This window comes from Apus apus, chromosome 1 (genome assembly GCF_020740795.1).
Source record: "Apus apus isolate bApuApu2 chromosome 1, bApuApu2.pri.cur, whole genome shotgun sequence".
NCBI classification, from domain to species: domain Eukaryota; kingdom Metazoa; phylum Chordata; class Aves; order Apodiformes; family Apodidae; genus Apus; species Apus apus.
In genome coordinates this window covers 70,141,643-70,266,329 of record NC_067282.1, presented here as the reverse complement: position 1 = coordinate 70,266,329, position 124,687 = coordinate 70,141,643, and the positions used below count along the sequence as shown (strand labels likewise).

Genomic DNA, 124,687 nt, shown 5'->3' with positions numbered 1-124,687 from the left:
CAGAGCTCTGGGGGGGAAGCAATTAATGTAGTGGTGCTTCAGCTCATACTGAGGCCAGTGGCTGGTGTCAGTGTTTTATGGAAAGTTTCCTTTGAGTTATAAGAAAAAGGGCTAATCCTATGGCTGCCACTGCTTCATGGTGCCAGAGCAGCCCTTGATGGGGCCACCCCTCCCCTCTTCCCCCCATTATTGTTTTCATGGTTCTCTTTGCCCACCAACAGGAACTTTTTATCTTGAGCTTATGGGATAAACACATAAAAAGAAAGTGTGGTGGCATAGGAGGGATTGCAGCAATGAAGAAAATGAGACAGCAGAGGCTCTCCCATTCACCCACAAAGCCTTGTCTTCCCAAAGTTATGGAGAGGCTCTGTGAACCAGAAGCTGCTCCGAGCTAATGTCAACCCTTTGGGAAACAGTTCTGGAAGGAGAGGCCAAGGGAGGCATGCTGGAAGTGACAGATTACTCCGTATTTTCAGGGTCAGCCATTTTTGTTATGCTTTTGAGGAGTGGTGAGAGTCTCCTGTGCTGCCCCTGGAAGAGGAATAGACCTGTAGTGACACCAGAGATCTCTGCTGCTTCCATCCCACAACAGAGCTGCTCAGCCAGGTGCCAACATGCACACACAGCCGAGGACACCGGCTGCTTCTGCATGTCTGTTCACACTTCATACCTCAGAAAGGACTGATTTAGTACTGAGGCCAAACAAAAAACCTTTGCCTTTTATTCCCAGAGAAACAATTAATTAGCCAGGAACATGTAACTTCCCAGCTGCTGACTTGCAGTGCTGTGAAAACAGGCCGGGATTGCACCTGGAATCCATTCTGCCCCAGCAAAGTTTTGGGGACAGACCCCAGACAGCCATTTGCACCCTGATGCTTGGACTTGGGGAGGCTGAAGAGCAAGAAGGGCTCCAGTGACAACAAGCACCAAGGCCCTCCAGGGCAAAGCAAACTGCCTCTGGGCTACTTTACATCCCAGGTATGCCTATGTTGTGCAGTACAATGCCACCTGCTAGAAACTGGAAGCAGCAGAGCACAGCAAGAGGATAATTAACCTGGATAACGAGCCTGTGCCAGCAGAACTGGGTCCTACCTTAGCCCCAAGACTGTGCAGCACTTCACTGCACTGCAGTATTCCCTGTCTTTGCCCTCTTCCCTTGTAGCACCAACATCTGGGCAAAGCAGCCCTCCAAGGGTCCGTACCCCTTAGGGCCAGCAGTGGGATGGCTCTTACACCTGCTGGGCAGAAGAAGATGTCTAATGACAATAGATGTGGTTCAAGGCAGACCCAGCACTCTTGGCTGTGCTCCCAGAACACTCCCTGCCAAGTTTAAAAGGTGCTAAACTATTTAAAGGGGAAGAAAAAAAAACACCAAAACAACACAAAAAACCCCAAAAGTACAGAGCTTCCTTGCAGCTTGAAGATCCATATCTGGAGTCAGATTACAAGCAGCTTTTGGGATGGAAGCAAAGATCCTTCCGGTGCCTTGCTCCCCCTTTCAGCTTCCCCCGTGCATCTTCTCTTGCTGAGCCCCTGTGATGAAGGATGGTGAAAGACATCAGCAAAGCACTTGAAGGACTTCTGGTATTGTCCCTCATGATTTGGACCAAGAAGAAAACACACCATTTTCACTTTCTTTTCAGCCCTCTTGACTCATTAATCTTCTGGTCTTTACTGTCTCCCCCAGTTTTCTTGCTTGCTCCATTTCTACCTAGCCTGCCTTCCTGTTCTCCTCAAACCACCCCCACAGTGTATGGTATCGAGGGTTGCTTAAGGACAAGGCTCTCCCCTGTCACTTCTTCCTGAGCATCTCCCCAGCTCAGGGAGTGGGCAGCCTCCCTCTTGCCACAGCCAGGAACCAACCGTGGTGGCCCCCATGACATGGGCCATGGCTGTGAACACAAGGAGGGACATTTCCTTCCTAAGGAAAAAGACAACCGGGGAAGGCTGACACTGGCTTTCATGTTGCAGGGGACAGGTGGGACACACCCAAGGTGAAGCCATTTCACCAGCCTGGGCCCTGTGGAAATACCAGGAAATTTTTTTGGGGGGTTGGGTACTTTTTCTGATTGCCCCAAAATCCAGATGAGAAACCATCACCCTTTAGCCAAGACCCAACTGCACAGGGAGTGGTTGGAACATCTTGGCTACCACCATGGCAAGAGGTCAGTCACCCCAGTGCCACTGGTAGTCACACCACACCACCACCCAAGTAGAAGACAAGTGGCCTGACTTCACATACAAGAAATAAGCAACAAGGGTAAAACAAAATGAGTTTGCTGCAGGAGTGATCCCATACTTCAACAGCAGCCAGAAAGTTAACTCACTGCCCAAGAAGACAGGCAGTTATCCTGACTCAATCCTCCTTCAGTTGTGGGTGGCAAATTACTTAAATAGCCACGGACAAGCTCATGCTCTGCTTTTGGATTTGGAAGAAGCCCAGCTTGAATCAGGTCCCTCCCTCAATAACGCAGGTAAAAATAAATTATGTTCGACCGGAGAACACCCTGGAAATTTGCCTGATGTTAATTGTTTTGCTTTAAAATCCGATCAAACGTGTCAAAGCCCTGCTCCAGCCAGCGACAAAGAAAGAGGCTATTGAAAGACAAAAGTAACTAAATGTTTGGAGAACATTTTAGTCCCCGCAAAATGAAATCGCTGGAGGAATTTGCACAGCTTCCCACAGTCTTGTTACTGAATTACTAAACCAGTTTCTCCCAGCCACCTACAAAGCAAATTTATAATCAACTGTAGGATCTGGTATTATGAGTACTCAAGAATGAGCTTTTACAAAATAGAAGCTAAAAGGTTGGCAGATCTGTTTCACATCTGTAGCCCAGATATAATCAGCTCCTTTTCCTCTTTTAAGGCATTACCACGGCATCTGACTTGTGCTGAAGAGAGGTCCAAAGAGCTAAAAAGTTCTGCCTTTTAAAACTTCCAGAGAGGCTGAATCAAATGTATTTTATTAAGAACTTCCTTCTCTCTGTGCATTTTTTCATTCATGTAACCTTTTCAAATAGTAAGAAGGAAAAAAACCAACAACAAACAAACAAAAAGACAACCAAGACTGTAGACATTTAAGCACTTGTAAGCCTGATTTTTGCATTTGGAAGAGACTTAAAATGTTTCAATTTACAGAGTAAATGCCTAGAGCAATCTGTAGTGTCTCTGTTCTTAAAATCTTTGTACCTTCATGTTTCTAAGGATGCTGGAGGGAAAAAACACACCCTGTCATATACGATCTCTTCCACTGACTTCACATTGCTGCCTCCTTTTCTTACTGTCTTAAGGTTTTCCTGCTGCCTATTTTGGTACATAAGCAAGCCAGTTGCACTGAGCTATCCCAAATGCACATCCACAGCGCGCGAGTTATCCCCCTCCTTCTTCTGAATTGTATTTAGTGCTGCCCCCGCTGAGCCCAAAGGCTGATTTGTTCCCTTTGTCTTGGCCATGGCCCCACAACCAAACCACCATTCTGCTCCTCCTGCAGGCAGAATGCAAGGGCTTTGGGAGGCCAGCAAGCAGCAAAGCTGCTGTGTGAGGGCTCTTGGTGTTCCCAGGCTATTTGCAGTAGCTGAGATGGAACCACAGCAAGCCCCAACCATGTACAGGAGGGATGGGCTTCATCCTATTCAGCTCTTTAGATTTTGGGGGAAGAATATCAACCCAACATGATCACAGCCCACCAAATAAGCCAGGGGGAGAAAAAAAACTTCACCACCTTTTCCAAGTACGTTATGGAGGGGGACAGAAAGAAGGGGAAAAATCAGGAAAATAAATAGCTGTCTTCCCACTTGAGGTACTCTCCATTTTTCTAGCAACATGTCAGCATAAACCAGCACACGTGCTCACAGCAGGGCTGTAAAACTTGTTCCAGCATTTCAAAGCAGCTCGGGTAAGCTTGTTCATAGATAGTGATTTATGCATGTGCAATCAGCCTGCTACACCATCCCCACCTATATCTGCAGACAGGTTATGCTCAGTGCTCTCTCTTCTCTCAACACATCCTGACCTGGCAGTGCATGGATGCACCCATGGAAAGGGAATGGACACCCCTGCCGGAAAGGACTGTAACCCAAACCCATCACCTTCCCAGTCCAACATAAACTCAGGAGTGGTGTTGAAAGATAAATCAAAGCTCTCAGCTTGGCCAATTCCCAACACGCCTTCCCTTCCTGCATGCTGTTGTGAGACACCACATCCTGCTGAGAGATCCCCTTCCCCTTGCACCGGCCCCCTGGAAACCTTCAGGTTCAATCCCTCCCTGTATGTCCCAGGAGTTCAGGTCTGGAGCTGGAACAGCAGAGCCAGAACATGGCAGCAGGAGATGCTGTTTTGGGGTTTGAAGCCCTGCCCACCTCCATAGACAGATGTTTTCTTGAACTATGTATTTAGTTAACAATATTATACATTGAGGTGTTGCTAGTGCTTCATGCAATGCTCTGAAGCCAGTTGCCTAAGTTGATAAATCCTTTTCTTAACTAATTTGTTATCCCCTGACTGCATGCAGCCCCTTTGGCCCATACCTTGTCACTGAATTCCCCAAAGCTGATGTCTTCTGACCATCCATAACTGTGAAGACTGGTCCCATCACCCACTGGAGCCATTGGTCTTATGTTTTAAGCCACACTTCAGCCACCAAATACTCTTCTGCCCCAGTGGTTGTTCATGTGCTTCAGGGTTGCCTAGGGAAGCTGTGGATGCCCTATCCTTGGAAGTGTTCAAGGGCAGGTTGAAGCAACCTGATCTAGTGGGAGGTGTCCCTGCCATGAATAGGGGTTGGAACTAGGTGATCTTTGAAAGTCACTTCCAGCCCAAAACTTTCTGTGATCCTATGATTTTATGCCCTCACGGCTGAGAAGGGCACTGCAGGAGAAGTATCTCTGGAATGATCCTGGTCTGATATTTCTCTCAGGCAGAAGGTGCTTACCTCTTGCTCAGCACAAAAGGTCCCTCCAAGTGAAGGGTCCCTCCAAGCATTGTTTCTCAGTGAAAGCCTCCATCCCTTCTCTATCAGAGGTTTGGGTGAGTAATACTTGACCCAACATTGCACCTGAGCCTCCATCAAACCTCAAAGACCCTTACAACTTCAGTGGAAGTCTTGGCCAAACCAGAACAGCACCCTCAGCTCTAATTTCTGCTGAGCTACACACCACAGCCCCTCGTGATTCAGATCCTTGAGCCCTGGGTGAAGTCCAAGGAAACTGGTCCCTCTAGCAAAGCCTGTTCCTTCCATCAGCTTCCAGAACCCATGGCAGGAGAGAAAGTACCACAAACACAGCAGGCTGTTGATTTGGTATCAGCACTAAGCCACAAATGAAGCAGAGCATGCTGAACTTGTATGTAAAGACACAACTCTCAAGGCTAAGAGCCTAGGATGAGGCTGTTGTGCACGTGCCAAATTCCTGCCTCTTACACCTTCCTGCAGCTGGCTCCCACAGTGCCTTTACCCACACAGCTCTAGCCAGGCAAGTCAGGTCTTCCTCTGAGGGGCAGGAGGGGACCAGCAATGGCTACACACCCATCACAAGCTCTGCAGGGTGGTGGCGGTGCTATTTCCTCTCCCTGCCCACCTCCAGGAGCTGCATTGCAAACTACCCTGGGCTGGGCACTGCCAAAGCACCAGCAGGATGAGGGGGACAGATCAAAACCAGACAGAACAAAGGGAGGGCAGGAGGCAGGACCCAGCACACCCTTCCTGCTTCCTCCTGGGCTTTAGCGCAGTGCTCTGTAGCCTAAATACATCCACCTCCCCTCCCCGGGCAGAGAATTACCCCTGTGGCTGTTTCTCTCCGCTGGCATTTGTATGTGTGTGCTACTTATCTCCACCACTGCTGTGCTCTGTGTGTCACTGCCCAGCAGCATCCTGTGGACTTTTCCAGTCGCTGAAGCCACTGAAACATGCAGGTCAGCACGCAGCTGTCAGGCCAGGTAGTCCCCATTACAGGGTTGTTTCCTGAAGAGTGGGTACCAGCGACCATCTAGGTAAGAAGGCTGCTCCCACATTTCCTCAGGCACGGCTGCTCAGTCTTTCCAAGCTCTTGGCACGCTGGCGCTGGAAACTGGAGGTGAGGAGAGACGCACCCACAGGTGCTGTTGAGGCGAGATCCCCAGATGTTGTTCTAGCAGAGCATGGGCTCTCATCCACACAAACAAGGAGCACTGGATTTTCCTCCCCACACCACTCCTCCTCCTTACCAGCTCCAAATAAGGAACTCATCTATGAATCCTGCCACTTCATAATTCATGTGCAAACTAGAAGACAGGAGGCAGAAAAACCTGTTCCCACTCCAGTCATTACCCCCCCCCCCCCCAGCTGCATTTGCTCCCCATCATTTGGTATTTCAGGTGTTTAAAGCAGTCAGCTACCAGTTTTTCTTCAGGAGTGAAAAATGAGTTTGCATTTTACTGTGGCAGGGCAGATGAGAAAGGTCTAGAACAAGGGTGACAAAAAAGACAGCCTCAAAAAAGGTTAAACCACATGTTTGCAGGGCCCCTCCCAGCCACAGCTAAGGAATGTTTGAAGGCCAGAAAAGCTTGCTGCTTTTTTTTTTTTTTTGTCTGAAAGGATAAGAGGAAGGAGTGGGACAATCAAATCTGGTTTCAGTTTATTTCCAGAATTTTACTGTACAAAATATGCAAAGTGTAAAACGGTTTTATGTTTCAGTTTAAAAACAACAAAACCCCATCCAGCTATAACTTAAGAGAACCCAGCTTGGAACAGAACAACTTACTAGGCTAGACCCACAGTGCATTAATGTCACAGACACCAGAAATTTGCTTACTTAAGTTCACAATTAGAAAAGAACAGAAAGACCATGTACCATTGCAGTTACAGTCACATGTGCAAAGAGGAGAGGAAAGAAGAACTGCTGGTTAGTGTCTATTAATTAGAAAACCTTGTCAAAACCCATCTTACTATACACAGTTCGTGTAGAAAAAGAGTATTACACAGTGATCAAAAAGAGGGCGAGGGAAGGGCGCTTGCTCCCACCCCCTTCCCCAAGACACGATAATGTTGAATCAAAGAAACAGGCACAGAAGTGTGTAAGATTTCTTCACAGTTACATCTGTGCAGGTAGCAAGCCACAGCACCCCCTCACGCACGCAGGAGGCACCCCCACAAGCTTCCTTGGCGCTGCAGAGAGGTGCCCGGGAAGCAGCCCGAGGGAAGGATTCCCTGTCTCAGCAGAGCACACAGACACAGGGCAGGGCCGGTTGCTGCCCCCAGGGCTTCCGTGTGTTCCTGGGATAAAAACAGTCTGGGAGGGATGCAGAGGGGCGGATAACACCGGCTGTAGCGCTGGTGCTGCAGGGACCAGGCTCAGGAGTATCCCAAAGCAATCGGCACCGGTCACAGAGCAGCTGTCAGAAACAGGAACTTTTGGTCATCATCTGTGGGACGCAGCAGCCTGAACACAGGAGGATGCTTATTCCTGTAGGAGGCTTCATGGCCCAAAGCCATCTCTTTTAGGAGAACAGATATTCGAGGGAGTTTTTTTTTTCAGGGTTTGAACGCGTGGTTTTTTTAAAAAAAACCCAACAGCTCAATCCAAAGAGTGCTTCCTTCTTAACTTCCTTTAAACACTGAACCACCAAGCCTGGCTTAAGGCTTTAGACATGTAGAATGCACACACCTATAAGGGGAAAAAGCAGACAGACACACAAACTGAATGAGGAAACAGACATCTCTGCACACATCTTGTGAACAGCTCTCACACGGCAGGGCAGAACTGAGCACAACTGAGGAACAGAGTCTAAAGATCAGACTCAGCATTTTTGCAAAAGACTGCAAGACTTTTAACTTTTAAAAAGGGCAGATTTACAAGTTTTGGCAAGCAAGATGAAATTGGCTTTAGTAGGTTTCCACATTTAGCACAGCACACCTTTCCAGCTTCTTCAGTAGCAAGTGTTGGAAACAAGCACATCTCAAACAAGGCTTTTAAAAGTTGTTTAGGCAGGACAGGTTTTAGAAAGTGCTTCCCCACAGCTTTTGGCATACTTGGCAACAGCCAATTCCCGAGGCTTTGTGTGGAGATCCCCAAGCCAAAGGAAAAAGTGGAGGCTCTGTGAGGGTTAGGATTTGTTCATATATCCCACAAACTTGAGCCTTAGCATGAGCAGCCCCAAGCTCCAGCTTCAGCACCTCCCACCTCAGCAGATAGTTCTTCTGCCTCACTAGGGATCTTGAGGAAAAAAACAGGGAGCGGAGGATGGGAGGTGGAATGACTGAAGTTGTTGGCAGGGAAATTTTTAGAGGCAGCAGTCAGAGGAAAAGCTGGCAGAGACAGAAATCAGATCTGCCCTCCCCCCCAGTATCCCCCTTTAGGGGGTTTTGCTCTTGAAGGCACCCAGGGCAAGCCCAGAACCAGGAGCTGACCTTGCTGCGTGGGCAAGCTGCATCACCCCACCTTTTCATGCACAGGGCATCCCCCTGCTGCCTACAGGGGTGAAAACTGGTAGTTCCAAGCAGCCCTGCCACCCCCCCTGGCTGACCACAGAGGCTTGGCCAGGGACTGGTGTGCTACAGAGGGGAGCGCTAAAATGCTTACGCTTCTAGGAGCGCTGCTTGCTCTGCTCCTTGAGAGGGAAAGGAGTCAGGAGACCTGGGGCAGCCCCACAGAGCCTCCCCCAGGATGGCTGCAGCCACATGGCAACGGGAGGCTAACATACATGCTGACAACCTCTGCCCAAGCCTAGTTACAGGAGTGGCAAGGTATTAAGGGTCTAGTATCTGTCCCTACTGCTCCTAGAAGCTGGAACAAACCCAAATCTTTTTCATTGCTAAAGAGTGAGAGAAAACCAGCCTTCGTGGAAACCCACAGCCATTTCCATCTGCTCCAGAACAGCTGAAAGTCTTCGCTGCATCTGGTTTTGGAAGATCTCAGCATGGCTTTGGATTTTGGCTGTAACAAATTTGAGAGCAACAAACCAAAGCCTTTAAAGTATCCAAGCAGCATACTTGACAGTCACAGAAAAAACAACAACATGGAAGAGAGGAGTGGGGCAGCTCCACTCCTGGCTCAGCAACACTGCCCGCTAGGGAATGGTTCAGCCTTTAGTGAAGGATGTCCAGTGCAAGGCTCTCTTCTGAGGGGGGCATTGTCCACTAGACCACAAACAGGGTTGTCTTATAAACCACCTGAATTCTAGAAAAAAAAACAAAACAAAATACAACTCCCAGCCAGGTACAAGCATCCAGGCCGAGAGGAGGGAGAGTATATGTGCAAGGAGACAGTGCAGGATAGGATAGGAGAGGCATTCAGAGGAAAACAGCCTGTGCTTGGCTGGCAAACCCTTCAAGCCTTATTGAAGTTCAGCTCTTGGCAAGCTCTGCAGGACTGTAGGATTTTGGATCAGAGCTTCATTCCCTGTGATTCGATTCTTACTCATTAGCTGGCTATAAACAGAGTTAAACAAATCAGTCTGCTCTCGCCACTCAGTATTTTTATGAAGAGTCTGAATTCCCACAGATGCCACAGATCTATCCATGGATCTCAAAGCATTTGACGACAAGTTGAGTTTAGCCTCACAACACCCCAGTGAGGTAGGTATGACATTGGTCCTCCGATTTTGCACACAGAAAGGAAACAAGAGACACCCTGGAAAATAAAATGTCATAAAACCCCCCAAAACAAACCCAAGGAATACTCAGGAGTCTCAGTTCCCCTTTTAGTCTGCCCTCACCCCTAAGCAGGTTGCATCTTTGCAGAGTCCCTTTGAGAGGCCAAGTCCTCTCCTTCAGATTTCGTCACGCAAAGCATTCATGCTGCCGGCACACGGAAGAGAACTTCAGGTAGGAGTTGGCCCCTGTTGACAGTGTCCTTTTTGACAGCAGGCAGAAAAGGCAGCGCTAAACCACAGCACCCAGATGAGGAAGCAGATCAAGAGCAAGCACATGCTGCTTCCTTCTGGTTCTCCATGTGTTCAAGGATTTAATGCAATTAAGACATGAGTTTCCTGAGCAGATACTGTCAGACAACCCCCCTTGAGGGGGAGGGAAAAGGAAAGGAGAAGGAAATCCTGGGAAAGTAAGAAAGTTTTGCAGAGGTGGCTGAGACAAGGTGCTCTCATGCACAAGGCACACCCTACCCCCTGGCAAGGTGGTTCTTGCTCTGGCTTCACAGAAATGAGCCAATTCAGCCACAGGCAGTAGCCTTCACACAGGCCTAAGTGCTCCACAGTCTCCCAAGCTACTCCCAAGTCTTTTCCACCTTGCTGGTTATGCACATCAAAAAAGCCAGATATATGCGTCTTCAGGACAGCCAAGTATGAGACACTATATGCTCCCTTTCCTTTTTTTAAGGAGGGAATAATATTTTTTTTTTCCAAATAAAATACTGCAAAGGCCACAGACAATAAATGAGTCCCTGTACAAACTACCAGGAAGCCTGACCTAGAAAGAAATCCAAACAGTAAGTTTAGAGAAGGGAAAACTTTACCTACTTCCTATCCTTTAAGAGATGTGGGTCTGAGCCCATCACATACATTTCCTCACAACCATGTCTGGCACATCACATGGAGAAGACAGGATCCAGGTGACCACTATGCACTAGTAAGAAAGGTGTGGGAGACTGCAGGTGTCACTTTGGATGGGGAATCACCACTTTGGACCCCTGCTCACCAGGTTGCTCCCTTGATCTCAAGACGACTATCTGCAGTTGGACATGCAGCTCCATTGCTGCTGAAGCTGGGAAAAGCTGGATCCCACTGTCCTGTCCCAGCACCTCTGTTTAAGGTGGCACTCCCTCACACCAGCTTGTGGTGGGCACCAGCCAGCCCACACCAGCCATGCCATGCCAAACTGGCAGAGCCCTGCTTCCTGCTCTTAGCTGGGCCACCTTCTGCTAGTCGGAGAATGGAGACAGATCCACAAGCTGCTGGAAGAGCCCAGGGAAAGCCTGGAAAAGGCCAAAGGGGACAGGAGGGGCTGTAACAGCCCCTCTCAGAAGACAATACACCCTGGTAATGAAAGGCACTGGCTTACATACCTCGCTGAACCGGGGCCCTCTGCAATAAGACATCTGTATGGAGGGCAGGTCAGATCCTGCCTGAGAGAGGTATTTGCATGGCGAAAGACTGGGCAGAATCAACAGAGTTGTGTGCATTCACACACACAAATCCACCACCACAGAGCCGGGGAAGGGGTCTTGTGGGGGCCTGATGGAAGGCAGCTCACTGCCAGCCTTGAAGCACACTCCAGAGTCACAGGATGCCCTGTGCCAGCAATCACACTTCAGAAACCACTTCAGGCCCATCAATAAAAGAAAACCCGTCAAAACTCCGCACATCTCAGATGGCAAAAGCCACACATGAAAGCTACACTGATGGGCAAAGCCAGCCTTACAAACCAAGCTGCTGGAGCTACATACCTCCCACAGGAGCAGATCCAGACACTGAGCAGAAACTCCCGCAGTACAAAAAGGCAGGCAGATTTTCAACATTCAGACACAGTTTGGTATTTCTTAGCTATAGCTGAAGGCGCATGGTGGGGAAGGACAAACTGGAGCGTTTCCAGAGCACAGCAGTTCTCCAAAGCAAGTGCATGTGGCAGGTCAGCCCTTCCCTGGCTCCTCTCCTCCAGGAGGGAAGTGCTTTTGCCCATCTTTCCTCAAGACACACTTGAAGCCAGTGGAGAGGGAGGGGCACATTCTTGCCTGCACCCTCACTTCCCCTCAAAGAGGCTGTCAGACGTAGGGAGAGGTTGTGATTTATCTGAGGAGGAGCCAGCGACTTACCCACCCTGTCCCAGTGCAAATACGCAGCCCTTGCAGGTGCAAAAGGAAGCGGCAGTAAGGCAGACCCCAGGGGGACTGCGGCTGGAGAAACACGTTTGGAAAGCCAGACAGAAGAGGACAAAAACAGGGAGCCTTGGGAGTGCCCAACAAAGATCCAGGCAAGCAGGAGAGAGGGAAGCAGGTGAGAGATAACAGGGAGCTGTGTCACACAGACCAGTTTCACTAACAAAGCACTGGTAAAAAAACAATAAAAATAAAAAATTGAAAGAGCTGCAAGATGGGCAGATCCAGTTCAAGATAAGCAACTTCACAGAGACACAGAGAGCAAAATCATCCCGTTATGCTTGTACAAGTCAAGTACTGACAGAAGAGGGCACGTGGAGAGGAGGAAAAGAATAAAAATCTTCAGTCTCCAGGTTAGGCAGCTCAGAGAGGCAGCCCATTGATAGCCTCTCCTCTCTGAGCAAACAGGGGCTGCCATGCTCCTGTGCAAGCAGGTTTCTGTAACAGGGAGGTGAGCAATGTGCTCTCAGAAACAGCTACAGGTAGCAAAAGCAGAGACACACGAGCACGGGCGCACACAGGGTGTAAGGCAGAGCTCCAACAAAAACACTGACGTTGCAATTGTGCAGAGAAAGCAGAGCGTGAGATTTACAGTATGCCTGGAAAGGGGAGGGAAAAGAAAAAAAATAAAACTGTTCTGTCTCCAAGGCTGAGCTAACTGAGCCAAGTCACCCTGTCGCCTCTTAAGGTATTTCTCTCTCGATAAGATATCCCAACTCCCCCCTCCCCTTTCCAAATAAAGTGCAGATGGTAAAAGATTACTGGTCCATCATCTGCCAGTTTCAGTCAGCATTGGGGAAATTAAACCCAAAAGCACAATACAGAGGAAAAAAAAAAATCCCCTAACAACCCACCCTCAAAATCCCTTAGACTGAAGTCTCAGACTGTAAGCGGAGGACAAATTTATGAGATTTAGGGTCTATGAACTCTTCTGAGAGTTTGATGAAGGGGATTTTCTTCACATTAACAACAAGGCTGAAGTCCAAGCACTTGAGGACAAAAACAACGCCGTCTTGTAACCCGCTTGTGACCGCTTCCTCGCTGACAAGCGTCCACTGCTTGGAGAACCAGCGATCCCTGTCGTACTGGAGGGTTGGGCCCGGGTTGAGGTAACGCTCCAGGAATGCCTGCCAAGAGAGGGACACGCGTCAGCGCCGGCCCCACCGCTCGCTCTGCATCAGTGCTTTCTTCCCGTCCCCAGGTACAGCTCGATGAGCATGGACTTGCCACGCTGAAGAAAATGGTCTCAGCTTCCACGCTTCAGGAGACACCTCCCCAGAGCCTCCCAGCTTTTCAGAGCACAGGAGCAGACACAACAACCTTTTTCAATGGGGCTCTGCAGGTTCAATGGGGCTCTGCAGGTTGCAGCTGGGAGAACTCCCTGTGACTCAAGGCTGCCATCATAGAATTATTTAGGTTGGAAAAGATCTTTAAGATCATCAAGTCCAACCGTTAACCTAACTCTACCGAGTCCACTGCTAAACCAGGTCGCTAAGTCCCTACACAACTTTTAAACACATCCAGGGATGGTGACACTACCACTTCCCTGGGCAGCCTGTTCCAGTGCTTGACAAACATTTCTGTGTAGAAATTTTTCCTGATATCCAGACTAAACTTCCCCTGGGACAACCTGAAGCCATTTCCTCTCGCCCTATTGCTTGTTACTTGTGAGAAGAGACTGGCAGTTGTCTCTCTACAACTACCTGGAAGGTGGTTCTCCTGGAATGAGAACAATTATCTCACAGGCACTTTCAGATAAAAAGAGACAGAAGATGCTGTAGAGGAAACCTTACTTCCCTTTAAGACTTGATGCAGCCTACAATGCACTGATCATATCAGAGACAGAGACTATGAAAACCTCCACTCACCTCCCCTGACAACTTTCTGTTCTGCGTGCACACAGCAATGTGCCATCCCCTTCTCCCTGCACTAACATTAGAGAAAGCATTACCTTTGGTGTCATGTTATTGGTGATACAGAAGGACAAGTGTTGCAAGATGCTCTCCATGCTGTGGTACTGTTGCTGGCGAGTGGTGCGAAGGTACTTCTGCAGAGCTCTTGCCATGGAGGGGAAGATTGCCTGGGCTGCTTCTCGGGGGTCCATCATCTCTCCTGGAGCTTTCTGCTGTTCTTCTGCCTGGAGGCGTTTGATGTGAGTGAAAGCCTCCTCTACTGCAACCACAAGCCTGCAGAAGAAAAATCAGGACAGTGAGAATCGCAACAAGGATGGGTTTGTGGTTAAGACAGAGCCTGGAAGTCAGGATTTACAAGCTCCTATTCCCTCTCTGCCACTGACTCACTGCCTGCCATCAGACAATTTGCATAAAATCTTCTCTACTGACAGTCTTAGCGGGTAGACCGCAGCTACTCTTTCCTTGCCCAGGCCGTCCAGCAACTGAGGGTCATAAACAAGGATTAAGACTTTAAAAGCCTGAGTGTCAGACTTGGTTCTGCCAACACAGCATAAACATCAGCTACATGACTCCAACAAGACACAGCTGCCCTTGTGTTTAATGCATGTCTTTGAAAACAACGGTTCCAGCAAACAGCACCACAGCGTGAAACATAAGGAGGAGCAGGGAGTCAGGATAAGACTGGCTATAAACTAGTATGACCCAGGACACAGACTGCTCCGTGACTTTGTGCTCACAAGCTGCACTCTGCTTTCACTCACACCAACTGGGTACAGACTTTGTGCTGCTGGGTGATTGCTCTGCAGCCCTCCACTGAACAATGACAGGGCTCCCATCTTTGCTACTAACACTGCAGTTAAAGCTGTCTTCTGCAAATCATTCCTGTGTTGGCACAGGTGAGCAAACACCAAGACCACACCATAAAAATGAAAACAGATGCCAAATGACACACAGAAGTTAGCCCAGTAATCAGTAACAATTTAGAGCTATACTAAATTTAGGGAGGAAAAAGCAACAATAATGGCAGAATCACTGCCAAAAACCTCATCTTTTGCCCCTCCAGACAGGACATGTTTCACACTAGATTTCCACTCAAGTCACCAGCTACTGTTCATATTGCTCTCAATACCCAAAGCACCTGAAAGCCAGGGGAAGCTGCCTCATGACAAGCACAGGTATAGCATACTGCATTCAGACTGTACATGAGGAACAGCACAGTAAGCCCTGACCCCTGCCCATTGCCTTTAATTTGGCTCATGGGAGGTGGGGGTGGAAATCAGTTTCTAGCCTCCTCATGTCTTTTTGTTGCAAGTCTGACCTTTCTCCTTTGAAACATCTGGCCTGGTCTTCTAGTGACTGATGGTTTTCCTCTGACTAAGCATCTGTTCTAACCAAACTCAACATGCAAGGGAGATATGGCTGAGTTAGGATGCTACACTGCAAGGAAAGGGAATTTTAAGTTCCCATTGCCCCGAGGCTGGAAGAGAGCCCAAAAGACAGCAGCTATGGAGCACAGGTCAGACCAAAGCATGCTCTGGGGGGACACTGTGCCACCACTTTATCTATTAAATATAAACTGCCAAAAGAAACACAAAACAAGCCAGCTCCTTCCAGTTATGGCACATTCCTTCCAAACCCAGCTCAGTTCAGGGGTGCTTGCCCATGAGCAACTTGCCTCAAACTGTTTGGTATGTTAACTACAAGCTGTAATTAGGCTCCAGAGCAAATAGAGGCACTATCTTGGGTCACCTCAACACGGGATTAATGCTGCAGCCTAGACGTGACTGGTAGCAAACGTACCTATGTTCCAAAATCAAATGCAATCACTTCTGGTCATGCTTTCCTCCCCAACTCCTTGAGAATGGGAAACTGCCTCCTGTAGTAGTCTGCAAACACAAATATTCTCCTTGCTCATGAAAAGGCACCACCAAGTGCTCCACCAATCCTGCCCCTGGATTACTTGAGCCGAGACAACAAGCCCGGACACGGGGGAAATAACGGGATTTCCTACAGCAAGCAGCTACAGATTTGTCAAGCACTGGACTGCTCCTCAATCCATGACACTGAATTAGCTTATCTGGCGTAACAAACACGAGCTCTGCTTTTTAGGCACGTTCTTCAGACAACTCCAGTTGCACGCTGTCACGCTCCCTCGTGCCCCTGGGTTTTATAGGCTGGGGCAGATTCACAGCCAACCCCTGGCCCTTCATCACGAGTGTCCCCCCAGCTCTGGCCAGGCCCCAGGGGGCCGAGCCTCTTGCCACGGAGGAGCAGCACCCGGGAAGGTGACAGCTTTACCTCGCACGGCGTTTCTTGACTCGGCGCTCGTGGTCGGCCTCCTCGTAGTAGAGCTCGTTGTGACTGGAGTCCCTGCGACGGGCGGCGGCGGCGATCATGGCGCGGGACTGCCCCGAAGCGTTGTTACCTGGGCCTTCAGGAGGCGAGGGGGGGGGAAAGGAGACAAGAAAAGTGGCGTCACTGCTTCAGGACTGGGGCTGGGAGGGATCAGAGCCTCACAGCATCTGTCGTAAGTGCTCTGTGGCTCCAAGTCTTCCCAGCCCAGGCTAGAAACCCTTCCCCAGTCCTCAGAAAAACCCTGCCAGGCAGCACAGGCTTGCAGAGGGGGCTCTGGCTTGCGGATGAGGGAGGTTAGTTGGGATGAACGAGCTCGCGCAATGTTCACAAAGGCAGAGGTGAGGTGCACATGCCAAGAACGCAACTTACCACCCATTATATATGTTTTCAGCTTGAAGGCAAGGGCAGCTGGAACACAGCACATTTCAGCAACAAGACAGTGTGAGGGCACAAGAAGTGAGGAGTTGGAAACGGGAGAAAGACAAGTACAAGAACATCATAAGACATGGAGATGAATGAACAAAAGCCAAATTCCAGACAGTTATACACAGTGAGGAAAAACACGATGCAGAAGCAGCAGGGTCACCTCTAGACAAAGCATAGGGTTTTCCAGAAATGGCAGATGCTCTCAGAGCAGTAGTTCTGCAATAGGGTAGGCTGGAGTCTATATGCATAGTAGCTCGTCAAGGCTCTCAAAGCAGCACCTGCCGTTAATGCTTCTGTTGCTGTTAACAGATCCTACACAGCTATAGAAACAGGGAAGCTGCAATCTGCTCTGTAACACCCAGTCAAGTGACAGAGCTCTCTACGACAGGACCTTAACTAGCAACCTTAAAATGCAGTAGTAGGTTCTGCAGATCCTCCACGAAGCTCTCAGCTCTGGCTGTTTGGGCAGAGAGCAGTGCAAAAGAATTGTTGCCCCAGAAGAGCGTACCGATCCTTCTATCTAGAGGATAGAGGTGGGTCTACCCAGAGGGAAAAAGGAGAAGTCTAGGACTGCCTCCAAACCACCAAGAGCTGCTTTTCTGACTAACTGCTCTGAAAGCCCACACTCTTAAATAGCAGTGGTTAAGGCCAATCGATTGCACAGACTTGCTTCAAATTGCTCTGCTCATGCAAGGGCAACTTTTTAGTTTTTTCCTAAAAAGCACAAACCAGATTCCAAGACAGAAGCCTGAAGCTCAGCAGTGGGAAAGATGAGCATTCACACAGTTCTTAAGAGTCTAAACACTTCAGACTTTGTTTGACAGCCCTGAAATGGAGGATATGACTCAAGGGAGACACTAGATCCCAGATTTGGGTTAGAGCTGTAATTTGCCTCGTTGACTATGCCTGGCAATGAAAATCCTGGTTTTGAAGGTGAGCCTCCTTACTCTGTATAAGGGAGATTACAGCAAGATGTTTTTTCCTTCCTGGCTGCTCCAGTACCAAACACACAAGCTGCCAGTAAATTAGGCTGCCTTAATAGCATTATAGTTTTTTCACATGGAGGGTGTAAGAGACTGTCAGGATGCCAAGGTAAGCTGCAGCCAGAACTTCATTCTGCTTTGTAAAATGGATGGGAATCTTCTAATCTTCTTAAGGACGTGCCTCTAAGCCGTAGACTTCCACGTCTGCAAAGGCAGCAACACTCCACAAGAAACAGCCCAGGGAACCAGTACTGCTCTGGAATGGAAGGTACAAGTTTTCAGGCCCTGGCAGGCTCATGACCTTGATGCTTGGAAAGGCCTGCCAGACAGATCTGAAGCTTACTTCTGGTTCCTTCTCTTCCAACAAAGTTTTGTGAGCTACCAGTTCCTAAGGTACTAACACTACTCCAGAACAGAAGCTTCTCCTCTGAGCTTGGAAGTCCCAGCATCCCAGCAGGTGCTGCAGGAACAGACCCTGCCATCTCCTGAAGAGATGCTGCAGCACAGGAGAGGACAAGCCAGCTAGTAAGCAGAATGGCATGTCCTGCAGCCAGCCTGGTGAGTGGTTGGGTTTGAATGGTGTGCAGACACCTGTGGGATCTGGAAGCCTTGACTTTCCACACACCAGGCCTCAATGAGAGTGAGCAAACAGCTGGAATGAAAGATTTCACCTCCAGAAAAGTGCAGAGCATGCCTGTTTGCTTCCCCTCTCCAACTCAACTTGTTCTTTCCCACCCGAGAGCTTCTTCACTTCAGACAGCTGGGAACACACAATAAGCAAGTCTGCCTCTCTCCCTCCCCCCTGCCTCCCTTCACCTTTTTTCTGTCAGGATGGGTAGATCTCACTGTAAGGATCAAAATCCCCAGTTAATTTTAGAGGGTCCGGAGTGTGGCATTAAGTTTGGGGAAACATTTAGAATAAGGTCTTTGAAATTTCTGAAGTCACCAAAAATGAAAAAAACAAACCACCAAACAACAAACCAAGCACCAAAAACTAAACCCATAAAGCACTGAAGCTTTGTTGAAGGTAAAACAATTACATCTCATGTTTTTCCATGTGACAGATATTCTTCATATTTCAGTCTCCACACCCTGCACACAGAATGACCCTGCCCAGCTAAGTCCCTTTACCCTTCCAGCTCTCAAAGCCTTTCCATACTATCCTATTCACCAGGATGTGTCTTACATCATCTTGTCACAGGACTTCAGCCATCCTTCACCATAAAAGCTTTCCTACACAACTTCAGCTCTTCCCTCAAAGGAATGTGCACTCCTATAAAGGCTGTGATGGCTGAGCACACCCTGCTTATCAAGTCTAGCTTTCACTGACAGGGTTTAAGAGTGTCAAATGATTGAGTCCAGTTTTCACTGCTTTGAGTGCCCAGAGGGATCCACCCAGCCATCCTCCCACAGCCCTCTTCAAAGCCCAAAAGTTTGAAACAAGTCTGTTGAACGGAAAAGCTCCAGAGGGAGAGCTTCTGCCTCTGAATTTCCATGAACTGCTTAGCATCACGATGACTTGGAAGCACGGCCACAAGTAAGCCAGGCACAGCTATTTACTGCTAAGGCTGCTGCTTCTTTCCACACCAGTATCTACCTCCTTCACTTTCCTGAAGGCTGCCTGTGGAAGTGGCTCAGTGAAGGACTGAGGAGCTCATTTAGGTTAGAAGTTGTGTTTATTGTACTAGCACAACCAAGGAGATGACCCAAAGGCGACAAAAAGCAGAAGCTGCCTAAAACAAGCAGCGGTTCTGAAAAGTGCTTGTCAAGCTGTGTTATAATTAAGCCAGACCTAAAAGTTGGCCGTTTCACCTGGCAAAGACAAAAGTCTTACTGTGGGTTAAACACATCTGTAAAGTCGTCTGGAACTGGCAAACTCAGCCCTGTTAGGAAGATTTCCAGCAAGAGACAAAGATTTGGCAAAGCAAAAAGGTGAGAATGTGTGCATAACAAAGCATAAAGCCAACCCAACCCTTCCCCATCCCACCCAGTCTCTGAGACTACGTTTCACCTCACCTACCATCAACGTTGTAGACTTTCAGGCCAGCCATATGCTTGGCTGCACGGGATTTGGAGGCTGTTAACAAGGCTGGGTTGTAGACTGTGAAATCTCTGTAGTAATTTTCCAGAACCACCAGTGCAGCTCGCTGGATGCTAAGGAGGAAAAAAAAAACAAAACAAAACACAACAAAACCCAAATTGCAAAGCATTATTTTGTTTCCTGAAAATAACTAAGGAAGAAATAGCCACATTATTTGGAAAAGAATTGACACCCACAGAATTGAGCAAGAGCATAACTCTAGGTACTCTCTCTAGGACCTGGAATTTCATATGAGAAGCAAGATAAATGTCTCTGCCGTCACCTCAACAGGAGAATGACAGGAAAACCCCGAACAAGGGCTACATAAACTAAAGCACCAGGCTGCTTACAGTATGGGAAAATAGAGAACCAAAGCTCAGCCTGCCTCAGCAGCAGAGCAGCTGCAATATAGAGACCTTGTCTGGGCTTAAGATCAGAGCACCATGCTGGTTTTGCTGTAGCTGGCCAGCCTAGATGGAGAGACCAGCTCAGGATGGATGCTTTTCCCTTTGAGTCATTTCCAGCCACACCTCCTCAGATCTCCTCCATCTGGGCATTGACAAGAGCCCAATCTCTTCAGTTTTCACAGCAAGATAAGATCAATGCCTGAGGACTGCATGAGGAGGAATTACCTCAGTATTGCTTGTTAAATCCCAGGCAAGGGACAGAATAAGGAGCACTGACACTCCCTTTGAAGGGGATCTCTCTACATAAATTGGTGACACACAGGAGCAAAACGGCACATGCGGCAGCAGCAAAGGCTCGACCCAGAGGTATCTTCCTCTGCAATCATTTTGACAACAGAGACAGACATCCATAGGCACTGCTGCTAACAAATAGGAGAGTATTTCAAAACAAGCCAGAGCTATGGGGTTTTCAAACAGCCAACACACATGCAGGATCTAGGGACATAGCTCTCGCCAGGTTGCTCTGGCTCCATGCTCCAAGCACGGTGTCTGGCTGGCAGCAGCATTCTCAGCAAATCACCAAGATCACCAACTCAGTCAGCAGGAGTTTGCCAGGAATCCACACTTAATTTCACTCTGAACCCACAAAAATTACAAGGGAACTGCCAACACATCTGCTGCCAGTTAATTGTAAAGTTCACACTTACCAACAATGCCTCTCCTAAGGAAAGCAACCAAGTATTCTCACACATGTTACAACACAGGAAGAAAACATTACAAGGATGGTAATGTGGGAAAGTAAGACATGAGCAAATTAAGACCTAAATTCTCAGCACTACCACTGATTCAACAAGCGCTCCCGGAGGACCAATCTATATTTTCCTGTGCCTTGTGCTAATATTAAACTTCTGCGTCACACCCCAGTAATTTAAACACACACACACACACCCTCTGCCATCCTCATTCTCCAGATGCAACCCCCCGCTCCCTCCAGATGAGCAAATTCAGCGTAGATGCCAGCCCATTCACAAGATTCTGAGAAAGAAGAACAAAACCAGACTTGTCCACTGTGTACCTTTATCTTCAGTACTATGGTACAGAGCCACATATTTCATTAGCTGTGTAACTTCAACAGGGTGAATTTAGCTTTTGAAGCAAATTCCATCTTAGGACTGTTTGGTGGGGTCTTTCATATCCAACTAGAGCATCTTAAATAAGCTTCACCTCTCAGGTACTAATCCTTCATATGTCCTCATATCAGTTTTGTTAAAAGCAACTGCATTTAAGCACTCAGCTACTGATATGGAATAAAAAGCCACTGTTTAATCAAGGAAATAATCATCCTTTAAATGAGGTAGTACACACTGACCCACTGCCACACACATGTAGGCCCTGACACAGAAAAAGTGAAAGCCAGGTGATTTCTCCCTGCCAAACTTGTGATTTTTACTGTGAACTTGCTGCAGCTTAAACACAAAATTTCATAAAAGAAGTCATGTGGCAGCAGCACATATTCCCCCTTCTGACTACATTCAAGCATGACTGAGTTTTTCCATGTCTGCTTCCCAGGAAGGTGAAACTCCATAGAGTTTCATCAAATGCAACATTTGGAAAACTAGGATCAACTGAAAACAAGAAGATAAAAATGAACAGAGTTATACACTGCTCTCATTTCAAGCAGCATTGGGACTTCCATCCCAGCAGTGTGAAATGTTTGGGAGGTGCTCCATTGACCAGCTAACTCTATTAGGATGAAGCACAACACATCACAGGAGAGAATTATTTATTTTAATACACACACATTTTCCCTGGATGCCATAGAGAACATTATCATCAGGATGTCAGCTTCACCCACCCACTACCCCTTCCACCCTCTCACTATATAAAGCTACCAATTCATTGGCACATGCACCCAAAATCCAAACATGATAATGGTTGCAATAAGCCCTTAAAATTAAAGCCCAGCTGTTTTTTGCTGATGTAAATCCAGTACAGGCTCAGTCCCACATATGAGACACCCCAATCACACAGAAGGTCCACTCTCTTGGGAAAGAACTGCAATTAATCAGTTTCCCAAATTTCTACTAGCTCGTTTCTGTCTCCTACATAGTCCATCCTAAGCATGGCAGGTTAGGAATACAGCTAGACTGCAACTCTTCAAATTCTCTTTTAAAGAAAAGAAAAAAAATAATAATTAAAGAGAAGATGCTGCGGACAAGAAAATTACAAGGGTCACAGTAATTAGCAACAGTGAGGAAAAGGCTGAATCAGAGCCTTCTGGGCTGTGTTGCTCAACCTCTTCATCCACATCAAGGGGAAGCCTCACCCTGCACAGCACAGGACAGCCAGCCCTGCCCCATGAGGGAGCTGCAAAGCAACAAGAAACACCCTCCACCCCCAATTCCCTGAACAGGCTCAGCCATCACAAGCCCGGCAGAAAGGCACCCAACACACTTGTGCAACACAACGTGCCAGGAGGAGGCCAAGCAAAGCAGCATCCAGAGCAGCCCCGAGGAACCAGGAGGAGCAAAGCAAGACGCTAAGGAAGCCTGCTGCCTCCCCAAGAGAAACACGGTTTTTCGGGACTTTCCAGTGCAGGGCAGCCCCTCTGCTGCCTCGCAAGGAGGGCAAAGTGGCAACACCAAGCCTCCTCTCCACCCACACGCCAGCTCCGATGGGAATGGAAGCTGGCAACCATCCCAGAGCCCGCTTCCTTGCAGCAGCGTCTCAGGAGGAGTTCAGCGCCATGTCGGCCGCTGCATTCGTTCCCCCTGCACTCCAGCAAACTGAGGCTTTCCCTGGGTTTAGGATTTGAAAAGAATGGGGAGAGGCAGGAAGAAAAACGAACAGAAAGTTTCAATACTTAATCGCCCGTTTGGAGAGGGTCAGACTGAGGATCCTCCTCGTGTCCTCTTGCTCAGGCCAGTGGCCTACTGAAAAACCAGTTTTCCTTATAGGCAGTATCAGTAGACTCTATGTTTTGCATAGTGTTTTGTGTGGTTGGAGGGTTGTTTTTTTTTAATTATTAGTAGTATTATTATTACTACCCTGAAGAAGGCCACATCACAGCATGCTGCCAAGAAGGAAAGCAAACAAGCAGATCCAACAGAAGAGCAGGGTGCCTCAGTGGCATCTGGCAGCAAAGAAATGCAGAGTCCTTTACAAACAGTAATGAATTAACTTTTCCAGGGCATCCAAGGAAGTGGAGGAGGGGAATATGTGACACAAAGGCAGCAACTACGGCCAATTTTTTTTCTTTTCAAAAGGTAAGTCAAACAGTTTTGCCTGAATGCTTGTTGCTGCATTTTTATATTTGTTGCTGGGATTTTGATATTTGACATATTGCCATACTCTGCAGGCTCAGAGGCCGTTTTTGGCTTTGTATCTGCCTACACAGCTAAACCAACACTTGAAACTGTCTGCTTTAGAGGATTTCCAGGAAAACGAGCCAGTGCTGTACTGAACCAAGGCACAAGGAAAGAAGCCTGTTTATATAATCAAAATACTGGCTTTGGGCCGTGACAATTTCTAGAAAAATGGTTTTGAGTCTTCTGAAGTGGTGGGAAAGGGTTAGTAAAAAAGAAAACAAGGAGGCGGGGGGGGGGGGGGCTGAAGAGATTGAAGCCACACCCCTATGCTCAAAGTTGCCATTGGACACACTAGGCTCAAACCCAGCAGGCTGCAGCAGCCCTCGTTCACATGGTTTTAGCTGTTTCAAGCTTTCCTGCTAAGCTAGAAATGTAGCCTGTCATGGTACTATACCAACCATCACCTAGACTATGTTAATCATCAAAGGCAGAGGAGTGCCTCATGCTTTTGCAACAGATACAAATATAAATACAGAACCAGTAAGAGCTGCTTGCTACCAGAGCACCCACTTTCCTACCTTGCTATGGATGCAAACCCTGTAGCACGAGACTTTAGAGTGAGCCACACACCTAAAATCCACAGGCATACTCAGAGAGACCCGATCACTGCTGTGCTAATTGAGGGATGAAGCCTAGGGGTTATTTAATCACATCATTTCCAACACACATTCCTCCCTCCTAACAACATTTTATGTTCTCTAAAGCAGCATCAAAACAAGCCAAGGTCTCTGGGCACACAAAATACATACCACAGCCAGTTGAGAAGCTTTGGCTCCTCAAAAGAGTTGAGCAAGGATTGCACAAAGCAACCTTCCACACAGAGCTGGCTTTGCCTTACTGGTTGTGTCCAGCCTACAACTGCATCAAGCTTAGCTGCTGCAAGAGATGCTGAGGTCTCCTGGAGTGCTGAGCTACTCAACAACAGCAGTTCTTACTCTCTAGCAGTGCTGTCAGCTCACATCCAACACACCTGTAAAACTTCTGCACTTTCCCAAAAGTGCCCTACAGCAAGATGTCCTTCCCAGAAAACCCCTTTTCCTTCACATACTCTTGATAGGAGCAGAGCTGCACTCAAATTCCTGATCCTTCATCATGCTTGACTGCTTTCCTAAAGCAGAATCACCAAGACTGAAGCTTTGGAAATAAAACTGGACATTGATAACTGAAATTAAAATGCTTCCCACACCCAACATCCCTGCTGAAAACAGTTACAGAAGGTATTCCCACCAGCCTCTACGCAGGTTTGCTACACTGCTCTGCCTACCATAGCTAAGGGTGAGGCAAACACAGGCTGCCCAGACTGATGCTCTCCAGACAGCACTGACATGCAGAGACCATCTCTTACTAGTTGGCAGAGCATGAGGAATTTGGTCCTTGCTGTTCTTCCCAAGCAGCACCTTGAAGCAAGGCTCCCAAGAAGGCTGAGACCACGCAGTAGCACCAATGCCTTAGCAACAGTTACGTCCTCTCCAGCAAACAGAGCCAGAGTTAGATGCCAGCAGAGATGCCAAGACAAGGCACTCTTGCAGCTGTGGCTAAACAAGCAGAGCAGAAAAATGCCTTTTGATCATGGCAACTACAACAGCATTTCAGTCCGGCAGAGTCAAGAGAACAAGACCGCAGGCCCTAGGAACAGGAAAACCACGTTTTCTTGTCAGACAACCACAACTGAAGTCTCTACTTGGCTAAGGCAGCCAAGTGCAGTCCTCACCCTGCCCAGAACTAGCACCCAGCAACTGAGACACAGTGGGTTTGTTTTAGATACCCAGCTTCTGGCATTTGGTCAGGCAGGTAGGAGAAATTGCAAGGTCAAGCCTTTATGGAGAGAGGGAAGGAAACCTCAGCATAGTAACAGGTTGTCACTGTGATGGCAGCACAGCTGCTGTCCCCAAGGAAGCAAACATCCATCCATTAATGGTGCAATCTATACAGAGCCCAAATCACACACACACGGTTTGTCCCACAGTTTTGAAGGAACCAGTCCTCATCTGTTCTCTCCCCTCACAGCCTTTTTAAAAACAAACAAAACAACAAAGAACAGAATTTTAAGTGTGTGCCTATGTCCCCCAACACTGGACATCTGAACAATTGTCGTGTGAATGTTTTAAGTTTTAGGACAACATCAGCCTAGTTTCTAGCTGCAGATCTCCCCATTTCTGCCCTGCATGGTCCAAGACACAGTGTTCTCCAACACACACACACTCTACTCCAAGTCTCATGTTTTGTGAGAAAAAGAACCAGAATCAATACACCAGCTGAGCAATAAAGTAGTTTGCTTCTGATGCAGAAGGGTTTTCATTGCACAGATTTTCTGAATGAGAAGGGGAGAGAATTATTTTTTGGGTTGTTTTTTTGTTTGTTTTGTTTATTTTCCTCAATAGCAGCCTAGCCAAAACCCTCCAGTACAGAAGAAAAAGGAAAGGACCCCTATAAGTCTACTACTAGTGTTGATGTTATGTTCTAATCTTTTTATTTGGAAGGGATGCTGTTAGTAGAGAAATGGGAGCTTTTAAACTAGGATTTTACAGGAGGGTATGACCAAACTTTGGGGAAAAAAAATAATCCACTCCTTTATGTCGTACAACCCAAACAAGCTAGTTATTAAGCCTCCCTGAAGAACCCTGTAAAAGTATTTCCAGACAAGTACTAAGAAGATACTGCTACAGATGTACAGTGTTACGTTTTAGCAAGCAGCTATAAAACCCCAGTAAACCCACAGGCATGCTCCCACTGCAATTCTCCATCTGAAAAAGTTTCCAGTGTGATACTTCAGGAACTTAACTGGTCTTCAGGGTACCAGCACATGGGCTGAACATTTTTCCCCAGTCACCTTTATCGGTAGGACTCCATCTTTCTATGAAAGTATTCCCAGCGGCTGCACTGCCCTCGCTTCCACTTCCAACAGCTGAAGGTGGCAGCTAGTATAGATAGTCAGGACAAAACCTCAAGACACTAGTGGCAATATATCATGAAGAGAAGGAGGACAGCACAATCCACTCACTAGAAGAATGGTCCAAAAGGTCCAATAATGCCATTTACCAGGAAGAGAGAGTCACTGAGTTGAGGTGAGATACTGAGGCAGCACCACAGTTCATTTCCTCAGTAACAGTGATCATTTCATTTCATGGTATAGTGCCAAGGGAGGCAAAGATAATAGGGACCCCTGCTATCCCTGATATCATATTCAACAGATAGAAGACTAAATAAGCTACAAAAGCCTAATGCAAGTTTTAGAAACAATGGAGGTCCCCAAGCACCAGAAGGGCTTCCTATAGGAGACAGGGGACTCTTTCCACAAAGGAGGAAATACTTCAGCCCTTCAGCCAGACTGAGCCTAAGCTTCTTCTCAGGTTCCCTGTATGCAGTTCTAGGACACCTTATTGCAAGGGGTCAGCCTAGGTAACCAGAAAGGCTGTCTTCCAGCCCCCTCACAGCACAGCAAAGGGCAGTCTGTTAGCATGCGGCAAAGGTACGTTGCCCTGATTACCTCAGCCCATCCACTGGGACGCGTACGTGAGCGTACAACAAGAGCAGTTTCAGGGGCTGCATTTGAAAGAGCAGCTTGTGAATGCCTGAGCACGCAGCACGACGAACCTCTCCCCCAGAAGGCTGAGGAAGCCAGCTGCCAGGAGAGCAGGCTCCAAAGCAAACCACTCGCATCCTCCTACGCCAAGACCGCCTCTCCAAGGTGAACAGTGTGTGTGGGGGTTGTTGTCAAGCACTTACCATGCAGGTACCTAGCAGAACCACAAAATCCAAATGGTATATAGCTCATGGATTTGCCAGTGGACAACAGCAGCTTTCAGGCACTAACAGCTCGGGCTGGATCTCAACCAGTTCCTCAGACACCAATAACCACACACAGATACCCCAACAGCTCTCAAACCAGAGAAAAACACTTCCCTTTGATCATATATAACGCACCACCTTCTCATCAAGCAAAGAGTGAGCCCTTGCTTCCAGCACCTCCATTGCCCCAGGATCTGCTGCAACACCGAGAAAGAAAGATGAGAGCAAAGGAGCTGCCCATGCCCAGCCATGTATAGACCACGTCCCAGACACCTACAGTAACCAAACCAACACCTGGCTAGACATCCACACCACAAACTCAGCCCAGCGCCCTCAGGAGCCAGCAGGAATGGAACTGATCTGGACAGCAGCAGCTACTGGATCCATGTGCTAGAGCCCAGAAATGGGTTTTCCAAGCGCTCTGCCAGGATGCCACACAGTCTGCCTCCCTGCCATGGTTTTGCAAAGTGGTGGCTTATTCTCAAAGGAGCCAGTCAGAATACTAACTTACTTATTTAGGAGAAAAAATAAAACTAACTACTGTCTGCTCACACTGAAGCAAAACCAAAGCTGTGAAAGGCTTCTTTTATCTGTTGAGCAAATTGGCAGGTTGGGAAGGAGGGCAGTGAGAGAAGAGCACAAAGGGGACAACTTCAGTGAAAAGATGATGGAAGGAAGCTGCTGCTGAGCTGTCCCCTAAACTTGAAAGGCACAGCAGGTACAGGCACACCACACAGATGCAGGTGCTGACAGAGAAGGGTCAAGCCAGCTTTTCCAGGCACCTGTGGGTGTTGCATCCAGCTGGCAGCAGCCCACACGGGCTCAACTTGTCCGCACCCAACTCAATACAGATCCACAAGCAATTTGAGAGTCAGGGACACTGCTGAAGTCAGTCTTATGGGTAACATCTCCATAGCTGAGCAGATTATTGAGGCCAATGAGCCCTGTGGGAGGAGACCCACACGACTCAAGATAAAAATTTAAAAAGTCTCATCTCCCAGCCAGCAACCTGCCTCACACCAAGCCCCAAACAATAAGCTGCCATGGGGTACACTGTATCCAGCTCTGCACACCTTAAGGGATGTGGCCTGACACATGAGACCTGTCCCTCATGTTTGGGCCACAGCTGGTCCCCTGTAGGCCTGCTAGGCAGGGGAGGAGAAGCAAGGACTTGATCCTCTCCTTTATCCAAGCTCAGTGGAGGAGCACACCTTTGCAGACTGAGCCATGCAGCACCCAAGACGGCTCCTGCTCTGTAGGCAGACTGCAGCCACACAGTGCACAACCTGTCTCCTCACACAGGCAGCAGCAGGACCACTTTCAATGAAACCATCACCTTCAATGAAACCAACACTACCATGACCGGATGCTGTCCCGCCTCTTTCCCTCTGCCCATCACATCTTTCTGCTGCTAACACAAGACTTTGCAACCCTTAAGGACTAGAAGGGCAGCTAAGAAGACTGGCAGAAATTGAGCTGAGCTAAATAATCCAGGAAGAAAGATACACATGCAAGCTATAAAGCTACATAAATAATAGAGATATAAATTACTAGTTCCACCATTCAGATACCTGTGCAACCAGAAAAGATTTCTCTGGGAGGAGTGAGGGAGGATCAGACACTTGACAAGGTATTTTTTTTTTTAAGCAGCATTAATTTAAAAAGTGATGTGAAACTGTGATGAAACATTTGTGTAATTGAGGGGTGCACTGAGTATTTATGAGGGAGGCTTAACCTCTTTCAAAATTTTCTACGCACTTGATGTTATGTTTAGGATTTAAGGAGTTTCAGACAAGTCAGGGAGGACAGGACAACACCAAGGTGCACTTTATCTCTGAACACGGGAGCTGGGAGCAAGACCAAGAGCTTACCCTGCATGCAAGAGTGAAACAGGCACTTAGTGCAGACATCTAAGGGATGAAATACCAGACTCCCCTGAGCTCCAAGACACCATCAGCCTCCAAATCGAGATTGTGCCCTACTCAAGCACCTAGGAACCTTGCAGCAGCCAGTAATACATGGTATCCCACACTACCCCTTCCAGTCCCTGAGAGCAGCATAACCTGCAACAGTGATGCATTCACAACATACATGTATGTTCTGCCTCTGACGAGTCTGAGTCACAAAAAAAAAAAACAATTTAAAAATATGCAGGATCTGGCAGGTATGGCAAGAAGTCTGTAACAATCTCAACATTTTCAAAAGGTAATTTAAAGCCTGACCATGCATCAAATAACGCTAGAGTCTTTAGACAAGGAATTCTTCAAGTTACATTAATAGTTATGAAGTAACTAAGGGTGGGGTGGGGGTTTTAAGTGAAGGCTAAGAAATGCAACTTTAATTCCAAGGAGAGAACAGGAAGAAAGTATTCAAATCTTCTACTGGCAGCAAAATTTCATTGCTGTAATAGAGCTTTACAATTAAGACGCTGCTGCCATCAAACAGCAGTATTCAGCTCTTGTTCCAACAGCAGCCTAGTAGGGTGCTCCCTCAGGAAAGAGGACCACCTCTTACTTGGTCCCCAGCCGGGGACAGATTAATGCAGCAAGGTTTTGAATGAAGTTTGACATTTGGGGCAATACAACAGCTTCAGCTTCTTCTAGGATTTCTCTCACAATACCTTGGAACATTATTTACCTGCAAGCCTACACAGAGGCCTGAAAAGGCAGCATCAATAGTAACAGCTAGCAGACCCTGGCACACAGAGGACTGTCAGCTCTCAAACTACAGCCCAGCTCTCCCTGCACAGCATCCCTCAACCACAGGGCATCCCCCACCCAGCTGCACCCCAGCAGGCCTCGCACAAGCAAGAGCCTCCTTATTTTGAAACCAGCACCCAGCATCCCTGGGGTGGCAGGGATACGGCCTGTGGTTCCAAGCTGAGCACCAAAAAGCCACCCCCAAACATGCAGATGACCCTCTGCCAGGACTTTGGGAATGCAAGCCAGTTGTCTGCCCCCAAACCACAGCTAAGGTCCTTAACTGCTGTGCCAAGAGCCTGCACTGCTGTCAGCTGGGGACTAGCTCTCCCCAGACCATCAGCTGAGGTCCCCACTTGACATAAACTGCACAAGGGGAGTTTCAGCACAGGGGTTAATTTAAGGGGAGCGAGTGCTGGAAGGAGAATCAAGTTATAAGTAAAAATACTGCCCTCAGTTTTGTGAGGAAAAAAAAAAAAAGTCCTTTCACTACTAGCCAGCTCCCTATTAACTCTCCCTTACTCCTTCAAGGTAGGGTCAGGAATTAGATTCCAGTTTTCTTGGACATATTACTTGATTGTTCTGTATAAAAACTATAAAACTCACAATTTCTTAACACTTTTAATGAAAAGTGAGCCTCTTCCACTACCCTAAAGGACACACAGCTCACTCCTTTGCAGAGTATTTGTTTTTCATCATTCACCACAAGAAACAGATGTCAAAGGTTGAAGTGGTGGATTTTTTTTATATATATTTTATTTTTTTTTTTTTTTTTTTCAGCATTTGAAGATAAAAGTAACTTCATAACCACAAAATTTGCTCAGCAGCTTAGGGAGACCATCTGTCTCTGTGGGTGGTACACACAGGAGATTTGGAGGGCATCAACAGCAGGAGAAAAGAAATTGCATGACAAGCCCCTCAAGTACAGGGCAAGCTGATGAGAGTGCTGTTCTTGTACTTCTGGGCAGTGCTGATTTTGAAAGACAAACTAACAAGAGAAATCCCTGCAGATGAAGCCAATGGCATTTCCTCCACACCATCTCTTTCAGAAGGATGAAGCTTAGCAGGTCCCCATCAGGAAGCAAGTAATACCATACTTAGCCAGGGGGGTTAATAATTGACAGTGGGCCCTTCACTTACAAGTAGGCTTGTAAGCTTTTAAAATATCAAGTATTCAAAAAATGTGAGACTGCTCCAGGGTATAACAATCACCCTGCACCGCTTGCCATTGCTGCCTGGTGCATTTGCAGGAGCACAATACCAGTGGTACCTGGGCTGTGGTCTAGCACACTCAACTCCATGCTCCTTCTCGTGAAAAGAATAGGTGCTTTGTACACAGGAGGCAGTGGGGATGATAAAAAAAATCAAGAAAAGCATATGCAGAAAGGCAAGAGACTAGGAAAACATACTCCTTTTCAGAAAAGTAGAGCCCTCCCAGGTTTTGGAGACAGGCTTTACAACATCAGAAACTCCCAGATGAGTTGTACATGTAGTCAGATACTGACAGTCCATCCTAGACTTTCCCCTTCCCTCTAATGAGAAGCACCTGGCACTCCTGGAGTCTGCTGTTCACTACTGTCACAAATAAACACCCTCTTAATGAGGTGTAGCTTTGACCTAAGTAAGATGTCCTATCTGGTCTTTGCTGACAACACACCCCATGCACCATCAGACAGACCCTCATAAAACAGAACAAGGCACTGTTCCCATAACTCATCTGGAGCATCAAAGGAGACTGCTCCCTGCTCAGCAGGCAGTAGCACAGAGTGGTGGTTTTTTTTCAGAGGCTACTGGAAAACTTCCTTCTGCAATTCCACAGGTACCCTCACAGCAAGAACCACGTTCTGCAGCACCATCCTCCTGGAGGCGAGGCAGCAGACAAAGGCAGGAGGTATGGCCTGTGACTAAGAATGACTAAGAATGCGGTTGGAAGTCTTTCCCCATTAAGTCACTATCAGTTCAGCCCCAAGTCAGAGCTTCCTTCCCAACTCCATGGCACGGGGTTTTTGAAGGCTGTTAATGCTCAACTGCCTATGCCACTAAAGATGTGTACAGAGAGCTCTGCAAGCTCAGGAATGGGAGGAGCATAGAGAAACAAGCCAGCTGCAGAGATGATGAGTTGCAAAAAGGTGGCTGTAAACACCCTATCATGTGAAGTGCTGCTGGAAAGACATTGCCTTGGAGGTCACAAGTCTGACACCTTTCAGAGCTAAAGAAGCTGCGCTGGAGCAGACAGCTCAGCTTCTTCAGGAGCTTCACACTTGCAGATGCAATTAGCACACATTTAGCTGGCTATCCCAGAACTTCTTGGGAGGAGAGACTATTTAATGCTGGTAGTCCTCAGGTTTGGTGATGGGGAGGGGGAAGGGACAGTCATACAAATGCACATCAGGGTGCCTTATACAGATTTCAGGACAGAAAATATGCATTCAGGAATGAAGTGAATTCCACACAGGCTCGAGGCTTTGGCAACAGAGCTTCTCTGCAAAGTCACCGGTGTGTGGCACATACTGTCCTAGGAAGCTCCAGGAATCAAGGCAGCAGGACAGTTAATAAGATGTTTTACTACAGAGCAAGATAAAAACTCATCAACTCAGTCTCTTTCATCACAGTGTTTATCACTATGGAAGATGGTGACAGTTGAAGAAACCTGAAGAAGAAAGGAGGGTCAGTGCAATTCCTTTAGTCCCTGGGAAGGCAGGCCAAGCAAACTGCACACAGGGTAGAAGGAAGAGCGTACAAGCCCAGAGTGCCGGCAGCAGGATTTAGCTGCACAGGTACAGCACTGCACCAGTGTGCACCAATTCTTCTTCTGCAGTTCCACTTCTGACCATCAGACTAAAAATGGAAGGAGCCCACAGGTGCATGGGATCAGTCACACTAGGAACAACCAATGCAATTAGACACACATTATGAAGTTCCTTCACCATAAACCAACAATATTTCAGCAGCTCCCACCTAAAAAGCAGGAGATTCAGCTCTCTAAACCCAGGGTTAAGCTAGAAACAGGAAAAAAAAAAAAAAAAGGTGTCTATATGCCATGGAAGCTTTATTTTTGGGCAGGAGGGAGATTTTAGAATAGCACAACCTATACAGAAGTGTTGACAACTCCAGGCAAGAGGCTCTGAACAGTTCAAACGTTGACCAGGTGTTTATTAGAAAAATTTCACCCTTGATAAGGGAAGAATATTTGAGCAACAACTCATTGTTGCAAGATCAGATGTGCAAGGCTTACAAATGCAGGCTGGAGCACGAAGAAGCTTATTCCCACTCCTTAGCCCTCAACACACACCCTCACTGGGGAACACCACCTCAGTGGCATCAAGAGAGACAGACAAGAGAGGCGTGCTCATTAGATTAGATCAGCAAACTGACAGACTGAGATCAGTTTTACAAGCAATCAGTTCAGCAGATACTAAACTGCCAGCCAAAAACAGCTGGGTCAAAAGTGGCATCAGCTTCCACCCTGCAATCTGTTTCAGCTCTGGTTTGTATTAAAGGTAAGGTCTCAAGCACAACTAAGAAACAGCTACTCTGCTGCCTCCAGTTCAGCTGGGAGACAGGCTGAACGTTTTCCCCTTCCACAAAACATGTATGCATCTACTTTGTTTTGTGAGCACACACAAGCCATGAAATTTCTCAGTAGGATACCAATAGGGAAGGTAAAGAGCCTTCAGAGAGAGGTACCTATTTTCAGGAAACAGCTGCTCCCTTCCTGGATTTTTAAACCACAGTTCAGCAAACATCCATCCAAAAGCAGATCGGTAACAAGGGTACAGGCAATGCTCTAACAGACTTTTTCCATACAGAAATGTTATTTCTGATTACTAAGCTTTTGTTGACAGACAGAGAACAACAACCAGTTTACAGCCATCTGTAAAAACTGTACCCTGATTTCAAAGAGCTCCCCACTGGCTTCCCAGACAGCTGGTTCACAAAGGCAAGCCCATGCCAGGGAAGACAGAAAAGCAGACTGAAGCTCTCAGTACTTCATACAGGGAAACACATGATGAACTATAATGACTCTGCTCCTCATATCCTTACTGCAAGGATGTGCAAAATGGGGCAGAAAGGTCCACTCTCAGACATTCCTAACCTTAGAAAACCAAGACTACACTGGAGCCCAACATTCAGTCTATGTGTAAGATCAGTAATTACCACATACGTTTGAAGCCATTCGTTTTCTTGAGCTGTCTAGACTAGCAAAGCTCTAGGGTGGGGAAAAAGTAGTCACCAGAAAAGGAGTATGTTTAGCATCCTAAATACAGAAAAGGAGGGTTTTCTCCAGCAAAAGCATTCCTACACAGTTTGAGCCATCTAGAAGGTATTGAACTCTGACAGGTGCCATCAGTACCTCTATCCATAGGGACAAACCAAAGCCTCAGCTGCAGATCCAAGACAGAACTATCAGCCTTTCAACTGACAAGCTACCTACTGTCACTCTCCCCCACCTCTGTTTCCCTTTGTTGTTGCTTTCTCGCCAGCCTCCCCACCCAATCTCTGGCATTTTCCCAGGCTTGACCTTTCTTGACCTACTTTATTCCCTGCTCTTTACCCATACATACCCCCATAAAGCATTCCCCTGGCCTGACAACCCTTCCTACCAGAAGCAGCAGAGCAGTCAGTGAGCTGAGACTTGGCACCATATTCACTAGGACTTCAATTTAATTTTTACCTCCCCTCCAAGCTCCTGAATCAATGCCAAAGGGAATGCACATTTTGGCAGACAAGTCTCTCAGAAGAAAAGATACAGCCAAAGTGCTGGGGGTGGGACCAAGCCAGCCTATTAATAGGTTGATTGTAATAGGAGTTTGGGGAACTACTCCCAAATATGCTCACCCTCCTGGACTGAGGGCCCTCAGGGGTGGAGTGGAATACCTAACTCAGCACTTTTAACTTCTTTGCTGTGTTTGGAGCCAGGGAGGGTGGAAAATCCTGTCTGTACCCTGCCTGGCAAAAACATGGTTTTCCAGAAGGGTGGCTGAGCTATTGTTTTCTTCTCTTCTCCCCTAGAAAGCCCATTTTCCTCATAATTAAACAGCAAATCCCGCTGCCTCATCAGAAAAGACCTAGAATTTTAAAGCTTACACCTCAGATTATAAAGGCTGATAGCAACAATTTTCCTGTGGAAAATGCAGTTTGTCCAAGAACAAGATAAGATGTCTCAATAGCCTTCTCTCCAGAAGCTTCTCTGGAGCACACTGGGGTGTTGGGGAAGAGACACTCATGGATAGCCAGGGAGCAAAACTTTTAAGATCTTTGGAAAGCACAAAGAGGGCAAAACACGGATTGAGGGAGCAAGTTTTTTACTTCAGGAGGCAGTCAGACTGTGATAACATTCAAAGCATAGGACCACAATCCACAGCCTAGGACCCCTTTAGAAGTGCCAGGATGAGGCAAGCATGCATGGTGGCAAATGAAGAGCTGAGAGGCCTCAACAAGTTAGTATATGCTTACTCCATCATAGCTAAAACCACATCTCCAGCTCACCCACAAGGCTGCTTCTCCAGTCTTCCTGAATAATCCAAACTGTCCTTGCACGTCTCCACATTTTCCCAACAACAGACCTCCCTTTCCAGCCCCATGCCTCAGGCAGAGAGCCAGCCATAGGCAGAAGGCAGCCTCTTGTGACCCTGACTGACATTTCACTGACAAGCATGCCAAGACCTTTATGGAAAGCTTGCAAAATCATGCTGCAAAGATATTCAAAAGTTCCTAAACTTTTTAATAGTTTACATAAACGTCTCTCAATTCTAAGCCTTTAGAAGCTGAAGGAGACACCAACTACATTTGCTTCTTACAGTGTTTGTCACATTGGGGCCACACACTGTATCAAGATGAGCAGCTCTTACCATTTACACACAATTAACTCTCCCAGTTGCTAGTAGCAAGAGTGGAGAATTAACTCTCCCTTAGATGGGAGATGCTTGGCCATTGATCAAATCTAGACAGTTTTAACCTTTGCATCACTAAAGACAGAAAGACACTCAGGCTTCAAAACACACATCAATAGTCATCTGTCAGAAACTAAGGAAAAAGAAACACTAGTTTACCATTATTAGACATGCTTGACAGGACTCCTCTGTATCACAAGAACCCAAAGCTTCTACATGTTGTATGGTTTGGATTCAATATGCCAAAGAAAACTGCAATTAGCTTCCCAACAAACGAAAAGTTATTAATTCTTTGTACATCTCAGATGTCACCCTATGATTTAGAAATCGCTGTCCTCTCATCACCCAAGGCATTTCAAAACCTCGCTGCAAAGAGAGAATTGGAGGGAACACTGTTTTTAACACATGTGCTATTAAATATTTAGACCTTGATTCTCCAGCAAATTCTTTGCCTCTGATAGCAAGATTACTTACATGGTTAAAGCCAGGCATGCAGACTTGGGCAGGGGTAGGATCTTAATTCCACTGAACACCAGCCCACAATCGAACACCAAGCAACCAGCAAACTCTCTCAAACCAAACCTGCACACTGTGTGTGTATATACAGATATACATACATGTACGGAACATTCTTGTGCAGAATTCACTTGGAAGAGATCTGTACCGGCACACCTCAAGGCACAAAGTTGTGGCACAGGAGAAGGTGAACAAGGTAGTCACTTGTCCACCTCCCTAGCCTTAAAGGCTATGCTGGACATGTCACGTGCCACAGAGGAATTTTTAAGTTAAAAAAATACATTTAAAATTGTTCTCACAAGAAAACCAACAGAGATTAGTTCATTTTTTAAAACTCTGATGGCAGTCTTCCATCAAGTCAACAGGAGCACTTCCATTACAGAAAAGGGGCTTTCCTTTGCATGTCATAGAATAGGAAATTACATAGTAGAGTTCGGACCTAGTTCACCCAAAAAGGCCTTGAGTTCTCCCACTAAGCCAGAAACCATACCCAGGAATCAACTTCCAGACTTGAGCTTCAACCACTAAATCTGCTTCAAAGCAACTCCACTGCTAGGCTAATGGTTGCAGGAGACTGTTCCTACATCCACTTAAACCATCAGACACTTATCTCTCCATCTGCAATAGATACAAATGCCATAGGGGTCTGGAAAGATAAGCAGAACAGATGTTAAAGTACAGATACAGTCTGAGCAGATACAGAGCTGAGCTGCTAGCCTCACAGGGTACAGGAACAAAGAGATTTCTGGAGAGCTACACAAGACATGGGAACTAAGGAGATTTAGGCACCTGTCCTTTCTTGTACCTTTGCTGAAGGAAGCATTAATCCCAGCAGGAAGGTGGAAGCAGGCATGCATGTCATACCTATAGATATTGCACAACTCCCAAACACTTCCCACGTGTATCTGACCCATCAAACTGATCCATACCCATGACAAAAAGAGCATCATGCTACAGAACCAAACCAGAAGCAGCATAGCACTGCCAAAAGAAGCACCTACACATGCCTCAGTACTCATTAAATATATTATTCCTAAACTGAACTGCTGGGAGATTTTGGCTGCATCAAAGCAACTGCTTCAGCAGGACTAAATGCAATTTCCCTCAAGCCAACACAAGACTGCAAAAAACTGATGATCTTAGAAACAAGGAAAGAGTCTCCAGTCATTGGAAGGAGCCCATGATGTAGCTATATTACCAAGTCCTTCAAGGAAGCCCCAGCCTGTCACAGTAACAGGCTTCAGACCAGAGATACCAAACACAAGCATTTCAACTGGCTGCAAAAGGCACACATAGGATGCAAATTACAGTGCTTGATCTGACCCGAGGGATGTTTATTCAGCTTCTTTGAAGGACTCTTGGCTGCATAGGGCAGTGAGGATAAATGGACATTTTAACAGTACATTAGGTTGCTGAATGCTTTCTCACACAAGGACACTTGTTTCTTCCTGAAGCCCCTGCCACAAGGAGTGGTCTACTGTCAGGAGGCTCAGAGGAGTGATGCTCTGCATGGCCTGAAGGGCTTGCTCTCAAAGTGGCACACCTGACCTTGCTGGTACAGCCAAAGAACACAAGCCAGCCCCTTCCTCCAAGTGACAAGTGATGGAATAAAATGAAATGGCCTCAAGTTGCACCAGGGGATGTTTAGATTGGATATCAGGAAAAATGTATTCACTGAAAGTGTTGTCAGGCACTGGAACAGGCTGCCCAGGGGAGTGGTGGAGTGACCATCCCTGGAGGTATTTAAAAGAAATGTGGATGGAGTGCTTAGGGACACAGTTCAGTGATGGCCTCAGCAGTGTGCCAGTATAATGGTTGGACTTGATGGTCTTAAAGGTCTTTTCCAAGCAAAGCAATTCTGTGATTCTATGATCTTAAACAAAGATCTGTCTTCACCCAATGACCAGCCTAAAGTTGTGTCATCAGCTCTTTTCATTTACAGAAATGCACAGGACAACTCTGAAGCAGGGACAACCTCTCCCACACTTGCAGAGGGGAAGTTTGGTAACTTTGGAGAGACTCCAGGACTCCCCTGGGTGAAGATTCAGAAACCAGTGATCCCGCAAGTACAAAAGCAGCTGACGCTTTGTGCTAGAGCACAGCCACTTTTATCTAGAAGACCTTTTGAGGCCCCTTCCAACCCCTAAGATTCTGTGACCTACACAGTTGGATTTAAGAGCTTGCACCTACCTCAAGTGCCCCAAGCTGTAGTATCGTGACTCTCCATCCGTTGACCGAACCACCTTGACAGTGAACATGGGCTGCAGCTGCCGCAGCTCCAGCAGCACAATGGCCAGGTAGTGAATGAAGAGCAGAGCATCCACCAGGGACACGGCGTACTGCACTATTCCTTGGTAGTTGGTGTCCTTCGAGTCCAAGATGCGAACGCCGTAGAAGAGCCAGTAGGAAAACACAAACAGGAAGATGAGGACCAACAGAAGGGCCCGGAACACAAACACCCGTGGTATATCTGCCTTGGGTGGGCGGAAAAACAGAGCCCAGGTCCCGATCAGAAGAATGAGGAGTTTAAATGCCACAGAGATGAACAGTCCCTCACAGACAGTACCACATGGCTCCAGATCATCCCGCCACAGGATTTGGGGTAACAGAATGAAGGCGATGGGGGTAAGGAAGACAAGGAGTCCGAGAACAGCTGCCACTGTTAAGCCCAGGTAACGTTTGCAGTCCAACCCAACACTGTCCTCCAGATCCTTACTGATCCGGGCAATGTCCTCCTGGGAAATGCTGTGCTCTGAGGTGCCTGTGATTGCTGTTGTGGTCTCACCCCAGTTGTCATCCTGAGGGAGGAAGACATAAAAATAATATTGAAACAACTGGGTTATTCCTTCCAGGTCTTCTGTTCTTCTTGCCTGGAAAAAGACAGCTGCAACAGACTTAAGTTCCCCCCCCCCCCCCCAAAAAAAAAAAAAAACAACAAAAAACCAAAAAAACAGCAAAAGCAACATTTTCAATACATTGAATAATCAACCTTGAAAATTAACAAATGTTTGGAAACAACAGCAACTTGTCTAAGCCAGTGACTACAAACATTAGGTGTTAAAAACCTGTTACTGTAGAGCGGGTAGCTAAACTTGCTGTGCAACTCACTGTACCCAAGAGGTTCCACTTAAAGAGTAATACCACCTAACTCTTGGAAACTGCAATGATCATCAGTTCCCATGTGCACAGCAAGGACTAGCATTCTTCCAGCCCACAAATTCTGTGGTGCAAGTGCACCACAGAAGCACCTGGAAGGGAAACTTTCATTTCAGTGTTTCAAGCCAGTTGTTGTTGTTACACAACCAAAAAACATGTTCACACATTATTTTTCCAACCATTACAGAAGCAACCGCACTTCCAGCAAGTTCCTCCACTTTGTTTTCTTTTGTTCTCCTCTACAGTAGCACTGCCCTCAATAGCTGACATATTCTAATAAGAGTTTAGTTAAACCAACAAATCACAGGTAGTCAAAGAGGATATTTTTAGCTATGTGGCTTTAAATTTAGAGAATCCTAGACTACCAAGTAGCTCTGGTATTAAGAGTTCAGAATATTGTCAGAAGCCATGCAGTCACCAAGAAGCTTACCTGAAATACAGCAGCCATATAGTCAAGCTTCAGATTACACTGTTTTCTAAAAGTCTCATTTCTTCCCTAGCTAATACCAGAGGACTTCTGCAATCTAGTTCTTCCACCCCATGACATCTCCAGTTGCTCCTTCCTGGTGCTGGCATGGCCTGAGCTACATGGACATGTATGGATTTGACTCGCAGCTGCTGCTGGAGTGACTCACGCATATGAAGACACCTGATGCTTCCCACAAATACACACCAAGCAGTAGCAATGCATGTGCTTTGTTGCTTGGCACCTGACACCTTTGTAGCTGCAGCGTTCATTCAGATGCACGTTCTGCTCTTCCTCCTACACTCCCGAGTGCATCTTTCTGCAGCCTATGTCACTAATAGGATTTACACCTTCCCTCAGACTTCTGTGGCTACACATGCTGATCAAAGCATTTTGTTTTAAAGAAACAGAGGAAAGAGGCTTCAAGAATCTTCAGGAAAGGAGTAGACAGAGGCAGCACAATTACTTTGAACAACTCTAGGGATTTAACTTCTGATGCACTCGAAGACATGAGTACCTCCCATGCCTAAAGCAGTAGGGTTTTGAGACAGACCAACCACAAACAGTCAGCATCTTGATTTAATGAGGGTTTTCTGAGTCAATTCTCACCAAAACAGAAGCCCCAGAAAAAGATACAGGCATTGTACTATGTCCTGAAAGGCAGCATAATCCTATCACATTTCCCTCTTTGCCAGTGTTTCCAGTAAAGCAATCTAAGCATTTCAACTATTTTATGTTCATGCATTAAATAGTTGAGTTAGTTTTCTCCTTTTGATGAACTGAGAAACTGTGCAGAAGAGAGAAGGGACAGAAACACCACAACAGCCTAAGACTACAGCCCAGAAGAAAACAGGCAACCCTAGTCTCAGTCTACTCCCTATAGCAGCTCTTCCCACTTAGTGGTATAAACAAAAAAAAAGTAGTTACATGGAAATATGAGTCTAAATCTCTAGTGGTACAAAGCTGTTGGACCCAACCTAGGAGAAAACCTAGGACAAAAGTCTTGCTTATGCATCAACTTATTTTGCTTTGGCTTTAAATTACATTGAGGAGGTCTGCATGAAAACAAGGGCTTAAAAAATTCACCAGCACGTTTAGATCTATTTGAAGTAATTGCTGGGACTCATGAAAACAAGCATCTGATTACAAGATACCAAATGGCAGTACATTAAATGAGCCCAACTGTAGCTACATGAAACTGTTACAAGTGCTACCATACACAATTTGGGTGGAAAATGGGCATCTTTTTTTTTTTTAAAGGGCAGAGGTTGAGCCCCACAATGAAGGACAAACACATCCCAAATCCAGCCCAGCAGCCACTGAAACATTTTGCAATTTACGTCTTGCAGCAGCAGCCATTCTTGGAAAATGAATATGCAGCTCCACATCAACTGCTAGAGCAGAGAGGGTACTGGATCCATCCTAGGTGCAATCTAAATCCAGTATTATTAAATTCCTTATTTAACCCAGTGTTAATATACTAGCCTTCACAGAATGTTCACGGAGTTTGCCCACCTATTTCACTTTAGTTTTATATTTCTTGTCTCCTTTGCCTACTGGGATCCTGGTCCTAATGTGCTCTACACGATTACCTACAGCAAATCCTGCTTAAAAACAACAGTGCATGTGCAGGTGAAAGGGCTGACCGGAATAATGAACAGTGAGATGATGGAAACAGATGTTTCTGTAGAGCTTGGCAGATGACACTCCAGAGACAGAGGCAAATTAGTGCCCCAGGAAAAGTCCCATCAGCACTGGTGCTGTCAAAAATACTGCTCTCAGAAAAAGACCAAACTGATTGAGACCTTGGCTTTATGCATAAACAAAGGGTACCCATAATTCATGATTCTTTACTAACAGTACGCAAACAATGCTTTTTTTTTTTCCCCTGCTCATTTCAGTCATATGCTCTGTTCCAGAAACCACACCCCACACTGGCTTCCACTCCCTCCTTACCTGGCCCTCCTCTGCCCGAGAGGCGTCGTTCCCAAGCAGCGGCTCTGCGGGAGGTGTCTGGATAGTGACGGACTTCTCCGACCGGCTGCCATCTTTGCTTCGCGGCGATTTGTGCCTGTCCCGACTCCTTTTCCAAACGGAGCAAGAGGAGAACAATGTTACCAGAGCTTCTGGAGCAGGGCCTGGAACCTGCCTGCTGCAGGCACTCTAAGCAATAGGGTCATAGTCATGCTTGCCCGTCTCTCCATCAATATTGGCAGCACCTGTGACAAAACGAGCTTTGGAAGAGGTTGAAAGGGACCTTGCCCAGAGCTGCCTGGTGGCTGTCTGTGGTGGTGTGCCTACTCAGTGACTGGAAAAGGGAGCAAATGGGGCAGGGGTACAGCCCCACCACCTCATCTTCTCTTAAAACAGCTTCTGCCAGTGCTGCACTTGACAGGGAGGCTCACACAATCCCCAAAACTAGTAACTTCATTTGGGATGAACTGGTCTACACAGATCTCCAACTGGAATGAAGTGTCTTACATGCAAGTGTACAGTTAAAATTGATCAAGACTGGTTTGGTTTCTGCAAAGTAGAATCTTTTCATACAACATTAAAGTCATAGTTGACAATTGCGAAGTTTATTTCCACTGGTTAACAATTCCCTGTTAACCTCTTAGAAAGGCAGCAGCAAAAGCACCAATGGTACCATGGTAGCTCTTACTTCCAGAGTACCCTTGTAGACCTCATGGTCTCTCATCTGAGAATGTCTCAAGATCACGTAAGCCCCACCAGTTTACACACCAGTATTCTCCTCCCCCTTCCTACCTGGACAGGAAGCAGCATTTGCACCAGAGACCCTCACTGTGCTCAGGGACCAGCTTAAAGCTCAGGAACAGCCAGTATCCCAGTTCTCCTCTCCCCACTGCATTTCTCAGAATTACCAAAGCGCAAAGGATTCATGGAATGAGACTTTTTCCTGTTCACAATAAGAGGCTCTAGGATTTTGTATGCTGTTTTGGGAACTCTGAAGGCATCTTTCCACATGGTATTCTAAGCTTCAAAGGGCAATCCATATTGAGGGGTGGGGCATTAAAGGAGGAAAGGCAAACGAGATTATTTACTCAGTAACTCAACTGTGAGCAAAAAGATTTCATTTCATGGAAGAATTCCTTTTCCAACTACACAGGATAATTTCTTCTGAAACACTAAGTTATTTCGGACCAGGTCAGTTTTAAGTTGCAAAGACTGTAAGTGGCACACATTTGGCATGTAAAACTAATGACAATGGAGAAAAAAAAAGATAGGATTTCCAAGTAATCAGAAGTTTTTACATGTTTTTTTGAGGCTGCTGAACTACCACAGAGAGGACTCGCTATTCAAGTTCAGAAAAGCCTGACTTCTAATCCAATTGGAGCCAAGTACCACTCAAATTCTATTTAAAAAAGCCAACACACCAGCAACAGAGTACCAAGGAGGACTGTGCAGAGAGATAGGTAATTATATTGTTACACAATAACATTTCTTTCTGGTATCAGAAAACAATTGGCAATTATCAGTTTAGGAAGTCTGACATCATCTCTCCACAGACTCTACAATCCCTCACATTTTAAGAGCAGAGTTAAGTGATCTTCTCTTTCTGCAGGCATTTTTTTTAATCTTTCTGGCCTCAGCGTGCAACCAATAGGTTGAATACCATTAAATTAGCAGCATTACTGCTGCCATTCTCCTCATGAAGACTCCCCACATTTATCTCCTCCAGAGCTGTGGCTTCACTGATTTCATCCTGCCTTACATTTTTTTTCATGGGACATGTTCTCGCTTAGAGCAGCAAGTGATGAAAAATAAACACTTCCTTACCCTTGTCTGTGGGCTTTTTTGGAGTGACCTGAGTAGTGGGAGTATCCCGAATATGTTGATTCTGTATCCATTGCAGTAGACATCGGGTCTGCACAGAAGGGGCACAGCTTTTACTTAGAAGACAAGTTCCTGGTGCTCCTGAGGTGGAGTCCGTGGTAAAAGTGCTTTTCTGGGTACTCTTTGCTTCCTAGTCATCAGTGAGGTCTGGTCCTCAGGAAGTGAGTGAGCTTCATTTACAAGGAATCCAATCTGAGGGGAGGGACGGTGCTCAGCTCCTCACAATCGACCTAAGGAAAAGACACATTGGGCACGGAAGTGCACTCTAAGCAAAGCAAACCAGCATTCCTACTGCAGCAATTCCCTCACCCTGGCCACATGTCACTACTCATCATACTGTGCCCAATTTGCAAGCTCATCCTGGCTGACATCTCTCTTCCTAATCTAGAGAAATACGTGCATTTGTAGAGCTTGAAGTAAGCCAATAACACTGTTTTGCCAATTCTAGCCCATTCATCTAAAAATCCAGAAGAAACAGCATAAGTCACCTGTAGAAGAGAGAGACTTGGAGAAGGCTCAGCAACCTAGATACAGGAATTCATCCTGCCCCCCCCCCAAAATGACTGGGCTTGACTTCCACACCCCATCTCTTCACCTGTATAATGTACACCTCAAATACCCCCAGATTCACAACAGCAGTATTACAGCCTGTAGATATAGAGGTAAGGGGTGGGGGGGTGAGGGTGACTTTCCTAGGAGAAACGCAGGAGAGGATCAGACCACTGTGTCTGAACCTGCTTTGTTGTCACAGCTGCAAGGTGTGCACATTTTACAGGCATTAGTTACTATACAATCAATGGCACTAAGAACACCTCTCTTTCCTTGTAACCTCTGCCTCCAGAAGCTAATTTGGGCCTTGAAGAATTGAATTTTATTAAAAATTATATCTATATATACACATACTTAATAACACCAGGGAGAGTGGATTAGAGATCACACCTAGTTTATATGGGCCAACACTTGTTACAACGTACTTCCATTTGGAACAGCAGCTTAAGTCCCACCTGTAAAGGGCAGAAGGGAGTCATGTTTTTTGGAACGGAAGCAGGGCAACATGAGAACAATCCCAAACAGTCACGTCAAGAAACCTGAACTTGGTGGGGAAGAAGGGTGAACACCAACCTGCTTTCCAAACCTACATCTGGTGATAGGTGAGAACAGAAATGGAAAGGAGGGGAGTCAGCCACCCATCTGGGGAAACGCATGCAAATGCCTAAAAGGTACAGGCAGAAAGGTTGTAGTTATGGATGGAGGTAGCTTGGCACAGCCCAACATTTGGCACAAAGTAGATTCTCACATGCCTCCTGCCCAGATGACTGCTGCCTCCAGCCAACATCAGTGGAACAGGAGCTACAGCCATACTGTACTTTCAGAGCAGACAAAAGACTGCTTTAAAATTAAATTAGGTCCCTCCATGATTTTCTGCTCACAGCAGTATTCAAAGCTGTTAGCAATAAACCACTGCTTTCCACCTTCTCCATCCCCAAACGCAGAGGGACAACAACAGAAATTGGGCTTTATACTTGGCCAGCTTTTCTTTCCAGCCATAAGATTCCTCCAGAAAAGCTCGTAAGCTAGCAGAGAGCTCTACCACACACAAGCCATGCCAAAAAATTAGGCCTCTTCCCCATGGGGTTCCTTGGTTGGCACTGCAATCTTCAATGACGTTCAGGAAACATTCCCACTGCACTGGGAGCTGCAGGTATTTGCACAACACTTGGGCTTGCCAGGGCTCTTGGAAAGGAGTAGGCAAAAGGGTACCTTTTGTGTAGAGGGATTCTCAAGTTCTAACTGTATATTATGCCTCAAGAAGGCTTCTAAAAGCCAGCCCACAATCTAGAGGGGACAAATAAGGATGGGAACAAAAGGCATAGTTTTGGGAGGTGAGGAAGGAGGATGAATTTATTGTATCTTCCTGTATTTAAAGCCAAAGTACAGCACAGTTTGGGAAATGGTATCATTACTGTAGGAGGAATAAAAACCCCTGACCTAGGACACATGATTTTAACACTTGTTAACTTCCTAGGCTTGCACACAGCCTGTAGCTCCTGGCCCCAGCACTTGGCTGGGACCCATTAAACTCGATTTTTACCACTGTCCTGCTAAGCAACATTGGAAAAATCCTTCCTCTGTGTCTGTTCTCCTCCAATAAATAGGGATGAGGCCTCCACTGCCCTACCTTCAAAAAGTGCTATGATACCAATAGATGAGATGGCCTCCCAGAACCTTACAAACCAGGAACACCCTCAGCTGTACAGAAGGTGGTTGCAAGCATTACAGACTTAAACCACTCGCTGTTTGTGGTGTTACTGGTGTTCCTTTAAGAACAACCACTGTCTTCACAAATACATAAAACCATGTTACAGGAATTGGAAAAGCAAGAAGAGCTGCTAGAATACAGCAGTAAAAGTTACGCATTTTTCCTAGGCTTCTAGAAAAGCATCAACTCAGCCTTCTCCTCTAACCATATAACAAAATTTCCCCCCAACTCCCAGAAAGAAGAATCAGAGCTGGGGCAGGGGCTGGGAACAGTGCTCCACTTCTGACCCCTCTCAATCCCAGCAGCACAGAATCACACTTCTCTGGAGACATCAGAGAACATATTGACGGGTAGAGGCTGCTGTAGAAACGCACAGGCTGCCTAGAGAGCTGTGCCTGTGTGACAATGTGTGAAGCAAGGCAGTGCTGGGCACCAGGCAAAGAAAGCAGACTCATGGAAAGACTAACACAAGAATGTCAGGGCAGGCTGGATCATGCCAACTTTCCTTTGTGGTTTGGTTTTGACACAGCTCTGTGAAAAGTCAACACGAAGGCCCCCAAAACCGTTAAGCCTCCTAGATTGTTGTCAAAAGCAATACAATGAACCTGGGGACTCTGTACCCAATCCTGGCCCTAGTTGCAGGATACACTGGTAGCTACAGAGATCTTTGTGCCATGGCAGCTACAGGGCTGCTGGGACTAAAATATGTATCTGTCCAACTTCAGCTGAAAAATGCAAAAAGACCACCAGCTTTGCCTGGTGCCCAACTATGGCTGATCTTCACCAAGGCTTCCTAGATTTGGCCAGCACCTAGACACCACTCCCAGTATGAGAAGGATGATATGAAGAAACTAAGGAGGGAGGAGCACAGTCCAAACAAACACTCCTCATAGCCAGGACAAGTAAGTTACCTACCTCCTGTTCTATTTCACAGCAGGAAGGGAATCAGCATTACCCCAGAAAAGCATCTGAAACTGTTGTGGAAGAGGTAGGGAGAGGAAAAAAAGACAAATAACATGCTAAACTATGTCTTGAGATTAGAAGTTTTTCAGTGGGATAGACACATCTCAACACTGGATGAGCCACCACCCCAATAGTGCCCACCACTAGAGCCTGAACAAAGCTAGAGAAGACAAGTAGCATTCCATATATTTGGAAGTGCCATCTGGAGCACACATACATAAGTAGGACATAGCATAACCATACCCAAACTAAGCACAGTCTTTAAACACTTCCATTCCTACATCCCCATTAATAATGATTCTTACCCTACCCCTCCAGGACAGGACAACTGTGCTGTTCAAAGAAGCAGCCCCGTCATCTTGGGGCCTCATCCCTCCACAAACAAGTGTGAATTGAGAGCCCAATTTAGCCAATTGAAATGGCTTCACAAAAGATCATTACATCTTGCAGGATGTTACTGAAGGCCTGGTCTGTTTGCAGAGCTTCTGGCCCTGCATGAAAGAAAGCTCCTTCAGCCCGAGGGTACAGTTGCACTGTATTTCAACACTGACAAGAAAGCCGGTGTAAGAAGCTTCCACCTCCACACCATGGTTCACCACTCTCAGTTGTGTCAACACCGCTCTCAGCGAGCAAACAGCACTGCTGGAAAACAAAACAACAACAACGAAAAATCCCTTCTCCCCCTCACCAGGCTTTTGTGTTGGATCCTTTCTGTGACCTAGTTCACAGCAAGCCCCAAACAGCAAGCCCAAAACCAGGGTGAAGAGCAGGGCGAGCTCGAGGGGGAATGCCTCCTCCACTCCAACCAGGACCATTGTGTAACTGCACACCCAGCACGTGGCTCCCAGTAAGGCCGGCACTCTCACTTCACCTTTCCGTACTCACCAATGACAGAAGGATGCCAAGAACTAGACAGAAAACAATGCTAAGGATGCCTGCGAGGAAATTTTGGGACCCTATTTTAACAAGAATAATGTCTGCATTCTGCACAACAGAGTGGAAGTGTAGTTACCCCTGAATACTACAGAGATCACTGTAATTGCAGTTTCTACGCAGCTACATAACTCATTGTAACTCCCTCTTTTCATACACTCATAAATCTCCAAAAAGAGTTCTTTTGAATTGTTATTTTCCATGCTGGGAGCCCAATCCCATTTCCAATGAAGTTCGCTTTGTGATCATCTTCAAGGGAGCACAACTTGGCTCCCAGCCCAAAGGAAATTTAAAAGAGCAAGTTACATCTTTAAATCAAAGAGGGCAAACGCAAACAAGGGCGCTCTTTTACATCCCGTGCCTTCCCCGATGGACTTCCCCCTGTGAAGCAGAGGCAAATAATTCCAGAGCTGCTCATCTTTGAAACCCCTGTCTGTAGAGTTTCAATTGCAGCCAGTTTAAAGCTTGCAATCGATTAGAGTCAATTTACCAGTCGGGTTCATGAAGTCACATATATATATATATACACAGAAGTGCCATCTGGAGCAGCAGCAGCCACAAGTGTCCGTGAGGATGTGCACACACTCAGCTCCACACACTGCTGGCCTCACTTGTCAAGCAGCCCCAGCTCTACAGGGTAACAGATGCCCACGAGCCAGCACACCCAGAGACCTTTTTTACCCTTTGCTTAGCCAAACGAAGAGCTTTACAAATTAAGACACGTAGAACACTCCAAGAGCTCAGCAATGGGACAGCACTAGGCTTCAAGAGTAAAATAATTAAAGGGTGGCTCAGCAGCGAGGGAGCCTTCCCACTCTGGCAGTAACTCGGCTGCAGCATATTCCCATTATTCACTTCAGAAAAACAAGGAGTTACGTAATTTGCCGTGTTCAACTGCTTATACAGTAAGACCGATGAGCAATGCCACAGGAACCTTTTGCTTTAGAATTTCCTGAGGGGGCCCTGATCCAGCAATTTGATCTGTAAGCACAGGAGTTCACCCATGCTGATCGACTCGCAGAGCCAAGGCTTCCAGTTTTAATGGCCAATGAGCTTTGGGAAACAAGGTTCTTCCAAAAGCTTTCTATTTAGTTTTTGCGTACCATTAAATAAGGTTAATTTTGTCCTTGAAAATACATATAGATATATAAACCAGGGCTTTTGCTCTACAGCAATGGCTCTTGATTTGCAATCCTAAAAAAATGTTTAGCAGTCAGCTAATTCAAGCCCTCTAGCAAAAGGTTCTCTCTTCTTCTCGTTCTCGAAGGCTTCTTAGGAAGATTTCATAGACTTTTGGGAATTTCCAGCCCCTAGGCTGAAAAACATTAGTCCATGACATGGGTATTTCAAAAAGAAAAGTCAACTGGGTTTACTGAAGCAATCCACCTGCATGTTTAATCAGAACATGCAACAACACAGGTCTGAAAACACAGTGAGGCTGTTTCAAGTGACAACAGAAATGCCTGGCTAAAACCACGACCCAAGCAAGTGGTGTGTCCAAGTGGTAAGCCCCAGCCTCTTGCCTCCCCGCTAAACACCTGGGAGTTAGGAAATTCTCTGTGTGAGACCCATCAGTGAAGAATCTCCCCGGAGGATGTCCTTTGCCCACTCCAAGAACCATGCTGTGTTGTCCAAGCTTGTGAAGCACAACCTGCACTCAAGTCTATCATGCAAATAACACCACAGCTGCCAACCTGGCAGAAGCCTGCTCTTCCTCACTCATGTCTCCTTGTGCTGTTAGACCTTCAAGTGCTCCCCTTAACCCCAGAGCCATGCAACATGACAGAAGGTATTGTGGCCTCACCCTCATGATACTAGAGCACCTGGGACTGTGCCTAGAAATGCAGGTTTCCATACTGACATTTAAAGCTCTACAGCCTTACTGAAACAAACTGGGGAAAGACTCTTCAGACTGTGCCAAGATTCTTCAGACTCTGCCTATCCAAGCAAACACTACCTGTACCTTATTTTCAAAGTTTACTTTTAGCCACAGCACATAGATACTGACATAGCATTAGAGGCTATAAATGACAAAAGGCTTGTCCACTGAAAGTGCACCCCCTCCTTCAGGATACTGCATGCTTTCCTGCATTTTCTACTTGAATTTAAAAAGAAAAAGAAGTCTACAGACTGATCAAATCCCATCACAACATAGTAGGAAGTCTCCCTTTCTCTCCCTCCTCCTGCTCAACCCTGTACAAAGCCAATGCCATTCTGACCTTGCAAGAAGAAAGGGCAAAGGTGTCGACTCCTGAGGACATAGCCACTGTTTTTGTTTTTTATTAATTTGACCCAAATCAGAGAATTCTGAAGTAAAGGTTAATGACAAATTAAAAGAAGTCCTAAGATAGTTTTAACAAGTGTTCATTTTCTCCTGCTGCCAAATTCCCCAGTGACAGTACCAAACACGGAGGAGCATAACACTGCTTGTGCCTTTTACAATTACTGTTTCCCACCAGCAGAACTGGACATCAGAGCTCTCCACTCAGGCCTGCCTCTCAGGTCCCTACACAGCACAGCACAGCACACCCTATAGCAGCAAGGCCACATTTCTGATACCATTCTTCACTTTGTTTGTCAGAAGTGGGGGTGGAAGGAAGGCAGGCCACCACAACAATACAACATACTGCTTTGCTAGGACAATTGCAGAGGTAGCATTTTCCTACTACAGCATCCTGGTGTCCCAGTGACAGTAAGCTCCTCCTGGGTGCACATATCTGTAAAATAAGGGCCACCAACACTACTGCTACTAACCAAAACCAAAGGCCAGCAGCAGCCACAGGGAGCTGCTGGTCAATGATCATGGGTGGTCACCTGCTTGCCTCAGTGGTTCTGACACAGGCTGGAATCCCTCCAAAACTTCAGCTCATGGGAAGCATTCTTCAGGGAGGCTTTCTGTAAGGCTCTATTCAGTGTTTATTTTTCAAAGCTAACAAGTGAAATGATCACATAGCCAACACTGGTCCCAGAGTTGTGGCCAGCTATGTAGACAAACCCCAGTGGAGAGGAAAGAGCCAAGCATGGTCAAAATAAAGCCCTTCAAAGATAGCAAAGCATTGCTGAAGCTCTGTTCTCCACAAGTCTTCTCACCAAAGTCAGGATGCCCCAGTGATGGGCTCACAGTCAATGATATCACAGAAGACACTTGGCAACATCCTAATTTTCTCTTCTCTTTTAACTCTTTATAGCTGCAAAAATCTTGCGAGCGAGTCGTTATCAACAAACCCAGGGCCAAAAACCCCCCACTGCTTCAGCCACAGAATTGCCAAGTCTGCCTCCCCAGACCAAAAGCCCTGCCATCAAGAGACTTACGCTTCCGTAAACGTTCCGCAAAGACCTCAGCCCTTGCCATAAGAGCGTTAGGTTCACCACCCTGACAGTCTTCTAAGTAAGAAAAGAGCACGGTTTCAGAGCGGCTCTCCAAAGCCTGCCATGCCTGGGACCGAACAGCCCATGCCATCGCTTTGCCCTCTGTTGGGCGCGCCCAGAAAGCATCCAGGTACGCATCCCAGGCCGGCACTGCCAAGAGGCAGGAGGCTGCTCTCCCCTCGGTGCGCCCAGCAGCAGATTGATCCCCAGCCATGGGTGGGAGCTTCCCGACGCCCTGACTCGCTCCGCGGAAACAACCCCTCGGCCCTGCGAGCCCGTGACCTCGGGGCATCCCCCTATCAGCGCCCAAACCGGCTCCCGAGCGGAGCAGCAGAGCGGTGCCCTCCCTCCGGCGGGCAGCCAGCGCCGGGCCAGCCCGCGGGGCGAGCCCGGGCAGAAAGCAGCTCGCCCCGCACAACCTGCGCGCACCGGGCATCGATCGGCACAGCCCTCACCCCGCCGGCAGCCTCTGCGCTTCTCCTTCACAGGCGAGGCTTGACAGAGAGACTGTGCCCACCCCGAGGAGCTACCCCGACGGCCCTCACCGGCACTTAAGGGTTTGACCCCCGGAAAACCAGGATCTCTCGCTGCCCGCGGCATCCAAGCCGGGACCCGCCGCCCCGGCAGCGCTGAGGCTTCCCAGCAAAGCCCCGGCCGGCCGGCCGGGCGGGCAGAGCGAGGCCCGGCGGCCACCCCTGCCCGCCTTCCCGCTCTGCCCGGCCCCGGGGACCGCTCCCCAGCCGCCCCAGAAACCGCCGGGCAGGGGCCGCGGGGACACGGCGGGGACACCGCGGGGTCCCTCCGCAGCCGGCACCGCTGGAGCCCCCCCAGACTCCCAGCCCTGCCCTCCGGCTGGGGACGGAGCCCTGCCGCCACGCAGGGGAACCGAGAGCCTGCCATCCCCCCCCACCCCCCTCGACCCGGGCACCCCCAGGGCAGAGCCGGCAGCGGGGTCCCGGCGGCGGCAGGGCGTGGTGGAGGGCAGCGCCACCGCCCCCCGCACCGCAGGCATGCACACACAGACAGACAGACACACGGACCAGCCCACCGGGGGACAGACGGACTCACCTCCCTGCCGCGGCCGCCCCATGCCGCTCCCGCCCGCTCGCCGCCGCGCTCTGCCCTGCCCTGCCCCGCCGCCTTCCCCCGGCGGCGGCCGCCGTCGCTGCTGCGGCCGCTTTCCGCTTCCTGTGCCCTGCCCCGCCCCGCACCCCGTCCCGCCCCGCAGCCCCGCCCCGCAGCCCCGCAGAGCCACCGCCCCCCCCGGGCCGGCCCGCCTGCCCCCGGGAGCGGCCGCCCCCGCGGGCAGCCCGGAGCCCTGCAGGCTGCCGGAGCCGGGTGCTGGCAGCCCCTGCAGCACCTTTCCGGGCCTTGCTGCAGCCTTGCGTGCCCTGCCTGCTACGAATCTCTGCTCTTATGCACGCTCGTCTCTCCTCTGCTGACGCCGTTTCCGAGACATTCCCATCGCCCCCCTTCCTGCTCCCGGGTGCCCAGCTCCTGAGCCCCACAGCCCCACCAAGGCTGAGCTCTTCCAGCTCTGGAGCTCTCCTCCACCCAACCTTGCCCTTCACCTGTCACCGTCTCACCTTACACCATCACGCTCACCTCCAGCAAGAAGACCAGGCCCTTCAAGCTCTCCCATCCAGGACAAACGCATTCCTGGGTTTTCTCCAAGGCCAAACATACCGCTAGGCACCGTTAATGCTTAGCCTTCAGGACTGCTTGCTCTATTCCTCCACCCACAGCCTGCAGGTGCAGCACGCTTTGCCCCTGGTCACAAGATGCCTGCCCTGAAGAAGGACCTGCTGCCCCCCAGGAGGAAGGGCTTGGTTTGCCTGAAGCCTTCCTTGGGCAACAGACTCCTTCTGCCACTCGCTCTGGGCAGCTGGGAAGGAAATGGGCAGAGTTCTGCGTGCCACGCACGTCACTTCTTCCTGTACTCAATTTCACCTTCAGGTTGTCTTATCCTTCAGAAATAGTTAATTTGTATGAACCAGCAGCTGGGAATGCATGAAGGAAATCTAGATCTCCTGAATTCCAGTCCTGTGCTTTGAATTACTCGAGAACGATCCAGTCTACAGCGGGAACAAATGCAGAAGATACTGACGTGATTCCTATCAGGTAGTTTCTGTGTTGCATTATTGTGGCCTCTGTAGATTGCACCTTTTCTTTTTCCCCTCCAATTTCCCGATTCCCTTTTTCCAAACCAATGCCACGGTTTTATTTGCAGTGCTTGCCTCCTACTCAACATCCCTCCAATGTGGAATTATTTCACAATGGAACAGTTAATCAGGAATTAAAATCAGTGTTTCCATATCACTCTGATAGGCCTGTTTTGCATGGGGTACATACTTACCCAAGCCTGTGACAGGCTGGAAGAGGCCAATATCAAGTGATAGGCTCCATCTTGTATTATGCATCAACGTGTGTCTAAACTTGTACTGAGCTGCATTCCAGGCCTGGAAAGCATCTGACACTCTGCTGAAAGCCTGCACATGGCTCCCCATGGCTTGGCTATCCCACAGGGCTTGCTCCCTTCCTGTGCAGAGGTGGGGGGAATGTGACAAAAGGCAACAGGCTGGAACTTATGCAGGCCACCCACCTGGCGCAGGGGAGACACCTGGTGCAAGGAACAAGGTTTCACCTGTGCTGAAAGAGGGTAAGGGGAGGTGCTGCCCGGCCTGAAAGGCTGAGGAGACTCAGGAAAAGTTAGACAAGGGAAAGGGGACTTTTTCAAAGGTCTTTAACTGGACTTCTTTGAAAGCAACCAAGAAACTCCTCTGCCAAATCTGCATTTCTTCTCTGTGCTGCCCCAGCAGCTATTCAGGAAGATTTAGAGGTTTTCTAAATACTAGTTTCAGGGTCTAGTGCAGCAGGACTTACCTAGCTGGATATCTGTTAGACCCAGAGGCCCCCTTGCACCCAACTAGGACAAGCTGTTACACAGAAAATGCAAAGGAGGAATGGAGGGAAGAGGGGCTAAGGGACAGATGCTGAGATGCAGTTACATGCTTCTCATCTATTTAAACCACTGAGACGTGAGGAAATGTTTTGCACGAGTCAAGCTGCTTATGTGGTAGGGTCATAGTTCAGAAATTTGTAAATGCTATGCTCATGGACACTACCGAATAGTTAAGATTAGAGCTTTTTCTAGATTACCCAGAACAGATTTCAGATTCAGGGGAGAACAGTTTTAGTTGGAATGGACTTCTGGTGATCTTCTAGTCCAGTCTCCCCACTCAGAACAGGGTCAACTAGAACAGGTTGCTCAGATCTGTGCCATGTTGGGTTGTTTCTAGCACCTCCAAGGACAGAAAGTCCACAATGTCCCTCTACACCTGTTCCACTGTTTGAACACCCTCACAAAAATGTTTTTTCTCACATTTCATGTATTTCAGTTTGTGCCTGTTCCCCTTTTCCTTTCAATGGATACCACTGAGACAAGTCGGCCTCCATTTTTTTACTCCTTTTCATTGGGTATCTTTACATATCAATACACATTTAAACACACGGACTCCTCTCTGAAAATTCTCAAGGCTAAAAAGTAAAAACCTCAGCTCTCCCAGCTTCTCCTGGCATGTCAGATTCAGTCCCTGAATCATTTGAGTAGTCCTATGCTGGACTCACCCCAGTACATCTACGTCAAACAAAGATGGTCTCTGGTCCAGAGGGTGCTCTGTCTGCCTGCAATACAAGACACCTTCACTGTTCAGCTCTATTCTGTTTTGATCTTTTCCAGTTCCTGCTGGCATGGTGGTCAGGTGAAGGATCCTGAAGTGGTCAAGTATATGGACTGACACTGCTTTATAGCAGGGTCGAACACACACACACGGATTAACAGATGCTACTGCATTTCTCAGAGTTGTATTTTTCACTCTGAAAAACATAACTTTGATGAAAACCAGGGAGAGATGGATTTTTTACACTTTTAAGTGATCTCTTTGCTCTAAAGTTTGCTTTCTTTTTTCTTCCAGGGCCACTAGATTCAGCTATTTTTAAATAAATCTATTTAATAAATAGATATTTAAATCAATCTATTTATCCTTGTATTTTCCTACTGATTATTTTTATAGGTGACACTGCCTCATTTGGAGATACATACATACATTTTTTTGTTAAGATACTGAGGCTGAATTGGCTGTGGGTTTTCTCCATTGCCTTGGAAACCAGTCTTCCTCTTCCCCCAAAATCCAGACTCCACCTCCCCCAACACACAGTAGCATATCAAAATATTTTTTCTCTTTGACAAAACTCAGCAGCAAAAGCACAAATCTACGCATGCCCATAAAATCTGATTGTTTCTCCCTTTTTTTTACTGTTTCCTGAGTAAGATAAAAAGATCATTAAGTTATAAGTAATAGAGATTCCTCACCAAATACAGAAATTTGTCTGCAGAACGCTTCAAGAACCAGAGGCAGTGCCATGTCAAGTAAGAAACATAAGCATGAGCTGAGCCAGCACAAGTATAAACATCATTCTGAATTACTTCCCACTCTTCCATGGCATCAGCTGGAGCCTCCAGCACGGGTGGAGAGGAAAGTTTTTCACTGGATGCCATTTCACAGGCCCTATGTCATAAAACTGCTTGTAAAGCCAATTTGAACTGTGCATGATCTTGCTCTGTGCCACTGCAGCATACATCTAAAGTTTAAGTAAATGTGCAATGGCAGATATGCACAAGGAGCCACATTTCATCTCTTATGCTGCAGAAAATCTTGCTCAGAGGAAGAGAGAGGCCAGAAGGACATGACTACAAAATAACACCTTCCTTCCCTTTTGGGGTGGTTGATGTTTAGAAAGGGAAAATGCGTAGTACTGCACAGCTGAAGAAACAGCATGACATTTATTTTGCACAGCAACTTGCATAAAAGCTACTGAGCCTTTTATGGAATTAATTATCCAAAATATGCTATTTCTGCCCAAATAAAGAGAAATAGTGGTGGGTAGCAAACACTAGAAAAACTTCACTTGGCTGAGATTCTGCAGAACCCAGTTCAGGATTCAGTTGAAATCCCACTTCCATTTCAAAGCAGGCAGAGGTAGAACTTTTCTATGGGTTCATCAGATGTAAAGAATATTAAAGAACATTGTTTACAAAAGAAAAGAAAAAGAAAAAAGAACACAACAAAATTCCCACACTCAAGAAGCATTTCCTAAGCAAATTTAAAGGGAAAAAAAGCAGATTTCATCTGTACAGGCCAAGAGGACTAGAGAGGAAATGAAGAACACCTTTTCCCAGACTTGCCCCTAAGTTAGAGGGGCTAGAATCTACTGTGTACCCATGACTTTTCCCCTCTTTATTTGCCAGGAACCTTACAGCCGCCTGTGGACCTTATCTTAGAGGGAAAGGGACACTAAGAAACAGGCAGCCATGCCCTCCTCTCCTTTATAACTCTACTCAGGATGGGGGGGGGCACAGGGCAGAGGCAAAGCCCCACCTTCTTGTAGAAACAAAGGAAAGGATGAGACCTCAAACAGGAATACCTGGCAATGGAAATAGTGGTGGTAGCTGCAGTACTACAATCTCTTCTGTGGGACTCAGCCATGAGACACATCCTGTACACATGTAACTGTGTGGTGGCCAAAGAACTCGTAGGTGGGCTGGGATCTGGCCAGAGGTGTATGTGAATCTGAGGAACAAGTCTGCACACACTGGAACACCTGGGAATGAAACCTTTTAAAGAAGGGCAATAAATATACAGGAAAAGAATAGGTGGAGGATCAGAGCCTTGAGTCTCCAGACTGAAATTACACGTTCAGTCAAGCTGGCAAAGAGAAAGGCATGACTGATGTTTTAATTCTGGCAAAGAGGGAGCTTTTTTCCAGGCCGAAGATCCCTGCCCTCTTCTTTGAAAGGAGGCAAAAGAGCAGCATCTGCTGCTGCAGCTGATTAACAGTGCCACCAGCCGGCCCGCTGGACGAGTGCCAGTTCGCATGGCTGGGGGAAAACAAGGTAATGTACATCTACTCACCATCTTTCACCCCAGAAAGTCTTCACAGCCAGATTCTGATCCTGCAAGCCCGGTGCCAAATATATAAAGGGCTGTTCCGTGAGCAGCTGCAAGAAAGGTCTTACCCACAGAGGTGCTATGCAGCTCTAGCTACATATGCTTCAGAAGGGTCAAAGGAGATAATGAATCATTTTAGGGTTTCTGGTAGATCTAAGAGTGAATGGCAGAGTATCCAACCCAGGAAGGCTTCTTCAAGTTGGAGCACACCAGTCAGGTGTGATGAGCCGTGTCAGAATGAGGCCTGAAATCATGAAATAACCCAGTGTTTCTACAGGGGTAGTGTAAATGCAGCCAAATGAGATGTGTGTTGGCAATTAGATATTTAAAGACATACTTTTCACCACTTCTTGGGTGACTTCCTAGTAGGAACTGAACTTTAAATTGAATTAAGTTTGGCCTCTCACAGTCTGCCTGGTCAAAACACTTAATAGGAGAGCTACTATTGCCTGGTTGTATTAAAAAAAACACAACAAAACAACCCAAAAATATGCTCAAGCCAACAGTGCCAACAATGCAAAAAACCCAGGAAAGTTCTGTTGCAATAGAGTAAAGCCAACATAAAAAACTCTGCAGTAAGATTTCCTTAAAGTGAATCAAAGGGTCATGGAACCTTTCAAACAGCTTTTTGGACAGCAGTAAGGAACTGTTTTTTCCCAGCAGCTCCAACAAAGAACTGCATAATGAAAAGCAGTTGTGGGAAAAGGAAAGGTGTAATTTATAAAGCCAGTCTCAAATTCTGGCAGCCTTGCACACCTTTGCCCAGGATACTGGTCAGGATTTTTCTTGATTTTAAGCATGTGATTATGTGACTAAATATTTGAACGAATGCAGGTCAGACTTCTGGGGAACTGGAACAGCATAAAGTTTATACTGTGTGGTTGTCATCTGTGCTGTTAATGCAGACAGCTTTCTTTCCACTGACACGTCTATGTGGGCATGTAGAGAGTCCCAGGTAACCACTAAAAACCTCATTGAAAAGAAGTATAGTGAGAAAAAGGATGAAATTTGAAGAGGGGGAAAATACGGCCAAACAATAAATATTCCAAGCCCAGCAATAATTAATGTAAGGGATAACAATTGACCCTCAGTGAAAGTTTAATTTTCCATCTCCAAAAGAGATCTGGGATTCAGCCAACATCTTTATCCAAAGACTCTTTGAAGTAAAAATGGAAGCAGTCTCGTTCCTCTACAGAGCCACTGGCAATATGTAAACATTCTGGCCAATAAAGGCAGAGATGCAGTGGTGATTAATGACTGTGTAAGCCTTGTTTCTGAAATGGATGCATACAGACTGTGTGATGCTGAAAAGATCCTTTTTGCACATGTTTCTCAGTGAAATTACTGCATCCTCATGGCTTTGAGACTGTCATTGAAGATGAATATGCTGGTGAAGCAGAGGAAGTGCCTTTATTCCTAGGGAAGTAGTATCTTATAGGAAATGTCAAGGAAATGCTGTCAAGTGTCAAGGAGTGCCAGATAACACAACCAGTAAGAAAGTCACCAAGGAAGGAGGCAGAATGCTCTAAATACTATCATCTGTGTTTCAGGTTTTCAGTTTCACAGAAGTGCTGACAGTGGCAGTATAGCAAATGTATGTCTTCCTAGAGAGGTGACAAAACACAGCCTCCTTGTAAACCTCCCTTTCCTTTCCTGGAAGGCAATAGCAATGAGCTTTTTTGTTCTAAGAGCCTGCCCTAACACACACCAACTGCATCATGCTCCAGGGAAACAGGATATCACTTGCTTGCAACCTTGTAATGTGTTTTTTTTCACATTCTCACTTTTGCTGGTTTATGAGTCATTTCCTTAGTCTGAAATTCCAATCTTCTCCCCCACAGATGTGGTGCACACAGGTAAGTTGATGGCTGTCAAATGAAGATGAGCACCTAGTTCTAGCAATTCTGACAGGCATCTTGAATCACACTAATCTGTTATTACCACCTAAAATGGTAAGTCCTCACTGGAGAATGAGTACCTGGATGACAGCAAGTCAGAGAAACTAAGTTTTTTTCTCGACTGTGGCATCTGTGCCTTGCCTTCCTTCCTTGCTTTGCATCCACCAAGCTACTTAGGTGCTCCTTTCAATATTAGACTGTGAACAAAATCAGACATGCTCCAAAAGGATACATAAGAGTGGGGATACCCCGTGCTGCCAAATATTTTCGGATGAGCCGCTCGGTACCATACCAGTTGAAACCTTTTGTTGCATACCCAATACGTGGCAGATGTACTGTTGCTGAGAAAGAAGGAACAGAGAGTGCACACTCTTTAGGACAACATACACATATGGAAAGCAATCTAGACAAAGACTTCTTGTTGGGATACAACATATCTGCCATGGATATCTCACTCTTCACTTCAGAAAAAACAGTACAGGAAAGGTGGAAATTGATTATTATCTTTAGGTGCAATCATACATGTAAAGAAAGATTCACTCTTCCACTGCACAAACACATACCATTCCTTTTCTTGGCTGCTAAATAAATCTTCTTCAGGCCCTTTTCCAAAGCAGACAGCTTAACACCAGACAAGTTGTTGGACCGATCCCGGTGCTGAGCCACAACCAAGGCCAACTAAAGAGAAAACATACAAAAACTTGAAATGGAGTCTAGATCCAGCGCTAAGAGAGACAGTGATAGTTGCTTGAAAACTGCATTACTACTTATTAGCTTTAATGAATGAGAGAAAGATCTCCTTTTCTCTAATGTTTAACTGCACCTTAGCCATGTTCAATATTCAGTGCCATTACTGTTGAGAAAAAGACATAAGGCTCATTTCACACAGCTTCAAAAACATGCAGACAGAGCTACACAAAAAGGAGCTTCTCATTCTCACCAAGTCTTGTCCTTTTTTCCTGGACTTTTTATCATCAATGGGGAATAACAGGGTTCCTCCTAACTCCAGGTCTGTCCAGAAACAAGGAAAGAAGAATAATTTTATAAAATCAGTCCTGAAGAGTCAATAGCAAGTCAATGTAGAAGTGACTTCACTGTCACGTTCTGCATTATTCTTTATCTCCTCATGATGGTCTCAGTGGAGTCAGTCCCTTCGTCCAGGGAAGCAAGATGTTACACTCCCCAAGACAGACACACACATCCCAGTTAAAGATTACAAATGGAAAGAGAGACACTGGATGCCGGAACAAGATGAAAGCATCTCCCAAGAAATTAGAAAAAAAACAACTAGATCCACGTTATGCAAAGATGTGCATTCCTCACCAGTAGCTCAAAACTACTACTACATGCTCAGGAGAAGATTAGTTCTTAGAGGAAACCAAAGGCTCAAATGAGTACTGCCTGAGGTGGCTTTCACCCTTCTTAAAATCACTTTGACAGAAGATGCAGGACCCTGTCTTATATAGCAAAAAACATCCTGTGAATAATGCCCAAGCTAGTTTTTTTTCTTTTTCTATGACTTGCAGCATAGATTAGAATGACCAACCCCTATGCAGAGCACTCACACTCCTAACAAGTCAAGTCAGAGCACTCGCTGTATTACTACCTTCAGAGCTAGGGATGCATGTATCTAGAAAAAGAGGAAAGAACGTGAATATCAAGGTATCCAGGCACCTCACTCCTGCAACATCCCTGTGACTGAAACTCTTTCAAGTGTCTTGGCCTAAGGTAACGTTTTAATCTCTTACCTTTCATCTTTCCTGCCATCTCATATATTTTCCTTGGCTGATCAGAACGAGCCTCCAGAGCTGTAAATAAACCACCCCTTCCCCAGTTGCCGGAGTCATCTAGAATGAAATGACAAATCAGATTCCTTTTAAAAAGTGAGGTTGAAGACCACCCCTGCAGGACAGGGACCTACTCTGTATAAATGCAACAAATTATTATCAAAACCAGATACAGGAATTGCACGTGAGCTGAAGTCAACCAGTACTAAAGGGCCATCCCAGAGGATAACCTCAGCCCGTGAACAAAACAAACTTGTCACAGTTCCCTGAAAAACTCTCTAGGAAGAATTCCTTCTTAGTCCTCACTAAGCATGCTAAAAAAACCACTAACCGTGGCAATGAGCATCCTCAACCTGTCAGCATCCTCACACATATGCATATAGGTGCATACAGCATGCCCCTAGTATGTCTCCAGATTGGTGTTTTGGATTTCCCACAACTAGATGTATATTTGCAGGCTCTTACTTGGCATTTCCACTTCAAACATGACTTTCCGTGTTGAGTTTAACATAAACCAAAGCAGATTATAATGTTCTGCTATAGCCCTCATAAGAGAGCAGCTCCAACACTAATTCAGAAAGAACTCTGTAACCTGAATTTCTCTTCTTCAGCTTTAGCGTCTTAACAGAGGTCCTTAAATTAGGAGACTAGCCTAGAGCCTCTGTATTGTTAAGTGTTGAGACACAAGGACAGAGAAAGCAGCTCTGACCTGAGCCTCTGGAAATGTCTCTCTCCTGCTGACTGTGTAAGGGAGAAGATTTTCAGTATCTCAGTTCAGTCCCTACAGCTTATGTGGGATGAACAAAAGGCCCTCATCTCAGGAGGTCCTGCCACCACTTTGCCACAGATATACAGTTTCAAGTCATACAGGTACCATTCAAGAGGCTCATCCATAAATCCAGAAAGAGTATGAAAAGGCTCATGTACACCTTGCTAGTTAGTACACATGTTGGTCACACATAGTGGAGTAGAGTCTGTATTGCCTCTGCACCACTCAAGATTAAGTCGAGACTCAAATGCAAAGTATTTAAGTCTGGATGGGAATGAGAAACTACTGAGCTAGTAGGGACAATTCAAGCCCCTTCCCCACCTCGCCCACCCACATTCCTGGTGCCATAAATTCTACCTAGACAGTGGACAATGATGGCATCCTCCTCTTCTGCTTTTGGGTAGGTGACATCTCCCATGACATATTTGATACAGTTCAGGTCTGCATCTTCGTAATCTAAATCCACATTCAGCCGAGCCTCATCCTTCTCAAACTCTTCCTCAGAGTCACTTTCCTCAGAAGGAAGGCAGGCAGATGTATAATGATTTGCCTCCCACCAAGCCATCCTGAAACAAAACAAGAGAAGATGATGTTTGATGAAAACGAGAGGGAGGGGAAGCACCTTGGTTTAAATCATTGCACTGAAACATGAGACTCAGATCTGCATCGCCTCTGCTCCCCTTCCCCTGTTTTGGACCAGAACCAAGTTTATCACAGTTGTTATCTGTGCTATTAGGAGCCACATGCCAGTGTGATAAGCCAATTGCAGGCATGGAAAAAGTGAGCAAAGGGCAAAAGGTAAAAAGGAAGAACATCTAGAAAACAAGGAGGAAAAAGTTAAGACACATGCTAGAGAGTCACAGATGCCAGACCAATACCTAGAAGCCAACTGTGACATTTCAGAAAGCTTCTCCCAAAAGCTCACTGTACATTCAGATATGGGGTTCTTGCTCAGGCCAATCTCTAGCAATTAAATTAGACGTGAAATCAGGCAGGGGAATTCAGAGGAAAAGTACCCTCACTAGGGGCTCGAGCCATTTTTCCACATTCACATCCCTGAGTGACGTAGTTTGCGCACACACAGAAACAACCGGATGTATGAAGTGAAGTCTCTCATGAGGGTGACCTGAAGCCATTTTGTCGTCATCTCCTCCCCTCACCCCCAGACCCATCTGCTAGACTGGATACAGAGTATGACTTCTTTTGGTCAATCAAACACACATTTAAGAGTACAGTCTAACAGACATCAGCTTACAAGCAGTAGATGCAGTACAAACCATACTTTTTCTTGTGTTCTGTCTCTGCTTTTGCCTTCTTCTTTTCCTCCATGAGCTTTGCTCTCTTTGCTGCTGCTTCTTGGCGCTTCTTCCTCCTAGCCTCCAGCTCTTCTGTGCTCAGCAAGTGCTTCCTCCTGCTTGGCTGCTCACGAAGGCCTGTGAGGAGTGCCTAGAGAAAAAAGGAAGTATCACAAAAACAAATTGCTTATCTTAAAGCCATGTCTAGTGCCCAACTTATCATGGACTCCTTTCCCATTTGTTGACTTGTCCACAGGACTTAATCATTAGATCCCAATTGTCACATAATATGCTGTTTTGTGGCCTAAGTTTGTATTAGTGCCCCACACATCATATCTCTGCTCTGTTACCAGAATTGCTGAATTGTCAAGCCCTCAGATTCAAGAGCCAACTTCACTACATTGACACCTAAATCTTTTAACGTGCCATCTGCAAGCTGTAGCCAAAGAGAGAAAACTGTCAGCCTCATTTTCCACAAATAAATGAGGGGCTCGTGTGCCTTGGCAGGTCTTTTGTCTTACGTTTGCTTTGTTCCGGAGAGCTCTCCCTTCCTTACTGGCCTCTTCAGTCAAGGCTTTTTGAAGATCCAAAAGCTGGTCAAATGCTTTTTTGTCTTCTCTGCTGGGTTCTTTTGAATAATCTTTGCCTTCATATACATACATGTGATCTTTAAAAAATAATTAAAAAGTGTAAAAAGAAAGTGAAAGCCACTAACACCTATAGTGTACAATGACATCAAAAGAAATTTGGCTTCACTGTAACACTGTTCTGTACTCAGCAGAAAAAGATGTTCATTCTCATCACTTTTTTCTATGACCAGTGTCAGCATCATGTAGAAACTACGGAATCAAGATTTGCTTCCTCAGGCAAAAGCTCTTAATTTATGTCATTTATACTAGCAAAAAAAATAGTTAATTGGAGTTAATAGGGGAAAAAAGACTTAAGTTGTGGTTTCATTACTGTTCTCTTTGTGACTCCATCTCTGCCAGTAGCAAATTCATTTAGCTCTGCTATCTAGTTAAAGGCAACTCTTTAAATGGATAGCTAACTTTTTCTTTTGAGCTCCCAAATGAAATAAAAGCACAGAACGCTGGCAACCCAGAGTTACTGCTCATTTTCCCCAATAACTATTATACAGTGTGCTACCACTGCATCTCCTTCAGTTACCAACTGAAAATACCACTCTTTGCTAAGTCTCAGCAAATAATTACTTGTTGCCAGCAAATGCTGTGGGGCAGATAATACCTAACCTGCAGGGCCATATTTCTGCTTCAGTCACAGATCCCTATTTAACTGCTAATGTGTACTCAAAACAGAAATTCAGTCTTTCTCACCACACCACTAGAAGAGGGAATGTACCCTTAGAATTTATTCTCATATAGTATGGGGCTATGAAAAACTAACCACAAAGGTGTGACATTTGGAGAAGAACGCAGAGTACTGAAGATGGTAGGTTTGTTCTAGTTGTTTACACAGCATGACTCTGCAGTTCCTATTTCACATTATGGAATTTTTAAGGTCATTCCAACTAGTGATTTTCATGGTAAAGTTTTGTTTGGAGATAAATACAAACCACAAGCTACATAGCCTTTCCTTAAATTACTGTCATATCTTGGTTACTGTTCCATCTCTAAAACTGTACATCTGTCTTAATGGTTCTCTGTGGGGAAAACAGTTTGAATAATTCCCCTTTTCCCCTGAATTTCATCTGAGGTCTCAATATGTTTGTAGCACATGAAGGAATTCAGCCCCCAGCCACCAAAACTGGGCAAGTATTGTTACCATTACCTTACAAATAGGCAAATAAGGACACACCAAAAAAGCAAAAGACCAATAAAGGCTCATAAATAATAGGTTGTAAACAGAATCCAAGTCACTTAATTACAAGTCTACTGACCCCTCAGCCTGGGAAGCCTTCTCTACCAGCACCCAAGTGTCATAAATTTCACAAGTATTTAGATTCTTAACTTACTCTCTGTGTCCTCCTCTTCAGTCTCTTCTTCACATGGTAGCACAACGTCCATTACCCACTTCCCTCCTTTTGTCTCTCCAAGGATGTTTTCTAGCTCCACATCTTGTATAGTACTCCCCTCAGAGGACAGCAATTTATCCAAGCCAAATTTCAAGATTTCACTCAGCTTTAATAAAGAGAAAAGGCAGTTCAGCATCTCCTATATGTCCTAATTCCATGTCAACCCCAGCATCTTGAGCTTCTCAGGCTTAAATGCAAAGGATGTACAAGTGGAGAAATCTAAGCCTTGATGTTACCTGTCAAATTACTTCTATTTTAACACACCTATTTCTCCCAACATCTGGTGAGACAGCCCCCTATAATGTATGTTCCTTAAACATAACTCATTCAGACTTGAACTACTGTATTTATTCAAGGCTGAATGACAAAACAGTCTTGTACTGACTGCACTCAAGCAGCCTTCTTCATAGCCAGAAAGACTGGGCTTGTTTTTTGCCTTCATCTCCTTTAAAACAAGAGCTTAAATATCACAAAAATCCATGGGGAGAAAAATACCAGCATGGAATTTCCTATGGGCTCAGTTCCACTTCTCCCATGGAAACTGTAATTGCTGAGATACACGCCAGTAGGGTGGGAAGGGGAGGTGGCAGGGGAAAGGATACACTAATTCTAAACCTCTTCCAGGTTTAGCTGCACACACGGGATATATCCCCCTAAATCACAGAATCTTAGGGGTTGGAAGGGACCTCAAAAGATCATCTAGTCCAACCCCCCTGCCAGAGCAGGGTCACCTAGAGCACATCACACAGGAACGTGTCCAGGTGGGTTTGAATGTCTCCAGCGAAGGAGACTCCACAACCTCTCTGGGCAGCCTGTCCCAGTGCTCTGTCACTCTCACAGCAAATAAGTTTTTTCTGATGCTTACGTGGAAAATGTCACTTTTCTTGAAGTTTTCAACCCAAGTTCTCAGCAAAAACCTCAGCTTTCAGATCAGAATTATAATTCATGCCCTGACACCTAACACACTACATTTTGCCAAGAGGTCAGCAGAAGGTTGACTGAGTTTCCAACTAGCTACCAAAAGCTGACTAAATACTTATAAGCTCTGCTTGTGAGAGACAAGTAAGCTGTAGAAACAGTGAGTCAGCTTTCACTTTAGACCTGTTATAATTAAAGAAAAACAAGTAAGACAAGGAGAGGTTCTGCCTTCCCCTCTTCTACAAGAAAACACACCCTTTTCCAACAATGGATGCACCTAAAAATTGTAAAAGCTGTCTTCAAATGTCAGGTCTTCTCCAGACCTGGAAAGTAATTTTGGTTCCCAAGATATTCAAAAGCTGTCATGTCTATGCACATCTCCCCCAGAATATAACTGCTGGCTAGGTTCTTTCCAGGCATAAACGCAGAAACAGTCTGGGACATTTCCAAAGATGTTACTGGAGTCAAATTGAGGACATAACTCTTTTACCTGTAACTCTGCTGCTCCCTGAGGCTTGGGTGCTCCCAGAGCAAACTGACCCCCTTCTACAATGGCATTTGTCAGTCGGAGCTTAGAAGCAGCTCTTCGGTAGATTATTTCTTCAATTGTATCTCGCCCAATCAAGCGGATAATTTTTACAGGCCTTGAAAAGTTCAAGAAAATTCCTATTAGTTGGTTGTTGGGTTTTTTTGTGTTTTTTTTTTTGAGGTGCACTAAAGCACTATCCTCTCACCCACTCGTTTGGTAGGGAAAAAAAGGCAAGAACAAAATCAGCAAAAATATTCAGCAGAAACGTAATGCTGATACTACTGATTCTTGACATGCTCACAACAGAATTCCGGCAAACTTCCACATTTCCTCTCCTACTCCAAATCTACAGAACTCCCACCCTAGACACATGACAAGACTTCATAAGGCTGCAACAGAAAACCAAAGACAAATTCCTCTCTGCTCTCCTTCTCTGATCTTCCATCTATTTTACTTTAATCTTCCATTGCCTGTGGATAGGGAAAGCAATATTGAGAGACCAAGAGTGTGAGTAACCAAACCAGAAGTAGCAACATTTCTCACTTGTGCTGTCCAATCCGGTGAGCTCTTGCTATTGCTTGTAGGTCATTTTGTGGGTTAAAATCACTATCAGTAAAAATAACTGTATCTGCTGCTGTCAGGTTCATGCCAACTCCACCTACAAATAAAGCAGAAGGTCACAAAATACATCACCAGCAGAAAATAAAGAAGAAGCTGGAGAACTTTTGCTGTGCATGGTTCTGTCAGATCTGATCAACTATATCTAAGTCAATCCATTGCCAAACCCCAAATCTAAGAGTCTCATAAGGATCTAAAAATATGGATAAGCCTTCCATTTCCAGCTTTCTGCAACAGCCCCAAGTCAAGCTGTACTGTGCAATGTAGTAAAAAAAAAAAGCGAGGGTGCAAATGAACCAAAGCAAAGGGGACTGGTTGTCAAGACCGCAGAACACAAACATATTCTTCCTCTGGCAGGCAGATCGTCCCAGCAAGGACTGGCTTCACTGAGGCTACAAGGGACTGCCCAATTTTTCACTTTGTTGCAGCACAGAGACAACTGGTAAATACAGTTTGAATTTGAATACAGTTATATAAAGTTGAATTGAATACAGCTGAAATAGTGGAAAAACACCAGGCCCAACTATACAGCAACTAGAGCCCAGGTATTTATATGACTTAAAAGTTTTTAAGATCAGAGTCTGGGCTCTCATGGAATTAAAATAAAAGAAATACAGGTAATAAGTTAAAAAGCAGGAGCTTGCTGTCTTATACTTCTTGCAGCTCAGGCCAACCACCTCTTCACCATAATCAGAACATCTCCACAAGTGAACACAGTAATGCACCTGGAAAATCTCTGTCCATAATATAAGTGATGGAAATGCTGCTAGCACACACATTCCCAGGTGAATACAAGATGCTTTGGCCAGCCTCAGCAATGTGCAGTAAAAACCACTCTTAAGTCTGGCTGATGTGGGCAGGGAGAGTTCAGACACTGATGAGAGACATGATTATTCCTGCCATCTAGCATTAGACACTTCTCCAGTTTTAATACCTGCTCCCCTCAATGTGCTGCAGTATCACTGGAGCCAGGCTCATCCAGGAAAGCCTGACCAGGAGCCCAAAGGGAAACTTAGTTCCAGTTTGATGCCTGAGATCAAGCAGTGCAGATCCCTCCTCTGGAGACAAGCAGAAGCCTGCCTCTGTGCTTGCTTGAATAGACAGGGAGGTTTGACACTGTGTAGAGGATACAGATCTGCCTGAGGAGCTAAGTGGAAGAAGCACAGATGGCAGACTCATGGTATTCCCTCCAGTCTCAGAATGGTAAAAGGCTCTCATTTGAGTCTCTCTGCCAGCTAGAGAGAATGCCTATGTTCAGTGAACCTGAGAAGCAATTCTACCAGCTTATTTAAAGGAAGGCTGCTCCTGCCTAAAGTCTGGTGCTTGTAGAAATAAAACACTAGTGAGATTCCTTAAGCTCAGTCTAGCACAGGGACAGGCATTATGGGACTTGGAACAAAAAAAAGTAACTCAAGTGGCTGCAATATTAAAAGTATGTTGGCATATGCTGCCAAAAGGAAAGCACAGAAACTAAACGTCCTAGCTCAGAGATCCCAGTTCAGGATGTCTTGTCTCCCTCAAAAATCCTCCATGTGAAGAGGCTCTGCAGGATTCAGAACTCTGAAATCTAGCCAGAGAGAACAAAAGGAGAGTGCAGAAGCAAGATGGATTGTTTGTCTCTCCTTTCCTTACTTACCTGCTCTGGTGCTCAGCAGGAAGATAAAGATGGGCTGTTGACCAAAGTTCTTAATGGCAAGGTGTCTCTCTTCACCCCTAACAGAACCATCCAGCCGCTCGTAGCTGTAGCCTTTTTTAAACAAACAACATGTATGTTTCTGAAATTCTGTCTGTGCTCTTACCTTCTTACCTCACTCTCTATTGTCTTCCTGCTGTCCTAAATCTTATTGCAAACCCTGCTGCCTTGATTCGCATTCTACTGCCTTCAGACTTCTTCATTCTTTCCCAGTTAAACCTCATATAAACTGAAGTTGTTACCCTGACTTCCAGATTGACTGTCGGCAAAGGGTAATTTAGCTGAGGTTCTTAGCATTTAATTTAATGCTTGGAAACACAACAGGAAAATTCAGAGCCAAAGTAAAAGAATGTCAGCAGAGAGTCCCATTTCAGACTATTCTGTGCTGGCTGTTGGCCCCACAAAACAGGCCAACAACCATTGGATCCTCCTTACACAAACTCCCATGGCCTTCAATGTGTGCTTTCCTGTGAGCAAGCAGTATGGGATATGGCTCTACATTTGGCTTTATCCTGCATTATTAGTTGTCCAAAACCATAAACACCAAACAAAAGCCTCTTTCATGGGAAATCCTAAATAGGCATGGAGCCATGTGGACTGAAACAAAAGAAAATGTCCCAAGCACACTTTGCTAACCTTGCCAAAAATGGTCTAATCCAGCCTGCCCTCACAGAGATGCTGGGGCCCCACTGCCAACAACTGTTTTAATCAAAAATTAATTTCCTGGTATGAATGTGGCCCAAGTTGTGCTTTGTGCTGGACAAACTGAATCTAGAGCTAGCCTACTGCCTTCAGTGCAATTACATCAGGACTCAGGTACATAACTGAAAACAAGTATATAATGAAACATTGCTACTCTGCCATCTGTTAGCTCCATTTTATTGAGGAAAAATATTTAAGTGCCAGCTCACTTCAGGCAGCTGGTAGCACAACAAAGAGCTGAACTTAATATCCTCCAACTCATAGAATCACTTCAAGAACATAGTTTTTATCAAATAAGAAGTAATAAATACTCTTCACAGTCCCTTCTTCATCCCAGGCAGATGAGCCAAATCAGAGGAATTATATATGGCAGAGAACTTTAGGATAAGCCCTCTACTGCCAAAGTGTGCGGAACATACCTCTATAGTCCATGTAATCTTGCAGGATATCAAGCAGTTGAGTCATCTGAGAAAAGAGCAAGACACGGTGGCCACTGAAAGAAGAACATGAAACACATGAGCCTCAACATACTGTGACAGCATTTCAGTGTGGTAGAAGGGTTACAATAGCTGAATCAGACACTGTTACATAGCAAGGCCTCACTACCTCTGTACACTAAGCCTCACAGAGTCATGGCCCATTATTCCCTCACCATTTTCAGCTTTGAATGGTTCCATCCCAATGGAACCAGTTAGCTTCATCTGCCATTGTCATTTGCAATGTCCAGAGTGTGGAGTCACAGAGAGGTAACAAGGCTCCGGCACAGCTCTGCTGCTGGCTGGATGCAGCCTGGTGAGGATCCAAAGGAGCCTGTCTAAAAGGATCCTCAGCCTCAACCTAGCTAACATCATGAGGTCATCCTCACCACAGCCAAACCAGGCTGCTCTCAAGTCACACACTACAAATGATGGAAAAATGTAATAGCAGCATCTCTGACAGTAGAGTGTTCCCTCATCCAGCAAATCACACTCAAAGATCAAACTCTGCCTACAATCCTGAATTAAGTGAGAAATCAACTCCACTCCCTTCCAGCTGTAGGCCTCAGACAGTGCTATGTTTAAATCAGACTTCTCTGTAAAGCAGAACACAGGGGTCTTCAAGTCCAGAATTTGCATAGGGCAAAGGCATTCAAGGGAGAGGCCCCCACGCAAAAGGTGCTATATAGCAGAAGAACAAAGACCTCCACAACCACACCAGAACTTTACAAGGTCTGCTGAAGTTCTGTCCTTTTGAAGCAGCCAAAGGGAAACTGCAGCTTAATTAACAGAGAAGGTAGAAATTGCATCATGTAGGAGGCACTGCTTCACAGACTGTTCAATAATGCAAACTGCCATTCAATTTGCCTCTCATCTGAGAGCTGGAAGTAAATATCCAAAGTGCTTGGGTTCCATGTTCTGAAGTTACAAGAGCTCAACACAAGGAGTTCTGAATGCCAATCCTAAAGCTGAAGTTTCAGCTTATTCTTGGTTTTCAGTCCTGTGAAATTTCTTCTTCACGTTTGCTGTGCATTCTGTCTCCCAGACTAACACAGACATGGTAGCACAAAGGAATTCAACTGGTGCATTGGAAACCCCACAGTCAAACCAAGTGTGCTGAACACCATGACAGATGGTGATTCTCCCAGGTTCCCAAATATGAGAACACGTGAGAGAGTTAGTGAAGGGTTTTGAGAAATGTTTGCAGAGAAGCTACAAAATCTTTGAGGTTCCTCTACCATCTCTAATGCAACTCTTGATACTGAAATTACATCTTCCAGGTAGTCGGTAACTTGCAGTAAATAGGGCAATGTTTGCATTGTGATGAATATCTGCTCGATCTATGGCTAAATAAGGTGGTTTGCCTTCCCAGTTTACCTCTTCTCCCTATGTCAACCCCACCCTAATCTTCCTCACCCCCACAACATACCCAGCATACAAAAATGAAAGGAGCTTATCCAACAAGCACATCTTGCCACTGGCTTCAACAATATGGTCTCCAATCTCAAAGGGTTCTGGCTCAACACCTGGAACAGAAAGGAGTTTCAGAAGCAGACCTAACACTACTATGCAAATAATAGCCCTGTGGCAAACCTCAGTGGGTTTGTACTGCTAACTATTGCCAAGTAGAGCCCTATGATGCTTGCTTGAGAAGCAATTGCCCTTCTCTGTCTCTAAAGAACACCCTTGGTAGCTCACAAAGCATTGTGATTTCATTGTTTAGGTGAGAGCTGCAGTAAGAAACTCAGACTTCACACAGTCCCCTACTTCATTCCTCATTACTCATGAACTGTGGTATGTTCGAACTGGTCACAAACTAACAGCTGCTACTGATACAAGTACAACACTGTTTACTACTTGCTGCTTCTAAGCATTACACTGCCAAGCAATAATAGAAAACCACTGTGTAAATCAGGAATGTTTTTCTATTTCAAGACAGAGAAAAGAGCTTTCTTACCATTGAAAAGGTACGGGTGGGCAACACACTTCCGAAGCTGAATTAAGACATTCTGAAGTGTAACCTTCCTTCCTGTTTCACTTTCAAATGCATCTGGAACAAAAAGCACAGAGAAGGAACTGAGCAGGAAAGCCCATGATCCATCAATGAATGTGACTGGGAATGTCTGGGTACTGATCACTGCTTCAGCACTGGAGTATCTCTCTCTGCATATCAATCTGCATTTGAATTTTCCATCTCAAGACTAATATGTCTGTTTTAATGGACCAAATTTTCCTCACGTTTTTTGGACAAGCCTTTAGAAATAAGACCCCCAATGAACACCACTCTGTCTTGTCAAACTCAACGGAACTTTCTGGACTCCCTGGAAAGGGACATTATCATTTTTCTGAGAGTGAATTATAGATGTAGAAATCATCAAAAATAGTGAAAGAAACACAGTGTAGTTAATTTTCCAACAAAAAAAGTAATACAGCACAGTCAAGATCACCTTGGCAACCAGGAAGAAGGGTTTTAAGAAGCATTTTTGTGAGAAGATAAAGGGTATGTGCACATACACTGACTGAAGAAGAATGTTCAGATTGCCTGGTGATGTTAATGCAAAGTGTTAGTCCTAGAAGAACAAAGGGACTCCATTCCCCCAGTTTTACTTTCCCTACAACACAGAGCACTGGCAAGACACGTGATGTGGTATGCATAGATTTAAGAGGAGGAATTCAGACAGAAGCAAATATTTTCTCTCTCATACTTCACGATGCTTTGTTACAGTCAGTTCACATGCAAAGTGACAAGGAGCAAACTATTATGGTAAGGGTCTGTGGCTGCATTGTCTATATGGTCCTGTGGTTTCCCAAGAAACCCATGTCTACATCCAGTAGATTTAAATTTGCATTATAGCACCTGTGCTATTATTGGAAAATTTGTAGTGATCCACAGATCCAAAATTTCTTGTACCACCCTTTTGTTTGACCACAAAAACATGCAATAGGAGCAGGATTACCTTGTGATAAGTATTTCCAATTACAGGCTGACCCAAAGCAGAATCCCAAAGCTGACCTTCACTAGCTCTGCAACAGCTCAGCTCTAGATTCATGTGTCTCTTATGACAAGCTAAAACCACAAATCAAGCAGCCCAAAACACGGAATTTGGCATGTTTGTTACATGCATATTGTGCTTCACTACAACAGTGCACAGATTTACAATACTAGTCCATTTTGTTTTTTAAATTAACCAACAGGATTCAAAACACTCAGTTACCTAGATCTTTAGTCAAAATGGCCTTGTAGTACTTCCTCTGCAGAGCTGACATTCCATGGTACAGAACCACTTCCACCTTCTTTGGCAGCTCGGCAGCCACCTCAGATTTGACTCTTCGAAGCAAAAATGGCTGCAGAAGACTGTGCAATTCTTTGGCTGTGCAGAGGCAGGGAAAAAGAAAAGAGATTACTGCATTAAATGTAAGAAATGTATACAGTACCTTCACAACTATATTTTTTAAATAAATGTGTAAGGAACCTTACACCTATCAGTGAAAAGGTTCAAGCCCAATTTTACAAACAGAAAAATCAAACATAGCTGCACACCTGAAATACTTAAGAGCTACATTAAGGTAAGTAATCCTTACTTTCAGTGGCTTTGTTTTAAAGCTTGCCAGCATTGAGAGAAAGCAAATGAAGAGGACACAACCTGCCTGCTTCCTAGTCAAGATAACAGCTGGTTCTAACTGAAGTTCAACGTTGCATATTACTGACCTGGCTCACTCTCCTTTTCAATCCCTTGGTAATACTCAACAAACTCCTTCACTTGTTCCCTAGGAAAGATATCAGGCTCAATAAGGCTGAGTAACGAGTACAGTTCCTGGAGGCTGTTCTGGATTGGAGTGCCTGTGAGTAGCAGGGTGAAGCCTACTGAGAACTGAAAGAACCAGCAACAAAACAAAATCATTAGAAGAAAATATCAGAAATTAGAAGTTACTTAACATACAACTCCACCCACACCACTCTTAAGCTTCACCTAAAGATGACAGGTGGCACAGAACTGCCCACGGAATGCTGCAAGTGTCTGCTAGAACAATCCAAGAAAAGGTACAGTGTGACAGTCAAACAACTCCACACAACTGACTAGGATGGCACCAATACAAACAAGACTGTGTAAGCAAAGTAAGAACAAAGTGCAAAACTGACACCATTAAAATTCTCAGACCTGTGCTCTCTACAGTCCAGTACTGCCTACTCAGTGTTAGATAATGATGACTGGAAAATGCTGTTGGAATAAGACAGTGAAACAAAATTACAGAAGACTATGATCCATTTCTATTTGCTGGCTAACTCTGACAAACACAGCAACATTATCTGGTCCATGTTGCTCACACTAACACTTGTAAGGAGACTTGGGAAATATGGCTACTTTTGAAGAAATACAAGTCTTCTCTCGTGTTTGGTAATAGAAAATACATTAGGAGAGCTAAGGAGAACCATGCCTATTTCTTTGTGACTATAACCAAAGTTCCTGAAATACAGACATCATGGACACTATGTTGAGAAGATAGAAGACTTTCAGGAATTTAATTAAAAAAATATTTTAAAGGTACTGTAGTTCATTGCTGATGATGCCCAGATCTAATGCCCATGTGTCATTGCCATGATGTCTGCAGCCTTCACTCAGGCACTTGCTGTACCCTGGCAGAGTGATTTGGAAGCTTGATCAATTCTACTAATTTCAATAAACAAGAGCGGCTCCATTAAACAGGACTATGGAAGTCAACAGGTCATTACTTGAGGTCCCATGAACTAGACAAAGATTCCTTCACCCTCCCAGAGCTGGAGATGGCCTGTTGTTGCTTCATATTGTCTTAAGTCAGCCAGATTTCTATCACTTCAGTAGCATAGCTATGGTTCAGCACTATGTCTGTCTGCTTTACACTTTTAAGTCTCTCAAATCTCTCCAACATGTCAAGCCCAAACATGAGAGAGAATGAGAGAGAAGCTCCAAATACTGCCCACCTCCATGCAAAGCCAACAAGATAAGCCTCTGTCTGCCACTAAATATGGGAATCTGTTCACCAACTCTGACAGAAACTGGTTTTGGCTCAACCGAAGCAATAAATAGACAATCTGTATGTTATACCAAAGCAGAAAAAAAGTCTTTAGACACTAAAAGACAGATGAATTATTTTACCTCAGAGAGCGTCCTGTAAAGCAGAGAACTTTGATTTTTCAGTCTGTGAGCTTCATCCACAACCAAGGCAGCCCAGTTAAATCTGAAGAAACATAAAACAGCATCTTCAGTTAGGGGCTGACAATTCACTCTTGTAAGTACAAAAAGACGGAAATAAGTGGTGGCTCTGAAGGGCTCAACTTGAGATGGTCCCACCCTATGAATGACAAGCAAACGTTACAAGTGGGATTGAAGGAATTTAGAAGTACTAGCTTTCAAGAGCCAACACAACTTCATAACTGTAGGCGGCATACTTTTTCTGAAATCAAACCTAAGTAAAATGCACTTGAACTTCTGGCTTCTCTTGCCATCCCTGTTTCTATGGGGAAATTACATAAAGACTAGTCAGTCAAACACTTAAGGAGGTCTATGATTTGCAAAAAAAGAGACACAAAAAGTAGGTCCCAGCACTTACACAAAAACCCAACAACTATGATGAGGTTGTAATGGCAGAGCCATTACAAGCCTTTTGCAAATCACCTAAGACAGGAGCTTCAACTTGTTCTGAGCTTGATATAGATACATGCAGTGTCTCATCAAGTAATCTTCAGAATCACTGGTGACCTAGTAGATCCACACTAGGCTCAATACAAGCTCCAGATCTTTTCAGTCCTCAGTGGTTTTGCCTGCTTGTCACTTGGGTTTCAACTCCCACATCACAGAACGATTTCCAGTCAAGTTTAGCTGATAGGTAGGCAGGGGAGGGAAAGCATGACCCTCCAGTTTTTATTACCCACATGCTTCTCCTCCTGGTGGAACAGAAGGGCAGGAATCACAGTGACCTGCATTCTCCTCACAGCTCTTCTGTTTCCCTTTATTCCCCTCTTTGCTATTTAAAAGTGGCTCTCCATTGCCAGGACAGTCAAATGTCATTAATCTTATTCTACACGCACAGCAACTGACTGGCACAGGGGAGACTTCAGTGTGAAGCACTGCAGAAGCTCATGTGCAGGGCAGAGTCTGATCTCTCAGGCATTAAATTGGAGCAGGGCTCTGGCTCAAGTCATTTGTGCTGTTACACTGCTGGTAAGGAGTGGTGGTGGTGGGACATTTGATAACTCTTGACCCACCTTTACAAACGGTTCCAAATGCTCCTACACAGGACAAAGTACAAACGATTAGCAACCACCTTTTTCAGAAGGAATACTAGAGGACAAATAAGCCCCAAACTTGAGTGACATGGCTTTGAGGTTAGGTGCTAGCCTCTAAAGTAAGAAACAGCACTGGAGCTGATGTTTCTGTGATACGAGGGCTAGTTACTTGCTTTCCCTGGGTACTACAAATCAGGGCTAAGCTGCAAAATAAGAGAAATCATACACAGCAGTGCAGGACATTATATGAAACTATAGGGACAGTACGGCCACAGCTAACTTTCATATGGCCTGGCTTCTATCTTGATGTGCTCATCCAGCACAACCTCCTGTTTCCAGCAGTGGCCAAAGGCAATTGCTTTGCAGAATGACAACAGGGCACCCACAGCAGGCCTGATTAGTTCAGTGAGATGCAAAACAGTGTCAGTGGGGGTCCCTGGGTTTCTGCCCCTACAAAGATCCTGAGCCATTCTTACTATCTGGCTGCTCCCACCATTTGTTACACCACTTGGCACTATTGCAAGGTATTGGTGCTATTACTAAACAGGAAATTCCTCCCAATTTTGTAAAAACCTGCATAACCATGAGGATGCTTCCTGTGGGCTGAACTTCTACTGTGTAATCAGTTTTGCTAGAAAGCATAATGCTCCATAAACCCTCCACAGTTCTGATTAGTGGTAAGAGGCAACAAACTTCAAGATGTGGTACTAGCACATGATCACTACAGTATAATGGTCAATCTCATCAGATTTTGCATCTAATACCTTTATAATCTGAAGCTCTTGAAGAGCTCTGGTCTAAACATCAGCCTTCTAGACTGGTACTTAGTGTACTGCTATAAGCCCCTGTGTATCATGTTATTTTGAGATAATTGGCTTGAAAACTGCACTTGGGGGAAGTTCATGTATATCTCAGCTGACATTAGAGATTCTTCACTGAAAGCTGGTAAAGACAAAGCTCTAGTTACACACAGAGAACACCCCTGGCCCTCGTGAAACAAGCATGGGATCTCACAACATGCAGAACTGAATTAGAAAAAATTAAAACCAGACTCACAATTTTAGAAATGCTGCATCTTTCAGACAAATCTGCAATGAAAGGAAATGAACCATGGTTTATGACTTAAGTTAATATATCAGTTAAGAAATGGAGCATCTTTTTGTCTGCTTGCAACTAGGGTGGAATGGAGGAGAGTGGAATGAAACCACTTATTACCCGAGGAAAGTAACAGGACAGCTATTGTAATCACAAGATCCTGTGATCTCCTACATTTTAACTCTTGCCTGGCAAAACGTCAGCAGCAGAGAATTAATGGAAATTTACACATACCAAAAATGCTCTTCACTTCTGTAAAGTTTTACATCTCTTTCTCACTTAGTAAGAAACACCATACACTTTCAGCATCACATTCTTTTTCACTTTAATCAAACATACGCTTCAGTGAATTAATCTAAACTATAACAATGACCTGATAGTATCTTAAAAGTGTACACATTGCTTGCCTAGCTTCAAATTCAGAGGAAGATAAATAAAGTCACTCAAGAGAAATCCTTAAAAAGCACAGAATTTTGCCATCAAAAGCAAAAGAGACAAGAACAATTCTAGCTAAGTGAGTATCTTGATACAGTGGATCATTGTATCAAGTGGATTTGCTTCAGCATCACATTGCTCCATTTATCACATTCAGGACAAAGGTTGTCACTGCTTCCCACTCCTGCTTGTGCAACACAGAAAAAGTTTCAGGTTCAGAGTGGTCAGCACAGGTCACACAGTTCCCAGTGGGAAGAGACAGTAAAAAACTTGGAGAGGGAAAGCAAAAAGGCAAAGGGAAAGGAAGATCAGAAGAGGAAGCAGGAAAGGAGCCGTAAGAGATGCTTTTCATCTAACATCAAGTTGATGTGTTTGTTAAGAGATTGTTAAAACAAAAGTGTTGATATGAAGTTAGACCTGAGTGTGACTGACTCCTAAGAGAAAAATAAGGGCTTTTTCCCATGCCAGATAACTAAGGACCAAATGATGCAAAATACAAAGCAGTGATCAAGGAAGCAACTCTATTCTGGCTGGTTCCATTCACAGCAGGACAGGAAGTTCTCAGGCGTGCTCTGATCAGATTCAGCCCAAAGTCCTATCAAGTGTAACAGGAACCTCACGATTTTGCAGTCCAGAAATAACAGTTTTGTCTGAGAAGGCTGTGCTGAAGAGGGCACAAAAAGGTAAACTCTTACTTTTAAGTGTCCTTACATTGCCTGATCAACAGAATCTTAATAAACATCACACATGTGTACACTTCTATGAAACGTTAAAGGTCTGTAAGGCGCCAAGCAAAGACAATGCATTTAGCATTAGTTAAGGATGGACATGTGTCTTTCTGCTTACTCGAGGCATGATACAACTATGCAGTAAAACTAGGGTTAGAATAGATGATCTTAGGGACACAAAAACTACAGCGACTTGGATCAGTTTGTGAAGCAGGTTACAGAGTAGAAAATCACTGAGGAAGGTCAGAGATGAGTACGGAGGACAAGGCATAAGCTGAGTGGTACAGAGAATGGAAAAGGAGAGGGAAAACTTAAGCCTTCCTTTCAAGTGACAAAGACATCACATGCCTCATAGGTTGTCAAAAGCACAGGGAAGTGAGATTGCTCTTTCAGGTTCTGCTGCAGTTTGGTTCGTTCCTCCTTGCTGCCTATGTATGTCACAAAGGAAAGACCTGGAGCAAACCTGTTGTCAAGAGGAAGACAGAGAGAAAACAATCAGCCACGCTAAGTCTTTCATGTGTTTATAACCCTGGACCCCATTATCAAGGATAGCTATTGCACAGATAATGAGAACCTCCCGTTCAAACACCCTGCTCTCCTGGGAGATGTAGCTGAATCTCAGCTTGTGAATCTCACCCCTTCCTGATTAATTTGCATCTCAGGTTGGCACCTCAGCTCAGTTCTGGTTTGGACAAATCCTGAATAAACTGCATTCTCCAAGGTCTCAAAAGTCCAAGGCAGATGACTGAAAACCAGGTTCTTGGCTGACCTGTTACTGAAAAAGCTCATGAGAAGCAGGTGAATGAATACAGTTTGCCAGTTGGGACCAAAGAATTGGCCTAAATCATGCTAAAATACAGGCAAACAATGTCTGCAGCAAAGAGGTCCAAGTCAGGACCTCAATAATCTACCCTATTAGTAAAAAAGCAGATATAACCAGTTCCACGGACGAAGAGTTGGGACCATAAAATTTTTCCCTCATTTAATCCCACCACTGATATTTGCCTAATGTTCCTTCTGGATAGCTGTTCACTGCTGATCTACGAAGGGATGCACTTTCCCCCAACTATTCCAACCAGGAGTCTATCCAAGTCAGGCCAGCTCACTTCAGAATGGAACCTGGATGACTTCAGATGCTGAGAGATAGCATTGCCCAACAGCCACACAGACAGACTTCTGTTCCAATGTTTAACTTTCTGCCCTTCCTCTTGAAAGGAATCTTTGGGCTCCAGCTTAAAACCATATAAATTCTGGGTGTAGCAAATGAGCCCTCAGAACAGTCATGGCACCCCAGAGAGGATGGGTTGCATGCACGGATGTAATGTATTTTGCATGCATGTGTGAGCATGCCAAGAAACATACTATTCAGCCTGGGTCTTACCTTTCAAAATACAGAATTCTGGCTGTCTTCAGCAGATTCTGCCTTAGAGAGGCCGAGCATGGAGAGTTACAAATCTATAGAAAGCAAGGAGCTAGTGGTGGCATTTGGACAGAAAGCCAGGCAGCACTGCAAGCTGGAGGAGTTTGCACATACCACAGCATTGTAAGGCTCATGAATTAACTGCACAGTTTGTATTGATTTGTCGGTTTAGTAGTTTCCCTTTTTGCTATTTTTTTTCCTTTTGAAAGGAAGAAAATTGTTGGACTGAGCAAATTTTAAAAGAAGCTTTGTAACTTGCTCTGCAAAAAGATGATGAGCCAGGCAGCTGTTGAAACTTACCTCTCCAGTTCCTCCTTCCAGTTGCTCAGAACAGACAGAGGACAAAGTATCAGAAATCTCTCCTTGTCAGTTTTTTTTTTTGTCAAATAAAGAAGTAAAGAAATAGTCTAGAAGGCAAGGAAAATATTTTATTTTATAACAAGGAAAGGGTTCAATCCAATAGCCTGAACCTACTTTAACTGTTTCCTCGTTGAGCTTTGTAGCTAGTTCCCACAGGCTCATCACATACCTAATGAGACCCACCATCAGTGACAAAAAAGCTTAGATTCCAAAATGTGAACTTGGTATCTGCAGCCCCTTTCCAAAGCCCTTTCTCCCAGTCACAAAAAAGGTCTACCATGCACCACTTTCTGAAAGTACCAGTTTGTTACTTAAGACACACCAAATACCACCAGTCAAAGCAAAGCTCAAAGTCACTTTCCAGCGAGACTGAAACCCACTGAAACATTTATCAAAAAACCCCACCACAAACCTGTGAAAAATTTACACTTGCAAGTTTTAATCCATGTGGGGACAAGCTCAAAATATCATCTTGCTGCAGATGCATCAACATAACATCATCCTCTCTGTACCTGATGTGTCTTGCACCTTCAACCCTGCACGCCATGAATTATGCATTAAGGTGTCTGTCTAAAATGACCACTCATCTTTTTATAAAACCCTGAAAACTTTTTAGAGTGTTACTTAAAACAACTGTTAAGTGATTAAGAAATGAAAGAAACAATAAGCTCTCTCTTTTGAGCACAGACTCCAGGACGAGGCTGTTTAACTGATCAACCATTAGGGCGCTTTATCTTCTTCATTCTGCAGAAACACTAGGCTGAAAAAAGTTAGGCCAAGATAAATTTCTAGAAGAAAACAAACCTGACAAGTCTTCCCAAGACCCATCTCATCTCCCAGGATACAGCCATGCTGGACTTTGTAGCATTGCACCAGCCACTTTACACCTTCTATTTGGTAAGGACGGAGCTGAATGCCTGGGAAGAAAAGCAATTTGTTACGTTTACACAGTCATCCAGTACACACTATACACACCTTGAAGCCATCAGAAACAGGTCCTGCCCATAACAGGCCATCCCAAAGATCTGCCTTACAGGAAAAGCACACCAGTTTTCAGCAGAAGCTGGTTTACTCTGCTGGAGAGCAACAACTCCAGAGTTACGAGTGGTAACACTAAATTAATCATATTCAGGAACTTGCACACACAAAAAATGCCCCAAGTCATTACAAAGGCCTGTAAAAGGAACCTAATCCGATAATTAAGCTGCTACTTTGCATTCTTGAAAGACAGCTCGATTTTCAGCTCCGGCCACTTTTTAAAACGTGTAAGTACTAGATCCGGGGACGTGCTTTAGGCTACCAGAATCGTCTGTAACAATCCACTATTGTATAATAATCGTTTCTCAACAAGGCGTTTTCCAGCTTTCCTGCACTTGGGCTGGGGCAGACCTCAACCACAGGTCACGGTCGCTAGCAGCACCATTGCCATCCTTATTACGGACCACAGGAGGTAAAGAAAAACCCGACAAAAACAAACAACCAAACAACAAGCCAAGCAGGAGTTCCCAAGACCTTTTCCGATGCCCGGACCCGAAGGCTGTGTACGGCCAGTACCACCGTGCCACTGCCACCTTCTCCTCCCCGGGCAAACACACAGGCTGAGCACACGACATAACCCACCGCCCCGCAAGGAAACACAGACCCCGGGCGGCACAGGGAGGAAAGCCGGGTCCTGCCGCTCGGCGGAGGGAAAGGCGGAGGCAGGAGGGGCGGCCCCGGCGCTGGGAAAAAGCCCTTGAACACACCCGCGCTCAACAGCGGGGCCGGCGGGCGCTGCCCCCCGCCGCTCGGCTCCCGGGGCCCCGCGTCCTCCAAGGCTGCGCTCAGCCTCCCAGGAGGGCACGGCCGCGCCCGGGGAGCCAAGCCCCAGGCCTCACCACCCAGCCGCAAAGACCGCAAAGCCGCGGCGTCCCGGGTCAGCAACGCGTCTCTCCGCAGGAGCCGCTTTTGCAGGCCCTGGCAGCCACCTTTCCTTCTTTCGGGCCGGGGGGGGGGGGTCACCGGGACGGGCCCGGCCGCAGCGCCCAGCGCCGCCGCCCCCCGCCCGCAGCAGCAGCAGCAGCAGGCGGGGAAGCCGGGCCCCGACTCCCGCCCCGCCCGCGATCCCCGCACGGATCCCGCTCCCGCCCAGGCCCTCCCGCGCCAAGGGGTCGTCCCCCCCCCCCCGGGGGGGGCCTGTCCGGCGGCTCCCCGCTCACCTGCCAAACCCCACCGGGACGCGTCCGCCTCCTCCACGCCCGGAACGCCCGCCCGGGCGCTGCCGGCGCGGCCAAGCGCTCGGAAGAAGCGAGACATGGCAGCGGGCGGCGCGGGGCGGGCAGGCGGGCTCCCTCCGTGTGCGCGGGCAGGGCCGGCCCGCAGGCGGGGCGAGCCCCGAGCCCCGCCCCGGCCGCGGGGAGGCCGGGCGGCCGGCTGGGCTGGTCGGGAAGGAGGGAGGGAGAAGGGCAGAGCGATGGCGCCGGTGCTGCTGCTGGTGGTGCTGCTGGCGTCGGCGCTGCCGGCCGCCGCCGCCTACCTGTGCTGCGTGCGGCGGCACACGGGCCGGGCGGGGGCACGGAGCCGCAGCCCCCCGCGGGACCCCGTGAGCGCCCAGGGGACGGGGACGGGGAGGTGGGGGGGACACACGGACGGGGTAGACGGGGTGGGCGGTGTTGGGGAGCGGGGCCCGCTGCTCACCTCTCGCCTCCCTCTCCCCCGCAGTGGGCCCCGCGGCTGTGCGGCTCCGGGCTGCGCCTCTTCGTCCATGTGGCCAACACGGTGAGTGGGGGGTGCGGGGGGGTAAAAACCCCGAAGGTTGCCGAGGGAAACCGGCCGAGGCTGACTTCAGAGGGAGGGGGTCTCGGCGGGAAGATGCAAAGCCGCGCTTTGAAGTCGCGGGTCTCTTCTCTGCCGCGGGGGCGGCTCCGCCGCGCCCTGCAGGGCACAGGGAGAGCTGGCCCCGGCGTCCGAGGCCGACCTCGGACTCGGGGTGGAGCTGCCCCCGGCTTTCCCCGGCCCCTCCGCCCTCCCCGCGGGGCTTTCGGGAAGGTGTGGAAGGCGGCTGTGTCCCCCGAGCTCTCCTGGGGTGGGCTCTGGGGGGCCTGCGGGCTGATTCCCCCTCTGGTCGGTGTGTCGGAGGCGTGACCGGCCCGCCCGGGGCTGCGGGGAGAGCAGCCCGCGTCCCCGTGGCAGCAAGCGCCCTGCGGCATCGGCCGCTCAGAAGCCGGTGGGTTTTGTTGCTGCTGCTGCTGCTGCTGGGTCTTCCCTGCTGAGCCGCTGTCAGGGCTGGGCATGGAAGTCTCATTTCGGCAGTGAGACTGGTTGCAGAGCTTGGTGGCTGGTTGGGCCCGGAGTGAAAGGCAGTGATGGGCTGTGCCTTCGTTTGTGAGAACACCTGGCCAGTGGCTTTCTTCCAGGACGTAATAACCGGGATGCCTTTTTATCTTTTGCTTTGTGGCTGCTTCTGGTGGATGGCACTGGCCTTGTTTCCTTTCCTGACATCCCCCTCGGAGGGGGGGGGCCTCCCCCGCAAGATTCTCAACCTCCTACAGGATTGTGCTGCCTTAGTTTAGTTGCAGGTTAGGTTAAATGCGTTTTGAAAAAGAGACTGTAATTCTTGTGTAATGTGTGAGGCAACGTATCACTTCATGGATCTAGGAGTCTCAGCATTGCTTCAGACTCCTACTGTACTTATATAACATGTTTTGGACGTCCATTGTTGAGCTGTTAAGACAAGCTGGATTTTGGGACACTGGGAACCAGGGTATTCAAAGAGTGTTTTCAGCTGTCTGCTGCCATGAGGTCTCCAAATTTCTCATGCTTTTCCAAGTTGGTTCACTTTACTGCAGGAGGTGGGTGAGCAACAGGAAAGATCCTAACAGTGAGATAAAATAATAAGCTTCTACTTTATCCAGTGCCTGCATAACCTGCAGACCATGTAGAAGCTAATGCATGGGAGCTGTGTAGATATCTCTCAGTAGTGTCTGCAGGCTTTCTGGGCTGCATCAGGGAAGGACAAAGGCAGGAGAGCCAGAAGAATACACTCTTTATATAAATATGAGAGCTGGAGGACGAGCGTTTTGGGCCAGTTTTGTGGCCTGAAATACAAGTGTTTACGCTATTTTTTTACTGTGTAACGTTGCATGCTCCCTAGGGTGCTCTGGGACTGCAGCAACAGTGAGCACATTCAGCATTCCTGTCTAGTGAGGAAGATGTTTAGGTGAAAGTTACTGCAAACCAATGTTTCTTCTTTCTTCTAGGCTTTTGGACAGATCTTTTTACTGCCGCTCTTAATAAGGTAAGAATGGGGAGTTTTCTTCCCCTACAAGTTTCTTTTGTTCTTTTTTTTTTTTTAAGGTGCTTGCCTTGCACACCACTTGCAGGCTGTCAGAAATAGCCTTTTCTAGGAGGAAAGCTGCATAACTTGATTGGAGAATGAGTAAGAATGTTATAGATGTTGCTTACTTTATTATTTTTTTTCAACTATTCTGGTTTGAGTGGGTCTCTATCAGAAAAAAATAACCATTTTTCACACTCAGGCAGGTGCACAGAAACTGAATTTGCCAGCATTCCTCTTTGCCTTTCTGTTCTTTTGCTGAAGAGCAGTGTTTCCTTCAAAGCTTGTGGACGTGTGAATTTGCCGTGTTTATCAGTAGTAGTGGGGAAATGTGGCAATACATGAAGTTCAGAGGTTTTAGTATCTCTTTTTTTTAATGTATTAACTATATTATGTTATTCTCCTCTCTCACTGATACTTTTGTTTGGGAACTGTTCTTTCAAATGTGCATTGCACTAGGAGCCAAGATAAGATGTGTCAGGAACCTCAGGCTCATGCCTGGCTCACATAGTTTGCCCATCATTTGAGGGAGCAACTGTGCAGATCCCAGGACATCGAGAAATGTATTAAATACAGTGGGTACCCCTTAATTTTCTCATAGGGTGTGGGCTTCTTCAGTGCATCAAACAAGCATCGCTTGTCATACAGCAGATCATTCCTTATCATCTATGACAGGGTCTTGATTTCCTTGCCTCATTACATCTTGTAAGCCCTGGGCTTTTGCTGCAATCCCTGTTTTATTTGATTGCAAACGAACTATGTTGAGACCAGTCGTGGAAAATTCTGATGAAGTGCTTGTTTTAATAGGATTAGTTCTTGAGTGTGTGATTTCTAGTACTTTCTCCTTTCCTTTTCCTCTCTGTTCCTGTCTTTATCGGTCCATGGGTGATATATCTAATTCAAGTGAATGAAAAGCTTTCACCATTTTTTCCCCAGCTTGGGTTTATGGAGGCTGGCTGGCCTCATGTCAAGAGGTGGGAGGCTTTGTTAAGCAAGCAGAATGCATTTGCTGCTGCCTTTAGAGAAGGTGTTAGAGATAATCATGTAACTGTTGCAACTTCCTGCTGGGAGAGCAGACCGCTGAGACGAAATGTTCTTGGGTAAGTTTCCCTCTGAACAGTGTGAGAAATTAGTCATGGTAGAGCTTGCAAACTCTAGCAGTGGCTCTTTCTTTCAGGCTGAACAACTTCTCACTCATGCGTTTGCTTGACATTCACGAAGATCCCACATTTATCCCGGAGGTTGCTGCAGAGGTTATGGAAGACAAGTCTGAGGCAAAAAGCACTTCGGAGATTATTGAGCAGTTGATAGATGCAAGGTCAGTATGTGATGTGTAAGAGTGGAGGGGAAGAACACACGTGTTGAACTATTATATTAGCGGGAAGTTGTCATCAGTAATCTGGATTAAAACCTTTTTCCATGCCTGGCTACTTAATCAAACAAATTATTCTGTCTGCCATCTTTCCTTTTGTAACTTATAAATTGCCTGTATTTACAAGCAATGTGAATTTTCTTCAAGCATCAGAGAATCTGCTTAATGGTTAGAGACCAAATTCTGCTGTTGTCAGGGCTCTGCTTGCACTGTTAGAGTAGATACACTTAGTGGTTGGCTACTTGGTGCATACATCCCTTAAGTGAGTTTGCAGGTGTGCTGTTTCTTGCCTGCAAGGAATCTTAAACAGAACACAAGGGTTGCTTGGAGGAGAGAAGGAGCACAAGTTATAAAGAAAACAATCCACAATTAGTCTTTGTTAATTAGGTTGTTTGAATAAAAGCCTTTTTGACTTCTTTATTGCAGCCTGTACTTGATTAAATCCCACTAGATACCAGCCAAAAGGTTACTTGGGCTCATGTGTCTTGCTGAGCTCTGATGCTGAGGTGGGAGCAGCTGGGCTGCTGTGAATGCTCTCCCCATCTGGTTTTGTTCTTAGTGTGGGCCTATCCAGTAGTTACTGATGTCTATGAGCTGAACTTTATTGGTGTCTCGGGAAGCGTGTTCTCTGTGTGTATCAGTGCCTCCAACAAGACTAAGCCTGCTCCCTGCTTGAGTTATTGAGCTAAAGCAAGGAAAAAAATGTCAGCTCCTTCACTTTAGAGGGTGGGATTTATTTCCTGTGGGCATTGGTCAGGGTGAGTGCAGCTTTCAGGTTCTTGTGTCCCCAGCTCTACCTGTGATAGATGACAATGACTGTTACAGGGCAGGTTACTCTGAGCCTTGTCTCTGCCTTGCATAGCGCATAACAGTGCCATATGCTGTGCTGTTCCAGGGCATGGCTTCTGGATTGGGTGACAAAATGGAGACATCACAGTGGTAGTAATTGTAGCTAGCGCTTCAGATAATTTTATGTTCATCCTGTTGTGATGAGAAATTGTTTATTTCTTATGTACTGGAGCCATCAAGTTAGTTTTTAAGCAATTTGCTGATGTGCATCCTTATGTGTGCTGCATAGTGCCTTTTCACCACAACACTGTATATGCTGCTGGCTATCTCTGGATCAAACTTGTGACAGAGATCCTGGAAGTAGGTTTACCAGTATATTCCAGCTATTCTGTAGTGCTGCAGTAGTGAGTAGCAAATGTAAACCTGGAATAAATTTTGAACAGTTTTGTGACTACTGTATTGCACTAGAAATATGAAGCAGCTAGACCACGCCAGCAAGACTGACCTGTTATTAACGTGGCACCCTTAGTGTACCTGGTGTCTTCCATGTGTTCAAGGAGCCTGACAGACTGTGAGGTGAAACAAATAGTTTACTGTGGGTGCGTGATGCCCAGCCCGCGTTGGACTGTGGTACTGAAATCTGCAGGTCTAAACAGGCTTTGAAGGTTCACAGTTGCCCCTTCGATTCTTTCTTTGTAGGTCTGTTTCTACTAGCAATGGGTTTAGCTTCAAAGGGATCAAGGACTACCTGGACTGCTACCGGTAGGTGTAACTGTAGTCTGGGAACAACCTGTCTTGGATCTTCTGCTGCTCTGGGGTGCTGCTGTTCTACAAGCTCTCAGACATCTCTTTGTTAGGATTGTTCTTGAGGTAGCACTGTTAAGCATGACCCTCTGCAGTCCTTTCCCTCTAATAGAATGACAAAAGAAAGTCAAGTGGGAGAGCTGGCACAACTTTTACCAACCCTGCAAGGATTTTTAAATGCTGTTTTCTTTGGCTTATTGTCAGTCTTCTCTGGGAGAGATTTCTACATACCTTGTTTGCCCAGACGTGTGAGTGAGAAGGAGAGGAATGTTCAGCTGATGTGAGTTGCATGTGCTGTGGGTCTCTAAAATCCCTTGGTTCCCCAGCTGCTTGTGCTCCTGTGAACAGTTTGACTGCTTTTACGAAGTAACTGTGTCCAGCTTGGGAAGAGCTGGAAACGCATTCCTGACTCTTAGGTTCTGCAAATGGTTGGCTGCTTGGTAGCTGCTGGTTGCCTTTAAGATGAGTGGCAGATGTGGAATGCTCAGATAAATCCTCTTGCACTCCTGGCACTTGTTCCTCAAGGGCCAACACTACCAGTGGGCTGCTGCCTCAGAGCAAAAGGCTGACACTGCAGTCAGGTTAACAGGTGCATCCTCTGGCAGTGAGGCTTTTGTGTCAGCCGGAGGTAGGTGTTTGTGGTGTAGTACTGCCTTTTGCCAGGAGGGAGGGGAGGCTTGTTTGTTAAAGGTAAGGTATGACTACTGGTGGGAGCCCCTTCTCTGGAACAGGAGGCCTGTATAAAGGGGGCTGGCTTCTTGGTCTTAGCTCATGATACTTGGGAGTTTCACAGCCTCAGGCTTTCAGGAGTTTGAGGACTCTCTGCAAAGCTGTCAGCTCTCCTCCCCTGTTTGTCCGGTGGTTTAGGATTATCTGGGTAACTCTCCTAGATCCTGTCCTGACTCCGAGGGTTGGGGGTGTATTGTATAGGCAAATTGTCCCCTTAAAGAAAGGAGTCTTCTGTCTTGATGGTGTCAATTGTGTCATATCATCACCACAAACAGATTCTTAGCTAGTTCTTGCTTATAGCTGTGACAGCTGCCATCTTGCTACATGGGAGACAAACCCTGTGTGTGTGGGTGTGATGTGCAGATCTTGTAACAAGGTCCCAACTTCTGTCCTGTAGGAGTGGGAAGCTGACACCATCTCAGGTGGCAAAGAACATCATTGCTATGCTGGAGGACTGTGACAAATCCACGCCCCCACTCAGAGCGATAGTGCAGTGGGACCAGGAGCAAATCATGCTGGTAATGTCTGCCTCTGGTGGGAAAGGGGCTTCAGCCACCCCAAGAGCAGTAGCACCCATTAGAAGGGGCAGAGGCTCTTTTGCTGATATATTGCACAGAAAAAGATACACATTTTTCCTCTCTGCTTGTGTAGAGGATTACAAACCATGTTGCCTTCCTTCTTGCAAAAAGAGGTAGCATTAAAGCAATGTTTCCTGCTGGATGACTGTTTAAAATGGGACTTCTGTACTTATGTGGCATTGTTAGCATAGATGGAAGCCTAGATGCTTCCAGGTAGTTTCTCGTGAGCATATGGTGGAAGAAGAAATAAACTTTTACCATTTGGCTTAGTAGGAGCTTGAGAAGGCCAATTTGGGTATCTGCTCTGATACTGGTAATGTACTTCAGCTCCACTAAATATAGATAACATATATTTTTTTTCCATTGTGCAGATGGCTGAGGCCTCTACTGCTCGTTACAGGAATAAATGTACCCTGTCTTATCTGGATGGCATCCCAGTGTGTCTGAAAGAAGAGTTCAAAGTGGTGAGTTTCTTTGTCTATCTGTCAGTTCATGTTGTAGGTGGTCAACCTGGACAGCTCACTGTAACAAGGTTTTGAGGCCAGCTCCTCGGCAGAAGCCTGAGAATGTTTTTGTAATAAGGGGTAGTGTGTGGGTTTGCAATGAGTAAGATGAACAAGATTTGCCAGGTGGAGTATCTTGAGTACAGCAGGCACATTCCATATCATGTACTGGTCTCTTTAATCTGTGGGGAGTAGGGAGTGGAAAACAGTCCCTCATGATGAAATGGGAATGTATAAAAGCATCTGTAGCAGTGGGTGTAACTGCCTGTGTTTCTCAGGCACTGACTGTTTCAGTGGCAAAGCATCCCTTTCTCCTTACATTAAAGGACAGAACTATGCAAGTTACTTTGAAAATCCCTGCTCACAAGGAGTTTTGCCTGTGGCCTAGCAAGAGTTACCACTAAATGCTCCTGGCAGCTCCATCAGGCTGTCATAGGCTCTGCAGAGACCTACCCATAGGGTGGGAGTCCTGTTTATGTACAGTTTCTTACATTGCTGCATCGAAGTGAAGAGTACTTAGCATACCCTGAAAATGAATCCATCTGGTATTTTGGCATCTAATCTTGGTACCTTGCTTCAAGGCAATGCAGATCTGAAATGCTGCAGATCTGTCCATAGAAAAATGGGAAATAAAACTTCTGCGTGCTGTGGGGCCAAGGTGACTGTTTTGCTGCAGTCTTTGTGCATAGTAATTGCATAGCTGCAGAGGCAGTTTTTTTACCAATCTACATGTTTCTGCTCTTCTGTGTCAAGTAGTGGACCAAATATTGAAGGGTTAAGTGCCCTTCCTAACAGTTGAAGAAGGAAGCTTCCTAGCCCTTCCTTACCTGTGTGGGACCTAAGGTCTGGGATGTGTTGTGAAGTTGAAGTGTGCATGTGAAGCATACACATGTGCCTGCCTACCTTGCTAGGGTTTTAGGATTAATAATAAGGTGTCTTCTTGCTAAGGTACCTTACCATCACCGAGTGGGAACAGTGTATCTTGGGACAGAACCCGAAACAGAAGATGCTACTGTGGCCAAGAAGCTGCGAGAAGCTGGGGCTATCATTATTGGGGTCTCAAACATGCATGAACTAGGGACTGGAACAACTGGATGCAACCCTAATAGGTAAAAATTCCTTTCCCCTCTCTTCCCCCCAATCTAGAAAGACCAGAAATCTGTCCAGAACTGACAAGGAAGGGTACAAAAACAGGGCAAGCATGTGGGAATTAAAGTGATGGAGGCATCTGTACAGGGAGAACCCTGAGGGTATGAAAAACCAGAATTGTAGATTTGATGGTCAGAGTAGCTGTGGAAGCCTGAAGGCTCCTGAAAACAAAGGAAGGAGAGGATCCAGCTGGTGTCTGCTGAGTAAGGAACTCGGTTTGCCAGGCCTCACAGGCCTGGAGGTGTGAATGTTTACAAGATGAGGGGTAGACAAAAGCAATGACAGGAAACAAGTAAATAGTAATCTAATGCTCAGTCGCAGGAATGACTAAAAAGCTTAGAACAGTGAAGAAAGGTACAGTCATCTCAGGAGAGTGTAGTGTTTTTGTTTCCTAGCTAAAACAGGTCAACTTGAATTTGCTTTAATGTTGTGAATCTCCAGCTATAGCTAAGCTGAGAATTGCTGTTCCAGAGCAGTGGTCCTCACAGCCTTGGTAAGCCATGTGCAGAGCTGTGCTTTGTGCTTGTGTGGCTGGATGGAACTGAGGTTCTCCCTCAGCTGCAACGATGTGCCACTGCATTTCTTCACTGTCTGAGGTCAGCTGGATATCCTGCCACATGAAAGGTCTCTGGTGTCTGGAGACTGTGGTCAGACTGGACGCTTTGAGATCCACTGCTCTGGGTTAGAGGGCAGAGCTGGGGATGCTGGCTTGCTTTAAAGAACTGTTGGCCACCAATTGCTCTGCCTGTTGAAGCTGGATAAGGCACTGTGGCCTCCAGTAATGGCACAGTGCTGTCACAGACAGAGGAGCTGGAGCAGCATCCAGAGCTCTTGCTTTGGGTCTGTCTCTTTTGGATAGGCTGCTTATGGTAACAAAAGGTTGGACTCTGAGGCAGAAGCCTTTTTTGCATCTTGTTTTCTAGGGATAAAGCACAATCCTGGTATCTCTTTTTTAAGAGACTGGGATCCCTGAGCTGTGTTTCTAGATCTTTTTCTGCCCTGTTATGCATGCGTTCCTTTCTAAAAAAAAAAGATTCAACACTACTTGTCTGCTTCAGGTTCCACAAGATTCCTAGGAACCCCTACAAGCCTAACCACTTCACAGGTGGGAGCTCCAGTGGGTCAGCAGCAGCTGTAGCAGCAGGTAGGTGGTCCTAAATGGAGTTCAGGGGTGGTGGGAGGGAGGTCCTGAGCCCAAGTTCCTTGGGCGTTTAGATTTTATGAGGGAGCTTAGAAGCTGGAGAGAACTCCTAACTGAACAGAGAGCTCTGCGCACTGTTGTGGCTGCAGCTGCTTGTAGAATGGACAGGGCAACACAAAGTCTCTCTGATCACATGCCAATGTGTGGTTTTTTTTTGTAGGTCTCTGCCCAGTGGCTATTGGCACAGATGGAGGTGGCTCTGTGAGGATTCCTGCTTCATTTTGTGGTGTGGTGGGGCTCAAAGGTAGACCCCTTAAATCATGGAGAGGGTGTGTGTCTTGTTTGCTGTATCAGATAGCATGCCACAAACAAGTTAGACACAGTCTGTTAATTCCTGTCAAGCAAAACCCAACCAGAGAAACTCTGGAGTGTAACGCCCTGAGACTCACGTGGGTTGAACTGGCAGAGTGGAAGTGTTCTCAGTACTGGCTTTTGAACAGATGTTAAAAACAACCCCCTAACTTATTTGAATCAAATGCTAAACAAAATGTGTGCTGCTTTTCTCCCTGCCAACTTGTCCCTCTTCAATCTTCCTTCTCTGAGAGGTGTTTCCAGCATAGTTGGGTATCTGTACTGAGCTGGTGAAGAGCATCTCCACCCACAATAGTTTTCCATCACCCCAATTACATGGGGAGGTGATGCTGCTCAGATTTGTATTTGGTAAGTTAAACCTGGTAATAGGCGTGTGTGAAACTAGGATTTAGTTTCACAGAGAATGACTAGGATATAGTAATTCCCTCTTAGTGTCACAAGAATTAGCAATGCAGTTTTTTCAGTAAAAAGTAATGTAATCAAGGGGTTTGTGCAGAGGACATAAGAAAAGCACAGGGCAAGTGTCATTTGGAAGAAATGCCAGCTTTTCAAAATTGTTTGTCATTCCAAAGGATCTCAGCTGCTTCATCTGAGACAAGATTGCTCTGCCTTTCTGTGTTATTACTCTGTTTTTCCATCCTTTCCATGTGATGATCTTGATTATCTTGATTCATTTGAGGAAGATGATGATGATGCAAAAATGTAACTGGTTGGAAAGGCAGTATGAATGCTCACAGAAGACAACTGGTGTTAGGCATGAAGTCTCACTGGTTAAGTGAGCATGATCTCGCAGGGGGTGGTACCTGCTGCTGTTACTAATCCTCATTCTGCCTCTCCATCCTCCATACTATAGATGTTGCTTCTGCATATTCAAATGCACGTATTTCAAAATGTCCCTGCACATATCTCCGCTCAACTAAATAATTTCTTATGGGGGAGAGCAGTTTCACTATTTGTTGAATGCACGTTTCACTGATAAGAGCGGTTGTGGTCAGCAGAACAGGGTGCCAAAGGATGAGCGGTTGGGCTCTGAAACAGCACATTAAAGTGAACTGGCAGGGGTGTGTTTGTACTGACTGGGTGTGCCAGAGCCACCTAGGTCAGATTCTACCCACGACTGCTGACAACCAGATAACTGCCCATTTCTTCTTCTCTAGGTACGTTTGGGCGCATCAGTTGTCACGGCTGCTTGCCACTCTCCTACTCCACAGTCAGTGTAGGTAAGAGAACTTGTGCTGCACTTCAGGGATCTTGCTGTGTGGTGTTCTGACAGGGGAGGCATCTGTGCTTGCAAAAGACTTTGGGAGGAAGGTTCCATTTACCTCTGGTCACATTTTTTTAACTGATCTCTCTTTTACAGGCCCAATCTGTACCTCAGTGGCAGATGCAGCCATTGTTTACAGTATCCTTGCTGAGCCAGATCCGCTCTATCCATATAGTAAGTGAACCCTCTTCCTCTCTCAGCCCAGGTGCTCTGCATTCCTAGAGGCATCCTAGATAAAATGAGGAACTCCTTGTTTATTCCCTGCAGGTCTAAAACAGCCCAAAGCAACCCTATCTGATATGTGTGCTCCTGACCTGAAAGGCTTAAAACTGGGAGTGGACTGGACATTTTTTAAGGTGCCTGTTCTATCTCTCTCTTTCTGCTGCTTTGCAAAATGAGGTTTTAAAGGAATTCAGTGCATTCACTGTTCTCTTGCCTGTCATTATTAGAGCTTCTCATAATTGGAAGAGAATACAGCCAGGGTGAAAACATCAACAGGGATAGATTTTTTCCCAAGGCAGCCTTTTGAGTAAAAATCTGTCGGAGGCATGAGGAAAGGTAACGACTGTACAGTTGATGGCAGTATGGTTCCTCATCCTGCTGTTTCTATTGGAAGCAATGCTTCTGTACTGATTACAAAAGGCAGTTAGTTTAAAATCAAGTTAGGATAATTAGTGTATCTGTTTGGTGACAGTGCTGTAGCTGCCGAGTGGTATTTCATCATTCCAATGTAGAAACTGGTCTTGCAAGCTACAACCCCTTGGCAGTTGTAATGCAACCCCACAAATGTGCTCAGGATTCCTGGAAGAAAACAAGGACTCTTTCTGGCTCTGCCCTAGTGCAGAGGAGAAATATCCTCTCCTCTGGTAATGATGACCTTTTCTTTTCCTTATGGGTACAACCTGCAAGCTCTTCTCTTGGAGCAGGTGGCCTAAGGCAGTCCTGGAGGACTGTTTCACTACCATTAGGGACAGGAACAAGGAAAGTTCCATGAAGACCGAAGTCCTAGTGCATGTGTTCCATCAAGGAGAGGAGGGCAGTTCCTAAAGTCTACTTAGTTCTTTCCTCTTATTCTCTAGGCATGTGATGCTGAAGTCCTGTCCATCTGTGAGAAAGGTAAAGAGGAAAAGTCTGTAAGTCTCTTATTCTGCCTAATGTCATGGTATCACTTGTTGCCCCTCCTATGTATGTATTAAAAAGGTATTGACTGAATTCCTCAAAGGCAGATGCTTAGCCAGAGGTCTGGCTGGACAAACAGCAGTAGCTTTGTATATTAGGGAAGCCCTCCTGACTGCTGAGGGTTAAAAAGCTTGGCAGTTGTAGGCTTGTCAGGTTACAATGAAAGAATGCAGTCGAGTGTGCTAAGCCTCCATCTGTATAAAGACAGATCTGTGCTCAGTAACACTTATTCTGCAAGCTTTAATGGTAAAATACTTTTCAGGGAGGGACTTGTTTCACAATACAATGTTCAGTAGGAAAGACAGGACTAGGTCTTTGTGATGTATCCAGTCCTCTGGCATTTCCTTGACATCAGCCAAGTGGTGCCTTGAGGGTGGCTTTGTCAGGTTTAGGTTCAGCAAAATTGACCTTGGGGGTGGGGAAGACAGACTCTACAAAGCCTGGTATAGTAGTTAGCCTCCTACACATTGGAGCTGAGATAATTCACAGTATTCAGGCTTTGTTTGCCTGGTTTTTCTTCAGTCTCCTTATTTCCATAGCCATAACACGTGCAGAGTTTTCTTAGGAGAGATACACCATAAGCCAGTGAAATAGGCAAGCTTGGGTATTTATGAAGAATTTAGGGTCAAAGAAATAAGAGGATTCTTTTTAGACTGCAGAAGACTCGCTTTTCCTGAAGTCTTGTTCAGCCTTGCAAAAGTACATCAGGGTTTAGTGAACCTGGACTGTTAACCTGGTCTCTTGAGTATCCCTCAGGTTCCTCTACCCTTATATTTCAGAAGAAGCTTTGAATAGGAATCTCATAATGCTAAATAGTCACTTCATGCTGATAGAATTCCAGCCATGTCAAGTGCTCAGGGAAGCACTGTCCACCTTTACTGTTTGGGTTAAATGAGGAGCTAGAGGGAGGAGATTAACTTGCCTTGTGGGTAAGTTAGGATCCTGGCTGCAAGCCCCTACCCCTGCCCTGTCAGAATATTGAGATCTAGATAGGCTGAAGGCTTTTACCTATGAGAAGCAGCTGCATCAGTCTGCATGCCACATGATGCACTGAAGATTCTTGCCTTGTAATGGCCTATGGGGTCTCCAGCTTCTCGAGTGGGTGGGGATTCATAGGCCTTCTGTGAAGTCTGGTTCACTCAGGGATGCTGTCCGTGCTTTGCCTGTTCTGCATGCAGCTGTGGAATACCTGCAGAGTCTGGGAGCCAGTGTGGTTGAAGTGTCTCTTCCAGAGATGGAGGAAGTTCGAGTAGCACATGTAATCTGCATTCTCAGTGAGATGAGGGACTTCCTACAACCTGACTTCAATAAACATTTCGAGGAAATGGTAAGTGACAGCACCAGTGGCAGCAGTTGTACCAGCTGATACAGAACAAGTGTCATGTCAGTGAGAAACCTGATGACTACTGATACCGGAGAGCAGACCTGCACTGTCACATTCAGGTTCTTGCAAGCAGAGCCATGATTAAATATTCTCTCTTTCAGAATTTGGACACTCGGGCTAACCTTGCCCTGGCTTCTCAGTTTACAGCTCTGGATTATATTACGGTAAGGAACATACTGTTATGAAGGCTGAAAGGAGGCACCTGGTGACATTGTAAAGACAAGGTAGAGGATTCTCTTAACCTCCCCATACACATGGAAAGATACTGCCCAACTGTACAGTCCTCTGCTGTGAAAGCATGCTGAATGGTGGGGCACCACAAAGGACGTGCCACCTTGACTGTTGTCCTACATCTTGATTCTAAACTTCAGGAACGGTGTCACCTTTTGCAAAGGCATGGCTCTGATGGGCAGAGTCTGTCTATATCAAACATGAGCCTCGTGAATCAAGAGGGCCCAGTCAGACAGAAGTCTCTCTGCTTGCAGGCAAATCGACAGAGAACTCGGAGTATGAGATTTTTGCGAGAGATCTTCACCACTGTCAACTGTATCCTTACACCAGGTATTGGCAGTCCTGGCTAAAGAGCTGATCCCCAACAGCTGTGTGGTACATTTTAAGAACAGTCACTCCATTAACTTTTCTTCCACCATTGTAAGAGCACTTTGCTGTGCCTCAAGCCTTTAGAAAACAATGCAGCCTGCTTAGAAAGACTGCTGTGTATTTCTAGACTCTCTGTCTATATCCATGGCAGTGTGAAACTCCTTGGTGCTTGCAATGGGAGCTGCAGAGCCAGCACGTTGACACAGGAGGGACTGGACATCTTACGTTCTTGCTCTAAATGTTCTTGTTCTAAATAGAAATTAACTGTTTAGTTCATAAATCCCAGTGACTTGATTTGTGTTCCAGGGGTGGGAGTTTGCATCACCAACGTATATCAAACATGTGGCTTTAATTAATTGAGCTGTTTCTTGAAGATTGCCCACTGCCTGTCTCTGCCTTTGCTCTTTAAGCACTGGATCGGGTTGCCCAGAGAAGCTGTGGAATCTCTCTCCCTAGGGATATTGAGAAGCCATTCAGACATGGTCCTAAGCAACCTGCTCTAGCTGATTGTCCTTGAGAGAGAAGGTTGGACAAGATGACCTCATGAGGTCCCTTTCAATTTCAGTCATTTTGTGATTCCTCCACAGGTGTTGCCTCGACTGCACCAAGAATCTATGAATCTGACCTCTCGGCAGGGAGCAGTGATATGTCCTCTACAGTCCGGTCCATGAGGTAAGAAGAGTGCTGCTTGGCCTGTGGAAGCAAGTTTTGGAGCAGCTGGAGACAAGCTGCACTAACAGAAAGACCACTGGCTGTAGAGCAGAAGATTGATCCTAGCTGCCTCTCCCAAAAAAGGATGATTTGCTGCTGTCCCAAGGCAGGAATGCTGATGACAGCTTTTTCCCCAGGTACATGCAGCTTGGTAACTTCACTGGGATTCCAGGCCTTGTGATCCCCATTGGATATTCTACTGCTGGGCTTCCCATCAGCTTCCAGGTGAGTATTAGGTCTTTTTGAATGTTGGGTCATAAAATGCCCAGTTGGCTTTGTCCTGAACCACTATAACCAGGTTCCTGCTGTTCCTTACAGCACACGTGGGTACTTGGTAGGTACTGGTAATAAAAGTTTTAACTTGTGGGGGAAGACATTTTCCCCAGAGTAACTCTCTCCTGAATGGCAGAGGGACTCTTCAGGTATATGAGAGAGATTTCTGTCCCCCTATCTACTTGCATCAGTACACAGTATTTGTTGCTACTCTTTCCTCTCTTATTTCTCATTTCGGTAACTTCTTTAAGTCCTTCCCTCTTGTATTGGTTCCCATGTAAATGAAAGGTCCATGTCTTGTAATTAAGTCACACAGCTGCCTTTATCCTCAGTGCAGTCATGTCAGACTTACTGAGGTACAAGGGAAAAGCCTGTGTCCTTTAGGTTCTGTTGGGGGAAAAATTGTTTTCTAGGGTATTCACAAGAGCACCTGTCTGTGATGATGCTACCTTTTTTTTTTTTTTCTTTTTAACTCCTTTCTGCCTCTGTCATCTTCTCCCAGGTCATGGCAAAGTGGTGGGATGAAGCTGTTCTTCTGAGGATTGGCCTGAAGCTAGAGCAGTTCCGCTCCCAGACCAAAAAACCATCCATTTATTACGACATCCTTGCATGATGGAGTGACCAAGATGGGGAATAAGCCTTTTTTTTTTTTCTAGTCTGACCTGACCAAGTATTAGAGTGGACTTGTTTTCAATGTTCATCTGAATAAGGCTTAGTAGGAGGCCTGTTTGAAGAATGGGAAGGAATGCTGATCCAAGCAGGCACTGATGCTGAGCAGACCATTTCTGTTCCCTGTTTGTTATTGGATGGTCCACTGTATACTGGGGATGACCAACTCTGCTAGCTAGCTCCTCACCATGTTTTTGGCAACAGGGGAAGCTGCAACTATCTTCTGGAACTTCTTTCCATGTAGGGGCCTTGTGTAAAGATGGAAGACAATTGCATCTACAGGAGTGCATGCAGGCAGCTGGTACTACTGTGCATGGAGAGGTACAATCTCTAGCCCTTATAAACCTTCTCACAGAACTCCTTCTGCTCCAGAATATAAAAAAGGTACTGTTTTGAGGGGGACAGGCAGCAAATAATACCTAGCTGTCTGGGAATGAGGATCTTAACACACATGCAATTAAGTAGTGTGTGTTTTCGTCCCTACGATGGTCTCTCAGAGCAAAGTAGAAAGCCCATAGCTATGTAAGTGTCACTGTGCTTCTGTCCCTTATACTGCAAACAGTGTAAGGTCAGTCTAACTGTTGCACAAAGTATGGGTCTGCTTATGGCATGAGCAGTCCTGCCTACCTTCAGCCTACAGGAAATGGGAGGAAAAAGCAGAGCATGAATCCTCAACAAGTCTGTGACCCAAAGCCTTGGTTCAGGGTTCTGGCTTTCTGTTGCACATGTTTCCCAAGCTAAGCCTTGGAGAATCTCTTTTCTCCCCCTCATTGTTTAAATATAAGCCTAGAATCATTTAGGTGTCCAAAGGAAGAAACTGCTGGGTAGTGCTGTGGAATACTGTTTAAGGGGGTGCTGAGCCAGCTATTAGAAACAGGTGAAATTTCCAGAAAATCCTGAATACTGCAAGAATTGAAGCTGGGTGCAAGTGAGGTGTTGCACAAAGCCATGTGCAGCAAGGAGCCTCCTCTAGATGAGAAGCCAACCCCTTCTTATCCCAAATCTACTTCCTGAAGTAATCAAGGTAGAATTAAGACATGGATTAAAGATGAGGCTATACTACACAGAGCATGACAGGTCTCTGAGCTACATTAACTGTGCTTCACTGAAAGGCCCCGGACTGTACACTCCCAAGTACCCGTGTCCTGCCAGCAGCACTAGGGCACAGTAAAAGATATGAAAAGAGCTAGGAGTAACCAAACACAAAACCATTGGTGTTTGTTTTGGATAACGCTGAGAGGTATTTCCTTTTGCCTACCACATTAGCTATCCTGGGCTTTTGATCAGGCCACTGGAGAAGCTGTCCTACAGCCAGGAGCAGAGATCACTGCAGTCTTAGCTTGGAAGGAAAGAGGAACAGAAGGTGATTGCAGTTTCTCCCAAACTCTGTAAAGTTTGGGTTTCTTTTCCCCAATATATATATATCCACTCTTTAACCAGAGCTAGCACATTACTAATGGCTAAAGTCAGATGGCATTTGAATGGAAGAACATTGCATTGCCTTCTTAATTACCTGAGTTAAAGCATCAACTCCTACCATCAGCTGTCACCAGCATCCACAGTTGAATTAATTATATGGTTGATACTGTCTTTTATCTTCAATTCCTCTATGTGATATTGCCACAACTATTATTTTCACTAGATTCTTGTCTAGTTCAGCTGTATGAAGAATAGTTTAAAAGCAAAGTATTTCTTCTATTAATGATAAGTTATTAAATGCTATCAACATACCCAAGAGTGAAACACTGCTGAAATGCACTGTATAGCAATAAGGCAATTGATAAGTGTTTGACAAGAATAAATTTCTGCCAGGAAACGTTACTGCTGGAAGGAAATCAGTGAATATTCCCTAATTTAATGCTATTACTCAAGGGATTAGAGATGGATGTTTAAAATATCCAATTACTATCTTGCTAGATTAAGCTGTTTATTTCAAATCCCTTCCTAAGTGGTATACTACCTTAGAAATATAAATTTCAATATTTAGTTCCTTCTCTGGGCAGAGTGAGGAAGCTCAAGTTGCTAGGAGGCCAGATAGGAGCTAAAGTAAAGAGTCTGATATTTTTTTAAAATAATCCTTGCATCCTGCTAACAGTGGGAAGAAGAAAGAACTGAGAGTTTTTACTGACTGACAGTAGTAACTGAAGTCTTTCTGCACATTGCTTCCTCCCTTTCCCTAAACTGGTGTCACATCAGTGCATATTTCCAGTGCAGGACTTTCCTGTTACTGATATTACTAAGATAAACTTTACACCCTGGTGAAAGGCCCCCAGGGTTTCCTTTTTTCCCCTGTACGTTAGCTTATCCAAGTTCTACAGCAGCCCAGTTCCTAATTAACAGCAGTTCTGTCCCCACATGACACAATAGTTGTGTGAGCAAAGCAGACACAGTGACCACACACACAATCCTGTTGCTTCACATAGATATATGTATGGGTATAGATAATACGGTATATACACATTTTTTTATATATATATATAAAATAACACCTTGTTTATAAAGCGACATTTAATTGCCACTGGTTCCCTTCCCGCCCCACAAAAAACAATAGTATACAAAATATAAAATATTTTAAATATTTATAAACGCTGCAAGAAAAAAATAGAACTGTACGAAAATATTATTTTTTTTTTTTTCTGAGGTTCCCTCCCCTGCCCTGTGGGGAGGGACAGAGAAGGGGTACACGTTTGGCTAGCCTAGTGTGCCTTTAGTCCATAGTTGTTAAGTGGGTAGGAGTATGCCCTGCCTAATACTATCCGGTCCCGGAGGAGCTTAAATAAGACGTAATAGTTGCAGAAAAGGATGAGGGCCATGGAGAGGGTGTGGTTCCACTTCTCTGAGCGCAGCAGCGAGTAGAGCTGGTAGCAGACCACGCTGCCTTCGATGAGAATCAGAAGGTTGAGCAGCCGTAATGGACGGTGAAAAAGGAACTACAGGGAAAGAGTTAAAAAGGACAGATAAGTTGCTGCAGTGTTAAAATGGGGAGGGGTAGGTACATGATGCTGTCAGGGACCACTGAGCTAGTGACCACTGCACTGGGCAGAAGTGTTCGTACTCCAGCCAGCACTAGCTACTACTTGGGGAAAACAGCATAAGCAACAAGGCACGTAGGGGTTTCATTCTGCTTGAGAAGGGGAGGACGGGTGAAATGACCTATTGGCCAGTTGACACACTTTCCCATTTCCCTGGAAGATGTTAACTAGAACTCTCTTAAGAATGTGCCACTGCCTGATCAAAGAGCTACATTACAATGATGAGAAAGCCCTGACAAGGCAGCTGTGGCTTCCATCTTGCTCTTGGAACGAGTCCAGAGTAGGGCCATAAGGACAATCAGAGGGCTGGAGCACCTCTCCTACAAAGACAGGCTGAGGGAGTTGGGGCTGTTCAGCCTGGAGGAGAGAAGGCTCCAGGGAGACCTTATAGTGGCCTTCTAGTATCTGAAGGGGCTACAGGAAAGCTGGGGAGGGACTTTTTACAAGGGCTTGTAGTGATAGGAGAAGGCGTAATGGTTTTAAGCTGGAAGAGGGGAGATTTAAGTTAGATGTTAGGAAAAAATTATTTATTGTAAGGGTGGTGAGACACTGGAACAGGTTGCCCAGAGAGGTTGTGGATATCCCCTCCCTGGGGGAGTGTTTGAGGCCAGATTGGATTGGGCTTTGAGCAACATGGTCTCGTGGTCATAGCAGGGGGCTTGGAACTAGATGATCTTGAAGGTCCCTTCCAACCAAAACCATTCTGTGATGCTCTGATCTTGCCCAGACATGACTGTAATACTGCAACAGGAAAGCCTTTCTTCAGTAAACAGGTATTTTCTTTAGCACTAAGAGGCTCTTGCACAGCACTGAATTAACTCTGTTCCCCACAATCTGCTCTGCTGCAGCTAGGTTTGAGCCTCTCTCCCCTCCCACAGTCATAACACATCAAGCAAGAGAAGAGATACTTGCATAAAAGCGGGCATGGGACACATCTGAAGGCACTGCTACGTTGTAAGGCCCAACTGCTTTATACAGGCATCGACTACGTCGCACCAGAACTCCTTGTGGCCATATTGTGTTTTCTGACCAGCTGTGGGGAAAGAATGCCAGAGCGTTAGCATCTGTGCTTCCAAATCCCTGAACACAGGTTCATAGGAATGGACTGCATCTTGGAAAATACTAAAACCTCTGCCACAAGGACATGTCCTAGCTCCCACTGGAAAAGCACAGAGAGGTGAACAAACGTTCACCTAGCCCACTGCATTGGAGGGGGCTATCCTACTCCTGTGCAAGCTCCCTCTCCAGTGGCCAAGAAGAGTCTCGGTATTTTTTCTCTGGGAAGGAACTAGCAGTGACTGGGGTAGTTCAGACAGCTCTCTAGAGCAGATGTTTCTGTTTCTAGGGAGCAGAAAGACCAACATAGTTGCATGGGGAATGGAGAAATGTCCTCAGGAGATAAGCACTGCTGGTATTTGCTCATCTACTAGAATGTCCCCTCAGGCCTTTGGTCGGCATGCCAACCCTCCCCATGCCCACACTCACATATGCTGTGGAGCATTGCTGTAGGAACCATGTTCTAGTTTCTGCCACTTGCCAAGGTGGGCAGCTGATCTGTGGAGCAGGTCACAGTACTTGGGAGGCAGCAACTGAGTGGTGAGCATGACAAAGGCATTGATCCACACCATGATGAGGTGCTCACAGGACCATCGCATGTCGTAGTACTGGGTGCTCTGCAAAGAGACCGGACAAGAATTGGCACCACTGTCACAAAACTGAGGAAGGTATGACAAGGGACATACTGCATGTGCATCCAGCAGACCCACACCACACATTACAGGCATGCGCTTTTGGACCAGTGATTTCAGAGGGTTATTACTTAGGAAGCACTTAAGACTCCCATCTCCTTGACCTGAAGGAGGGGAGGCAGGGGATGATGTTGCAGCTGGTGCATCTCTTCCTCCAACAGCAGGTCAGAAGGTCTCCTTGCCACAGAACTGCTCCAGGAGCACCAATTGCACCAAGATTGCTACATGGATTGTGGAGCTTTGCCCATTTCACTACACCAGCTGGAGCTCACTCCAGTTAGAAAGACAACAATTTAAAAAATACAACCCCCACGTTGACAAACTGGTTCTTGGATTTAGCTTGCCAAGCATCCTAGTTGGCTGTTTTCTAACTGGCTGACCACCAAAGCCTCTGATCTGAGCCCTCAAGAGCCAGGATGTTGGATTTGAGACAGGTAACAACAGGTTCCCTTTTCTAGGAAGAACACAGCTATCCATCTGTCTAGGACAGGGGTGGGAGAAGGGAAGTTAGTAAGTGGGGTGATGAGACTAGAGGTGCATCACATTTATGGCAATACCTATCCGCCAACCAGGAGCAGTACTAGAGCACTCCGGATGCAGCCATGCTCCGCTATCCGGGCTGCCAAAGGGGAGACAGAGAAAAGGGGAATTAACCAGGAATCCAGCCTGGCAGCAGTTCACACAACATTCAGAAGGAGACAGTGGGCAGGGGCACAAAGAGAGCCAGACAAGAGCTACCTTCACAAAGCACAGTGGCAGGAATGCCACGTAGTAGGCACTGAAGAGAGAGTTGAAGAGAACTTCCTTGATCCTGTGGTTGAAATCTGCTTTTAGGCACTCCACCTCATTGCGGATGAGATCTGGGGAGAGGGGGCAGGTGTGGGTGGGGATAGTCGTAGGATTATTGAACTGTTCTCTCAGGGAGTCCCACAGAAGCGAGAGGAAATCTTTGGGTTTAACCAGGCTGCTGACAGCAGAAGCCCCATCATCCACCATCTGGTCCTGTACCAAGTAACCACAGTCTGCAGGGAGGGGCTGTGCTCTGCTGTCCTGGTGGAAGCAGCACAGAGGAACGTAGACACCAAACCTGCAAAGAAAGAAAAAAAGGACTGGTACAATAGCCATCCCAACATGAGACGGGACATCTTCTCAACACATGCTGGCCCTTAGGAGAGGGACACCAGATAGGAATGCTCACTCCAGAAACTAGTGGCCAACCCTTCTCCCCTGTAAAAGGCTAGAAGCTGCAACTTCAACAGCTGTGCAGAGAAGCTTCTTTAAATCCCATCTGCGGCACCAATGATCCAAAGGGTTCAGTCTTCAGTTGCAGTAAAAGTCCCTCGTGCAAACAGCATACTGAGGCACTTTGCCTCATTAGCTCAGCACCACCTCCTCAGATCATCCCCTGGCCATTTCTACTTCCCCTTTAATTATAAATGAAGGAGATGGATTACAGCCAACAGCTCTGCTTCCCATGGTGGCTCCTGCCACCCCCAAGGAGCTATGCCCACCTCCCCTCAGGCTTGAAGGTACAAGGTGATGTCACTCACGGGTAGCCCAGGAAGAGAAGGTTAAGAACAGAATGGCTGCGGAAGAGGTTGACCAAAGTCCAGCAGAGCACCCACCCACAGAGGGTGAGCAGCACCAGTCGCACCATATAGTGAATCACTGATGTCGCACCCACCTGCGAGGCCTGCAAATGGAGAAGGAACAATCAGCAGCCTTGTAACACTAGAGCTAGAACATGAGCACAGCAGGTGCCTCTGGAGGAGGGGGCAAGGCAAGGGTCTCAGGAGGCACCGCAATAGGGATGGCTGCCCTCTTCCTCCCAGAGGTAGGAGTCTGACTCTCTTACAAAGGTGGACACTTTAGATATTATTCATGATTGGGAGAATCCAAAAGATTCAAATAAGCACCAATTGTAGGGTATGACTAAATAGGGCCTGAAAAAAAAAAAATTCAGAGCTGCCAAAGAGAAAAATGGTTTTGTTTGTCCTTTATTGCTCTGATGATAGTCCGAGACAGCCTGAAACATTACATTTCCTCTTGCTCTTTCCTGTAGAAGAATCAGATCTCAGCATTCGTTTTCCTTAAGAACTGGAATGTCACAGTTCTCAGCTGAGATTGTACCTTGGCAATCCCAAAAGTGTATTTCCACCACTCATCTCTACTAGATGTACAGGCTGCAGTCTATAGCAGGGAGGCACCACCTTTAAAAGGACTGCAAGAAAGCTTTGTTCCAGTCTCCAGAGGGCAGAAGGCAACTGAACTATGAAAAGATTCTTATGGGTTAGAGCAAATAGATGGGATGTGCAAGAAATCAGAAGGAAAGTTTCATTGCAGAAATTCCATTCTATGCAAAGTTTTATGGAAGATGTAAACATAAATGAAAATGGTAGGAATCAGAGATGAAAAGAGAACTTCAGAGACCACATCTTCTCCATTCACCTTTTCAACAGGACAGAATTGTTCCTTTATTTTTCAACTTAATGCTTAGTTGCTTAGCCTGGAGTTACATTAACCATTTCAGTGGACAGAATTTCCATTTTCCTCAAAATTACCTTTCTCAAACAAGTATCTCGCCTGGTTCTGCTCTCACAAACACAAAGAGGGTCTCAAAACCTAAGGTGACATGACCAGAGACTCATAGTTACTGAGTAACCAGGACTGGAAGAGCAGTTATACCAGCTATTCCTATTTCACTTTAGGGTACTCAGAAATCTTCCTCTTGACCTCTCCCCTCTCATCTTCTCTTCATTCTTCCAGTCTTGGCTAAACTCCCTATTTGCCTTTCTGCTATCTGACCTGCAGTTCTCTCAGCCACTTCTCTGGCATGAGACAGTAAGGAACAGTATCACGTCTGCAGGGATAAAGAAGCAAGTGGGACCACTTCGTCTCCTTCTAGCTGTAGAGGCAACAGAGCTACCCAATACTGCAGGACGTGAAGGGCATCCCCAAAATCTTCACACCCTGAGAAGCCCTGTCCAACTTGTAGAACTTTGTCAGGCCATGGGATGGCCATGCTCTGCAGTCAGTACTAGAGGCAGGAGAGGGAACAGTGGGAATGTTACCTCAGAGATGAGGACCCACACCAGCCTCCGCGCCAGCATCACTGTGATGAACGCCGCCAGGTGGTAGTCAATGAGGTGAAAATTCTGAAGGAGGAAAGAAAAAAGGTCTTCACCAGGGAAAAAGACTCTGAAACCACCCAGCTGGGGTGGGACTAGAAAGCTGGCTGATCAGAGCGCATTAGGACCTTGTGTAAGCATTCCCCAAATCTCTCTGTTAGGAATAAGGGAGAAGGGATAAACATCAGTAATATAGAAATGTCTCCAGAAGCAACAACTTCCCCATATGGAGGTACCTTCCCACGGAGAGATTTTCACTGAAACCAAAACAAACCCGCCCTTCAGGCAGGTAGTTTTGGGGTCAAAGGGACATCCAGGACCACAATCCTAATACGGAGAACAGCTTGCAAGTTTCCCTGGGAAAAGCCACTGAGCAACCAGAACAAGGGCAGCCAAAACAATCCAGAGTAAGCACACCAGCTCACTTCAGCTCTTGGTCTCAGAAACGGTCTGTAGTGACCAGTGCTGCCTGATGATCAAGTTGATATGAGAAATGTCATCTTCACAGGCCATAGATCTATATTAGAAGTTTAATGTTGGCTCTGGCTGCATCAAGTTAGATACAGCTCTTGGGCCCCTTACAATTTTTCAGTGAAGCCATCAACCATGTTCTGGCTAGAACAATTAGTGGACTCTGAATACTGCTATTTGGGACTCCAAGGACATTTTGGGTAAAAAAGAATGTTTGACTTCTGATGGGAACACACAAATGATCATTAAATCCTTTCGGGTAGGGAGCCTAAAACAGAATGCTTTCTCCTCAAAGAAAGCTGTGTCCAACTTCGCACAGCTAATTCCCCTAACTGGAAACTGGTAACTGGATCACCAGCACCACCTGTCGGCATAGTTAACTGAGGAGCCAGCTCACGCTTCCGAGCGGCAAGGAGACAATATAAACTGAAGGAACACTTCAGAGGCTAGCTTCAACTCAGATGAGGTTTGCTGGCTCAGGTACAGCACACTGCCAGGCTGTGCAGCTCATTGGGCCAGAAGGAAGACTGAAACCGAAATTTACATAAGCTAAGGATACGACCCCCTTCTCCAGCTTCTCTGCTGCTGACCTTCTGTGAGATCCTAATGAAAACCTGCATCAGCTCTCCCTTCTCTCAGGCTCCATTGTTTACACTGTGAAGGGGCACCCACACCAGAAGACAGCAGGCTCCTGGAGTCTCAACTCCCTTTCAGACCCTTAAGGCTAGCTGGGCCATGCAAGTATCTGCAAAGAATTTCCACTGAAGGAGTAATGCTGACACCTGTCTTAACTTTCCATGTCTTTCCTCCCCTGTAAAACAGGGGATGACATAGCTCTGGCTGCTGGGGGTGCACATGAACTTCCGTTCAACTCCCTTAATGTCAAATGCTTGGTGATTCCTGAACTGAAGATGCATGAAAAGGAGCTGTGTAATGAAAACGCATGAGTGGTGCCATTTGCTGGGGAACTCACCAGTGAGGTGCAGGAAGCAGGGTGATTGTATGGGTACCACCAGACAGTCTTATAGATGTTGATGTACTGAATGAAGAGTGCTACCAGTAGGTAGATGAAGAACAGGAATTCAAAGAGAAGGCTCCCATCCAATGGCAGTTCAGGGATCCGGCAGTGACGTACAGGCTCTGGAGTAATCAGCGATGTGATCGGAGGCGCGGAGAGGCTGATGGCACTACCGTTCCTGAAGCAGAGAGATAGCACTCCCTTGGTAAACATTCTACATCATCTCTACCGTTTGCCAGGACAGGGAGTGATTGGGGTTGTGAATTTGGGACTGGGCATTGCTAGAGAAGAGATGGCAGCAGTCTTGCATTCGTATTTCTGGCGCAAGACTGGTGGTGAGCTTTGTCTTCTTCTTAGGTCAGACAAAACCCTTACCCAGCATTTTCACTAGATAACAGGTTGGTCTGCCAGAGGTGCTGTGACACCTCCAACATATTTCTGTAAACTCACAGATGGAGTAACAGAGGTACAGAGTGAGGAAGCAACTCCAAGCAAAACTCATTGAGGACTCTGTGCCAGACTGGGTGCTTGTTGGCTGCTTCCATCCATCACTACAACATTGCAGTAGCATCCAGCCCCCTTCTCCAGTTATTGAAAAGTGCCCATTGTCTTTCTGCTCACAGTTCCTCTCTTGAAAAGGGAGGTAACTAAAAATGGAACAGAGGAGTTCAGCCACTTCCTAGAGGCTGATCGCTGAAGTGTTTTCATGCTAAAGTGATGGAGGAAGTTCAGACATAAACTATGCTGCATCTTGACTGAAACCAGGATAAGCTGTGCTCCTCCAGGACTGTGGGAGTACTGATGCCATGATCTCAGAAGCCACTTGTTCCTCAAGTATCTAAGACCATCTATCAGTCCCAGACAGAGAAGTCTTTAAAGGCTATAATTGAATCGCTTGAATCTCTCTTAGCTTGTAAGGATGAACCTATACCAAGTAGATCAGGACTTGAACATGCAGCAAATAGTTTGTGTAGTTTGCTGACTTCTGTATGGAAGGAAGTAATGCTGGGCTTTTTTAGTCTTTAAGCCAAATGTGGAGAGCTAAACGTCACCGTGTGTTCCTTTTTCAGCCCTCTACTTCCCCAGAAAATTGAGATGAGTTTTGCCAACTGTGTGGATTAGTTTCATCTGCAACCAGCACAGCTAAACAGGCATCCTCCTGCCTTTCCATCATGTAGGAGGAGGACTCAGCTGAGCTCTGACAAGTCACACTAACTCCCTGTGGTATTGCAGGCAAGCAAGCAAAAGAGACAAGAACACATAATCTGCTAGGACGCACTGCTCTGGGATCTGCTGCAGGGAAAGACAAACTGAGCGCCGTGTGATTTCCATCCCTGGCCGTCATGACCACGGTGAGCGGTGAAGGGTAGCTGAGACCACTTCTACAATCCTCCCCATGGGGCAGATTTTAATGTATGAAGTCAAGAGAGGGGCTGCTGAGGGAAGCATATGCTACAGCAGAACTGGGAAGAGCAGCTGGAAAAGGTTTGTCATGCAGGGCACATTCCCTCTTGGATGGACCATCTCCTAATGCTACAGCAGAAGGCTGGATGTCTCCCATCTCCCAGTTCTTACTTTAACCACGAAGCTGTGCTCTTGCACAGAGTTCAGAGCAGATCAAGGCTCCCAGCTTTCAGCAATATCATCCTCACCACAAGTGTCTCAACAACCCTACCTTTGTCCTCACCTGTTTCTCAACCCAGTACTGTTCCCGCAGCTCCCGCCGACCAGCGTCTGGAGAGAAGGCAAAGCTGAACGGCTTAGCTGCTGCCGGCTGGGTCCCCTCCTTCCACCGGGCATGACCAGGAACCAATCCACTTCCAGTGCCTCCAGCAGGCTGTGCCCTGAGATCCAGATAACAATCCTGAAGCCTTCCCAGGTCTGCAAAGGAAGCAGAAACGTCAGTTAGGCTGCAAACTGCTGGTCACCTAGTTCACACCCCAGCCAAGCAAGTTCATGGAAGCCACTCTCATACATTCAGAGCCCTGTGGGATGCCTGTTCCCACCCTAAACCAGTGCCATTTCCGCAGCACCAGATCAGCATCTGCCTGCCTACACGGAATGGACACCATTGACGCTGTGTCTTTAAAAAGAGGCTGCTTACATTAGTCGTAAGTGACTGCTAGCACTTCCTGTTGGCTGGAAAGGGCCTCCAAGCATCTCCAGGGTTGGAGACACCCCACTGCTCTGTGCCTTGTTTCAAAGGGAAGCCTGAGAAAAGCCCACTCCCTATTCTGGTTTAAGGAGCTATTAGAGCTTTGCAGGTCTTTTCAGCCACCCAACAGGTGACTTAACAGGGTCTGATGCTGGATCCCCTCAGATAGAGCTCAGGACAGCCTTAATTGGTCTCCATGAAGTTAACTGCATGATTCAGCTCTCTTCTATGCTAAGAAAGCCTGACTGACATGGTGGTTGGACATCCATTTAAAAATGGTTCTAGCTAGCAGAGTAGTGCTGCAAAACACACAGGTATCCATGTCCTTCAGATGCACAGCTAGGCAATCACGTTTCCCAGCCTTCAAAAAAAAAAAAATTAAAAAGCCTGTGAATATTTATTTTTATTTCACTGTTCACCTGAAAGACACTGCAATGATTTCAACAGTGAAGTAAGTTTCTGATGGCCAGCAGACATAAGAGTGAGGGGTTGGAGTGTGAATCTGGAAGTCATTCCAAGCACTCATGCTGTACAGAACTGAGACACTGAGTGAGCATCTCATTGCAAGGACTCTGGTGTGTCTGCATGTCTGGAGACTAATTGTCTGCCCTTTTGGCAAAGCATCACAGCCAGAAACAACCCATGGTCCAAAAAAGCACTTGCTCCTTCTGGGAAACTCTGGATCTAGCTTCAAAATTTACAGATGGAAACCATCGTCTATTTATAATTCAGTTATCACCTCCTTTAAAATCACAGCTGGCAGAAATGCCAGGGAGTTTGCTCAATGAGTCACATCACTGTCACCATGAATGCTGCATGCAGGAGAACTATTCTAAAAAACTTCCTCAAAGAATTGTCTTTTGTATTGAAATTTCCCATGCTTCTTCTTGACTCCAATATCCAGTCCTCAAAATTTCAACAGAAATCAAGTAAGATGTTCCAAAAGCCATACCTACATAAAGGTGGGCATGTCTTTACTTGAAACAAACAAACAAAGAGTTGTGAAAGTGCATGAAAGGATAAAGGAGAGCAAACATTGGTCAATTTGGATTTGGAAAAAAATAATGTGTTTTGGCAGACTTCAAAACTCTCAGTTTAATTCTAGTGACAACACAACAGAGAACTGAAGCTTTCCATACCTTCCTGGTCAAGACTAAAGCTTTCACAGAACCTCTGGGATGTTCTAGAGTTTTAGTTGAGAACATCTGTATTTCAGGAATTAAATATATACAAGAAAATTCTCATGCATGCACAAAAAGAGCAGGGATAGCAGCAGACAGAATCACAAAAGTACTGAGGCTGGAAAAGACCTCTGAGATCAAGTCCAGCCTGTGACCCAACACCACCACATCAACTAGACCGTGGCACTAAGTGCCACATCCAGCCTTTCCTTAAACACTACCAGGGACAATGACTCCACCACTTCCCTGGGCAGTCCATTCCAATGTCTGATTCCCTTCTCCATGAGGAAGTGCTTCCTAATATCCAACCTAAACCTCCCCGGGTGCAGCTTCAGGCCATGCCCTCTCATCCTGTCACTGGTTGCCTGGAAAAAGAGCCTGACCCTCACCTGACTACAACCTCTCTTCAGGTAGTTGTAGAGAGTGATAAGGTCCCTCCCGAGTCTCCTCCTCTCCAGACTAAACACCAGCTCCTTCAGCCTATTCCTGTAAGACTTTCCTTCTAGTCCCTTCACCAGCCTCATTGCTCTCCTCTGAACCTCCAGCACCTCAATATTCTTCTTGAAGTGAGGGGCCCAGAACTGCACACAGACAATGCAGAGTTCCTTTAGGGCATCCAGATATTTTACATAAGCAGCTAGGATGAAAAAAAAACCAAACCACAAACAAAACAAAAAACACAGAGAGGAAAAAAAACCTCTAAAAGAAGTGACTTTGAAAGCCACTGTAAGCCAAATTTAACTGTGACAGGGACTGGGGAAGCTAAAACAATTGGTCTGATTCAACCTACAGGTTATTTTTAACAGATGCCATACATTGGTGGGCTAATTAGTGGTATTACCAATGGAAGGCATTCTATGCCACACTCACTAATTCATGTAAATAATTTAACAGCTCTCATTAGCATGCTTCAGATGCTTACCCATATAGTTGCTTGGACACTGAGTAATCACTTCCCCCCTCTGGTTTTGCAAACCAGTAAAATGCAGGTTCCTACCAGTAAAAAAGAATGCCTGTGGAAAACAGGCCTCCTTAATGTCAGTGCACCACATTTTAAACAAATTTGAGTAAGCCCTTTCACAGTGATACATGAACATACAGACTGGGCAGTTCCCCAAGCCAAGCTTTAAATAACTTTACTTCACTGGAGAGTCTAATCAAATTAGGTGAGTGTCTGTTAGAGCAAAATCTGCCTAATAACCATTCCTTTTTTGTTTGCTTTTGTTTTGTAAAACTAGCCACATAAAACTGAAGCTCCCCAGATAAAGTTAAACAAAGCAGTGAGATTACAGATCAGTTTGACTCTAAGTCTGCTTTTTTTGGCCTTGAACCAATCAACGGCCCTCCTTTTTGAGGAGAGAGACATGGGAAAAAGCCTTTTTATAGTTTTCAATTAATAAACAAAAGCATGATTCTACTCTGAAAAATATGCTAACAAGAAAAAAAAGTGTCCATGACCCCTTACCCCAACAGACAAGATTCCTGTGTGCATCCAAGTCATATTAAGTATTAATAAAGAGCCTGCAGAGCAAGCTGGGAGTCTGCCATGCTCCCTTCTCTGTTTGCAGAGTCCCCACCCCAGAGTTACACATCAGTGATCCTATTTTTTATAGTCACGGCACAAAAAGCAAGTAATGGAAAGTAAAAGCTTTTCCTGACAAGACTCTTTAGTCTATTAATGTGACTCCACATTCTTCTTCCCAGTTTACCTGTACTTTCCCTTAAAAATAAGTCACGTAGCTGTAGTCCCTTCATCTTCAACATGCCCAGAACAGAAACTGCCTAGCTTCCAAGATCTCCTCTTTCAGGCAGATGTTGGCATCATGGAAACACCTGAAGATCTGGGAAGCAGCTACAGAACAGTGGACAGTGGTCCTGTCTGTGCACAGGAAATAGACATCAGTGCAGACAGCTCTTGGGTCCTACAAAGAGACCAAGCTTTTTCTTCAGGACAGGGTCAAAACCTTCAGCTGTGACATGGTTATAAGAAGACACAGGAACACATAGCATCAGACCCTCTGATTGAAATGGATGCACCTGCAGAAAGCATTTGGGCATTTTGTTTCTCTGCACCACCAGCCCTCCTCCCCACCAGCTCCCCAGCTGTCCTGAAGAGGCAGAATCAAGGCAGGCAAGAACCACAGCTGTGAGCAGGACTTGACTGATGAAGAGTTAGGCAGATGAACTATCCACCAGTTCAGAGGTGAAGCAGCATGCAGCCCCCCCTCCTGTTCCCCAGGTCCCCAGGGACCATCACTCAGAATCATGTTCCTGCATCAGCAGCTGCCCAAACAGCTCTTAGAAGAGACAAGAGAGTCAGTGACTCATCAGAATGAAAATCTGTCTGGTTCCCCATCTCTTTGCTGGAAACACAATGCTCTGCTGGTTATTTTGATGGTGTTAACACTTTTTAATTGGAGAAAACTCCAAGCCTCCAGTCCTCTTCGGAAGCTCGCTGCACTGAGGCATGAGAACTCTGAGAGCTTGAAGAACATTCAAAAGGCTCACCTTGGCTCCACAAGTCCTACAGCTCTCAAGAGCAGAAAGGGAAATGTGGCCAAACTCACTTGCAGCAACATGGCTTGAAGACTACAGGTCTCTCGTTGCAACTCTCCACCTCAGTCAAAGCAGCTTTCTTCCTGCCCAGTAAGCACACAATGTCTTGGGGTGAAGCAACATGTTGCCTCTGCATCTATTAGTGAGGGAGGTCTGCCTGCTTCCTCCTCCTCAGCAACACAGAAGTGTCCAATGTTGCCTGGGTTGCTAGCAAGACTTTCCATTTGGGGTGTCCATGTTTTACAGCTATGGAACCACACCTATCACCAGCACAGCACTCTCTCACAGCGACATGGAGCAAGCCAGCCCCCATGTCATGGCTGAAGAGCACTGACACAAACCATGGGGAACTACCAGTGCTGACAAAACACCATCAATGTCTCCAACCCCTCTGGGTGCTAGTGGTAATACCCTGAACCACAGCTAGCATCAAGCACAGGACAAGAGGATAAGGGAACTGGGAACAGCACAGGGAAAGTACAAGCCAAGGAAGCAGAAGTGCCAGAAGCAGCCATTTGGTGCCTCAGCAAGCAGCATTGCCCATCTCTAGAGCACTCCTGCATCCAGTCCAGGTTTCTGGCAATTCCTTCCCCCTCTGTGGTCATAAGCACTGGCTCGTAGGTAATTTTCTTTCAAAAAACCCCACACATTCTGGAACTGGACTGTTTGGATAAGCTCTGATGCATGAGCTCCCAGAACACAAAGGCCATCTAAGACCTTGCTGGTTCACCTTGGCCTAAGTGAAAGGCTCTGTTCCCAGGGCTGCCACTGAACAGCACAGCCAGCACCTGTACAGCTTCTGAGGATGCTAATGGCCAATGCCCATAAGCAGCACCACAGGTGACAACAACTCACTGCATCCTAAACAGTAGCTTACTAATAAAACCTTGTTTGCAAGGTTGCAAAAGATCACTACTAGTCTCTGGTTAAACCATTTCTGGAAGGAAAGGAGAAGGAAAATAGCGTAGAATTTTCTAACCTTTGGGATTAAATATATACACCATTAACAGCCAGGACTTTCAGCTGGCAGACAAACAGGCCTTCCTCCTCTACCTCCCTCCCACCCCCACCAGTCTCTGAAATTGAAACAAGCAGTGTCAAAAGGTCTCCCAGCTACCGATGTCCTCACTTCAAGTAACTCTACCTAGTCAGCCTAATCCCAAACGAGCATTTGTCCAGCAATCCTAATGTCTTTGCAAATTATCAGTGAATCCACCTTATATTGAACTGCTGTGGCTTCTAGTTGCTACAGCTTATCTTTACTTCCTTTTATTGTGAGGCTTTTATTTATTTATTCAAATAATAACATTTTGACAGTTGGAAAAAGTGAGACACAGAGCCAGAAATCGATTGACCCAGCATAATGCCACAAAAATCAAGAAGAGAGCCTTGGAACAGCGATGGTTGTACACGTGCCTCAGCCATGAGGCCACCTTGTCAGTGCCCTCACATCTGCTATGCTGAAAGCCAAGAAGCTTTGTGGAAAAGCCTTAACTAGGTTTTTTTTTTTTGGGGGGGGGGGGGGGAAATGGCATTTGGTTGTTGCAAGGGAGGAAACAACTGACAGGTTATCAGATGGAAAGCTAAATATTTGGCTTCTGCAGAGCTCCCCCAGTGCTAAGTCAACACAACCTTTCAACTCAGGCTGGCTCCAAAGGCACACACCCACCCACCACCTGGCCCAGAGCTCAGCCCTGGCCCTGGGATGGGAGGCAAAACCGGTTAGGAGGGAGGTCTCCCAAGTCAGCACATTTTCCATGTCCTCACACCATACGGAGAGAGAGATTAAGAAGGAGATTTGGCATGGAGACAGAAACCCCCCTGAAGGGCAGCCCAGGGTCGGGCGAGGAAGACAAGAGCAGGATGGTGAATCACGCTGTCAGGTGATGCACCAGCAAGCCTAATTTTTAAGCTGTGACTAAGAACCAAGAACCTCCTCTGTAATAACAAAACCAACCCAGCAAGGCCAAATCACTGTAGGCTTTTCTGATACAGCACAACAGGCCGAAGAGGTTCCAATAATCAGCACTCCACACGTGTCAAAGCCGAAGGGCGAAAGTAGCAAGAAAAAGGCAAGATTTTACAAACAGCATATATACTATATGACTCATTTCAGTCATCCTCAGCAAGGAAAGCTACAGCTAAGCAGGCTCATAAGCAGGTAAAATAAAAGTTCCAGCTAAAGACAAGGTGAAGGCAGCACTTGTAGCTGCCACAGTACTTCAAATACCCACTTGAAGCAGGAAATAAGTTTTCCAGGAAAAGCCTCTCCAGGTTAAAGTACAGTAAACTCAGTTCAGCTCATTTTGCAGACATGCTCTTTGAGGATGGGACATAGATTAAAGTTCTTAATACTCTAGATGAAGAAAATTATCCAAAAGATTGATAAAGCAATTTTTGAAATGAAGAAGGATTTCCAACCCAAATCCTACATATTCCTTTAAAATCCCCTCAAAGACCTCACGTCAGATGGTGCGAGGAAGAGATTTCCAGAGGTAAGCAGGAGATACAGTCCTCTTCACAATACAGATGAGTTCATGTCTTTGTGAACTGGAGGAAGATACACACACTGTGGGCTCTTAGTGAACACCTCTGTTGAGTACAAGAACAAAGCTGCAATCCCTGAAGTAATAAAATAATACCTCATAAACATATAATTACCTTGTGCAACTAATTGCTGCAGGAGGTCAAAGCAAACAGCTTAGTAAGACTTCAATGGACTACTGTAATAATTCTATGAATGCAGACAACTGAAATTATGTTGAAAAAAAAAATCAGGAAAAAAACCAAACCACAACAAAAAATCAAGCTACAAGTGGCCATTAATGCACTTCTCAGCAAACAACAGTATCACACAGTTAGCAAGACACTAACATCTTCTTTGGCTTCTTCTAATATATGCAGCAACACTCACAGCCAAATACTGGATCTGGGAATAAAGAAAGAATTGGCTTGTTCTTGTGTGAGAGCAAAACAGAATTGCAAAGCTGAGGGCTTTCTGCAGCAGAGGGAAATGCAGGCCTGACCAGCTGGGTCTGTTTTCGTCCTACAGTTCCCATGCTTCTAAATCGTGTGGGGATAGGGACAGCAAGTCCAGTCTCACCCAGAGCAAAAGGCTCAAACTAAAGAGCTGGCAGGAATTACTAAGCTTGATGTACAGTCGTCAGAGACAACCTGCACTGTTGTCTGAAAGCTTGGGAGAGTTTCAGCTTCAGCTCCAAAACAGCATTTGGATACGTAACAACGTAAAAGCTTTAAGCTCCTGCTCCACGTGCCTGTTAAAGATAGAAACCAAAGTTCACTTTAGAAAAGGACACCGGTTGGGAAGTAATGTTCAATCACAAGGACAATGTACTAGCAGCCACAACACAGGCTAAACTATCAAGGGTAGCTGCTAATACAACGTATCAACACGCACTCCTACATACATCTTGCAGGAAAGCTCTTCAGCAAACACTGCACACAGGCCTGGTGCTAAAACACAGACACCACCGGAATGTGGCGATACCACCCTCTGTGACACAGTGCAAGGCACAGCAACCAGGGAAGGAGGGGAATTTTACCTATGGCCACTGAGATTTTCTCTTACAACTTGCCAGAACAAACATAGCCAAACAGATCGGTACTGGGGAAAGAGAGGGGGAAAAAAAGATGGTCTTTCCTTAAAGGCCCATCTTATAATTTTTAGCCAAGCCAGCCACAAAATATACATTTTTCTCCAAACCCTGAATATACACACACATGGTCTAATGGCCTGAGTACAGGACTGCAAGCCAGGAACACTCCGCTTTTAATCTCTTATTTTCAACTGACTTCCAAAGAAGCTCTTTTACGGATTTAGACCTCAATTTCCTTATACCAAACAGGATAAACTATTCATCAAGTATTTCTCTTCCCAGGGGTCTCAGTATGTAGCAGTGAATATTTCTTACACTATTATTTCAGTGCTTTAGACAAGTTTTTTTAAAAACAAACAGAAGCAGCTTTCCTGCTGCTTTTGCTCCTCTGCCAATCCCTATGTTTAATTTAATGGAGATCAGCCATGATGACAAATCATGGGAAGTCACTAGGATTTTTCTGTTTTGTCCTCACGTAGCTAAAAATAAGGCAGGCATCTGTCATCTGAAGCAATGAGTTTGAAGGCAGGGAGTAGAACACGAGGAAGAAACACCTCCTTGAGCCTTACCTTAAGTCACTTCATCAGGATTCATACTGAACAGTATCAATGCAACAATTTGAGTATCTTTGACGCCATGGAAAAGCAAAATTATTGCAGGGAATTCTAAAGAGGTCATAATTTGCATAAATAATAAACTTGCATTAACATATAACACACCTGTGAGAACACATCAGTTCCCCCCTACTTGCCTGTAAAATAACAGCTATACAAGTTCCCTGCAAAACAGTAAAGGTCTTCAATTCAACCTGCATTACTCTGGCAGGCAGCGCTCAGAACCACGTACAACCATTTACAGAGCAACTAAGGTAGCACACTGGGAAAATGCAATAGGACACGTCAATCCCTGGTGTAATTAATTGTACCAAGACTAATGTAGCTGTCTGAATCTACATCCATGCTCCCTTTCAAGCACTTCTCAGCCACAGATGTCTACTGATAGTTTTGCTGCAAGCCTACCATTTCAAAGCCCCCAGCACATCTAGATGCTGCTGCACCATGGTAGCTGGTACAGTTTTTCTGACTAACTTCCACAATACTTCCCACCAGAAGTCTCGTTTTCTGCTTGCAACACGCTCAGCCCAAAAAGTCAAAAAAAAAGGTTGGAAATGACTCTCCAATGAATACTCCCCATGAAGAATGGCAGGAAATCTTTCAGGCAAGTTTGTGATAGCTCATGAACCATTTGCCTGAGTCACACAGCCACTAGAGAGCTACCTCTGATGGAAAAAATCCACCTGCTAGAAGCTGTACCACTTATTTAATTGTGGTACAGTTAGAAAAAAATGGTCTAGAGTCTCCATCAGCACAAGAGACCTGCTGCAGTTAGGTGAACAAAGAAGAGGAGAAAAGTAACTTCATGGCACCATCCATTACTGTGAGAGGCCAAACTCTGAGCCAGAGAGTGGATTAAGGAGATGGCAGAGGGAACAGATCACTGAAAGAAGAGGAAGGTCGGCTGTCAAAATTTCCTATTTTCCTTACAGTTTCTTGTGCATAAGCTAGCACTGCTGAACTGTCATCACACAGAATCAGTTCTCCAATTGAATGGCAGTGCAAGAACAAAAACTGGGCCTCAAAAAGGAAAATATGTATAACAGAATATCATACTGTACAATTAAGTGTGACAGATCAAGTAATACCAAAGTCTAAAGATCCCAATCATTTAAGCAGATTCTGCAAGCCAAATTTAACCCTCCTCTGTATTTCTCCAACCATGAACACGCCAGGACATAACATGTCACAATGGACAAAATAAAGAATGGTCAGAAATCAGTACTATTTTTAAGACCAAACATTCTAATAGTAAACAAATCCAGCCAAACCACGAACTGATTTTCACCAGTGCTAAAAAGCACACACATCTTCATACTGACAAAATATCTCTTCTTTAAATCCAGAGTACATATCCAACCCCTCCAACCCAAGAGTTTCACACCTGTAAACTCCAACTGAACTACATGCTTGTAACTGCCAGCAGAAAACTTTTTTTTCAGGATTTCATTACATTAAGGCCCATGGAAAGCACTAAGACTGAGGAGTAGAATGGTCTCAGAATCAGTACTATCTTGTTGCTCTGCATAGTATCAATCTATAGGAGCTGTAACTCTACAGTTGTACTGAATGGCTGGACAGGCATCTGAACTCAACGCTCATGGAAATTGGAAGCCACCTTAACAAACGTTTCTAGTATATGTGCTCTTGCTGTATTTTCAAACATCCAGATTTGATGCCTGTAGAAGAAAAAATAAATATTAGTTTTATGATATCCAGACTTCAGCTGCCCTAGTCAATTTGCAGTAGAGACACCTTCCGAGAAAAGTTTGTGTTCAAGTGCTGCTCAATTCCAAAACCAGCAGAAATGTGTGGGGTTTTTTTCCCTTCAAATACTACATAACTTACTTCAATCCTGTCTAAAATTTCAGACCAAAAAACAGCGTCTGAAAAAAAGCATAGACAAAAAAATGATTAGGCCTGTCTGCTTTTGAGCAATACAAATCAGTGTAACTAACTATATTAGCCATGTTACATCAGCACAAATATTGCTAATATAGGCAGGCCACTAAGATGAAAACAGCTGTATTTCCTTAGCTACCACAGGAGGCCAATGCCATTAGTATCTCTCTAAAAAGAACAACTTGGCAAGGTGCTAACCTGTACATCACAAAAAGTTTTTAAAAGAATTTCTTACAGGCACAACAGAAGCATACTCTGGCAAAATGCTTTATCCCCGTTTTACAGTCAGAAAGTCTGTAAAAAGATAAAAATAAAAGGCCTGTCTCTTCTAAATTAGCATGATTTTAAATGTCCAGTCAAACCAATGTAAACATCTGTCAGTAGCAGTGTGGATACCTAGACCTTCTGAAAATCAGGTTTCAATTGCCTGCAAGTCACTAGGTCTGCAAAAGAGACAGCCAGGAATGAGCTGTACAGGACATATGGCCTTGAGATGAGCACTGCACATCATGCTGGACACAGTTATCTGTGTCAAGTGATATTACCTGAGCTCTTCTGTCCTTCCAAATAAGTCAGACCTGGACAGCATTCCCACTCTATGTGCTGGGTTGCACTGCAAAACCTGACTAAAAGATACTCAGGAACAAAAACAAGGATTAGCTGCACCTACACCTGAAGAACTTCCAGTCTGATAAGGAACAAAAAGGAGCAGGTGAAACTTCAGCACAGCTCTCAGAGAGGTGAGGGCTGCCTGGCTACTATTTTGATAGCTAGTGGGTCCAGGTTTTACCAGCAGAGCACCGCAACACCAAGCACCTCGGCTCCAGAAGAGTGGCTGGGAGGAGAAACGAGTGTCAGAATCAAAGCCACTTCAACAACAGGAGTGCCAGGAGGTGAGCAAAGGAACAGACTGCGGGTTGAAGGGCTGGGTCCTGCTTTGCCCTCGGCAGCACCCTGTGAAACTGGAGCTGAGCCATTCCAGTCCCATCCCGGTACGACCGTATCCCTCTCCCAGAAAATCTCTCTGATCGCGGCGACGCGACAGGCCTGAACCGGTGACAAAAGGGGACGCTTCATCTCCCAAAACCTTACAACTCACTGCTTTGTATCACAGACATCTTCACTTACAGCCCTAAGAGACACCAGCGAGGCGAGGGGGCTCAGCGAAAACGCGTGCACGAGAGGGATCACAAACCAAGCCGCCTCTATCTCTGCTACACGTTCTCGTGCTAAAGCGATGCTGGAACCGTGAAGGAGCCGCCTCACGTAACAAGGAAAATCACCCGCCTAACTGCTATCCTGCGCGACAGAGGATGAGCGAGACGCGGGCTTCTCAGCAGCACGAAACACAACAGCCCCAGAGACGCGCGCCCGCATCCCCTTCTGGGAACGGCACCGCCCGGCGGGTTCGATGTGCCTGGAGCTCCGGAGGATGGCCTCAGCTCTCCGTCTTCCACCGGACGGTGCCTTCTCCCGCCGCCCCTGCGGGCACTGACGGCGCGGGTAAGCCGCCCTCAACAACCAAGGCCAGCCTACCCGGGGGCCCAGACCAGCCTCCTCGCCTGCAGCCCCGGGACCACAGCGTGCCGACCTCTCCGCTCCCACCCAGGCGTCCGGAACGAGACCCAGCGCCGTCACTTACCAGCAGGACGACACAAAGCCAGCAGAACCCTCCCGCACACACGCACGCACCAAGTTTCGGGCAGGCAGGAGGCGGCCCCGCACCACGGGGCAGCTCTGCGGGGACTCGGGCGGCAGGCGGCGGCTCCGGGCTCCCATGCCAGGGTCCCGCCCGGCCCGGGGGAGCCCGTGTCGCCGCCTGGGGCTCTCCCGCGGGTGATACTCACACATCCAAGCGCGGGCGGCGGCGCGGCTCGGACATCAGCCGGCTCGGGGTCCCCTTCCGGCGGCAGCGGCCCCGCGGCGAGCCCCGGCACCCCCCCCGGACCCCCGCACCGCCGGCGCGGGGCGAGGCTGCGGGGGGCGAGGCTGCGGGGGCTCGGCGGAGCGCCCCTCCTCCCGCCGGGCAGACCCGCCGACGCCCCGCGGCGGGGCAGGGGCAGGGGCCGGGGCCGGGGCCGGGGCGAGCGGCCGCCCTGCGGGGAAAGGCGAGGGCAAGCAAAAACAAGCCGGAGGAAGCGGGCGAGCCCGGCTTCGGCGCCCCGCTACCGCCCGACGCCCCGCCGGCTGCCCGCGCCGCCGCGGCCGCCCGGGAGACGTGGCAGGGAGGGCTGCTGCTCTCATCAGAGGGCGACGGGCGGCGGCCCCGGGCCCGGCCGGCCCAGGGAGGGGAGGGGAGGCGGGGCGGGGCGGGGCGGCCGCGCCGCCATCTTGGTGGTGGCGGCAGCAGCAGCAGCAGCAGCAGGAGCCGGCCCGGCCCGGCCCGGCCCGGCCTTTCTGCGGGGCTTTGGTTGGGTTTTGTTTCTATTTCGGGTGGGTACATCGGCGGGAGTCTCCAGGGGAGATGCGCCGTCTCCTTGTTTGCTCTCTGCCGCCCCGGAGCACGTTTTTTGTTGGCCCAGCATCACAAGTCATCATAAACCCAGAAAGCTCCGCGTTTTACATCATTATATACCACCCCCCCACCCCCAAATAAATAAATAAATAACCGAAACGTTAGGAAAGAAAACGAACTGCTTCGTTACAGCCAGCAAATCTACCGACCCCACGAGTGAGCATCCCCAGGTGGAAAGCCCTGCGGTCCTTACCGCCCGCGGCCCGGGTGCCATGCGGGGGCTCCGCGGGAGGAGACCCGGGCCGGCTGAGGAGCTCCACACGGGCACTGGGCGCACGGGAAGACCCAGCAAGGAGCCCACAGGAAGGAAGGGACGTGGGGACAGTCTCTGCAACAGCCGCCAAGCGGCAGCAAATTGCCAAAGGCTGGCGGAAAACCTACCCCAGGCTTCCCGAGCGATGAATGTGCAGATGCTGGCCCAGAGCTGGAGAGCTGTACGGGTGGAAAAAAAAAAAGGGCATCTTTGCATTATTAGCTTTCACGGCTACAAGAAAGCTCTCGCAGGGAGCGAGGGGAAATACCGGAGGAAAGGAATAACCTTGTGTATGAGCTATAGACAATTCTGCACGGGGATGCACTGCCCAAAAGTTTTACCCTGAGAGCCCTGGTAACTCAGGCCAGGCAAGTCTGTGATAAATGGCATAGATCTGGTCTGAGCCACCCTCCCCTCTGTTGTGTTTGCTTTCAAAACAGCGGTCAGGAAGGGCTTCAATAAAGTCTCATGGGCTTATCAGAGTGGTGGGGCTTCTTTCTTACACGGAATTCTCCCTCCTCATTCCCTGCCAGCATGTCAAGGTCTGTCCCTCACGCATTCACTTTTCTTCCTCCAGCCTCAGCAGCATCTTCACGTAATATTCATGCCTATGAACTGGACCACAGCTACCACACTCTGGACAGACAGCATGTGCCTGCCTCACTCTACTTGTACCTCAGCTTTGCTCATCCTTCTCCCTGTAGACACAGAATGACCAGTGATGTCCCAGTTGTACCACCAGGGGTGAGGAAGGAGAAAAAATAAAAGGTGAAATATTTCAAAAAATACGTTGTCTTAACCTTGGTCCAGGTGTTGCTAAGGCCTGAGGTCCCTGCTCCATGAGAAAGCTGCTCTTTTTGTAAAATATGCCCAGGAGATCTTAGCTGATAGAGCTGTGCATCAGGGGCACGGTAAGGCAGGAGACAGAGGTCTGTGCTTATTTGTCAGGGGGGAAATTCCTTCTCAGACACAAATCTGAACACCGGTTTACATCTGGATACATGCAGAAGAATATTATATCTGCTACACATTTTTTACTCAAAAAAGAAACTTCGTAAAAGTTAGGCTAGTGACCTGACAGCAACTCTGAATGGATGTTTTAAGGTTTACACACCCTTCTCCCCAGCATACTACTTATTAATGATTAGATATACAGAATCCAATAAAATGGTGTGAAGTCTTGGGCGCCTTGTCTTTGCTTTTCTCATTCTTACATGGAAACAACATGAGCCCGGGACAATTGCAGAGTGACAATTTATTCCCATCTATCTTTGATAATGCTACTTCAGAAATACCTTACATTTATCTGCTAGGATCCTTGGGGTCAGTTCATGGAATGTTGTATTTTTATCCCTAAATTAATCGGTGAGCTGTGTGAATGTTGACTGAAGAGCAAGGATCAGCTCAGGTAGAACGTGAAAGATGAGACTATGCTTGTTACCTTTTGTGAAGTTCTTCTGGTGTTTCAACTGATCCTTGCACAGGACTTTGTCATTACATCAGCATTACATCAGCAAGAAGCCCAGGAAAGTAGAGGGGCCCATATTCAAAAAGACTTCCTCTCTGTTTAAATGTGCAACTGCTACAGGGACTTTAATTAAGCACTCATACTGAGTCACATACCACCACTTTTCACAGTGCACCTGCAAACACTAATGGTACAAAACTTCTTATACTCTCAGCCAGCAGCACACTCAATTTTGCCTGTCATTATCTCTGTTCCTGTTCTCTTCTAAGTCTCATTTCCTTTCTGGTATTTCGGGGTAATGACCTTTCATCTGTTTCTCACTTCTGCCTTGCTTCATGTCTGTTTTCCACTGTCCCTTAGCAGGCCTAAACCCTTTTTCTTTGTCATTCACTCACCCTCATATTTAAAATCCCTTTCCAGTCTTACCGATTTAACTCCTTCCTTTTTCATTCTGCCAAAGAAATCTTTTTACTCTAGGGCTATTGGCCCACAATCTGTGGGACACAAACATGTGTGACCCTGAGCAGTCTTGTATATTTACTCTAGGATACAGCTGTTACTTAACTGTGAGGGTCAAAGCCTTTACACTGACAAAGCAGAGGCATAATTTCCTTCTCATGTGCACATATTGAGATGAGGTTGGGTCCCACTAACACTGTGGCTGTTTCAGCATGAAATTCAGCAGGAGCAATTGCTCAAATGTCCAGCAGTTGCCAAGATGACTTTTGATGGCCACTCCAAACTCCTTGCTCTGGCGCCACATTGTTATCAGCACCCCAGGCCACGTTAGACTGAGCTCTGCCTTGCTGACTTGCACAACTGTGACAGTAAGTCAGCACTGCTGGGGCATATTTCCATGGAAGTTACTTTATTCTGCCGAATGTTTACTTTGTGTGTGCTAGGACTGGACTCCAAGGTTTAAAACAGGGTGTA

At 46.2% G+C, this 124,687-nt stretch overlaps 4 protein-coding genes across 9 annotated transcripts; 1 reads left to right on the top strand and 3 right to left on the bottom strand.

Annotated features, from left to right (window-relative positions):
• Positions 1–6,599: 6,599 nt before the first annotated feature.
• Positions 6,600–58,222, bottom strand: VANGL1 (VANGL planar cell polarity protein 1). The gene is made up of 8 exons (XM_051608297.1): positions 56,721–58,222; positions 43,655–43,941; positions 41,813–41,939; positions 38,425–39,032; positions 19,502–19,635; positions 16,016–16,148; positions 13,756–13,990; positions 6,600–12,931 (listed from the first exon to the last, which is right to left on the bottom strand). The coding sequence occupies exons 2-8, from the start codon at positions 43,735–43,737 to the stop codon at positions 12,671–12,673; spliced, it is 1,581 nt and encodes a 526-aa protein (XP_051464257.1). The 5' UTR covers positions 43,738–43,941; positions 56,721–58,222; the 3' UTR covers positions 6,600–12,670.
• Positions 58,223–58,305: 83 nt separating this feature from the next.
• On the bottom strand, positions 58,306–82,971 carry CHD1L (chromodomain helicase DNA binding protein 1 like). 2 transcript variants are annotated; one of them, XM_051608294.1, is made up of 23 exons: positions 82,941–82,971; positions 81,069–81,181; positions 80,205–80,311; positions 78,833–78,947; positions 77,283–77,314; positions 75,097–75,178; positions 73,671–73,833; positions 73,177–73,332; positions 71,919–72,011; positions 71,391–71,487; positions 69,905–69,978; positions 68,727–68,837; positions 67,016–67,130; positions 66,434–66,587; positions 64,966–65,131; positions 63,515–63,660; positions 62,981–63,144; positions 62,056–62,264; positions 60,891–60,989; positions 60,083–60,153; positions 59,706–59,820; positions 59,375–59,483; positions 58,306–58,675 (listed from the first exon to the last, which is right to left on the bottom strand). In XM_051608294.1, the coding sequence occupies exons 2-23, from the start codon at positions 81,090–81,092 to the stop codon at positions 58,597–58,599; spliced, it is 2,481 nt and encodes an 826-aa protein (XP_051464254.1). In that variant the 5' UTR covers positions 81,093–81,181; positions 82,941–82,971; the 3' UTR covers positions 58,306–58,596. The 2 variants fall into 2 exon arrangements, with proteins under 2 accessions (XP_051464254.1, XP_051464253.1); XM_051608293.1 differs by lacking the exon at positions 82,941–82,971 and adding an exon at positions 82,463–82,584.
• On the top strand, positions 82,702–99,698 carry LOC127379967 (uncharacterized). Its single transcript, XM_051608296.1, has 20 exons — positions 82,702–82,845; positions 82,965–83,021; positions 84,503–84,540; positions 85,757–85,897; positions 87,440–87,502; positions 88,671–88,791; positions 89,223–89,315; positions 90,303–90,463; positions 91,562–91,647; positions 91,865–91,948; positions 93,174–93,236; positions 93,377–93,454; positions 93,548–93,636; positions 94,360–94,396; positions 95,638–95,786; positions 95,945–96,007; positions 96,329–96,404; positions 97,031–97,115; positions 97,292–97,379; positions 97,930–99,698. Exons 1-20 carry the CDS (start codon positions 82,717–82,719, stop codon positions 98,038–98,040), a joined length of 1,812 nt encoding a protein of 603 aa, XP_051464256.1. The 5' UTR covers positions 82,702–82,716; the 3' UTR covers positions 98,041–99,698.
• Positions 99,699–100,506: 808 nt separating this feature from the next.
• TMEM39A (transmembrane protein 39A) lies at positions 100,507–122,312 on the bottom strand. Of its 5 annotated transcripts, none has more exons than XM_051608298.1 (9): positions 122,227–122,311; positions 109,181–109,374; positions 107,449–107,671; positions 105,948–106,031; positions 104,427–104,569; positions 103,615–103,963; positions 102,614–102,801; positions 102,041–102,161; positions 100,507–101,026 (listed from the first exon to the last, which is right to left on the bottom strand). In XM_051608298.1, exons 1-9 carry the CDS (start codon positions 122,245–122,247, stop codon positions 100,793–100,795), a joined length of 1,557 nt encoding a protein of 518 aa, XP_051464258.1. In that variant the 5' UTR covers positions 122,248–122,311; the 3' UTR covers positions 100,507–100,792. The 5 variants fall into 5 exon arrangements, with proteins under 5 accessions (XP_051464258.1, XP_051464259.1, XP_051464261.1 ...); XM_051608299.1 differs by lacking the exon at positions 122,227–122,311 and adding an exon at positions 122,183–122,200; XM_051608301.1 differs by lacking the exon at positions 122,227–122,311 and adding an exon at positions 121,366–121,672.
• Positions 122,313–124,687: the final 2,375 nt, after the last annotated feature.

What these genes read in the sequence shown, in the direction of transcription:
- VANGL1 (XM_051608297.1), bottom strand. Translation starts at nt 43,737, where the DNA reads ATGTCTACTGCAATGGATACAGAATCAACATATTCGGGATACTCCCAC. An exon ending in TACAGCTTGGGGCACTTGAG is followed by an intron (nt 19,636 to 38,424) that starts GTAGGTGCAAGC and finishes TTTCCTCCTTAG; the next exon opens with CATCCAGCGAGCTGCACTGG. An exon ending in GTCAAGAAACGCCGTGCGAG is followed by an intron (nt 13,991 to 16,015) that starts GTAAAGCTGTCA and finishes TTTCTTCTGCAG; the next exon opens with GCTTGTGGTTGCAGTAGAGG.
- CHD1L (XM_051608293.1), bottom strand. Translation starts at nt 82,559, where the DNA reads ATGTCTCGCTTCTTCCGAGCGCTTGGCCGCGCCGGCAGCGCCCGGGCG. An exon ending in TGAAAAGGAGAGTGAGCCAG is followed by an intron (nt 73,333 to 73,670) that starts GTCAGTAATATG and finishes GCCTCTGCACAG; the next exon opens with CCAAAGAATTGCACAGTCTT. An exon ending in CCTGCTGAGCACCAGAGCAG is followed by an intron (nt 67,131 to 68,726) that starts GTAAGTAAGGAA and finishes CTTTATTTGTAG; the next exon opens with GTGGAGTTGGCATGAACCTG.
- LOC127379967 (XM_051608296.1), top strand. Translation starts at nt 82,717, where the DNA reads ATGGCGCCGGTGCTGCTGCTGGTGGTGCTGCTGGCGTCGGCGCTGCCG. An exon ending in GACTACCTGGACTGCTACCG is followed by an intron (nt 87,503 to 88,670) that starts GTAGGTGTAACT and finishes TCTGTCCTGTAG; the next exon opens with GAGTGGGAAGCTGACACCAT. An exon ending in ACCAGGAGCAAATCATGCTG is followed by an intron (nt 88,792 to 89,222) that starts GTAATGTCTGCC and finishes TCCATTGTGCAG; the next exon opens with ATGGCTGAGGCCTCTACTGC.
- TMEM39A (XM_051608298.1), bottom strand. Translation starts at nt 122,247, where the DNA reads ATGGCACCCGGGCCGCGGGCG. An exon ending in TGGCACCCGGGCCGCGGGCG is followed by an intron (nt 109,375 to 122,226) that starts GTAAGGACCGCA and finishes CTTCCTTTGCAG; the next exon opens with ACCTGGGAAGGCTTCAGGAT. An exon ending in AGTACTGGGTTGAGAAACAG is followed by an intron (nt 107,672 to 109,180) that starts GTGAGGACAAAG and finishes TCTCTGCTTCAG; the next exon opens with GAACGGTAGTGCCATCAGCC.